General features: G+C 41.4%; 1 protein-coding gene across 2 annotated transcripts; it reads right to left on the reverse strand.

Moving 5' to 3' along the window:
- Positions 1-5,177: 5,177 nt before the first annotated feature.
- Positions 5,178-93,150, reverse strand: fut8b (fucosyltransferase 8b (alpha (1,6) fucosyltransferase)). 2 transcript variants are annotated; one of them, XM_053336633.1, is made up of 10 exons: positions 93,035-93,150; positions 42,794-43,413; positions 33,242-33,360; positions 31,988-32,150; positions 25,841-25,955; positions 21,445-21,682; positions 15,738-15,984; positions 7,738-7,914; positions 7,432-7,582; positions 5,178-6,170 (listed from the first exon to the last, which is right to left on the reverse strand). In XM_053336633.1, the coding sequence occupies exons 2-10, from the start codon at positions 42,994-42,996 to the stop codon at positions 5,832-5,834; spliced, it is 1,752 nt and encodes a 583-aa protein (XP_053192608.1). In that variant the 5' UTR covers positions 42,997-43,413; positions 93,035-93,150; the 3' UTR covers positions 5,178-5,831. The 2 variants fall into 2 exon arrangements, with proteins under 2 accessions (XP_053192608.1, XP_053192609.1); XM_053336634.1 differs by lacking the exon at positions 93,035-93,150 and adding an exon at positions 72,443-72,530.
- Between the last annotated feature and the right edge of the window lie 51,029 nt (positions 93,151-144,179).

Consider the following 144,179-nt stretch of genomic DNA (forward strand, 5'->3'; position numbering starts at 1 on the left):
CAGTCTATTAGGTTACTGTAAAATGTGACATCACTATCCACATAGAAATACAGTAACAGAGGCCACATTTTAGAGGGGGAAATTCTGATGTATTACAATGTGGGGCTTATTTTTGTGGTTTTGGCTTTCATTTCGATTGGTTATGATAACACTGTTCTCATGTAAGTAGCTGTAGACATCAGGGAAAACAGCTAGTCCATTGGGGCAAAAACCACAAGATGATCACAAAGTTGTAAACATGCTCAGAGTTTAGCAACATTATCTAAGCCAGGGCTTGGTGTTGGCCGAATTTGGAGGCCATCGCCTGAGGATGTTTTAACCTCTGGGTGCAATGACTAATATTTCAATGGTTCAGGTGTAGGATTTACTCTTCCATGCATGTTCTTGACAGTCTGATTAGTAACTTCTTGTTTTAAGGTCCAGACAGCATTTCAGTTCATCTTCATACACAGATTTCTGCCTTTGAATGTAAAAACTTTAAAAAAGAAGAAGCTTATAACAAACTGAATCAAATTATAAACAAGATTGCATTTCAGCCAATGTGTACCTCTTTTGCTCTCTCCACTGACTGATTACTTACTTGCAACCAAATCCCACTCAAACCTAATTGGTCAATACTACTATGACTTCAAATGGAAACAAGAACACTTCCGATACCAACATCTTGTCCTGTTGCCTGTAGATTATGTGTTCATATGCTGATATTAGTTCATAGAAATTAGGTGTGGACTAACTATGGAGCATAATTGTTCACACTGGACTGACAGGGGGTTTCCTATTAGTCTGTTTGTACAGTAGGTCAAAGTTGAACCACAAAGTCCCTCTGTAAACTGTGACGGATGTTCACAACAAACTGTTTGGGTGATGATTTCAAAATTATTATTATTATTTTCTCTTCCAAATGAAGCCTTTAGCACAGGAAGACTGTTAGTCAGCCTCCCAACTATTATGGAATTATTTCACTGGGCTGTTCTACATTGGTTTTTCTATCATACAATGTTCATCTTAGCTAAAGAATATATTAGAACCACCTTACCTCTATACTGCATCGCTGCTTCACCCCTCCACCACTGCACTTCCTCCAATGTCAAGGTCCCATCTATTGGTCCCCTGGGGGGCATCTCTTTGGTTGCTATTTATAGGGCTCCATCCCTACATATCCATTTAATCGACTGGGTCACTGCCAAAGACTATCAAACAAAGCTTTTAAATTCAACTAGTGTCTTCCCTGATTGAAATACCTTTGGCTAACCTGGAGGTCCCATCAGTGATCCCCCTTTTAGCAGATGGATGTAATAACAACCTTCTACTGTCAATTTCACACAGTAAAGCTCAAACATCCAAGTGAAGAAAGAAGAAGAAGAAAAATACATTTTTGAGTGGTAGGGGGCCTTAACATGATGACTAATAACATACTTGGTCTTCATCAGGCTGATAATACTAAGCGCTTTGTCTGTTTTAAAACAAAGGAAGCTACTGAGAGCCCAGTGACTACGGCTCCATTATCAGCGTTACATCACAGACCTCCCATATCAGCTGTGTTCTTCATCAAACTGTCAACAAGTGCACTGCGGGTCCAACTCATGAAACTCTTATCATTAGTACATAGCTGGTGCTTTTGAAAATAGCAGGCATACTACTCTGAACACTAATTTAAGATTTGCATTGATATTCACAACACATGACTTTTATAAAAATATACACAATATGTACATTCCTTTTTCAGCTTTTAGAGGCATCCTCTTTCAAATAACATTATGGTCTTTTTGTTTGTCAGCACACGATACTGATTTACTGGCTTCATAGCAGGAATCACTGCGCCAAACAAAATGCCTTTGTTCCTCTGAGTGGAAATGTACTTCTCACCAGCTTAAGTTGGCCCCTCTTCTTAGCCGAGAATCAGGTTTATAGAATCAAGTTTACAGTGAGGACTGATAACAGGTAGGATTAAAAATACAGAGCTAATAAAAGCCAAATTGTGGCCCGATTGCTGAGTTGATTGCCTCATGAAAACCTCATCAGAGTTCTTCCCCTCAGCTTTGATATAGGCAAGGTACTGTAGGGCAGACTTCACTTGTTACTGCGGCGCCAACAGAGTGGTGACTGCAGCCATCCACAGCTAAAGTAATAATTTCCATTTCCTGTCCCTTTTTCATGAGTCAGTCAGAATTAATTCAGTTGCCCTTTACAAGATTAGAATTCCATAAGGCGATGGTGTACCCACTTATCTCTATATAATATGAATTCTATCAGAGTTATATGGCCACATTGAAGTCTTGGTGTGATCTTGGAGCATTAAACGATAGGTGCACATTTTTCACCGGTCTGTCTTAAAACAGCTCCTACCAATATGCACTGTATATTGAAAGAGTTATTGCTCGCTATTCATTCCTACTCTCCACGCTGGTAAGGAAAAGATCCATTCCTAACATGTTTTCAAAGTCACAGCCACTTCTGTTGCTCAGCAGTGGAGGATAGTAACAAAAAGGGGTCAAAAACAAAATAGCAGTCCTCAGCTTGTTATGAAAAAAAGAAGGATTTTGTTGAGTTCCAACAACTAATTGATTAGCCAAAAAGTGTATTGTATACAAATCTGACTATTGATTGACAGTTCATGTCACTTATTTTTTCAGATGTTGCTGAAATGTGATATTTGCCACTCATATTTCTTTATCTTTGGGTTTTACACTGTTGTTCACAACCCCCTCCCCCCTCCCCTCCCTCCCCCAGCAATTAGCAAAAGGCTATTTGACAGATTAGTGGAAAATTTAAATAAATGTGAGTTATATCCCTTGAATTGTGTAAGTAAAAAACGGTTTTGGACCATACACACTTGATTTCGGAACAAGGATGGTGGATTTTATTTCCAGTTTTGACATATTTTACAGACCATAGGAGGGATTTCTTCAGGTCCAGTATGAACAGGAATGATGCTTACAGTGAGCAAATGATTCTTTCAATGTAAACTGTATATGGTCTCATGAGTAAATGTGATCCTTTAAAACAAGGTTGTGCAATAGCGCAGCATGAGTTTGGAAGAAAATTGAGCCTGCTGACACCTGTGTTTGAAAAGTTTTTCCTTCAAGACACAAATGTATGTGGATGACCAGCTATTGCCCGCCCCCCCCCCCCCCCCGCTAACAATCTGACTGTTCTCTATCAGGAGCAATGACCAATTAACAGAATAATTAACCAAACTAAAGTCTCACTTAAACGACTGTTACAGGACACTGTGACAGCAACAAGCGTATTTTAATTAAAGTGCCCTCCAGTTAGTGTGTGCATTTATAAAACCCACAAAGGACTCTTTCCCAGTGAAAAGAGATGTTCAACAAACTGCTGTATACTGCATGTGCATTTGTGAACACTTTGTCAACGTGGGCTAAATTGGATGTGGATTGTTGTCAGGCAGGGAAGCAATAAAACTATTATTCTCCCTCGCACACACCAAAAAAAGCTTGTCTCTGCTTCCAGTGCTGTGGCTTTTCCTTATGGGTGTCCAATGAAGCATGCAGATCAGCGTTGAAATTAAAGAGCGATCTGTAATGAAACTCCCAGAGCCCCCTGAGTAAGAAAGTAACAAGACAGCCCATAAATAAGATACAGAGAAACAAAATCATAAGCGATTTAGACAAGCAGGAAGTAGGGCACTAGACAAGAGCAGGAAGTCGACTGATGAGCCGCTGCCATACCTGCGTTTCGGCTCCATGGGGAGCACTCTCAAATATTTGGTATTTAGGGCAGAAGTGTCATGTAGCTGTCACACAGAATATTTAAATAGCGGACGGTAATGTCTCTATTGAAGGTACTGATCTTGGTCCTCATTTTGAAATATAAATCAAAAGACAGATTGAGGAGGTTTTTTTTTTTTTAGCTCTGAAGTGATGAAAAGTGATTCACAGCCTGACTGAATGATTTATAAAAACAAACTACTGCTTCTTTTTTTGTTTTTGAAGGTGGAAGGCAGTTCCAATCCTGGGATGCTAAAAATGATATCAATTTTAGAAGCAGGGTCCTCCTTTTTTTTTGTGGAGATATCAAAAAAAGATGAACTTAAGGGAATGACATTTTACTCACAAATAGATAAGATATCCTTCAGGAAATGAACTCTTGAAATATAAGAAAAAAAACAAAAAACAACCTTGATTCTTGGTTTGGAAAGGTGTGTAATGCACCGTTGAAGCGCATTCAGCCTGATTGAACGAGCAGGTGTTGCCAGGTAAGAGAAGAGGAGCAGATGGTGGAAAAGAATCAGACTGCAGGGAAAGATGCTGTGTCGCTTTCTCAAGTTTATTTCGATCTGTGGTTATCAAAGACAATGCCCAAGAACATAAGTTATGAAAAAAAGCCTTCATGATGGGGACTCTGAGTTTGATATAGCATTATCATTTTTAAACATAGGCATATTTTTCCTCATTTATTTTAAAACAGCAATGTTAAAAGTAAAAAAACAAAAAAAAAACAACAGAACAAATAAACAGATGGACTTAAGAGACAGCAGAGATGCCGAAAAAAAGGACATTATATCAGTGGAGTGCTTGTTTTGGTGAGCCTCGGGACGGCTCCTGTGTGTATATATGTGTGCGTGTGCGTGTGTGTGTGTGTGTGTGCACCATGAGTTCACCATACTCCACATAATCTTACCATTGTTCACTAGAGGTCACCAGAGGAGTGACTGGGGTTCATCATTGTTCCACAAGTGCTGGGGGTACGAGGACAGTCCCCACTGTCACCGCCAGTCTCCCGCTGGGCACACAAACACTATTCAGTCGGGAGGAAAGCCAGAAATAAAAAAAAGAAAAAAGTAAAAGAAAAAAAAAAGAAAGAAAGAAACACACACACTGCTCACCAATAACAGGCACCAGGTCGTGACATGGCCCCTTTTTTTTTTTAGACTTTAAACAGCACACACAGGCACACTTGATCACGCTCGCATCCGTCCTCACACTCGTGCACACACACTCGTGCACACACACACACACACACACTGTACAGTATACAATGCACAAAGCCCCATACGCAACCAAATTAAGACCGTTAAAAACACTTGATAAAAGCACAATATGGTATAAAATTAATTGCACATGTAGAGACGAGATGGAGGAAGCACAGTGAGTGGAGCTGGAAGAGGAGTGGGAGGGGGGCGGGGGGAGGGGAGAGAGGTGCGATGAGCATGGCAAGAAGAGGATACAGTACATTCAGTAAACAAACAAACAAAAAAACAGGAGAAAAAGAAAAAGAAAAGGCAAGATTAGAATCAAAACCACTGAAAATAATTAAATAAAAATCAAAACACTTTTTTCCAGTTTGTCTTTTTTTTTTTTTTGGATTTTTTTTTCAGTCATTGATTCAAAGCTCACTCTTGGGTGCGCTAGTCTTACAGTAGTCCCAGTCTGTCTCGGGGGGGAGAGCGAGCTTGGTCATTTAGTGAAGATTTTAATTGTTTTCTTGCTTTATTTAAAATCAATGTTCACGTCTACATCTCTACAGACCCGACTTGAGAGCGTCGGGCGGGGGAGTAGTGGTAGGGTGCAAGTCTTCCATGACCTGACATATGCACAGGCATGTACACAAGTGCGCACGCGTTCACACACACACACATACATACATACATACACGCACGCACACGCTCTCTCTCAAATAAACACACAAGAGTGCATTCTCATTCCTGTCACCCCTGGGTTCAGGCTTTTTCTCTTTTCTTCTCAGCTTAGCGCACTCTGTACGCTTCTTTCTTCTGTACAAAAAAAGCAGCCTCCTTCCCTGGAATCGGAGTCTGCGTATTTTCTCCTCACTCCTTCTCTTCCTTTATTTTTTTCATTTTTCTTCTTTTACTTCTTTTGAGAGTTGAGCAGTTTGTCTGCCTCGGGGTACATCGGGTACTTGACGGTCTCGATTTTCTCTTTGACCTTGTAGGAAGGGTAAAGGCCCGTGCGGCCCAGTTTGCGGTTGATGCCTTTCGAGTATCCATCCCAGTGGTTGCCGGCTACGCCGATCACATCGCCGGGCTCCAGGGGAATGTCCTCGCTGTTACGCGGCTGGTGGGGGTAGATGGCGATCTGGTTGTGGGCGTTTTGACCTCCAAAGTAGTAGATGTCATCCAGGGAGTAGAAGAAGGAGGAGGCGTCTGGATGCAGCGTCTGCATAATCTCATAGGCCACGCGGCAGACCTGAGACAGGAACAGAAGCGAGGATTAGTTTCATACTTAGATCTATAAATGTGGAGGAATTTGTCCTGATGACAAAGCTGTAGAGGCAAGCGAACACTGGTAATATAGAGACAAAATGACATCTGACTGGGAGACGTACGTTTTATTTAAGTCCTGATAAAAGAGGGATGAAATGCGCTCAGCGACTCATTCCAGTCAGATCCTTGAAGTGGACTAATAAGCCGACAGTGTGAACAGGAATTATGTGGCTCACACATTATTTTAAAGTTTGGCAGGAAGCCCATCCACTCCACGTTACACCTCATAAAACTGCACTTCAGAAGCTGCGAATGATCAGAATAATGGATGACAAATGCCTCCGTAATGTCCAAACCCCCCCCCCCCAACAAAATACGCTTATGTGGTTTAACACTTTGCAGCATGTAAGTGAAAATGGGATGCAGAGGTTGTTGACACTCACATGATTTTAATTACATGAAGTAGTTCTTGTTTTCCTTGTGACAAACATCACCTGATAGTTGACTCCTCTACAGATTTAATTAACTCTCTGACACGAAAGCTTTTATCAGTTTGACCTGAATTTGTTCTTGTTCACTGCGATATTTATAATTTATATGACAGATTTCTTATTTTTGAATATGTAAATGTTTACTTATTGATCTTTGTTACTTGACTATTCTTTCTTTCTTTAACTCACAATAACATAAAAAACTATATCTTTAAGCATGAAAGTCCATTCTTTACATTGGACAAAAATTCTAAGTACAAGGAGAAAGGAGAGTTGTCATGGAGATGGATAAACTGCTAGCATAAGACCCAAGGTATGACATTTTGGTTGTCACATTTATATCACATGATGACAACCGATGACAAGGGAGCAAACTGTGTCAGCTGATGAAGTCAATGAGATGTGGCTGAAAGCTCCAGATAATCTTTCATTAAACTATGGGTTTATTTATTTATTTCTTGTCAAATCAATAACTGTAATTTATGTGTATTCAGCAGAATGTTAAGGAAGAATCACTACATACCAAGGTAAATCTGCACATACAATATGCCCTCATATTAAAATGTATATAAAATCATATTCATTTTATGTCACTTCATTGATTCCCATCTATTAGAGAGAACACATCAATATTCTTGTTAATTGTTGATGTTAATTTGTTTTGTCTTCACACCAGCATCAATAAGTGAAGTGAAAACACATAAAATAACATTCTGTGTTTTATACAAACTGAACTGAAGAGAGTGGACTGACCTGTGAGGAGAAGGTGCAGACCAGGAAGTCAGTCTGGGACAGGAAGTGGATGTCGAGGATGACGCCCCTCAGCGAGTTCTCAGTGTAGCGGTTGTGAAGGCCTGCCGACCACGAGATGGAGTTATCACTGATGAACTCATAGTCTGGATACCTGATGAGGACAACGTGGCAGGATAGGAAAAGGAAAAAAAAAAAAGGAGAAAAAAGTTACATTTAGACACGAAAAGCAGAAAATAAACATAGTGTTACATAAACACCAGCAGCAACACTCTAACACAGAGCACAAACACACTCCAGGACACTGACTTGGTCTTGGCTTCCTGCAGCAGGGACGGGTCATCGGTGGCAAGGTAAACTCGTTTCTTGTCGACGTGGACACGTCTGGCCAGATGTTGGAACTGTTCCTCCACATGCAGCATGTACTCCTCTATGGGATGGAAAGCTGCCTCCGTTCCCACTTTATCTGTCCTCCTCACATGGACTCTGCACACAGACAAGCAGGGAAACAGACAGTATGAGATACTAGTGCTGTGTCTTATAACATCTGTAAATATATACATAAACATCTGCTTTTCATTGGATTTCAACACTTTTTTGTTTGTTTTCTAATCAGTTTTGGGCATTTACAATCTAGCTAGTAGTTGGCAGTAGCATAGTTATGGTGGTACAATATAATGCAGCTGTGGACTTTATTGGTGTGTTAGGACAACAGGAGGAACTAATATTGTTACAAAGTTAAACCAGATATCAAGACAGGCAAACAAATTCATGGCCTGCACGAGACTTTTACACATCACATTCCCAGATATCTGTGCTAGTTGGCTAGCTGAACTGAGATTTGTTGACAATTTGGCAAAAAAAAAAAACTCAAACATGAACCTCATAATGAAACCTTGGTCAAATTATCACAAACAAATTGAACGGCTACCGGTAGCTTGAGACTCACACAGGGTGCTTTTAGTGCCAGCTTTTCTAAACTCTAAAGAGAATTTCCGAGGCTGTACAATTGTTCCACTTTCTGCCTGCCGTTTGCGCTGCCTGAACTTGTTGTTTTTTTGCAGCATACAGCAATGTTTGTGTGTGTGCAAACAATAGTGTGTAAGCTGCTCTACTGCTGTGACATGCACATTTTCCTTTACAGAAATACATAAAGCCTAAGCCTAAATTCATAAAGTATGATATCAAGTAGAAAACAGCATCCTTTATATATTCAGGAAAGAGAGCCAGTAAATAAAATAAAATAAATAAAAGCAAAGTATATGCTTGTCCTGTAATATTGCCATGAGAATAAGAACAAGTTGTTGGGTTGTAACAAGAAGTGGATGATTTACAAATGTGTATGGTGATTAATCAATACCACTAAGGGCCATGCTTTGAGGAAAACATGAAGAAAGAGTAACATTGACTAGTATTTACTAAGTTTGCTCATTTGTGTTGAAAGAACAGTTTGAACTCTACATTTTTTTAACCTTGTGATTTTTTTAAATTAGTTGAATGTTCAACAGTGAAATTTGGAAAAACAATCAAAGACACTTCAAGTTGAGTAGGATATTTTGGGATGATTTTGATTGTTGGTGTGAGCACAAACAGAAAAGTGATGGGACAAAAGGGAAAAAAGAAATAGTGACAGAGTGAGAAATTTGAAGAAGTGTAGCGACAAAGAAATATGAACAGAAACAGAGAAATAACCACAACTGTATTTTATTTTCCTGCCCCAGCTTCCTTGTCATCCCTTCCAGTAAGCAAGGACAAAGAGAGAGTGCTGTCACCAGCTATATATATGAGAGCAAAAGAGCACAGCTTGAAAACAGAACAAAGGATGGGTGAAAGCAGAAACGTTTCCTCTCCTCACACAGAAGCACCCCTCAAACTGATGGATGCTAAACACAGTTTCTATTCCATCCATAACTATTAAATTACACAACTACCCAGTCACATGTGCATTGTGACTTCTGGCCTCGAGGAGCAAACACAATTTCAAAATCTAAGAGGAAAAAAAAGAAGAAATATTTCAACCTTGGCTTATTGAGTGGATCCATGCAGTCCAATCCCCCCCCGCCCCCAAACACATTGCTCCATATTCATATAGCTCCATCTGGGAGCAGCCCAGTACAACCAGCTGTCTATAGCTGGTCAAGGAGCAGCTCCACTGAAACATCGGAGGTCAAGAGTCTTTTTAAGGGCTCTTCGGTGAGGGATATTAGTCTCCCAAATCCAACCGTTCAGGATTTCCCTGCTTTAGGGATTGAAACAGCTTCTCTAACCACAGAGCTGCCTGAGTCACTTCAGTGAGAATGAGGTAGAAGCAGAAGAAGTGTTTGGAGTCAGAGGTTCAGAGGAAAGAGAATAAACAGGCTGTACCTAATTTCAACCACTGGCCAGAGATCAATCAGTGAGTATTGGGGATGCTCACCGGAGAAATAGACTCTTTATTTACGTGGCAAATGAAAGAATGGAGGTGAGAACGGGAGAGTGAGTGAGTGAGTGGGTGGGTGAGGGGGGGGGGGGGGGGGGTGTGCGTCAGAGTCTTTCATTTGGTCTCTGTCGCTCTGATCGGACAGAGGTCTTGACTCCAGGCTTTCTCATTCTCTGTCAAGGTCTCTCTCTCCTGCTTCCTTACTTCTTTCATGTCTGCTGCTTTTTTGTTCCTGTGAACTCTTTGTCTTGCCCCCCCCCCTTTTCTACTCTCTGTCAGAGGCAGCAGACTCCGCGCTGAGGCATTGCTTAGCTCTTAGCTTTCTCTCTCCCTCCTTCAGCAACCCCAGCACTCTCCCACACTACTGCCACAATAATTCAATTCATTTCTCTCTATTCATACAATACTTGTAAAGAAATGGCAATCCTCACGGTAGGTGTAAAAGGCATACATTAAAGGCATCATACACACCCACACTAGACACAGCAAGTGCTGATTCTAGCACTTTGTGACAATAACATATAGACCAAATAAATAATTTATCTGAATGTGACATCAGCGCCCTGGCTGCCTATCAGACAGAAGGAAACTGCAACACTAGGCTATTAGTCTTTCTAGCTGCCATGTTTGAAATCTATAGCAAACAGGTCATACCATCTTATATCTACATCACTGTAATATAGAAGTGTGCTTTATCATTAACAGGAACAGTACACGTTTATCAAGATTGACATATAAAACCAACATAAAGTATCTTAGTAACAGAGCCAGCACAAAAACAGCTGTCTTGGCACAGGTTCTCCAAGTTTGTGAAGTCTAATACTTATTTATATTTCCTCATTTCATGTTGGTGATACAGTAGTGGTCCAGAGTGCTGTCTAAATCCACATTCTCTGTAGGGTGTCATCTGGGTTGAAATCTGGTGACTGTGAAGGCTACAGCATATGATTCAAATCATGCTTGAAGCATTCAGTGAGCCTGTACTGTATGCTCTGCATTAGTTACTCCACTCATGCATTTAGGTGTTTTTTCTTTAATTCACAACTCGTATACAGATATAAAACCATATACTTTACTTATAGCAAGCATACATGTAAATGGGATGATGAACAAAACTTGGCTGTGTGATGTCATTCAGATTGAATTAAGTGTAAGACAAAAACTTTTTATAACTTCTATTAATAAGACATTGCTTCATGTTTTGTTTTTATTCATTTGACCAGAACATATCTGGTTCCTTCCTTTTTTAACCCTCTTCTAAATAGCTGATGAGGTGATTTGGTTGTTTCCTCATGCACTTAAATTTTTATATTTCCTGTTGCATGAAGATAACATTATTGTAAATTTTCTTGCAACAAGCACAACTCATAGCAAATGAAAAAAGAAGAAAAAATTCTAAAATTCTAAATATTATATGTTTCAAATCTTACCCAAATCTACATCTCACAACATCTTTTTTAAATGTATCTTTTTCCTATTTATAATATTTAAAAACACTCAAATATTAACTGAGAGTTTTAATGATTAAAAACATAACCCACCATATACAGTAAGCACTATCTGTATAGAAAACACCTGACACAAGATATTTATAAAACATGTAAAGCCAGTTCAACTCTTGGTAATCGCATTGCCATGGCGATACAGCTGCAGTAGTATCAGCAGTAGAATAAGTGGCTCTACTTTCTCTTTCTCTCTGACTACACTTGCTACCATTAGGCTGCATTAAATGGTGCCAGGATGAAGCCGTGCTGATAGCTGCTTTTAGTCGGTGGCTTCCAGCCTTTCTTGCAGCTCACATCCTGAGGGAGCGGCAGGGAACGAGAGTGTTGGTGGTGACTAAGGGGGGTGGAGGTCGGTTGGCGGTTGTTGGGTGCTCTGGGGACAATCTGGCTTTCTATCCATCTTGGTACTCCCTCCATTAACCCCTACACCTCCCATTGCTGCCGCCCTCTCAACTTTCTCCTGCACCAACAATACGGTTTCTCTCTTTCAACCCCACTTTAACGTCTCACATTTAAATCCCCCCCCACCCCCCACCCCTCCTGACTTCTCCATACACACATAGCCTTCCCCCACAGTGCTGATAGATGCACACAGGCATTTTGTTGCAACATCAGTGCAGAGTGGAGTGGATGTATCGAGACCTGAGGATGAATGGGAGGAAAAAAAAAGGGATAAAAACTTTGTTCTAGCCGGGACTTCAATTCAATAAACCTTTCCCCAGTGATAGAGGAGAAGAAAAGTGCAGAATATATATGTGTGTGTAGGAGAGGTGGAGTGGGAAACACAAAGAACATTGATAGAGATGTGTGAAAAGAGGAGAGCAAGAGAATTGCAGGTAGGGATGTGCGCCTGGGGAACGTGAGGGAGAAGTGTGAAATATAAAAATTTGAAAAATCTTGAAGCGGGCTGAACAAATGAAGACAGAGGCACGATCACAAGTGAGAGGACGTGCGAGGATGGCGAGATTGAAAAAGTTGAGATGAGTCGCAGAAAATAAAAAAAAATTAATAATAAAAACGAGGAAATAAAAAAGGGGGAGGAGAGTCAAAGAGGACTGGGAGAAAGAGACGGTAGCTGCCGTGGTGATGAAAGGCAGGGAGGTAAAAAAAAAAAGCAAAGAGATGGAGAAAGACACTGAGAGCGTAACAGGAGGCAGCGAGAACTATGCAGAACAAGACAGGGAAAGCGAGGAAGATCGGCAACCGTCGCTCGCAGCGAAATGTAAAGAAGAAGGTGAGAAAAATAAGAGTTATATAGGGTGAGGAGCTGGTAGAGAGCATAGATATTTATGGATGTGAGAGGTACAGTGGGAGGGGGAGGGGAGAAGAACTACAACTAGACTGACTATTAGAAAATAACTCTTGGTGTTTGTTTTAAACTACTTCCTTTACCAGCCGGGTGGAGCCAGTCTCATGGGACTGTGCAGAAACTTGAGACAAAATACCTAAAAGTCATTGTATATACTACTTCCCCATGACTGACAGCTTACCAGTCATTATATGCATTGTGCTCACATAGTAAATCTCCTCCTATCTGGTACACAAAGTAGGTTAAAACAGCTGCTGAGAATTATTTACACAGTGCTCTTCGATTCAGGGTTTGATCTGCTGTTCAATGATGGGAATTATTTGAGAGTGAAGAAAGGCTGGCAGACAGGATGTGAATGTTTACTGACTGAGCACCTGACAGGGATACAGAGAAAAAAAAAATAAACAGCTAAACATGTCCGACTCATTTCTTAGAAGCTGTTATTAAAAGTGGCTTATAGTATTGTGACTGCACACATTCCCACAAGGGGTGGCCCCCATGGGAGCTGAGCACCTCATCCTGATGAATACTTTCCAAGTCAGTTTCAGACAGTGACAGCATGGAGATGACACAACAGTAAGTGTCCAGAATCAAAACCAAGCTGATATCAAAAACTGAAAAGTAAGGCATCTTCTTAGCACCATTTATTGAAAAATTTGATTTTTTTTTTTTGCTGTCAACCAATACCATGAAAAGACCAAGATTAAAAAATGTGTTTGTATGTCTCTCAATACTTTTTGGCTTGCCTTCCCCGTATCTCTGGCACCCACCCTCAAGCCCATTCATTCCTACCAATAGCATGACGTACATCTTTAAAAACAGGTCACAAAATATCTGGTTTCATTTTTTATGAAAGACCAAACAATGTCCTGAAATGGCTGGGCACTGTAGGTTTTTGCAAATAGGCCTAAACATGAGTAAACAGTGAATTTCTCTGGGACTATATTTAGTGGTGGATTAATACACATTTAGTGCATTAGTGAGTATTACAGAACCAGGACAGTTTATGTAGGATTAACGCAAAATAAACTATAGTGCCCATGTTCATCATAATGAAGGAACATGTCAGCCAGTGCAATGATAAGGCTTAATTATGTTTTTTTTTTTTTAATTTTTTGACAACAATACAGCTCCACGGCACAGAGGAATAAGCGTTATCAGGCTTTGGCTATACAGATAATACTTGTTTGTAGGATCAGTTCATTGTTGTATTTGGTCTTTTAGTGGGATTTGTTGACAATTATTGAAATATAGAATATCATCAGCGCTGTCCTTTTAATTGACAAAGTCTACAGAAGATAAATGAAAACCAGACAGACGATTTATTTTTAATGTGGTCATTATATGTGTTACAGTATAAGCTCCTTATTCCTAGTCTGGTTTGGTTTTACTGATTTTAAAATAAGCCAATTATGCTTTTGGTATGTAGTTATTTTACCTCCCTTATAAAAAAAGTAAGTTACATCAGTTTGGTTCGGTATAATTAGATCCTCAGTATGAAGTACCTTGAACTGGAGACAAACAGGGACTATAGAGAACAAGACTGAATCAGGCAGATTGCTTCACCGCTATTAAAAAAAATTAGGGTGATGACATTTCTTTACACAAGTTGATTTGCATGAATATGAGCTGTATGAGTGCAAAGCAGTGCAGTAGTGAAAAGGCAAAACCCTTATAAGAGTAAATAAAGGTAGAAATTAGATGAAGCAAAACACTACCATTAAATCTAACTCTAACTCTGTATTTCAGCTAATTACACATTCAGTTGAATTACGCATACATTTTGAATGCCTGTGAATTAAATTAATTTTTATTAGACATTTATAGACATTATAGACATATAACAATAATCTGTTCTATTGTTGAAGTATTACAAAAATTAATCTTAAATCAGTTATCACAGTATCTTAAGACTAATACTATACTATCCCCTTGATTAATTATCTTCCTTTAATCTATTCTAAGTCTTCTGTCCAACAATATGCAGATGATACTGCCATATATACTTCTAATATTATTAAGACATCTTATATCACCGTTCTCTTGACTATACTGATGTTGTTTATCAAAATGCATTCAAAACTAACCTTTTACCCCTCAATACAGCACATAATAGATAGACTTGCTCTTGGATTCACCTTTAGTACTCAACATGTATAATATATAACTTAATAGCCTCCACGCAATATAAGAATACACATTCACTGGCTGTAACTCATCTTTAAATGTATACATTACAGCTATCCCCTTAACCTTCAACAGTTTTTGGTACCATATTCCTCAATATATCAATTGAGGCATTCTACATAATAGCTCTTCTCTATTCCTACAGTCAGAAAAGCAATTGGAATGAGAGCATTTATGGTAAGGCTCCTCCACACTGGAATAATTTACCTTCAAATATACAATCCTTGACATGATTTCACATGTAAAAATGGTGTGCCTGCTTATTTAGAGATGTATCGCACATGTTTCAGATGATGCTATACCTACAGTATAATATACAATACACTGTAAATTGTATATTCTATACTATATTTTTGTGGGGCTAGTATTTGTTCATGGCCTCTCTGTGGGCTTCTAGTTGTTGTTTTCACCAATGTACTCATCTCTCTTAAGATTGTGTATTGATTGTCTTAGTTGTAGTCTGTTGAATTGCTTATTGTTTGTTTATGTCTTTCTTAATACTTTATAGTGTTTGCTTCATTTTCAGTTCCTTATTTTTGTTTGTATTGTATGTTATGACCCCCTTGAAAACGGGATAGCTCATGTCAAGGGTTTTATCCTTATGAATAAAGTAGTATCATCATCAAATTAAGTTACTTTGAACACTATTGTATTAACCTTGTATTAACCTCACCCAAAGCAGTGTTTGTATTCCACCACTCCCCTCACAGCTACATATTTGTTTTCTTATTCCTGTGCCCTCTGTTTGCTTCGATAGTGCAGCACTTTGTAGACATTATTATAGAGAAATACTATAGAAAAAACCTCATTACTATTAAAGTGTTTAGAACTGTAAGAAAGCAGAACAGGAAACCACACACACTGAGCTGTGATAGCAGATTGTTCTTACCCGATGATGGGGTGTTTGAAGCCCAACTTGGCGGTGGTCTGCTGGATCTCCTTCTCCAGCCATGCCTGAGGGCGTACCAGGTACTTGACAAACTGGGACACCCACCAGACGGAAGGGTCGCCGTGCAGACGGTGCAGGCGTGGGGCCAGGTCCTCAGGAATCGCCAGGGGCAGGTAGGGGGGCCGTGGGTGGAGGCTGTCCACTATAGGCAACTCCACAACCTGGACATCCTTATCATGGGCCTCTCCTGCATGGGCGAAAGAGGAACATGTAGAAAAAAAAGTCAACACTTGATCAACTTTGGAGACCCCCCCCCCCCCCCCCACACACACACACATATTATCATCAAATATCAATGAAATCAGTTAGTCAAATATCACTGAAATAACTGGCTAGCATTTGCAAGTGAATAGGGTCTTTTGGTGTGCTTTGATTTTGAAATAATGAATAATAAATATGTTATTTATTTAAACATATATATATATATATTATACTGTGATGCAGTGTGATATTTCAGAATTATTCTTTAGGCCTGTATAATCGTTTCTCCTCTGTTTCCAGAATGAATTCATACTGTACATCCAAACCATTTTAACTCTAGCTTTTGTGATTGACAGCTTCTCTTTGCATATCCTTGCTTAAAGGCCAAGGTAAGCTCCTTTATATCAAGGCTATGTAGAGCCAAGGGCTGATGCTGAGGCTGGAGAGGGGGCTGGTGGTCTGGCATTGGCCCCTTCAGGCTGAGTCCTGCTTGGCAGAAGCCCTGGGCAGAGGGTTTGAGCAGGGCTGATTACGAAGGTCACTTCTCTGGGCATCAGAAAGCTCCTCTGCACAGCCAGACCGACCAAGCACATTAAGACCAACTGTCCACACTCGCCCACAGCATGTAGACAGATACACAGCACAGACATGAACATGCACATGTACGGGCTCTTGTGAACAGAATGAATAAAGGTGGTCCAACAGTAACAACTAATGAGGATCCAAATAAAATGACAATAAAAAGAAATGTGCATTCACACACACACACACTCACACTCACACACACACACACACACACAAAAAGAGCCCCAGCTAATCTCATCTCACCAGAAGGGATATGCCTGGCAGACACAACCTTCACTCTCTTTCAGTCTTAAAATCCGAGGAGAGCTTTTTTTGTGTGTGCCCTTGTGTGTGTGTAAACCCCTGATTTACGTAAAAACAAGTTTGAGCCCTGTGTTTTGTCTGACTAAAGTGGCTTCTGTAACCACCACAGACAGGCCCTAATACAGCAAACACAGCCTCCACAACACACTTCCATATAAATGGCATAATGAGTCATTAAAAATGGCCTTTCACAGAAAGGGTACATAAAAAACATGTTAAAAACAAGAACAGAAACAGGGGCTTCAATTTGTGTGTGTGTATGCCGGAGCATGAACTGAATATAAATTGGTAGAAGCATTAAATATTGAATAGAAAAAAATATTCCCAGGCCTGTCTTTGCTTATATAACAGCACTGGCATGATTCACATAAGGGGGAATGGGCATATTTTGAGGCCTGCACTTCTTGGCACAAATGTACAGATATGCAGTATGTCTTCCTCCCACAGCTACTTAATTAGATCACAAAGCTCTACTGAATTTCATCTCAACTCCAAAGACTCTGCATTCATTTTCTATATGCATTATGACTTAAAGCATACGAATCTGAACTGAAATAGAATGGATACACTGCATTTTAAACCTGTGATGCACACTGAGACTAATAAATATTCCATAAGATTAACATAGCTGTGAAACCGGAGAACCGAGAGTGACACCATCCAGATGCAAAATATCTCAATTCATAATACATTTGAGACAGAGTTTATGAACTTGGAGAAATCTTGTTCTGTCTTTTACATGGCAGAGAACATTATGTTTTTCCTGCTGCTCTCAGAGTCACTCATAAGGCAGTAATATCTCCACAGAGAACCTCAAAGGAATACACTCTCTTTGGCAAATTAGGTCTTTGATCAACGGACCATTGTTCCACATGAAGACTGGTTCTCCCGCTGAGTGTTCAGAACTTTGTTACCAGGCCTGTGAGATGGAACAGCGCTGTTATGCTGTCCATTGAACATAAACCTTATGGTAAAACACCATTATGCAACAGTGGGCTAAACAGACCGTAGCGCTGGGTCAAATACTCAAAGCTGGCAATAAATGTCTGGTCAAATTGGTAATCGTAGTTTACTTCTGGTGAAACCTTTGCTCACTTTTTAGAGAGTTTCTTCTCAAAGGCATTGATACTGTTGCACACTTTGGTACACACAAAAAGTGATGAAAGTAGTTGTCTGATGAAGTAAAAAAAAGAGCTTGAGAGAGAAGTTCAAAAACTGTCTACTTTCTCACCTGTGCAAACCTGGGCAAACACAGCATGACGAATTGTTGGTTTCTGGAAGGCTAGAAGAACTTTCAGAGACAGCCATCTCCCAGCCCCCATCCACCCCCCACCCCCTCCCCCACCCCCTCCGGGTGTACTGCAATGTTATTTCTATTTTTATGTGAAAGTTCTTGAAATGTTTTGTTTTTCCCCCCATTTCCCATTTGCAGAAGGAAAATCAGCAAGCCCCATAATGACTTCTTCGCTATCTTTGATTCCCCCCCTCCAAGCTATATGTTTTCCTGACAGAAATACCCTGTCACAGATGCGCACACCACGCATTCTCTCTGTCTATAAATGTCTTGCATCCTGAGGGAAACACTTAACAAAAAGTGGGCTAACCACATAAAGATATATACGAGGAAAGGTGGGATGAGAGGGGATCTAGTAGGGCATCTCCATGAAATACCAACTGAGTCGATTTCCAACACACACACACATGGTGAGGCAAACAAATACATAGAATAGCTAAGTATTCCTAATGCACTTAGGATGAAACAGTACATACATCTGTATGTAACAGTGAGAGAGGACTGTGGATATTTATTACAAAATGACAGGGGAGACAGCATGAGTAACAACTCTATAAAATGACAACATTAAGGAAACCTATGTTGTAGGCGTAGAGTTTACTGGCACTATGTATAATATCTTGAGCATTTGCATAACAGGCAACAGACACTGGTTAACCATTAAATGGTGACGCATAATACTTGCAATTTAGCATCAGGTGCTGGCCCCTTTGCACATCAGTATTCACTACAGTCAAAAGCTGTAAATGAACTGGCATGGCCAAACATTCCACTTAATTAATGAGTTATTCAATGTATATCTACTTATTAATCCAAGGCTTTAGCATCCCTTTGTGGCCCTGTACCCAAAGGAATGTTCCTGCCTGCACAGTTAACAAAACAGGCATGACCACAGGCATAACCAAGTACCCAACAGGCTTATATTAGCTATGCCTAGCTAGTTAGCTGGCTTGGTCAAATGAAAATACTGCAAGACTTTATAAGGATAAGAATGCAGAATTCTAAAAAGGCAAGAGGATAGGGTCGGCTTTTGTGATGAGTTGGCTATGAGCAGCCAGATGGCATGTATGGATCTATAGGTGGCTGTTTGTAAGTCACCATAGAAAGACGTTAGATAGTGGGAAAGGACACATGAAAGGCAGGAGAATAAGAGGGAAGGCGCTGGGACAGCAGGAGATAAGAAGGGAGAGCCCAGGAGAGCACAAGTCAAATGAAGCGATAGGAGGAAAATGGAGAGCTGAAAGGATGCAGCGATGAGAACAAGAAAAGGAATGAGAAAGAAAGAGATGAGAGGGAGGGAGAGAGGCAGGTGCGGTTAGATAGTAAAACCTCCAAACCGTCACTGATCTTCATTTATGAATGCTTTGGTTTTGTCGGCTTAGCAGAGGCAAACACACTCACACTGTGGGATTACCTATTAATCATATTAATATCACATTTTTGATTCACAGCTCTATGCCATCTTATGTGCAAATGATTCTGCTACATTTGCACTAGTAGGGATATCCATTTCATCCACAAGAGTGCATCGATCTTCGGTCTAAGGTATTATGGTGCCAGGTATACATATGAACTACCTGATGTTTGAGCATGGTGTTCATTATGGACAATCCATAACTAGTGCAGAATTCTAATAACACACATAAATAATAATAAATACTGCTCAGGTTCAGATCAGACAGGTTTCTCCTCCCAGTCATCTCCCTCCAGGATTTTCCAGCGTTACCATTGTAAGCACTGAAATCCCCCAGCAGAACCTCAGATGGCACATTACAAAGGTTTGGATACTCTAAAATGTTTGTTGGCCCGTGGGCATAGAAAACAACACTGTACAAGCGTTTTCCTCTCCACTACGCCCAGCGTGGACCGGTACGACCCCTGTCGTTCTTCAGGGAACACTTTAAAAGCTGTGTTCAGATAATACTCTTAATTTTTTTTTTTTACCACGCTTTTCATTCACAGTAAAATGCAAAGTAGACAACAGCACTGTGTGAAAAAAACCTGCACAACAATACACCCTCTTGTATTTTTATACCGTGCTGTATTTTCTATTACGAGTGCCCAGTTGCACAGCTGTACTCAGTCAGGGGCTTGTGAAAATCCCCAAATGCGCCTGTTGACTCTTGGGGAAAGAAGTCTGCCCCCTGTCTGGGAGTTTGGTCGTTGCAACCCTCACCTCCCCCCTCTTTGCTCTAGCTATCGATCTCTTCCTGCTAGAAAGCCAAAATGACACATGCCCGGAGCCATTTTCCCTGGATGCACTTTACACCAAACCATACGGGTGGTAGCTCCATCTTATTTCTTTGGGCTGAGTCTAACCAGACCCCTTGAGTCCCCTTTCTGACCAGGCTCCATGAGGCGAGGAGTGCTGTTTCAGCCTGAACAAGTTATTAACACTGCTTTCAGACCAACAATAAAACCTCTGGGCAAACACCACAATGTTGCATTGGTGTGGTGGTGTTTCTACAGGTACTTGTGAGAACATGAAATATGAATCAAGAGACTCAGTTTGAAGGCTACTCACATGCCAAAACTTTACCTCTACTAACAAACTTCTTCTGAGATAAACAGTATACACAGTATTTGAATCAAAATTGACTCTAGATACGCAAGCTGTTGATTTGAAAATATAAAAAAAACCTGTCAGTCAATCTATGCCACTTGTGGATGCAGCTAAGACAAACATCTACTCTCCCTCAGTTATACTGCTTTACACATTTGCTATATTTGCTGAAACACATTTCAGTTACTGTGCATATTCCCCCGATGAAAGAAAGATGTTGTCAGCGTACAGGAAATGATAAAAAACTGTGCGGGGCGCCTGGATCCACAAAAGATGCACAAACCTCTTGCAGACATTTTATTCCCGACAATCTCCCTTTCTATCAAACGCTATGAGACGAAACTTACTGTAGGTCAGAGGAGTGGGTTGTTTACTGAAATCAAGTCACAGGATTTCTTGGCAGTGAAACCTTTGAACGGTAACCTGCTGCTGCTACATTGGCTGCCAAAGTGCTTTAACAGGAATTGCAAAGTCCTGCTTAGCCAGAGAATTCACACTTTGATTTCGCTGTAGCAGCACAACGGTGAGGTCTGGCAAACTCTATTTTTTCTTTTAGCTGGGAAAGTCTAAGTAAAAGTTTAGGGGTATTTGATAATCAAGAAACCAATCGCAGGTGTCTTGGGGAGGTCCTGAACTCACAAGCCTCAGGAAAAGTAGCTCTAAATGGATCCAATATGTGTGTGTGGTGTGTTTGTACGTACCTGACCAGTGTCCGGTAGTGGCACCAGAGCGGTCGGTGCAGGTGTTACTGACGGGCAGGAAGACCGTCTCCCAGCCGCCGGGGGCGTAGCGCCAGTTGTGAGACTCCAGGATGAGTGTGCGTTGGGTGCCATAAGCGATCATGAAGCAGTAGACGACGTGATGGAGCTGGCAGCCATAACCGCAGCCCTTATTGATGTTACACACCAGCTTCCTCGCCTTACTGCAGTCTGGGGGGTTCTAGGAGGAGGAGGAGGAAGAGAGGAAAAGAATGGTTCAACATTTTTTTATTTTATTATTGCTTGACCTTCGTCTTGTATCTCTCAAAGCCCTGCTCTCTGACTGATAATAATACATGGCTGATATTGTTGTCGTTGTTCCCTGCACCTGTTTGTCCTGTCTCATACTCACACGTCCTCTCTAATTTTATGACTATGCCTCCCTCTTTTTTTTATTGGTTTGCTTTTCTTGTCAGTTTTTTTCTCTCCTTCTCTCTCAGCAATACCCTAACCACTCCCCTCTTTTTTCCATCACTTCTATCCACCCCTTTCCTTTTCATTGTTGAAGAATAATGCTGTGAATATTGTATTTTTTTAAATTTATAAATGTCAACAAATCCTGTAAAGAGATCCAAACCAACATATTCTACCATTGTCTGTGTATCAAAAGCTTAATATAGCTTATCCTTTGTGCCATAGACCTCTATTGTTTTGCAGAAACTATGGAGAAACATCAATGAGCCACATTGTTGCACTCTGTGACATGTTGCTTCATTACAGTGAACATGAGCACTGTGTTTCAAGTCAATCTGCTCACACTGTGCTAAATACTAGCGTAATCTGTATCTGAATCGCTTTTTTGCACCCTTTTCTTTCCCCCACCCCTTTTCCTCTCTCATTCTCATTTTCATTATTTTTCCCTTTCCCTACGTCCCTCTTATGTTCTACCACTCTCTCTTTGTTCACACCCCTTTCACCGTGATTCTCTTGATACATCTCCTACTTCTACTTTCCCGTCATCCTCCCACCTCACTCTCTCATTCCTCATTTCATAAATTAGCTTCAATATCAGACAACGTCTGAGGGGGAGAATACCAAATTAGAGGCACTGAGGGGAAGAAACAATTTTTCTTTTTTTAGTGGAAAAAAAGCGGAAAAAATCCCACAATAAAGAAAAAAAAACACAGCAGAGTGACACATGCTGTGTTGTCGATGAGTCGCCGGGCGGGTTGTGATTCGCTCGGCAGCCGGTCTGAGCGACTCCGCAACACTCGTGCCAACCAGCTTCCTAAACAGCAATTACCGGCTGATGGGAGTGTTTTCCTCATTAGGCTGCTGCAGCTGTGGATGGTTCACAGTAATCAGGCCGCCCGGCACCCACCGGCTAACGCTGCCTATCACAAACTAGCAGGAGAGGAGGATGAAGAGAGGGAGGAGAAGGAAATGAAGAGGAAAGGAGAAGATATAAAAAATGAAAAATAAAAAACCTAAAGAGATGACATGCAAAAGGGGACATGAGGCAAAAGAAAAGAAAAGCAAAGCAAGGAAAGGAAATGAGAGACGGAAGAGGAGAAGAAGAGGAGAGGCTCCTTAAGGTACTGAAAACTGATTACCACCACTGCTGTTCAATAACACGAACAGAGTAGGGCAGCCATCGAGCTGACAGCACAACCCACACAGGTATTTCCTCTGAGTTACAGACTGCCTGTTCACCAGCAGCCCCATCGGTGTGAGCTAACTCACTCTACAATGGCCTCCTGACAAGAGGCCTTGTGTCACACTTGTTTTCTGTCGTCAGGCATCGGCATCTGAGCCGCAGCGTCTGAATGAGATCGATGTGTGGCGTGAGCCTCGTGGCGTCGAGGCCATACCGGGTTGATGGTGATGAGGACGGAATGACTCCGGAACGCCGAGAGACGAGGTTCAAGGATAATGATGGCAGATGTGCGCACAAAGACAGCCTGTGAGTAGCGCTCTGTACTGTAGGTTAAGTGCCCGTTTAAGCGGTTTCGAGTGTGAAACACAGAGGCAGTGGCAGAGTTATTCAGCTCAGAGAGACCAAAGTGATGTTGTTTGTGTAGGAAATGTGGCTGAGAAGAATGTGAGAAATAGTCTGTCAAGCTCAGGTAATTATCCACGGCGATTCCCATATAGCTAGAATACCTACTGGAAGATGAAAGGAAGCTGTGCATGATAAGAAAGATACCACAACATTCTTCTTTAAGTACAGAGAATGTCTGTTTTGCTGCCCTTTGTTGCAGATTTGCTGTAACGTAATTTTGTTGTAGTAATATATTAAATGTAGAAATTTATATCCGGCTCATTAAATGTCTTTATATTTGCCTCGGGGAGCTCTTTGGAGGACAAACGCATGTGGTGTAAAGGCTGTGACACATTTTAAGTCTGCAGAAACAGCAGCAGTGCATCACTTAAAAGAAGTAGTGTGTGTGGTTAATATGAGCAGCCCATATCCACAGTGACTGAGCTGTTGAAGAGCACTACCATGACAATACTCAATTTAAAATCCAGTATGAAAAAAAATCAAAAGGAAGAAGACACAAAACTCTTGAATTATCATGACACACTTGCAGTTACCAATAGTAACCACAGGTGTCGCCAAATCAACCGCAAATGAAATCTTAATAATAACTTTAAAGTATTGATCTCTGGGAAATGCAGAACACAAACCACTTAAAAAATCATACACACAATTGTTCATGTCAGTCTAAAACTAAAAGTTGGGTGCTTACAAGTGCATTAAAGTGGTTTTTGCTCCCAGTAATCATTCCTCCTGTTCATACTGGCCCTTAAGAGATCCCCTTCTAATGCACTTCCAATGTAACAGATGGGGTACAAAATTCAGCCCTAGTTCTGTCCAAGAATATAGTCCAAAGTTTATCTGTCAATAATAGCAGATTTCAGCAGTGTGAGTTAGTCAAATTTAAGTCTTCCAAAGCTATGGTGTTTTTAATTTGTAATTACCCCATTTATTCCAGGAGAGGTGATATTTTAAGAGTGATGACTGCTGCCGGAAACAACTGTGTCTTCGATGAAAATATGGGTGAGTGAGTATTCTTTTAAGACAGATGTTGGAAAAAAAACATGAGCCCATCCTGCATATCACACTGCACAAATGAATGAAAAGCTTGTCCAACAGAAATCCATCTGACGGAGCCAGCCATGTTCACTGCATGTTGTGAGTGGACAGATGGAGCAGACGCAGAGATGGAGTTAGTTAAACCAGGAATGAAGGGAGAGGCTGGTGCGGGTGGCAGAGACAGCAGGATAGGAAGGAGGAGACTGTGTGTATGTGTGTGTATCTACATATGTGTGTATGTAAGCATATGTGTGTGTGTGTGTGTGTGTGTGTAGCAACAGACACATACAGCAGCTCTGTGCGTACAAGCATGCACATCAATCTTGCGGCTGAGTGTGTGTGCGTGTGTGTGTGTGTGTGTGTGTGCAGCAGTTGCTTGCATAGGTGTGGGTGAGTCCATCTGTGCACGACTCTCTCTCTGTGTGTGTGTGTGTGTGTTTGTGTGTGATGAATTAGTGATGGCAGCTGGTGGAGCGGTGTGATCCCTCAGCGGTGGTGACAGCAGCTGTTAGTGGTGCTGTCTCCGCCCAGCCAGACTGACTGGGTCCTCTTCATCAAACACACCGGCTCATTAATGCTGCAGGGCCCAGTGCGGCGCCGCACAGCCCCACCCCGGAACCCAGCAGCACCAGAGCTGGGAAACGGGAGCGGGGTGGCTGGGGTTGAGTGAATGTGTCCTGGGTCTCAGATTGCGTATGTGTGTTTGGAGCTGGAAGCATATGTATATCATTTTGAGCCTAAGCTGCTATGTGTGTGTGTGTGTGTGTGTGCGTGTTTGTGTCTATCATTGCACTGCGTCTACGCTTTTTGCATTTCTGCATATGCAATGTCTGCCAACCTGTCATTTTGTGCTTCTGCATGTGTGCCAATGTGTTTTCATGTGTGTGTGTGCGCGCCACTAAACCGCTGACAAGCAACAAGGATCCTGCTTGTCAGATCCGACTGCTGAAACAGTCTGCTGTCACACCCCTCACCTGCTCCTCGTGGAAACTGATGGTGACAGTTATGGATGGTGCAAATGAGACAAGCAAGTGTGAAAGATGTCCTCAAAAACGCATATGTGCATTTGTATGTGTGAGGGAAACATTCACATGAATGCTCACACTGTCTATATGAGGGCGTGTGTGTATGACTCAGTTTTTGTGTGTATGTGAGTGTGCGTGTGTTTATGTGAGTGTGCGTGTGTCTATGTGAGTGTGCGTGTGTGTGTGAGAGAGAGAGAGAGAGAGAGAGAGAGCGAGAGAGAGAGAGAGAGAATACAAGAGCAGCTGATAATAAGCAGCAGGTGTGTCTTGTAGATACCTGTAGGTAGGTGATTCTGTTCTGCACGAGATCCGACAGATCTTTAGCCTCCTTCACTCTCCATTCTCCCACTCCATCCGCCTGGCTGAGGTAGTACAAGTCTGTCATGATGGACCTGCAACCACAAACACACACACACACACACATTTCAAAAAAATGTAATCATTTATGCTCACATTTAAATAACCAACTAAACACTGGCAGTTTGTTTAATGTTTAGAACTAAATATTTTAAAGGGGAACAAACAGCAGCAGTATCCTTTCCAAATACAAACACTCCCACCAGTATCTACAAACACATGATCTGCACACCACTCCTCATCCAATCTATGGATGTCAAACATAATAACTAACAGCCTACACTCATAAAAAGAAAAACTAAATCTTAGAGTGGTTGGTACTTTGAAACTTTTTTTTTTTTTTACAGGCTGTCGTCAAACATACAACCCCACTTTCAGGACAGGCGTTTCTCTGTTGTATCACTGGCAACATCTGGCGCAACCAGTAAGCCATAAGATTTTAAATGACATCACATTTATACTACATAGTATAAATATATTAGGCACTAGCTGGAAATATGTGTACACTCTCAAAGATGATTAAATATATGACCACATGTCCTCAGTTAACACATCAACAACTCTATCATGGCCGTCAAGTTAATTCTAGCAGCGGTCATTCAGAATATGTGACAAGGATACAATTAGGCTAGAAGTTGATGGTCTGGATGTAAATAAAAGGGGGATGGGAAACTGGAGAGAGGGGTACGGGCCGGCTAGCTACGGGGATTTCAGACATACACCTCACATGCTCAGAGACGCAATCGCACAACAGGACATGTATTTCAAAATCAATTCAAATTCATTGTTAAGTGTGCTTGCTTGGATATAGTGTTTGGGCATATGACACTAGATACTGTGAGATAACAAACTCAAACTTCCTATTGCTTTCAGATCTCTGATAGAGAGTCTTCCTGGACACACTGAGTCAGTCTAATCAGGTGGGAGTAGTTCTCACAGTATTGTTGTGAGTCTCAGGTTTGTGCGTCAATACTCTATGTGATAAGTGAGTGAAACATCAGGTCTGATCACACAGTGCGTCATAACCATTAAGAGCAAAATGGTGTTTTTTTAAAAGGTGAGATGGAGAGTTTGATCTGTAAACTGCAGAGAAAAATAACACATATTGGTGCTTTTACTGCTTGATTATCCTCAGGTCCTCTTTAGTTAGTTGGTTGGGTCTCTTTTTCTTGTTCAGGGAGCTTCTCCATTGATCCTTTTCACATTGGGTCAAACATTTTGGACATGTAAAGACTTCAAACTACCTTGATATTGCCTTGATATTCCCACCTGGTTATTTTAACATATTTCTTAGTTGCATTTCTGAAAAATGTACTTTATCACAGTACATCAAAGCAACATTACATACATCATTGTAGAAGCTTTTCATCCATACTGATCACACCTACTAAAACATGCAGAGAAGTTATGGGATCTTGACTAAGTGAACTTGAATTATTTATACACTGCAACCTGTGTATTTGCATATCTTGCATACAGAGCTGCCCTTGACCTCACTTCTGTCAAAATATTATGCCTTTTTTTTAATTTTTAATGTTGTGGTTGCCTATCCCCCAGAACATGTAAGAATAAATAAACAAGGCCTCTGTGATTTCCAGGAGACAAACAAAAGTTAAAGCTACTTGTGAGTGGCGTGATCTGTGTGTACTCCAGCTGGATTATGTAGCAAACACAAGTTTACCACAATACTGAGCGGTGCTTTGAGTACTAGACAGCATGTTAACACTATACTACGTGTTAAACATTACCAAGGCTCAACATGCTTTAAAACTTATTTATAGAAAAAGTGTCGTTTCTGTCACACTGACTGACAACAGTGGCGTCTCTCTGGGTGTCTTGCTCTTTCTTGGATTAAGTCTGCCATCTGCGAGCCTCTGACAGCGAATTTGTGTACATGTCACACACTGCCAAATATCGTGACCATCCACTTACAAACATGCCCAAGAGCTCTGATATGTGCAGCTAAGGGCAGATGCAAACACATCACACACACACACACACACACACAATATGCACTCACACACACACATACTTATGCAAGCTTAATTTATTACTCACTTCTTTGACCCAAATCAGTCACATCCTGTGTGACTGAGAGTTCTTATGCATATATTCAGTAGCTCTTGCAAAGAGACACACACACACACACACACACACACACACACACACACACACACACACACACACAAGCACACACACACAAACACTGTAAATGTACCACGTCCCATTTCAACAGTGCAGCATGGTAAACATTGCCTTTCTCCACAACTAAGACGGTATCATTACTCATTGTCCCGTTTTGAAGCTGGAACCGCAGCATGTGAACAGATGTCAAACTCCCTTCCAGTAGCTCGCGCAGGGGAGCCATCAGCGACTGTCTGCGGGAAGCAAAAAACGAACCTCGCCGGCCGCGAAACGTAACGGGAAGGAATCAACAGACAAGCCCCCCACCCTGAGGGAGTTTGGCAGCAAGACGGGGGAACACCACCCAGACATTAAGTCCTGCATATGTATCAGAGCTGTGTATACTGTATGTAAGTGTATATGTGTGTGTGTGTTTGGTCTGGGGCACATGTGAAGCTTGTGGGCTCCTCCGCTACTTCTGATTGGCTTAAACTGCAGATGCTTAGACTGCAGCCCCCCCCCCCCCCACCCCACCGTGCTTGGCGGCTCTCAGCAGAGCAGCTGTAAGCGCTTATTTGCTGCACCAATCGGAGAGCAATTACAAGGTTTCAGGTGTATAATTCCAGCATGAAAAGGTGAGACAAGCAGTAAGGAGGAAAGACAAAGGTTCTCTTTCACTGGATTATAGGCCTTCAGTGTGCTGTCCTATGACACAGCGTGAGTCATTTAGTGGATATTAAGCAGGAACAGCCAGTTTCAACTCAACCTTAAACTAACGTTTGATTGTTTTTGTATCTCTTTCTTCTTCCTGGGATATTACATCTTCATAGTCCTAGCCATCCTGTCCCAGCAGTATTTTAAACTGTTGACTTAATTGTTACAGTATATAGTTTTTAATTTTCATTTCAATTTTTAGTATAGGATTGGATGGTTTTCTGTCCTTTCTTCACACTGCAATAAACACACATTTTAGTTTCTTTATTGTTTATTTACTCCAGTTTCAGTTGTGTGTTTTTAATGAGGATGGTATAGTCTAAGAGGTATAGTGAAATAACTTTAGAACTCACATCGGATATGTTTGGATCATGTACTGAGTAATAAAACATGGAGTAACATGTAGTCATTATCTCAATAGTCGTCAGTAAAAATTGTCCGATTTTCTCCACCCAAAATGTAATAATGAAATCCTCATTTGATTTACTGTGGGTTTTTTAGATTAAAGCTGCAAGAATTAATTCATTCATTCATAATCAAAATTTTGATTATTCATTAGTCCCTTTAGGTGTATTTTGTCCACATTTTTTCGGGTGTTCTTACTCCTCTAAGAGAGTAAACTGAATATTTTTGATAAAACAATCTAGAAATGTTGCCGTAGGCTCTGGAAACATTTTTCCACAGTTGGCTGTAAAAGATTTGACTAATCGATAATAACTACATTATTTAGCTTAACAACATAGTTTTCATCTAACAGTGGGTATCACAATAGATAGTGATGTTGTGTTTTATTACAGTATGCAATATGTTTTGTTATAATGTATTCTTGGTGTTCATTTTTCCTCTCGCAGACATTTCAAGTTTGACCTGTTACAAAACTATATATATAAAAAAGCTCTTCATAATGCATTGATCATTTTCATTGGGGGAGCAAGGTAAGTACTTGCATACTTTTTTAATGTGCTACATCTATATTTAACTTGGGAAATTTTTCGAGACAAGGACTCTTACCTCATCCCTGAGCAGAATCTAAATGAAGGAGCGGTGCATTTATTCGAGTCAAACATTTCATTGCTCTTTCCACCTCTGCCCCTATCTGTGCCGGCTCTCTCAGCCTTTGCCTGCAGCACATACAAAGAAATCTGAAGGGCTGAGAAAAGTGAATGCATGTGAAAAGTCTGTCGGCGTTTGTGTATGTGTGTGCGTCCATAACGATCTGTGTGTATGAGGCGAGGAATCAGTCTTTGGAAAGCTGCTTAGGCAGTGATGAGTAAGACAATGGACCCTGTAAGCCACTTCAGCAGGATTACAATGAAACACTTGGCTAAGTGACACCAGGCCTTTCTTCATTCAGCTGTATGGAAGCCTGCCATCCAGAGGACAGAGAGGGTGTGTCTCTGACCTCTGCCCTTTGTCTCCTAGCAACTGCCTAAAGTACTGCCTTCAAGTCCTCTTAGAAAATGTCCTAGTTTCAACTTTTGACATAATCATCAGGCAGTGGTGCTAAAGAGAAGCCTGAGAGTCTCTTATCAACACTGAATGCATTAAGAAGAAATGAGAGATTAAATATACTGATACACTTATTTACAGGATTCTCAGCTGTTCCCTTGGCAGCAGAATATTCATACACCCAGGGCTACAACTAATGATTATTTTCATTAAAGATTAATCTATCTTCTTTCAGTTTAATAATTTAAGAATCAGTTTAACTGATTGTTTAGTCTTTAAATGAAAAAGAATGATTAAAATGCCCATGACTAGCTCAGAGAGTCAAAGATGAAGTCTACAAATAAAGAATGTTTGGAATTTTTGGCTTTCAAATTTACTTAAACAATAAATTGAAAATCAAAATCATTCCTTTTTCTAACCATAAATTCAGTGTGTGTTTTCTGTTAAGGTTCATAGCCTATCCTAGCATGCAGTAGATAAGAAGCAGCCAGTCTATCACAGCTCTGACACACACACACACACACACACACACACACACACACACACACACACACACACACACACACACACACACACACACACACACACACACACACACACACACACACACACACACACACGTAACACAGGTGAATCTGCTGTATCAAATCATCATCAGAAGAAAGTACAGCTGCAAACACACAGGGGAACTGTTTTAAGGCTCTGCACAGATTTGATTTGAATTATTTTGGCTGATTAAACCTCTTCTCGGGACTGTGCTTGACTGACATCTCACCGCCTCTCATTTTAGCATGGTTGCACCTGCGAGGGCTCGACAAATTATGCCTTTATTATCCTTATTAGTGCATAGAGTCAAGTGATGTCACGAAATTACCAGCAGAGCTCCGCCAACCTTCAACTTGGTCGGGGGTGGTGGTGGTGGTGGGGGGTGGAGCCAGACCAAGTGTTTCAGTACTATTGCTTATGTGAGTTTCAGTAAAATGCTTTTTTTTAATATACTTTACTCTGAGAAATATTAACCAGAGCCAAATGAAATAGTCAAAGACTCATAGACTCATCTGTCCAAGGATTCAGTGTCAATTGGTGTTATTTGACAGTTTAATTCTCTATGCTGTGGATACATTTAAGCCTGTACCTATAAACCTCTGAGCTTCAGTAGCAAGCCCCTATACTGTACCAGGTGTGCCAGCTGACTGCTCCTTAAAATGAAATAGTCCAATGATGTCACAAGCCTACATCGTCATACAACATCATCATTTACTCTTAACTTAATGATACAAATAACCGAGCTCTTCTGAGGCTTCCAGACCACTATTTAGAAAAGGTTTTTATTAACTAATGCCAAATGTGCCCTTGAGGAGTAAAATTGCCCTAATATTTGCTGGTGGGTTGTTTTAAGTAATGATAAGTGTCTCCAATTTCTGTTATGCATGGTGAATAAAAACAACAACAACAACAACACATTGACAGACTTGAATATTCATTCTCACATTCACACCTGAGGGCAGTTCAGCTTTTTAAAATCAGCAGGATTAAACCAGGGGGATCAGAGGCAGACGTGTGGAGAACATGCTAACTGCAACGTATTAGGGCCCCGCCAGGTGTGCTTCCACCTTCTGTGCTGTGAGGTTAGGGTGGTATTCACAGCCCAAAGAAACAATTAACTTTTATTACTGATTTAAACTGCCAGATTTGCCACGGATGTAAATCCTCGCGGAACATTTTGGCATTTCCGCTTGTCATCTTTTCTCCTGCCTTTGTAAATCATCAATATACCCACCTCTCCTGGTGTCCCAAGTCCTGCAGGAGCGTGTCGGCATACTTCTGCCTCTCGCTGGGCTCCGCGTTGGCCAGTTTCTTCACCTCGCTTCGAACAAAGTACCAAAACTCCTTGACGCCGTTCTCCACCCTCCTCCGCAACTCCTCCTGAGTGGGCCCTGGTCCTGCGGGGAAGGGAGGGGGGGTGGGGGGGTGGTTGAGGTTATGAAAGGACAGCTCACAATAAAAAAACATAACAAAGACGCTCAGTTGGTGTGACATTTGAAGCTCAGGTATGATCTAAAACTACCAATCTGTGACGTTAACTTCAAAGCACCTCCGTGGGAATACAGCTAGGAGGAACGAGCATGCCAAAAGGTCTTTAGGAATGTTTGTGCAATAGATTATGTCAGCTTCAGGCTGATGGCACAGAGCAACGTTTCGGAATATAACCATTAAAATTTCCCTCTTTCATTCTGTGTCCCTGGGAGTTGCTTTGACCTCATTAAGACGTACTTGATCACTGCTTTTGTGCCTCGTAGCTCTCTCTCGTGTGTTTTTCTCTCACAGTTCTAACAACAGGAAGGAACTCTACACCCCACCCGAGCCAAACAATGTGGAGTAACCCACATGGATAACACAGCTGCCTGCTCTGGTTTCTGTAGAGACAAACCAAAAAAAAAAAAAAAAAATCGAGGGATGGGAAGAACAGCCTCAAGCAGGAAGCAGGAGGAGAAGGAGGAGGTGGTTGTGGTGGTGTCTTTTTTTTTTTTTTACTTTCCTATCTCACTCTCCCTTGTCTTTCCTCACTCCCTCCCTTGGTGCAAAAAAAGCTGGAGGGTATTTTTAGCTTTTTCTTCCCCTGCGGCAAGATGGAAAGGCTGACCCTGTGCTGCCCTCCACGCTCACATGTCCTTTATTTTCTCTCTCTCTCTCTCTCTGTCTGTCTGTCTCTTTTCTCTCGCCCCTCTCACTCCTATTCTGCCATTGGGGTATTCACACCGCCTCCACTTCATTCACACATTCCCCACTCACCTGACAGCTTCCCCTGCCCCCTCTGACCACTGCTTAGAGTGGCAAATACACACATAACCCTGTCCGAGCCGATGGTCGGGCACTGCCATCATCGCTGCTGAGGAGGTTTAACGCTGGGCTAGTGAACTGCTGCCTGGTTCCATACTGTATATTCAACCCCCCCCCCTCCACCCGCCCTCCCCCAATCCTTTCATATCTCCCAAGCTCTGTTCTGAACCCACCCTGGTCTTGCCTTGCTTACCATCTCCAGTGAGTTTCTGGAAGCTGTGGATCTTCTGTTTGGCTCTGGTTAGCTGGTCCTCCAGGGAGCGCAGTTTCCCCGCTGCCAGGGACCCAGCTTCTGCCTGACCGTCTGGTATCCTACGAGCAAAAGGCACAAGGAGAGGTTAGATGGAGTGAGTGTGGGTGAATGAAAGGAGCGCCAAAAAAAAAAGATATTCTGCTGAAAGACATTGCTGACATTGTAAAAACTGACATCCCAGTAAACACAAAATGTAAAGATTTGGAATTGTGTAACTGAATTAAAATGTGCTCGGTTTAGTGCGTCGAGTAATGATTCGTTTCATTATCGATGAAGCTATCAATATTTTATTGATGAATCATTAATGATACCAATCATGAGTTCCTGCAGCACAAGCTGACATCTTCAAATTGCTTATTTAGTCTGGATTTATTCTATTTTTATTTATTTGTTTATTTTTAATTAACTACTAAATCATTGAAATTGCTGTCAGAGTGTGTTTTCTGTTGACTGCTCTGTTTTCAGCACTGGCTCAATGTAACAGTTATCAGGTCAATTTATTACACAATTTCCCTATGATTTACAAACTGGGTGTAGAGATCTGTTCAAACTGGTGCAATCCCACAGTTTTTATTTCCCTTTATGTTTGGGCCCTACAGCACCTTAAATGAATCAGCATAACACAGACGATATTTAAAGTAGGCTGTACCATGGATGATTGATTTTTCTCCTTGACTCAGACACCAACATCAACCATTCCCGCGCCACTCGCCAGGCTGTGATTAGTCTTTCCTCATGATTTTTAATCTGGAGAAACACGGTAGCTGTTCTGGAAATGTCAAATTCTTCTTATCCGCCCGAATCTATGCGAAGGAGCAGGCTACTGGGTTGCAGAATCCCGCTTCATTTGATATCTTCTGGCTTATAGATTTAATAGCAGTTAACAAGGTGTGGGAGTTTGGAGAAGAGAGGCAGTGAAGATGTTTATTACCTTAATGTTCACTGATTGAACTGACACGTATAGTCTCTTAAAAAGGGAGGTAACTTGATTCTCATTTGGACGTTTCTGGATTTAAAAAGTAGCGTTGAAAGCACGGTCGTGGAAAGGCTGGAATCTTTAAGTGTTACCCATTAAAAATGATATTTCATTTGCTCAGACACTGCAGTGGAACCTCCTAGAGCCCTGTCCCGCTTTATTTATTTTCAGCTCAAGATTATGTACAAAGTACTAAATCACTTTCCGTGTTTGCTCGGTCCAGCCCGTCTACTTCTGAGCAATACATCTGAGCATTACATCCTGTTAAATCATCCAACGAGTCTGAATGTCAAATTATGGAGACGAGAAATCGGTAAAAGAACATTTTTTTTTTGACGTGATTTTGATTTTTAAAAAACTACATAAAACTTTCAAAAGTGCACGAAGGAGTGAAAGAAGAGAAGAAAAGAAAAAAAAGCCAGATTACTTCTCTCCTTTGGTTCTAAGCATGACCAATTTATAACCGGCCAATTCATAATACAATACTTACACCTGCTAACCTTTTAATTCTATAATGAATACAAATTTAATGTAATGTGGAAAAATACAGTATTAAAGTCAAAACAGAAAAAAAACTGCATCTACATCAAAGCTATTGGAGTGCAGTAAATAGATTAAACCTAATTGGTTACTGTACTGCGACCATTCATCAGGAGCCACTGTGGAAAACCCCTGTCCTGTTCCACATGCTGTATGCTGCATTAGTGCTGCAATGGCATCTATTCTGTCTTCGATGTGTGAGGAACTGAAAAGGTCTAACCACAACAAGTAGGTCACAATCAACCCATCATCCCTTTTCTGTTTGCCACTGAGCCGCACAGATATCTATAGATCTATACATCCTCTCCTTTAATGAAATGTGTGAGTGGATGTTAGAGATGTGTGCTCGAGGATCACACTTAGAAGGCTCACTAAATGTACTCACGTTAAATTGGATTTGTGCAGCCTTTTAGTTCATTTAATATACACACATTGATGAAATAAGCTATTCTCAAGTTCATACATGTAAACTAATCTGTGTTGAAGTGATATATTTTCCGTGTTTGGTTAATTAGGGCTAGACGATGAATGCAAAGATTTAAATCAGCTCAGTCTCAGTGAACTGAATAACGACCGCCTATGTGTAATGAAGACACAAATGACATGCTCAGAACACACAGTTCCAATCAGCCGAGGAGTAAAAAAAAAAAAAAAACACCCAGAAAGTGCCTCTGACATTATACCGAATCAATTCCTCTACATAAAACTATTAAAAAAAGAATATGTTCGAATGCACGGGGGGGCATCGGCGAAGTGCTGCAAAGGCCATGTTAATGAGTCATCAAGGCATGCAAACTCAATTTGCTCCCTGAGTGAGGAACATCAGTCGCTGGCAGGCATAAAGATGAGACTTTTAAAGTTGCAACAGCTCTTTCTTGCTGCACAACTCCCCCTTCGCCGCTCGAGCCCCAGTAGCCGAGAAGCCTTGGCCTCCCACTTCACTGAGCACTAACTGAGCATTGTGCTTCAAAGCCGTTGGAAATAACGGAGAAGAAAAGGGAGGATATTTTCCGCTCCTATGTTATGTAACTGCGCGACGGTCACAGATGCTCATGTATGTCTTTAAATTCATGTGTGTGATTTCCTCTGTGAAATCTGTGGCGTTTCGTTTTTCACTTCCCTGACACAGATCATTTGAAATAAGATCCAGGTGCATTTCCTTTTTGAGTGTCAGATCTACTTCCTTTTATCAGAACTAAAGTCTGTTCGAACAATATTCACCATATATTTTCTAAAGGCCACACCCTAACCTGCTACTTACACTATTGTACAGGAAATAGGACTGTTTCCTCAGTGACATCATTTCCCAGGGGTTTTAAATACTGCTTTAAGTCCAACATAGAGCAACACGATATTTCCTTGAACAGATGAAGTAGGCCAGACCAGCACAGGCTAATGAATACAGACGTGGCACAGAGGTTAGCTAACATGCTCCGAAGAGACATAAACTGCTGAGGCAACGCTCTCGCAGGCAAAAAACATGAGCAACCCCCAGCCTAGATATGCAGATATAAAATACATCCACACACTCAGCGGAATCAAAACACACACACACACACACACACACACACACACACACACACAGACACAGGAAGAAGGAGAGGCAAACGCCGTATACAAATACACAAACGATCCTTGACGGTATCTCTAGAGGACCTGAAGCAGAGACTAGACAAGACAGCTGGATTCAGCAGCGTCTTAATCAAACGATACAAGAGACGTAACAGATGAGAAAAACTCTGAGTCGGAGGGGGGGGGGGCGGGGCGGGAAAGTGGGGAGCAAGGAGGAGCCGGGGGGGGTGGGGAGGTGGGAAAGGGGGGGCACACTGAGGAGTGAAATACAAGGTGATGAGCCCCACCGGCACTAAAGCACCGAGCTGGAGAGCAGGTGAGGTTCAGCACGTAACCCCTTGAAAACGCTGGCCCAGCTGTTGCCCTGATGGCTCCCGCCCCTGCACCCGGTAACCGTGGAGTTCACAAGGGTGATCAGAGCCGGGTGGAGCAGTTTGAACGGTGGAGGCTTGGGTAGCACTGCAGGGCATACACATATTTCTTGTGCTACGATTTCATACACTCTTACTTCAATAGAAAACCCATTTGCTGACCTGGAAACCCATACATATGGATGGAGATGTAAAGTGTTGAGGTGGAGATGAAAGGGAGGGGGGGGGGGCTAAATGAACCCAATTTTCTTTTACATTAAAGAAGGAACTTTGATTTCATGTTTCTATATATATGAATGTGTGCATGTCCTGTGAAGCATCAAGCGCTTGACTGACACGTTCCAGCCTTTCCTTGGAACTCACCAGCGTGTTTCACCGGACCACTTGACTCCAATAAGTCAAGCTAATAAACCACAGGAATGCGGCAGTAGGAAAAGGCAAGTAAACACCATAAATGGGTGGAAAAGTCTGGTATGACCATGAAAACCAGCTAACCACTGCTCAAAATTGGTTTGAACGGCCTGTGAGGAAAGCTAAATACGTTTGGTGACAATGCTACCCTCCATACATAATGTTTGAATGTGTTATATATGCTCTACAGTAGAAGGATGCCTCTGTTGTGTGAATATGTCAAATCAGTTTATCTTGTCTCTTTCCTCTGCTGTACCCAGGCTGCGACCACAGATTCAAACAGTGTAATCCAGAGTAAACTGATTCTGAATGGTGCATTCTTGCCTTGCACGCTCCGACGCCTCAGTACATTCAGAGTGAGCCAGCTCTGCCCCTTACTGAGTCCTACTTGACAGAGATGTCCCGGCCACAGACAGCTCCCACAATGGGGCCAGTGTGTGCGGTAGTCGACATTCCCTCGCTGAGCCTGAGCGACGGCCGGGTCGATGGCTCAGGTCTGGAAGCGGTGGCGGCATCTGTTTGGTTGGGGCCCGCCGTGGACACACGTTACAGGATAAATTAATCCACTCACTGTCTCTTCACACGTGGCTAGACATGGGGCCTTATCGTAGGTATAAACTACACGAGGCTCACCCTGCAGTTCTTCTTTCACATTTTATATGGTTCGTGAAAGATGGAGAGCCAAAGGAGGCAAAGAAGTACCACGTGTAGATAAACATTGACAAGATAATGTAGCCGGAAGCGATCTGGCAAACACACAAGAGCAAAAAGACAGAGAGTAATTGAGGTGAAGTGGTCAATGGTCTGTGCCATTAAAAGACAATTCTACTTATCTAGATGTGGGTTAGGGTTAGGGTTAGGGTTACGCTTTTCTAGATGTGGGTATTGTGGCTGGGTGATATATATAGATATTATATCGATATCATCATATGAGACTAGATATCGTGTTATATTTTGGATATCATAATATATCGTTATATGGGATAAGAGTTCTAATTATTTGCCTTTACCCACATGGTCATTATATCCACATTACTGATAATTATTTGTCAAAAATCTCATTGGGTAAATATATTTGTGAATGAATCAATATCGAATCTATATTGAAGTATTTTGTCAAAAATATTGTGATATTAAATTTTGTCCATATCGCTCAGCCCTATGTGGTTTATGCAAATACTTGTTTTAGGGTCTACTGGATGGAAGTGATTGTAACCTGATCCTACAATTGCCCCTGCCAAAGGGTCAATTGAAAGAGTGGCATACAAGTGATCTAAGAAAGGGGTGTTGCACTACACTTTATCACCTACTTCTTTCTGCTGGTGCTGCGCAATGTGAAACGTCTCATCCAGTTGGCACCATTGAAAGGCCAAAATAACATATGCAGGAGATTAGTGTGATAACTGTGGTCTCTGCAACTCTTCCCATCCCCTCAGTCCTCATTTCCTCCTTGCTGCTCTTTACTTAGCGCAGTCCTCACGCCATCCATCATGTAACCCCCCCCCCCCCCCCCCCCCTCCTCTTCGCCCCCTCTGCATCGCCCCTGCCCTCCCTCCACCCCTCTGTTGGCATGCCTCTGGGATCGATCAGGTCCTCATCGCTCAGCCCAGCTGTCACTCTCACCCTTCGCTCCCTCCGATGTCACACCATCAGACTGGCGCATGTCATTGCCTCTGCAGGAGCCGTGGCTTCGTGCCCGAGGTGACTGACAGCTGCAGAGAGGGCGGAGCCAGACAGACTGAGCAACTCGACCCCGTGCTCACCTCTCATTAATGCTGCTGGGTGATTGGTAGGTTGGCACGCTGCCTGTCACTCAAATCATTCAGGATTCAGGCCGGATAATCGAATCACTGGACTGAATGTGTAGGCCAGCCAGGTGATCCTAATTTGAATCCAAGTGCTGATTGATAGATTGGTTAATTTCACATGACAATTCCATTTTAAGTTCAGCAGAAATAACTGGAACATGACCAGTAGCGTGCAAAGAATCCACTAAGCAGGTTGAAGTTTTTGCAAAATTGCAATTTGTGATCAAGCCAATCGATATCCTGTACAAAGTGCTTCAGTATGATTGTTTCTCTATCATGAAACAAATGAGACGATATAAACACGATCCCTTCAGGTATGTAATGAATGCATAACACTGCTCATTAATCACATCAATCTGGAGCTGCAGAGGTGGGATGACACTAACTAAGTTAAATCCTCCAAACCATAAATCAGTCTCTTTGCAGCAGGTTTATTCTGCAAGTCAACACAAAGGTGTGATTAAGCTGTAATAATGTCAGTTTTATGGCTCTGAATCTTTATGAGGCCACTCATCTAACTAAAATGGAAGGAGTCACTTTCTGTAGTCTGTATGTATGTCCTTTGATTTTCTTGACAACTGCTCATTCAATGGACTTCACATCTGGCAGGTGTACTGCTAAGGACCCAAGGAAGTGTAGTGTTGAGTATGACCTCTCAAGATCTTTTGTTCTTGAAAATAGCCTGCTCACAAATTGCTAGCTGTTAGCAATAATAGCAGCCAGCTAATTATCTCATGTTTGCTATTAAGTTGAATGCTATTATAGCTTGTAATGCCCATCTGTTATTGCTCCCTGTGCATCACCATTCAATGGCACTGATTCTGCTGAATTTGGAAATATAAAACTTGGTGGAAAAACAGCTTCAAAAGTGCTTTTGTTCTTCTGGTCCCAATTAGCTATCTGTTAGCAATGACAGGGTATAAAATAAAAAGTATGAAAGATTAATAAAACTTATTTTCTGATCAAAATTCATTCTTTTTGAATCATTTTATAAACTCTAAATGTATCTCTCTTTATTTATTCACTTATTTGTATTTATTGTGTTAATGAATAACTATTCTTTATAGTCTTGGCAGTCCAGCACTTTCATCCTCTATTGTGGAAAGTGGACGGTGGCGAGCGTGACATCAGAGTTTAACCACGGACTGTGATATCTAATCTTTGTCGCAGACCACCTTTGCTGAACCTGGAGGCGGTGTATGAAGTTGAAATTCTGAATAATTAGTATGGCTGTCTGGGGAGTGTTAAAACATGAAATGTTCCACTCACTGCATTTAAGCAATTTTAGGTGTGATTTGTTGTTGGGTTGAGTGGTTCTCGAGAAACCACCTGCGAGCCGCATTACTGAAGGCCAAGCAATCAGCCTGTTCCCAACAGCCACATTTTCAACAGGCACTGCACAAGTGAAAATGAATGCACTAATGCTAATGTAGGTGCTTTGCATGAAACCAGAATCAGCGGGAGGCTTGCGAAAAACCGATTCTGCCTAATGTACAACATTGAGAGAGTCATGTTATTCAGTCTAAATCTGCAGAACGTGTAAGACGGTGAATTGGGTTAGGCATGCGTTGAGCTAGTCGATCAGTGAGCTAGTGAGTTGTTACACAGTCAGTCAGTCAGTCTGTGACAACCTGCCGGCTAGAGTCTGGCTCAGTGCCATGCCTCTGTCAGCAGTTTGGTGGTGGAGTGAGGCAGAGGAGAACGAGGAGGAGGAGGGAGGTGAAGGAGGAGTGAAATGGGGAACCGGAGGAGGCAATGAATGGAGAAGGGAGGGGCTGTGGCAGGAGACGGGCAGCTCGCTAACAGCCTCTTTGCGTCTATTAGGGCTCTAATATCAGGATAAGAGACACTACAGGATGAGGCACAGGTCTAGTTCTCTCCTAGGCCTGTATCTGCCTGCTACACACAAACATACATGCACAAAGGCACAACACTGAACAGAGGACAAACTAACCCCTGTCTCTGTCAATAGCTCATAAAGCTTAACCTCAGCAAGCCAGTTGTCTGCTTTTGGCTTGCTGTGCTGGATACTTAGCTGAAGCTTAGAGGGACTTGAGAAGGCACTGTAGCGCTGCCCCAGTAAACAACTGTGGAGGCCTCAGTCCCAGATCAACAAGCGAACTCAATAACAAGCAACAAGCGTGCAGTGTGTCGGGGACCCATCTGGACACTGGTCGACTGAAAGCTGCACTTGTTTTTTTTTTATGCCATGAATTCCACCTTTGTTTTTGAGCCAATTTTGAATAATTACAAAAGCAAGGGATTTAATCAGGGACAAGCTGTCTGAAGCAACGTATGCGCGTGTTTTTCGTGTTTGTGTATGCTGATGAGGGCCTCACATCAAAGTGAATCGCAATATCACAGATGAGCAGCGATGGCAACATCTGAAGCTCCAGTTCACTGTTAATATGGCGCACACAAGGACACACTACTGCATTTCATGCACATGCATGCACACTCGCAAACGTACACAGCCATGCACAGACCCAATGTTTATGAGTAAAGAGAAACGCTGTCGGCATGCAGCGATAAGAGCAGAACCATCTGTCTCTTTATTACACATAGCCTGAATGTGTGAACTATGCTGTGTGGTTAATGGGCTCATACAATGTCCTATTGTCTGCCTATATTGGCTAAATAAAATCCATTGAGGTGTGTGACAGTCCATCCATCTGTCACAACGTGTTTCCAATACTACTGATCAACTTTTTGAAACTATGTGAAAACATTTGATTAACTGTAAGTAGCACGCAACACACTAATTTCATCAGATGCGGATTCAAATTTCACAAATAACTAAAGAAACAATCATCTCATTGCTGCATTCTGGCATTTATGAAATTACTCTGATTAGACTACTGGAGAGCTAGAGGGTGTATTTAATTGCTGGACTGACCAGGCAAATAAATGGTGTGCATTACATTAGCTTCCCCAAAATCTCAGATCCAGATATCTATTAATGACAAAATGTTGGGCAATTATACATTTAACCACTGCAGTCTATAATTTAAATTTACATGGACTGGACCAAGGAGGAACTGCGAATGCAGATAAAAACTTCCAAAAACTACTACTAATTAATCTCTACTCTGCCATTAATTAGAAATGCTTCTGCATTCCTGCCAAGAACATGAATATGATGTACTGTACAGTATAATGGAAAATGAGAGAATTACATTTTAAGTTCAGTGCTGTTGCTTCTGATTAGGGCTGGAACTAACTGGTACTTTTACATTTACTATTTATCAATCTGTCAAATATTTTTTATGATTTATACATCTAGTCTACAAACTCATTCCATGATGGTGTAATAGATGCATTGATTCATTATTTTTTTCCTTTTACTAAACTGTTTTAACTGTAGCTTTGAGTTTATTGGCAGTGTTAAGTTTATGAGTGCAAAGGAGTGTGTTTCTGTCAATACTTGCATCTCGATTTAACTGTATTTGGATATTTTCTTTGGATATGGAGAAACCTGGTTCTTCATGTCCCTTCATACATGAATCTAACAGTGCTCAGGTTTCTGACATCTGCATGCAGGTAGTCAGCTACCTTCCTAGTTTCCCAATAAAAAAACAGAGCAACAGTAAAGTTTGTTTTCTGCATCACTAGTCTCAGACTTTCTTTTCAGCATGTATATCATCACATTATTTTCTGTTTGGTAACTGAAACACTACCATATAAGTTCACTTGACATAAGGTTTACAGTACATTCCACAGTATCTGTTTGCACTGTGAATGCACTGATGTTGAGGCAAAGTCTTTTTGGTGTTCAGTGTTGGCAGACATAAGCAACTTTGTAAAATTCTGTTACCTGAGCGATTCGGCCATGCGCCGCAGGTCTTCATTCTGCTGCTTGAGCCGTTCTAGCTTGGCCAAGATCTTGGAGAGCTCCCTGCTGGACCGTTCTGGGTGCTCGCTGTCCCTCACCAAGTGACCGCCAATGTAGAAGAGCAGCGTGCCCCAGGCCAACAGCACCAGGGTAATCCAACGCCATGAACCTGCCCAGGGCCGCATGGTTCAACCACACCCACCCCCAAAAATGCCTTTTGGTGTGCCTGTACACCCACCGACCCACCGGCCTGCCTGCCGGATGTGCGCACACACTCTCTGCCCTGTCACCACAAGTGCCACAGTGCCAACCTTGGCATCGGCATCTTTACAGGGATGGTATACAGTGAAGACGAAAGGGTGATGCGTGTGTTTCTGGTTCTGGAGTGTATAAGAAAAAGTGGGTGGGGGGCGTTATCCAACGATCGACCACCTTTCTCCTGTGTGTGCTAAAGCATGGCTTGCACGCTCAGATGTCTGTCTTCTAAAGGCCTGACTGGTGTCCTGTCCTCTCCACCCAGCTCCGTGTTGGCAAGATTATCCCAAACTGCCTCAGTGATTTCTTCCAGTCCCACAGGATTCTTCTTTTATTGGAGTTGTGTCCTGCAGAAACAAAGAAAGACAAGACAGTTAGTTCATCTTTTCTAAAAAGTGTTGTCATGAAACTACTTTAAGTGCTTGTTGATCAGAGACAAATTAAAACAACTGAAGAGCAAGGCCAATAATCCACTTGGCAGACCACTAGTCACGTCTCATACAGGCCCATACGGAAACGGAGCACTGGGCGGACAGACCGACGGATACAGCCAAGATGCTGCTGACTAGTCCCGACATAACCCTGTCTCAGCAGACTCCAGGATTGATCATCATGACAGTGCAATTTGCATTTACATAGTGATGTGCCGTCCCTGAGCTATGCTGCAATGCTGTTGAGGCAGGACAGGGATGTTCCACTTTCTACGTCCTGCCTGCTTGCACATTACCAAACACACACGCTAGTCTCAAAAGCTTTCACACACAAATACACAGTACAAACCCCCACATTAACAACTGAATACAGCTTTTTTTTCTCACAATTGCACACCACATCCTGTACCACAACCCACTTCTAGCATCTCCTCTCTCATTTTTAGTTAAAGCACCTCTAGGCATGACAGTTAATGGATTTGTTTGGAGTTAGCTAAACAAAAATCACACAAACGTTCTTCTCAATCGTTTTTCCTCCTTCCCGAGCACCCGCTGCCATCCCCGTAGCCCCCCGTGACAGAATGCAACATTGTCAAGGTGATGTGGTGAGCTCAATGGAGCAGAGGGAACGAAAAATCCCTGGATCATCACTTCCCTTCATCCCAAAGCAGCGGGGGAGAGGGAGATGGACTCGTGCCGGGTTTATAAAGCAACCTTCGCTGTCAACTCCCCCCCCAACAAAGCCCTGCCACGCAAACTTAGACTAGTCGTGTGATGGGATGAAGACTGGCAGGTGGTTGCGTGTGTGCGTGCAATATTTAAGTGTGTGTGCATGCACGCCGTCATCTCTGAGTGTATACCACAGCGTGCTGGAATAATGCCAAGCATCTGAGACTTGATGTGAGTGGTGTTGGTGGGGTTGATTGACACGTCGCAGTGTCTCTGGTGTTTTTGCCTGTGAGCGTTTGAGACAGAGGAAAGCGTTCCTGCTGGGGTTCGCCTGGCAGCACGGAAGTAGGTTAACAGTAGCTCATCATGTTTACCGTGGCAGCATAGTTGATATGTAGGACATAAATGGTGCCATGCTGTAATACCACAGAGACTGTTCATGCTCGGCTGCTGCAAACTGCCCAGAATGCAGCAGCTGAGGTCGTGGAAACAATGAGGTGCAAACTATCCTCCTTCATTTCTTATTGAATGACGCAGGATTATTGAAATCCGTGCAGACGGTAATTCTTTGCTGGTACTGTTGCCACTAACCTAGGCTGACACGGTGGTAGCTCCTCTTTATGCATGCAGGACAAGGATGTGCTGAGCTGTGTTTTATTATGGAAAATAAGAGCTGCGAGAGGGTAGCACTCCACTAGCTAATGCACGGCTGGGACTTTACTAAAAGGCAGGCTGCAAAAACCCTTGTCACTGTGTTTGAGGGGGCTATAATGAAGTTTGTGCTCAGTAGACTAAAACTGATAAATATAAAACAGTTGGATGAGACACGCAAGCACTGCCAATAGGATATGGAAAATGTTGAAATAACACTCCTACCTAAAGATGCTCTACTGTACTTATACTTGAAAGTCAATTTATAATGCTAATATATTATTGGTATAATAATAATAACACTTTGGGCAAATTAACATGGCCTTGTAAATATTGGCCAACTTCTGACAGCAATATTGGACAAGATATTAGAAGTATAAGCTAAAATTTGTTTTTACATCTGATTATAACACAGAAAGAGCAAATCAGTTTTACTTTAAAGGGCAATCCACTGATTTTTCACAAAAAGGTCAGTTTATTTTCGTCACGGTGAGTGCTCTTTAGCCTGTGAAAACAGTTGTATAATACTTTCTGTGGCTCTGGAGGGAGTTTTAAAGTCTAAAAAAAAACAAAAAACCCTGAGGATGTCATCAGGATTATCTGGAGTTAAGCTTGAGATGTAAAATATTTAACGGAAAACCTGCGAAAACGGAGGGCATAAAATTTCAAAGACAAGATCATTTAACAGATGGGCAAGGTGTAATGAAACACTCTACTGAATGGCATTATGGGAATGGTAGGATTCTGTTTTTTAAGCTTCACTAGGCAGGACATTTCAGCCTCTCTGCTGTTTCGATTTTGACAATTGCTTTTTTTTTTTTTTTTTTAAGTCTGTCTCTTGCAAATCCTCCCACTTTATGGAAATGCATGATTAAATTGATAGAATATGACTTTAAAGGCTTTAATAAACAATGCTAGAAACATTTTACAAGGTCAAAAGAAGAACCCCAGCATAATCAGATAGAAAATGACAGAGCACAATGAAAAGCACATCTGTCAGTAAAAAGGTTCCGATTTCTGGAAATGGCAATGGACTCTAACCTGGCCTTACAAGAATTTGTGAAATTATAACAAAGTCAAGCCCCATTAGAAGCAAAAGCAAATTAAGCTTCATGTTTTTTTTTTTTTAAAGATTTTGTTGGCATAGACGCCTTTATTAATCAGTAGATGGACAGGAAACATGGGAGAGAGAGGGGGGTGTGACATGCAGCAAAGGACCTCCGATCGGGATTCGAACCGGGGTCGGCTGCGTATATGGTATGCGCTCTAACCACTCGACCACCTGCGTGCCCAGCTTCATGTTTGAGTCTAGGTTGTAGAACAGTGTGAGCTTATCTAGTAGTCACGTTACTGGGAGCACACAGTTTATAGAGTTTAAAGAGCAGAACCTGGGATCAACTGCTTGTAATTAAATCATGAAAGCTCTCAATAATCATTATAAAAAGATATGTGCTCTACCTCAAAAGGTACCAAGCATAGAGGATTATTAGTTAAATCTCTTTTAAAAATGAAAACCATCTCTACTAACTGCACATAATGACAATTATCAAATCTAGTGAATGGTGTCAGGAAATGAGGGAAGAAGGTTTCACGGTTCCTTTTCAACATGCCTTTCAGCTTAGCCTTGGCTTTGATGAAATGGCAAAGGAGAAGAGAAACACATTCACGCCACCTCTTGATAGTTTCAGATCACTTATTACTAGTAGAATAAGGAGACATTTACTAAATCCTGTGTCAGCAGAAAGTGGCCTGATTAAAGAGAAATGACACTCTGCTACAATTTATTCCACCGATGAAGATCTGACGGCGTAATCTTTTCCAAACCTCTCACGTCTTCCCTCGAGTCGCCACCAACCGGGGGGCTACATAAATAATGGAAATTATAATAATGTCAGTCAAATAAATAAATAAAGGCCCTTTGTGGCACAATCATTTTAAAGTTGGACTGTGTGGCGGATATGCTGACTGTGGGATTTTAGACAAAACCATATAACATTGGTTCCCTTTTTTTTCTCTCCACTTTCTTCCCACCAAGCCCCTCCTCCCTCATCCTCTAAGTAAAATGATTGTGAGGTCTTAGCTTCTCTGGACAAAAGAAATGCGTCCTTTTCAATGTGCAGTCCTCCTACTGTATACAGTAAATAGAAGGATCATGTGGGCCTATGCTGTGTTCATAAATAGAACCTCTTTTGTGCGCCGCCTACACGCGCTCCCCAAATCCTCGACATTGTGGTTCAAACATCGTCGCTCTCCCACAATGCCCTTCACCTTGCTTCACGGCAACCGAGGGGGACCTGCTCGGCCGGTAAAGCCGTGATGTTGTGCGTGTGGAACTGCGGGGCGAACTGTCACTGCTGTCACAAAATACCCCAGCGCCGCGGCAACATGCAGGAGCCCCCAGGGGTCAGCAGAGATGACCTGTTTTCAGCCCTGCTAGTGAGTCTTCAACGTGACTCAGGCCGTAGCAGAGGTCATCTATCAGCAGGCTCCGGTCTCCAGGCAATAAGCACCGTGATGAAGTCCACCGCTGAATTATGCATGGAGCTCGGATAAGGGGCGGCTTCTATTACACCAATACGACCACTCCAGGCTGGGGGACAACTGGAAGGGAGCGTCATCTATACTGCATATATCTGTCGCCTCTCATCTGCGTTGGTGCAGGAGAGTGTTTTAAGCCCCGTTTCCACCAAAAGCTCCAGGTGCTTTAGAACCAGAGGAACTAATCACAGGAACCACAAGTTCCCGTTGTGTGTTTCCACAGACTCAGAGGTACCAGGTAGGTCATGCAAATTAGATTGATAAGGAATTAAAAAATGACAGCAGTGTTTAAAAAGCAGTATTCACACATGATGAAAAAGCATCAGAGATCTGTCCTGTTGTTCTCTGAATTTACTGCGACACTGGTTTGGATGTAATGAATGAATGAAGAGGAGAAATGCAGAGGAGGAAAATTAAACTGAAACTAAGCATCTGTCTCCACAGTAAATCATCTGTTGAGTGTTTGATGGTTATTTATTTCCGCTTTAGGATGTAACTGCCATGAAACAATCAGAAAAATAACATTTTATTTCTCTCATTCAGAAGCTTTGTTCTCGCTACCGCTGCTCCCTCTCTTCACTCATTCTCTAGTTCAGCCGTGAATGTTCGGTGGCTCCCGTGGTCTGGTCTGCCTGCCAGCTCTCATTTGTGGGGGTCCACGGAGCCTTGCACAAGCCTCCCGCAGATAGCATCCAGGCTAACAGGCTAACCTGGCGCCCAGCCCTCATAACTGAGCCCGGTTTGGGGTCAGCTGACCGGGAATTGGTGCTGATAATCGGTAATTAGAAACTGTGTTAATATTTCGTCTCAGTTATATTGAATGTAACCTGTGAGGAAGCAGTTTTCCACCAATCATACAATAAAAAAGCGCGTGCAGCCAGACATCATTCCTAAATCCCTCGTCTAAGGGTACAAGGGTACTCAGCTGTGGGCCAACTTTGTTTCCCGCCACAAGACAATATGACATACCTTGATTTTCACAAAAAAAATAGCCCTTATACCAATACCTCATACGACCACATACTGTGCTGTTGAGCCACCCTAAAATCACTGCAGGGGAAATTCCTTCAACGCGACAGCCCTAGTTGCTACGGGCAACCCTGAGGGGGATATTCAGCAAGATCTGGTACATGTTATGGCATGTAGTGTGGTGACAGAGATACAATGGATAAAAAAACAGACAGGTGGGATGAGACTAAATGCATAGCAGCACTGAAAGGACGTTGATGGGAAAATGAAAGTAGAAAAGCTGTTGACACATCTGCAGCTGTGATGCAGAAATATCTGTCTGACAAGGGAAGCCAAATGTGACTGACAACTGGGCAGCAGCTGCATTAAACATCTGATAAAAGAAATTTGGAGTGTGACCAGCCTGATCCGAGATGTCTGATTCTCAATATCAGTTTGTGAGACCACAGAAGGGGGGAAGCTTGCAGGTGTTTGGTTTCTCGAAATGCAGCAAAAGAAAAAAACTGACTGTACCTCTGGTGGCAATTATTAACCATTATTTATCCAGGGATTGTTTGCTGAGCAAGTTGTTCTTCAGAAACAAACTACTTTATAGCCATAAAGCTACACTCATTTCCATCTGATAGCTTGGCCGGTGCAGCCACAGTCTGCTACAAATGGCCACTGAGCAGCTTTTCTAGCTATTTTCTCAGCTAGGGCTCGAGTTTCAATCCGGCTACCCTTCAGCCTCCGTCCTTGTTTCCGAGGGATGGATGACTCTGGTGTCGGGTACACGGGCGTGACACATTTCAAACAAAAGGAGCAGGACCGAAGACACTTACTGCTGGATACAACAAGGATGTAAAAAGAGAAAAAGAATCAGGGGAAGGCACTAAAAAATGGATTATAATGTTTTAATGCAAAAAGTAGCAGCAGCAGGGGTAAAACCACATAAATGTTGCAAGAGGAAAGGTTGTAACTTGAAATGTTTGCTCCCCTGCTTCCTGCCATTTGCAACAAATGCCTTCACGATTACATTTAGAATATGACTCCCTGATTTTTTTTTTTTTTTTCATCAATACAGTATGAATATCAGCAAACCGTCTGACTCACTCAGCAGCAGTAAAGTGCTCCCACTCCCAGTGCTCCTTTTTTTTTTTTTTTTTTTTTGCTTCTCTGCTGGCGTACAGCCGAGATGCGGAGACACCCTTTAGCTTTTTGGGGCGCCCCAGTGTTTTATATGCATGCGGTTGCTTGTGAGTGGGTGTGTGGGAGTCACCTGGCTCGGTCGGGTACGGCTGACTGCACACACACACACACACACACACACACACACACAAACACACACATACACACACACACACCTACACACATATAAGAGTGTGGTGAATATTTCATGAGCTGCTGTTTACTTCACAACATTTCGAAGCTGAATGTGCAGGAGTCCATTAACTTAGGCTAAATTGCAGAGAGAAAGCCTGGCGAGGGGCACAAGCGGTGGGAAAGGGAAGAAAACAGATTGATGGCTAGCCAGGAGAGTAAAGGGCATGACGCCTGCAGCTAATACTGAATACACTGAGGTCATGTCCTCACTAATGTTTCTGGAAATTTTGAGGGAATTTTATACTTTTATACTATAATTAAAGAAAACTTAAATAGGTGGTTTTTAAAGGCTGGTTCTCAATTCTTTTCCTCTAATGTGACTTTTTTTTTTTTTTTTTTTGGGTAAAACAAATGTGTTGAAAATAAAATGAAGGGATTTAGTATTTCTTCACCAGAATGATATTCCCTGGCAGTGTGGAGTTTCATGTAGTCAAATCATGTAGTGGGATCAAGAAAATATAACTGAACAGTTGCATTAATTACTATAGCGTGAAGATGTAGTCATTCTAAAATCCAGCATATGGTCTCCCACATGAACAAGCTGCATTTATAACTAATCTATCCTGATCTATACATGAGAAGAAAAAAACATTAGTTAACAATACATAAGCCAATATTCTCTGTATTTTTAATATTTCTAGAATATGAATAAACAGTATGAAAAGATGTACAGCTAAACAATAACCTTCAGCATTAAACATGTCAGTATCAGTAAAGCTAACAGTACATTTTCAACAGAAAACATTATCAAAATTGACATCAAACTCGCTCAAACATCCGTCACGCACCAATAAAACACTTACTGCTGCAGTTTATACTGCAGTTTTTACAATTTTGTGTATCTGCCAACATACACGGAGGTAATCAAGAAGGCTGCGTTACCAACCGGCAAAGCAGGCAGCTGGCCCGGAACCCCAGACACAGAGGGCCCCTGAGGCCGCAGGTTCGGTGCGTGTCAGTGGGTTGTGTAATTCTATTAACTGCAAGTTACATTTGAGAAATCAGCTCAAGTTGGTCTTATATTATTCTCTTATCTTGTGGACCCTATGCCAAAATCCAATAATAAGGTCTGTTGAATTTAAGTAATATTGTTTTCATATCATGAATATTCCTTAACTGTGTTCAAACCACCATGAATGACACAAATGAAGTATTACCCCTGAAGGAGTACTGGTTGCACAACTGAACAGGAACATGAAGGTGTCAGAGTGAAAAGACATAACAGAAGAAGAGTACAGGTGGTGGTGGGGGAGAGTATCAGTAGGTGAATGAGCCACTTAACAGGTTAATTCGGCCATGCAAATAAAGATATATTCATGTCGATATTTGCCAGTAGTGTGACAGTGTACAGGCTGTACTCAGTAGAGACATCATATAATTTGTTCAAGGTTACCACAGAATTTAAAAACCCAATTTTTTTCGTCAGCCCTTCTCAAAGAGAGTCCCTGTACTTAAGGAGCGACACACTTCCACCGTCAAGCAGTGACTGTGTGAGCGCCGCCTCATCTCGAGCACTGAAGGCTGCCCACCTCATCGCAACTTTGGGATTAAGTCTCGCAGAAGTGGCTAAAGGTCTCAGAGAAGTTCTGGGAACGCAACCGCTGAGCCCCGCTGCAGCTTGGCATTCAGTATCAGAGCTAAGCACACAGCCTCTCCTTCAAGGTTATCTCTGTGGAGAATTCGCTGACAGCAGGATACACGTGCACGCCCGCTCACACGCGCGCGCACAGTGACACAAAGATAGGTACACCCCCCCCCACACACACACACACACACACGCGGATACAGAAACCGAAGCGCACACACCTCAGTGGCACAGCGGGAGGAGGTTGAAGGAGGTGCGGCGTGTTTGTGCTGGCTGTTTATGCAAACAACTTTTTAATTGAGATGGAGGGACATGTGATTAGCAGTAAAAAAGCACCAATCATCCCCCTGTTTTATTACTTTTTATGCCCCAAATAAAAATGTGGGCCTGGGCGGGGGCCCCACCTGCCAACCCAATCTGTCTCCTGACGAGTGAAGGTGGATCTCGGGGGCTCAGACGTGGTCAAGGACAGCATTGTAAATTCACCGTGTCAGTGAGGGTGATGAACTGGCTCTGCAAACGCTCTCTCTCTGTGTGTGTGTGTGTGTGTGTGTGTGTGTGTATGTGTGTGTGTGTGTGTGTGTGTGTTTGAGACAGAAGGGAAAAGAGCAAGAGTCAATGCCACTCAAGCAGCTGCATGTATCATGCCTTGGACAGAGAGGACATTAAGTGCAAGTGTGTTTTGTGCGTGTGAGAGTGTGAGTGAGTGTTTATTTGAGAACTAAAGGGTCTCTGCGAAGGAACTGTGGAACTAAGCATCATTACAAATTGATCATTTTCTTTATGCGCTGCAGCATTGAGAAATACAATACTCTGTGAGAAACACAAAAGGAGAAGCTCAAGGTCTGTGTTATCTATCTACCTTGAGCTATATTGCTGCTCAGCTTTTACACACACGCTCACGCAGACGCACACACACTGCCTGTCTATTCAACTCTCTGTTCCTCGTAATGAGTCCCAATGACGGCTGACCTTTCACGGCCTGGGGTGCCAGGGACAAGCTACAGAGGTGGGCGGGTGGGGGCCAGTAAAAGAGAGGGTAAAGGGGGCCTGTGGTGACCCCATACAGAGGGTGCCAACCTTCATTCAATCGCTTTAAAGTGGTCTAATGAGTGACTGAATACACAAGAGAGAAGAGGGAGAGAGCGAATAGGAAGGGATAATAGAAGAAAATCAGTGGCCGGAGAAGGGAGGAGAGGGGGGAGAGGGGGGAAGAATAAAGAGGACATTGGGAGATAGAACAGCTACTGTTACACTGCGCTAAATGGTGCGATTTTATCATCTGAATATGCAGTGATGCATAATGTGATACGCCTGAATCCACTGAATATGGATTTTGTTCAGATTACAATCAGACCTTTGAAACAACTTGGAAGTGGTCAGACTCACATTGTGATTACAATTATATGCAATTTGGCTGAGATCCACAATGAGAGCTCCATAAAAATAAAAAATAAAGTTGAAACTATTTGAGTTAATACACCCATAGCGTATATAATATGTGTTTTCTAGGTTAAGCAGATGCACGGCTGTGTAAGCCACTGAAACGCTCTTTGTGGTCAGATATCAAAAAAAAAAAAAAAAAAAAAAATGAAATGGCCTGAAGTGTAACCACAGTTGGGGTGACGGGGGCTGGCAGGAGAGCAAAGGGAGAAAATCAGAGATGACACCGCGGTGAGAACAGACAGAACAGAGAGAAGAATGTGTCTGAGGTGGAAGCCAGCAGTTAGGGGACACCAACCACAGAAGGGGACGGCGAGAGAGAGTAAAAAAAGAAAAGAAGCTCCCATCCCAATTTTCCAATAAAAGCCAAGATTGACGAGAACAGGGGTCTCGGCGGTCTCTCGTGCAATAAGTTACATTTCAGACACAATAAGCGGCGCGCACCTCCATCCCCCACCCCTCAACACTACCTCCCTCACTCATCTTCTGCGACAGAATTTACGGTCAGCAGTTAACTTCCATTATACCAAGGCTCAGGGCAAAAAGCAGCCCCCCCCCCCCTCCTCTTCTACCCACCCCTACCCACCACACTAGTCATAGTGCCCTCTCTCTCTCTCTCCGAGGCCAGGGCTTGAATGATAAAGCAATGACTGTGGAGGAGAAAAGATGGAGAGGAGAGCGAGAGCAGTGGCAAGGGAGTAGGAGGAGGAGGAGGAGGTGGAAGAGGAGGAGAAGAAGAAGAAGAAGAAGAAGCAGAAGCAGGGAAAAGTAAACAGTGCAAAACTGCCCAGACAGCAAGAACACAAAGAAAAAAATAGTCATAGAGAAAGACAGAGGGGAAAAATAAAAAAAAGGAGTGTGGTGGCAAAGGTGGGAGCAAGGGAGGTGGTAATCAGAAGAAAGATGGCGGTTGTAGACACAGAGACAGAAGGGGGGGGGGGGGGGGTAGTTGTTCCCTGAGGGGGCCTGAGTCCTGACTAATCCAGAGGAAGACTTCTATAAACAGCAGTAACATACACACACACACACACACACACACACACACACACATACACACAGCTCCCACCGATCCATGGCTCTCTGCTACATTACCTCCATTCTCCCCATCTTCAACCCTTAGCAGCACCTTTGCTCTGTGACCCCACATCAACGGTAACAAGTGACATATTTATTTGTCCTCCTGTTCAGCCCTCTTGGTGTTTTTCAAGAGACAAGAGACAGAAAAAAAAAAAAATCACAGGACAAAGTTGAGCGCGAGATACGGTAACTTCTGAAAAACGTCTTCAAACGAGAAACTAACGCCTTCCTCTTGACACCGAGCACCATTCCATATATTTTGCAATGTCAAGCATTTTTAAAGTAATTCTTGCATAAGCCACATCAAAACTTCTTGTCCTTGCATTAATGTTTGTTTTTTTTTTCCCAAGACATTGCTGCAGGTATTGAAATTTCCCTTGTGGTTCAGTGATATAAAAAAATAGAATAAAAAAAAAAAAAACACCTGTCACCTCCAAGCAAAGCAAGAAGACCCCTGACTCTCAGCTCTGGTCTTTTTCTGCATCTATGTCTTCTTCGCCCTCCACGTTATGCCTTTCTCTTTTTCGAGTCCCCCCCTACACCCACCCCACCCCCACCACATCCACCACATCCAGGTGCTTTCACTTTCCTCCCACACTCCGAAGACGCGCATGTGAGATGAAATGAGAAAGAAGTGGAAATTGCCCACAGGTGCGTGCGTTGGTCGGTCTTGCATTCGCCCTGTGATGAACTGGCCGACTGGCATGAATAAATGTAAAAGCGGACTACGGGATTAATAATTGACGAGTTGAGATGGGTGTTTTTTTGTGCCGTGCTCCTGCCTGACTGCATCTTTTTTGCCGGTGCGTTTGCTGCTGCTGTCCTCCTCTCAACTCCTCTTTGCCCCTCTCGCTTTTTTTTTCTCTCCGCTTCATTCATGGTCGCCGGCTTCCTTTTTGACTCCCGTTTTCATCTTCCTACCGTCTTCACAGATTTGTTTTTATTCGAGCTTGACATTTAAACCCAAACCCATCGGGGGGCCTGCCTAGAAAAAGACTTGGTGTGAGTTGGCGCTGCTGAATTTTTTTCCATTTAATTGCTTTGCTTTGGGTCAGAATTGTTTGAAAATGTTAAAGTACTCTTACCTCCGCTTAATGATGTGAAATTACCTAACCGTGTTGGGGATTCAAAGGGGTGGCTTTGATGTAACCGGGTTTAACTGCAGTTTAGATACAAATGGCTACGATTCGGGACGGCTTGTGCTCAATTTTCCGAGGTAAGTTCCCCCAATTTTTGCTCATAGCCTCCCCTCGCCCGCCTCTCTCTTTTCCCCTTATTCCTTCGCCCGCTCCTCTTTTGCCGTCCCTCCACCGCAGCAGCAGCCTGCATGCGTCACAACACAAGCCATATTGACAGAACTCCTCGTCCCCCGTCAGGTTGTGTTTTCTGCTTGGGGTCCGTGCTCGTTTGTTCGCCTGACTTCTCCTCCGTCTCTTCCACTCCGGCTTTACGTCTGGCACTGTGTGTGTGTGTGTGTGTGTCTGCTTAGCCCATCGGCTTCCGCTTGGATGCTCCTTCCACTCGATGTGACCTGTTTTGTAAGTCTTTTGTAGTTAATGTATAGATTGTGTAACAGTTGCATGTGGGGGTCGGGCGATGAATCGAATTTTATTTTCAATTACCGCTTTGGGCTTCCCGGTGATTGTGAAAACAAGATAATGGGGATAAAATGATTATTATAAGACGATTCCATTTCACAGTTATGCTCTGTTTTTTTTTTTCTTCTGTTATAAACCCCCTTTCCTTTACAGCGGTGCACTTTCGCCCCTTCTCTAAAAGCCTCCGACCTGTTTTCAGCGACTACAGAATCAGCAGTCTTTCAGCAGCTGCTGACCAGCGGCCGGCTAACCTGCTCTTCACCAGGCTGACTGACAGCAGAAATTTACTGAACCAAAATAGTTTTCATGTCGGCTCCACGGGAAGAAACCAGCAGTGTTTGTATTTATTGATTCATCGACTTTATTTCCCCCACTGCCTGCCGTAGAGAGCGAGGGGGGAATCTGCCTGCCTGTGGTGAAACAGACGAGCTCACAGACAAGGCCGGGAGCCTTAATCAATCAATGTGGACACCGTTAATAAGTTCAAAACACATACAGAGGGGTATTTTTGTGATTTTAACAGCTGTCTGTGCAGATTACGTTTCACTAAATGTGACAGAAATAGACTTGGAACGTAAAAGTAAAAAACGCAAGGGGGGGAGGGGGAGCGTTTTATGTGAGAAGCTTGGAGCCTGTGTGGATTGATACACGGGTCAATGACGTTTTTTGTGTTCATGTGGTTTAGTCGAATTTAAAAGGGATTAAAATTTGAAAATAAATGTATGAATAACTTGCACACATTCGTTTTTTGTGGACCCAGCATAAAATGTCTACTTTGAGTGAATATATTAGAGGATTATGGCAAAAACGTCTAAGTGGTGTAACCATAAAAACTTGCTTAAAACCCTAAATTCTCAATAAAACACCATATCAACTAGTTTGGCATGATCTTACATTATATAAAAGTAATGGAATACAATTGTTTTTAATCTGGAGAATCATGTAAATCAGAAAGTAGTTATTTGTATAAGTACACTTAAATGCACTGTAGGTGGATAAAATGTTTTAACATTTATCATTCTTTTGTGGTTACACCATTTGACATTTTCAGGAGCATTCAGTCTTACTCATTTCAGATGACATGAAACCAACAAAAATACAAACTGTACATTTGAACAAACCTGATGCTGCTTTTAAAAGATATATTTGAATTGTCACTGACTCACATTTAATAAAAATTGAAGCATTTATTGACCAATTTTTGCCTTAATGGAGCAGCCCAGCCTGCTTCTATGTGCTGACCTTCTTGTGTCAGAGGTATTTTTGTCTTGAGTTGCAGCGCCACAGCGACGCTTTGGCATGATTCCTCTTGACCGGTTCAACAAGAGTTTGTTCTAGTACTGTAGCAAAACAATCCTGTCAGCAGACTGAAGGGTTTCTGCTTTACTGGAGAGACTAATAACATTCACTACATTCAGCCTCGACTTGCTTGAATCGGATATACTATTGCTTCTAAGTTGTAATGAAACCGACAATTACAGGCTACAGTGCAAACATTCCCTCTGTGGCTTTTCATAACCAGAGGCTTTTTTAGTGTAGTCATTCGGGCTTGGCCCCCTAAATGGTTCAACTCTGCATTCCTCCAGAGGGCGATAAAAAAGACACATTGAAAAATAAATCCCTGTCTCACCTCTGGGGGATGAAGTTTCCTTAAATGCGATTAAAGGGAAAATACTGGCACACTGTCTTCCCTGACCCCTATTAACAGAGCCTGAGAAAACAGCCACCACATCTCTCCTTTCCACACACCCTGCCGCTAAGCAGGACCTGTTGCTCAAATCACATTAACAGCAGAGGAAAAAGAAAAAAAAGAAAAAAAGAAAAAAAAAAACTCAATCCACATCCGTGCCAAGCGGCGCTAACGCAGAGCTGATGCAATCTCACCTACAAACACAATCCCTCTTTTTACTACCCGCTTTCTCACATGAGAGGGGAAAAAAAAGAAGGGAAATAAAAATCACACGTTGCTGCAAATGGGAGTATTTCTTTCCAGTTCTTCTTAATATCCAGCGCAGGCACCGCCGAGGCCTTATTAGATGAAGCCAGTGCAAGAGTTTACACAACGTGACTTTATACAGGCTGAAAAGTGAAGGGAGAGGACTAAATACTTGAACTGCTGGCGGAACACAGAGATCCAACTGGGAGCAGCTGCAACCATGTTTTAATAACACACCACCAACACGGTTACCCCCCCCCCCCCCTCCCACCTCCTCATCCTCCTCATCCTCCTCCGGTTGAAAGGATCAGTCAAGAGACATCCCGCAAGGACAAAGACTCTGTCACTCTCCTTCGCCTCATTTCTAGGATGCCGCGTGTCACATGTACGTGTGGCACATCAAAACTGATAACGACATTACATGTATGTGCTGTTTGTGTCTCGGTTGTTTTACACATCTGCGCTGACACTCGTCTAGACAGAAAAGAGAAGTCCATCAATCTCTCTCTAGGGGAAGGGATTGTTGCTTATTCAGTTCCCTTGTGCAACGATTGGGCTTTCACCCCCGCCTTGCTTGCTTGAAGCTCCCTTTTCTTTTTTAGTGTGTGTGTGTGTAAGCAGCAGCCTCCGTGTGCACACAGCTGCCACGCGTCTGGTGAAAGTGGTGTGACTGACATTCATTGTTTTTGAGATTGAATATGCATCTTCTCCCTCCAGGTCTGACGTATGCCAAATGAAGGACATTCCCCCCCTGATTGATGGCATCTATTTATAATAGAGCTTTCTCGTAGACTTCCTCTGTATTTCTCTCAGTCTGCCAAGCTGACCTTTGACAAGCCCAGAGCTCGAATCGACCACTGGGTAAACAGAGCTGAACTGAATCCAGAGTTATTGGAAATCTCTTATAGTTGGCCCGGCTTTCCATTAAGGGGGTGAGAAAATTCACTCTTTCGCTGCAGGAATTATGCATGGATACCGGGACTGTGGGGAAGGGGAGGAGGAGGAGGAGGAAGAAGAAGAGGAGAGGTACTCCCGAGCACCAAGGTTAGATCACAAACACAATCAATAATGCACCGCCTATTGTGTTTTTGGCGCTGCAGTCAGCTCAGCTCAGTTCCATTCAAGTGAATCCACAGCGCGGGACCGGCCAGGCCCGGCGCTAAGTCAACAGAGCGGATGAAAGATGGGTCTTCTCGATGGCAACAGCGGTAGGAACGAGCGAGGGGAAGAGTGAAGGAGTGATGATGATGATGATGATGATGATGGCCCGAGCAGATGAGAGCTAACGTGGGCGGACTTGGCAGGAGAACGAGGCACAGAGGGAATGCCTGGTTGCCACTGCTACAGATGTTGTTTGTGAGTCTTCACACAACATTGCACTCGATCCACCAAAAAGAGCTGGAGGCTATGTCCCTGGGCTGAGGTACTAGATAGCAAAATGATAAAATAAAGATAAAAACAGTCCAGTCTTCTTCATTTGATGCATTTGATTTGATGGAAACTACTAAAATTCGTCTAGCCTGTGCCTGTCTTTACACTCCTTTCCCAGCTTCCCTATCAATACGAGCCGGGGCCGAGCGATGGAATGCTTCCACAAGGGGTAATCCACCTCTAATTCACCATTGATGGTTTAATTTTTAACTCTGTAAACCAAAACGCTAGCTAATAAAAACTGCAGTCGACTGCGTTTAAGTCCTCCATATTCTTTTTCTCCCACTGATTATAGTTTATGGGCCCTCGGAGTGCGTTTAAACATCCATATCCACTCATTTATTACTGCTTGACACATGGCAATGCACAAGAGTTATTCCTGCTGCTTTTTCCTGGTGACCGCTCTTCGTGCGTGGTGACAAACAGGCCATTCTATGTTATTGCTGCTATATTGCCTTGTAATGCAGATGGCTTGTCTGTGTCCCTCTGAATTATTGATCTGCTCACGTGTAACGCAAACACAATAAAGTGACATGATGATACCTCTCCATCACTGCACACAGGATATGAGTGTGTCCATAGATCGCTTATCATAGATAAACACAGGCCATCTGGGAAGCCCTCAACACAAACTCGATTGTGAACTACAGTAGCACATTTCTCTCATTTACTAAAAAAACACCACCAGTAAGTTTCATATATCTTGAGATAAAAGCAATGATTCGATTGGAAGATCCCCGGCTAAACACTAACCCTAACCCTATTACAAAGTTCTCTGATTCAAACAGCAGCTCGGCTTAGAAATTCTAATCACATCCCTGCCGATACATGATCCTGGAGAACCACGTAAACCTGAGAGGCACATTCTGTACAAAGTATGCATTGATCTTAGGCTAGGGCTGCTCCACTAGCATTGATCTAATGCCAGCTCTGTGAACAGGCAGGGTGCTAGCCGGATCGCTTGCGCTTGTACTTATGTGTGTATGTGTGTGTGTGTGTCGATAATGGTCTAGTTTGGTCTCGGTCTGTCCGGAGGTAGAAATCTCCTCCCTCCTGCCCTCCCTTCTTGCCTCCTCAGTCTGTCGGATCTGATCCTCCCAGTGTGTCCTCTGTGGTGTCTGCTTCTGTTCCCCTTCCTGTCGGTGAACTGAAGGCCAGCAGAGGGGAACGGGCTGCCAGCGCCTTGGCCTGGTTGCCTGGCTCCCCACAGCCTAGTCATTACTGCTGGCTAACAAGCAGAGAGCGAGGGACGTCTGCGGCTGCTCTTCCCCTTAACTAACAAAGAGAAAGACCTCACGGGTAACTGTGGTAGCAGCGGCAGCACAGAGGCGCAGGCTCCTGCTGGACCCATAATGGTGCTTTCTCATTACAGGCTGTCTCCTGGGGAAAGATATACATGCTGGGCTACAGGTCCTTTTAACTAGGCATTGTTGGACTACAGGGGTAGGAAGGAAGGAACATTATGCACATGACCTGTCACATGCCACTGCTTTGAATTATCTTTTCCTAGCCACAGTTGTGAGTGTGCATGAGTGTGTGTGCGCTTTCCGTATTCCTCACGTGCACTCGGTTGCATGCTCGCACGCTTCCTTAATGCCATCCTATATCTTTGTTGGTGCCACAGACATCGGAGGGATTCCTTAGAGGAGGGCAGGGAGGGTTGATTTGATTACACTGGCTCATCAGCGCCAGGGGTGACATGGGGGACTCACAGGGACCCTGTGTACTCAAGGGTACATAGTTCAAACCAATTCATAGGCGCGCAGGCTATCAAAAATATACATCACCCCAACACACATTATGCTTTCTTAAAGGCCCACAATCTTGCCGTATATGCAGCATTTACCAATAGGCAGTCAGTTTCAGTGATGGGTGACGGAGGCGTGAGATATGTTTATTAATGACTTGTAAAACACTTTTAAATCCTCGGCCCACCACTTGTTTGACAGTTGTTTTCATCAATTTTCGGCTGTGTGTCTATATTGAAGTGGGCTGTGTTTTGGCAGCATTTTTGTTTACATTTCATTTAGTTGGCTCAATATCTCATCTTTGCTCAGGCATGAAAAGTCGCTCGCTCTATTATAAGCTAATAAGACTACCATTACCCAACTTGCTAATACAAATTTACTGAACTACTATATTGCCAAATGATTACCAGCAGTTTTGTGAAACCAACATAATTGCCGATTATCTCCGATAGCATCTTGCACAGGCTATAGCTACAACTTTCACTGTATTGGATAAATGACCTTAGTGGCTGCTGTCTCCATACAGTGTTACCCTGTTGAGCTGTGAAGGAAATATAGTAACAAAAAAAAGGGACTTTGGCACTAAAAACATTCAAACTGAAAGATATCTACTTGATTTGACTCATTTGGACAGCTGAAGCTTTTTATCAACTTCAGATAAAGACATTTTTGCACAGTAGGAGAACAGTGGATTTTGGGCCTGATCACTTATACTGTGAGTGCATTATGAAGGCATCTCTTAACCGTATGAGCCCTAGGCTATTTTCAGGGTAATTTCACAGCCTTTACTTTTAAGCTCTTATCTTGGTCATTATAAGGGATGGCTATACTTGTTGGGCTCTAAGGGTTAATAGCCAGTACGATAAGGAGGAATGATTATGTGAGGAAAAACCTATTTCTGAGTTCATTCGGGTTCCTGACTACTGTTTTAAGACACGCTTGAAAAATGTGAACTCGTCCTTTAAATGTGTTATCAGGGATGTCATTATTTTTCAGTGTAATAGAAGCACTGAAGTACTGATTTATGTCATAAGGGGTTATTTTTTTGGTATAGTTTAGAATAACACTTTATAGTTAGATTAACATATTTCTGTCTAAACAAAACAAAACAAACACTATAAGAACTGTGTGTCACAAATGTGCAGTAGTATTTACTGCAAGGCTATTGCACTGGATTGCATTATGGTTTACAAGTGTTAATGTAACTGTTCACCTCCCACGCTTGCATCATAAATGCATTATGATCACTTTTACTTCGTCATGGCTTTGAATCTGCAAAGATTTTCATGTAAAAATTCAGCAAATGCCGTTGCTCAAAAAATCACAAAATGAGCCTGCATCAACAAGGCAAATCCAATTCCCTCTACTTGAGATGCATTAGATTTTGCTTGAGTGTGTTTGAATAAAATTTTGATGTTGGGATTTGGTTATTGGTGCTGAACGAGAGGTAATGAATGAAAACTTGCAAAGATACAAAATGTACCACAACAAAGACGCAAGCCAAGTGCAGCTGCTACTTTTCTTACGTCACATATGTTATTATTAATTGACAACATTCAGACACGTACTTCTCTGCCCCCACCAGGGTCATCAACATGTAAAATGACCAAATAAAGCAATAAATCCATGTTTAAATACCAAGGATGAATACCAGTGTACTGCATCACAGCAGCCAAATTAAATATATAACCAACATTTACTTGAAAGGCTGCTCATTTATCTGGACCAGCTGCCCAGTTCAAATCAATATGTGAGAAATGCAGAATCTGCAAACGGCTGTTGTTACCCTCCTTGTTCCCTCAGTAGCTCACATACAGATCATGCACAGCAGACAGCAGTTATCTCCTCACAATCCAAGCATGCCCCCCCCCCCCCCCCATATGTACTCAGGTCACGCGGCTGATCTTTGGCAGGTTGCACACAGAGACCTGAGCAGTGCAGCTGCCCTGAGACCAAAGCTCTGACCCCTGGTAATGGGTCTCTGGGGTGGTGTGTGGTGGGGCGGTGGGGGTGGACAAGCCTATGCTGCTCTGTACAGTTGTAAACTGGCTGGCTCCTCCCCTGGGACTGAATCACCTTCCCTCCCTCCTCCAACCTCAACCGCAATGAAGCAAAGTGACGCTGTTGCCAAGGTTACTTGGGGATGGGAGGGGCGGGTGGTACAGATGAGGCGGTTTGTTATCTGCCTGCGTGGCTGATGTGAGACAGAAAATGATTGTGTCCTGGTGGTATAGGTGGTGATGAGTTGATGGAGAGGCGTAGGAATTTGGTGTGGGCATACAGGAAGAGTAAATATGTATGTTTCTGAGAAATTGCAAATATATCGCATATAGTATGTGTGTGTGTGTGTGTGTGTGTGTGTGTGTGTGTGTGTGTGTGTGTGTGTGTGTGAGTGTGCGTGCATGTCTAAGCAGAGCAGAGGTTGGTTGGTGAAGCTTAGCCGACTCTGTGGAATGTAAACTAGCCACTGCAGCACTCCTGCCTGGCCTCAGTCAGACGCTGCCCCACTAGGGATCCAGCGGGTTGTTCAATGCACTACAACACCCCCCTCCCCCAAAACGACACCACCCACTCATGCAGCCCAGCATCCGGCACACGAGGCCGACATCCCTGTTAAACCGCCTGCCTAGCACCCACCTTGCGTTCCAGTTGCCACGGTGATTCGCCGGCCTTGTCTCTATTTTCAAGCATGTGCAGATAAGTTGAGTTTCAACAAAACCGAGCAGTCACTTACCATGCATTATCATTCCACAGCTATTTGATACCTGCGCCTCGCACAGCCGCAGCTATCTCCCTAGATGATTGCCCAAGGGAAGGTTCAATGCTTTAATCTAATCTGATGACAAATGATTCGATTAACTTGGCCGCTGATTAACCTCTTCCTCTGTGTTTTGTGCACCTATAGCTGAGCAAGTCTCATTTCATCCTTCCTCCCTCCCTCCCTTCCTCCCTCCCTCACTAGATGTGTCTCTACAAATGTCAGCATTGGCTGCATGTGTCACTGACTTGATACATTGTGTTGTGCTGTGTGTGTGTGTGTGTGTGTGTGTGTGTGTGTGTGTGTGTGTGTGTGTGTGTGTGTGTGTGTGTGTGTGTGTGTGTAGCGGTGGATCGGCTGTACCCATGGCTCACCAGCCATCTGCAGCCCACTGAGGGACACACGATGATGACGGCTGAGTCACCCATTAGCCCAAATTAGAGCCATCCTTCCACCATTCAAGACAAGGCCGCTGGCAATGCCACGCAGTCAAAGCCATTACGGAAAACACGCACTAAACTGATTTTGCTCTGCAAATACCATTAGCTGGTGCCCCAAGATTATAAATATCCGAACTCCCAATCTGAAGAAGAAAATGGGCTCGGATGGGGAACCGTGTTAAGAAAATCTTGCATCAATGTCATGGACTTCTTCACTGGTTGCCAGAGGGCAGAGAACGCCGGGTAATGGCTATGACAAGCTAAAGATGAAAGAACAAAGAAAAATGGTGGTGGTGAAAGAGGGCGAACATGGACAGCTACAGTTGCTGCTGGGAGACTTTTATGAGGATGCACAGTTAAAAGGGACATGCTGGTATGATGAAAAATGTACAGCTTTCTGATGAGAAGAGACCCTCTACATTAGGGATGCCACGTTGAGAAAACTTTCCCAGTGGTTAGCAGTTACATCTGACATTTTACAAGACAGGATATTCTTGATGATTCTCAATATCTGTAGAGTGCTTATTTGATCTTTAACATTAGCTTTTCAGTTTTCTTCCCCTCACTTACAAGTTAGTGATGGCGGGTTTCAGGCTGCTGTTGCTGCTGTTCAGGATCACCAGCAGGCCGTCAGAACCGGAGCAACCGGCCCTAGCATCCAGAGACATGCACAGAGAGCAGGCTGAGCAGGCAGACAGCGTGAGAGTTTCTCCCGAAAACAAGCACCAAGACCCGGGGAGACGTTAGAGCTGCTCGCTAATAGATACGCGTGTTTACAGCAGAGAGCAGGAGGGAGGACAGATGTCTCACTCCTCTACTCTGTTCTGAGACACTGCTGCAAAAACACAGTAGACACACTCAGGTTATAATTGTAGCATCATCTGACGTAGTATTGATAACATACTTAAAACAGATGAGCTTTTTTTATTTGATGAACGTGGGCGCTGAAATGCAAAATTGAACTAAGTGGGTTTTATTTCTATTTGGACAAAAGAAAAAGGAAACTGTCGGTGGGGGTGTTGGGAAAGTAATGTGTTTGGCACCAACTACCACGACTAGCCTTCCATACGTTAGCAACAAAACGCTTACGTACACAACAGCTTTATGTCACTTTAAAAACTAACTGTTACCACCGTTAGAAGTCTAAAAAAAAAAAAGATTTGAAAGTTTCGAGCTTGGAATAAGTGCTTTATAAAATGGCTGCTGTAATCCTGGGCCACACTGTTCAAATGGTCTTGCTTTGGTAAACAACTGTCCTGCATGTGGGCCAATTTGTCAAAACAACATAGCCACTTCAGGCCTGGGGAAATTGCCATTTTGTCAATACAACCTATTTTGATCCACTCATGTTTCCGTTTTGCCACAAACGCACCCCAACCCTCCCGCCTCTTTCACCATCTCTTTTACTTGAGGGTTCCTGTCGAATGCCAAAAATTGTTGCCTAGCAACTAAATATTCACCCTGCAGAAATCGGCTAGATTATTATTTCTTTCCAAGTTTCACATTTCTAAGAGAGAGAGGGATAGGGAGAGAGGGAGAGGGAGAGGGAGAGAGAGAGAGAGAGAGAGAGAGAGAGAGAGAGAGAGAGAGAGAGAGAGAGAGAGAGAGAGAGAGAGAGAGAGAGAGAGAGAGAGAGAGAGAGAGAGAAAAGACATCTTCGTGATTTCAAGTTTACAAATCCCACTGGTGCACGGTATGCTCTTCAAATGAAATGCACAACCCCTCCGTCACATCTACAGAGAGGAACTGTTGCAGAGACACACCGCAGCTATTTCAGGGCAGCTGTACAAATTACAAGTGTTAATAACAACTGTAACCAATAAAATGTACTGGTTGCAAACATCCAATTAACGGTGATCCCTTGCACATGTGATTACATTAAGATAAAAATACATAAGAGTGGATTTGAACTGGAAGAGCTTTTTTATTGACCCATAAAATGTAACACACAGACTGTATCCAAGCAGTCTGCTTTATTAAACTAACTCTTAGGTGCATATCTTTATTTCTAAGCAATAGTTACCTTCTATTTAAGAAGTATATTCACTTGCTAGAACTCCTTGTTATCCTTTTATGAAAACAGGTGTCCCTAAATAGATGAGAATAGATATCTCAGTTTCGAAACACTTTCCGCTGCATTAATCAAGCGTGCCTTTCCGCCCCAATCCTTTCGTAACCATCTGGATTTCTGAATATTGAAGTAAAAAGTTGAAGCCATATTTCAACTGAGTGTAGTGTTCCCACCCAAAATGCTCAAGCAGTGAACATATTTTTCCCTCAAAGACTGAGCGTGCGCCTGTGGCTAGCCGGCAGTGTGGGCTGAACTCTGGACTCGCAGTAATATGTCTATTTATCCAAGACAACAACGGCCCTCTGTGATAAATACCATTGGGTGGAGACTCACAATGCACACAGTCAACACTGTGGTGATGTATCATTTCCAGCCTGAATTAGTATCTGACCGCTGCAGAATGCGTCTCACACCGCACGTAGAAACACTGCTACTGTAAAGGAGATATACATTTTTATGCTCATTATTAACACTACTCTTTTTCTTAAGGTAAAAACAACAAGACTTGATGGCCTACCGGTCTGAACAGCATGGGAGAGACAAACTATTGTACATACTGCTGTTGGTGTGGATGAAGCATAATCATCGTTCTCATGTGTATTTCAGCTTTGTGAAGGCACAAAAGCCAGTTTATTGAAATATTTTCTCCAGAGTATTCATTCTAATGTAACAACAGAAAAAGCCTGCAAAGATTACAGACTACAAACCAGCAAAGATTACACAGCAGGAGGTCTGAATCAAGTATTAATCAGGGGTTACGAATTGCAAAGTTCTGTGCGTTAACTATCAAAAACATGAGCCGATACCTGCTGAGCTCGTTAAAATGATGATCATATGGTACTGTATGTCGTGCAAATTGCTGAATTACGCAATTTCCAAGTTGTTTGACAAGCTCGACAAAGCACAGAGGGCACAAAACGCTCTGCTTTTTAGCTCTAAACTTGCTGTCAATGCAACACATTTTGCAGGAGAAAGGTGTTAAATCACTGACATTTTACAGAATCAATCTGTCTCTCTCTACATGCCGGTTGGGGATGTGCTGAAATTCATCTTTTCAGTTAAAATTGATTAGACGACCTCTGTAAAAAGCATTTAATGATGCATATGAGAGTTCTGGCGCTCGACGTGGATACATTTGCACATTCGCCGTAGTGAATGCGCACTCAAGGAAGTCGGGGGAATAAGTGTACCAACGCAGACAACTAGAGGGGCCTGTTCTTCTTTATAATTAATGATGTTCTTCTGAGACCTAAATGAGTCTGCTTATCTGATGTAAGCTCTATGCGTGACTGCTTATTAGGATCATGCCATATTCCATCTCATGCAAAAATATGAAAATGACACAGAAAAGAAAAAAAAAAAAAAAAAAAAGGCAATGAGAGCAGGACTGGGGGCTAGAAAGCAAACTAGCATGAAAGGAAGGGTGTCACAAGTTCATGTCAGGTTCTCAATGATGTTCTCATCATCAGTATGTGGATGTGGAGGCTATCAGCCCATCAGAGATATGCCTACTGCTCCTCACCTCCTGAATATATGTGGATATAAGCAGAGCACCACCGCCGCTGAGGGTGTGAAACAGGAACTCCAACCTGGCCACACACCGATTTCTGGCTGTCACCTTGTGCACACGCGCTTATGCAAATGTTTATCTGAGTTCACACTTGGCTTAATTTGACAAGAGCGACCCAGTCTTGAATGGCTTTGGATGCAAAATGGTAATTACTCCTAAACCAAGCTGGAATAATGAACTTGTTAGCATGCTCAGCCTCCTGGAATTCATTACCCAGCTCTACTCCGCACTCCTAGTGGAGCAAAAACCTGTTTTCATTCCCAGCTTCTCAGAGGGGCCACATGCTCTGACAGGAGCCACTCAAAACTACTCACACACATATAATATATAGACATATCAGCTCATCTAATGAGATTGATTGGTCTTGGTCCCTGTTTCACACGCTCATGTGACCGCACACAGACAGAAAGGAGGAACGCATGATCCGTGGAAATCAGAGGACTTACAAGAATGTGTGTGACAGTCTCAACAACAAACAAACAAACAGGAAATGATGATGTCGGTGTCGTCAACGATGTCAGAAAATGCTTTCTCTCTTTTATCAAATAGGGGGAAGGGCAGCCCCCCCCCCTGTTTTTAAGTGCTCTTAAGGGAACATCATAATGTGCTGGCTCAAATTTTACATTTTCTGTCCATTTCAAATGACGTTTGAGTTGAAGCATGCACCATGGCTTCCAAATCAGTTTTATCGACTCTCTTAAAAAACGACATTTAATTCCAATTGTCAAAGAAAACAACACTTGAGACTTTATGTAAAAGCGCATCAGGCAATAAATACACTTATCTAAAAAAAAGGCACTCCAGCTTTCATATTAATGTGCAAATCTGAGAACATTTGAGCACTGAGAGAATGCAGGGAGGAAGTATCCGTCTTCCCCCTTTCTGCTTCTTTCTTTAAAAACAAAACCTTTTTTTTAAAATCTCTGATGGAAGTTAGTGGTTATCTACGGACCCGCCTCTCATACAAAGCCAAAAAAAAAAAAAGTTGCCAACTTTTTGTCAACTACAGTCTATAAAAGCAGTGTTTCATTTGACGTAATTGTGGATTAAAATAGCCACCCCACAGTGGAATTACAACCTAACACAGAATTTAAATATACATACTGACAGTGAAAAACAACAACCTAAAAAGGAAGCAGCAAGTATTTTATTAAATAATTGAAGAAAAAACAACAAAATAACGTGATGTAAAAAATAAAAGGGATGTAGAAATGATCAACAACTACAATTAAACTGCGAATGTCCTTTAAGGCTTTATGTTGTTTCTCCAATTTGCATCATCTGTTATCCTGCAGAGCACCCGCAGAGCGCCCCATGCACCCGTCCTCTTGCTTTGGCACAGTCCTGTTTTTACTCACTGTCTTCCCTACCGGCTGGGTCAAGGACAGATCAGGGGCGACACGCCTCCAGTCAGCATTTTGTCCTTTTTTTTTTTTTTTTTTTTTTTATCTAAAAAGGAAAATGCTCTCAGGCACTCGGGCCTGTTTGTCCAGCGTTTGAGTCAATCACACCACCAAACAGGCTTACAATCAATGCACACACTGCTGATTACATTTCAGATGGGTATTTGGGAGGTAAACATTTGAATGACAGTACAAACAGACACAGTACTGTGACAGACACCGCTCTGCGCCCTGCCAAGTCTGTCACAACGGCGGCAGCAGCAGCAGCGGCTGTAGATTCACCATCGCATTCTGTCACAACGCTGCCATGCCAGCTCCTTGCAGGGACTGATATTAATACCATACTGGTTCCCTCTAATGTTGGTAATTTACAACTATAAACTAATTCTATCGCAGCCCTCACTGTGACTCACTCTGTATACAAGCGATGGCTAAACGCCTAATATCTGTAAAATGTAACGTAGCTGTTTTTTTCTTTTTCGCTCCGGTATAATTCAGCACCTGGAATTGCGGATGCTTTATTAGGCCTGTAGTGTATCTAGTGACAGCTAAAGAGATTTTCAGGATTGAAGCATTTAATGGAAACAGCTGGGCAGCATGTGGGGTTAGTGTAATGGCTTTGCATGTTGAGCAGAAGTGGCGCTAAGCTCGGGCTATCAGAGAGTCATCGACACAGCAGAACCTGCCGCACCGTCTCTCTCTCCTCTCTCTCGCACTCAGTCTCGCTGGCCTCGCATCTCCAGCTCTCCTTTTTCACTCTCCTCTAAGCACCCATCAATTGAGGCAGTGAAGCCATCAGTGCCCACGCTTAGCCCGCCTGTCTCATTGCTTGGATAGCCGTGTGTGCGCGTATATACGTGTGTGCGTGTGAGAGCTTTCGTGTTTGAGGGTGCTTGTGTGTGGAGCCCCTTGATTGGACTCTACAGCAGAGGCTGGAGCATTAATGAACACTGCCTGTCACAGTCCCAGTCCTCTTTGCAGATCTCTCACCCATCACTCTGGGCGATGGATCAGTGTAGTCTGATCTAAATGGGCTCCTTTTTTTTACTTTCCTCTCTCTTCTGTGCGCTATGCCAGCTGGGGTTCACTGAGATCAGTGGAGGCATCTAATCCTGGTCTCTCACCAGCCTCTCAGCCCACCACCCTCAAGTGTTGCAACTTACAACAAACACTCCGGTAGTGTCCAGGTAAAAGTCAGGACCGAAGTGAAGTGAGTCTAAATCAGACACCTCAACACAGGGTGGCAAACATTTTCAAATCTGAATTGGTTAAAATCGAGGGGTGCACGATGCGATATGCATGACTGGTATCAGTGGATCCAAAATATATACGACCGATCCAATTAAATAGTTTCTTGTTCTTGTCACAAAACTGAATATTTCAGCTGAACGTCTCCTCTTAAAAGTTGAGAAGTAATACAGTGTTACATCCTTCCATTACTTTAAAGAATGATCCAATAAGTTCCATGCAGCGAGGAAGGGTTAGACAGATTTCTATTCAATTTATGACAGCTGAACAGTTGTCTATTTTGAAGGGACGAGGATGTGAGTGGGACTCTGTCAGACTATTTCCTGAAGAGAATTGAATGAGTCCCGTCTAGAGGTACTGAGGAAATCCCTGCAGACTGCAAACTAAAATTAGGTTTGGAGTTTTTAGTTCTCGAGTAACACCAAAAATATTGAGTGTAATATTGTGTTCTCTCCTGTGAGTGCGTTTAATACGGTAGTTGAAATTCCAAAACTTTTTTTTTTTTATTGCAGTTATGTGCATGTGTTCTGACTATAAGGCATTAAGTTGCATGTATTTCTCTGCTCTGTGCATTTTAAAAAGGAGGTGAAGCTGAGCAAACACTTACTGTGAATAACTTTTATTTCACAACTCAGCAAGCTTAGGGGTGCAACCAAATTCTATGCTGGAGTCCAAACAGAACAAGACCAGGTCAAAACCGACTATAAGGCTAGGCTGTGTATTGTCAATGGGTGAAATTGTAGCCAGTTTGATACAGGGAGAGTATAAAGAGTGTCTAATGTGAATTCCTACTTATGCAAGTTTCTGTGGTGTCCCAGTTGGAAGAACAATACTTTCCATTCATATGGCTCTCATTTTTCCCTCTGCATTGAGTGTCTCATCAGATTGATGGTTATTTGGGCTGCTTTAACTGTGCCTCATGCCTCTGTGTGCCTTTTTACTCCCACTTTCCCAGTCAGGAATTATGAAGGCTGCGGTGGAAATGAAAATTTGGACAGCATTTTAGTTGCAAATTCAGAGGGCTTATCTCCACCCAGTTAGTGCAGTTAGTCAAATCAAGTGCACTCAACTGATATAACAGCGTAACAGCCAAATAGCCTAAATGCGTCACATGTTTTACATGCAAGACTCATTGCACTTTTACTACTGCTGTTCATCATTTAGCATGTGAAACGTCAGATATAGAGAAAGTATGCATCCTGGTATTACGGTTCAGTCTGAACACAGCGGGGAGCGTCTCTCCTGCCGGCTGCTGACAGCGCTGTCAGCTCAAGAGTCCATCACACTGGACGGTAGAGGAGGAGACGGTAGGGACGCTGGTACACGTCTCTTTAAAAAGGAGTTTAGTTGACTTCGGCTACACCACAGCTGAGAGCGTCAGAGCTCGGAGAAGGAAACACAGTTACTCTGCTTCGCACTGCTGTTCTCCAATTCCTTCATCTCGCACGGATTTATTTTGAAAGAGCAACAGCCAATGGGAAAACTCCACGAGCCAACCAATGGTGCAGCTTCATCACTCACTCACTCACTCACTCACTCACTCACAGAAACCTGCTGTGGCCAAAAAAAGCTACTTTAAAAAGGGCAGGAGTGCACATTGTGGGTTGTGAAAGTGCTTCTTTTTACCTTGACTCAACACACAGGATTAAGTTTAAATGTGAAAAAAAAAAAAAAAAATCTATCCTCATCTTCCTCACCTGCTCCGAGCCTGCAGAACAACAGCATGCACCTAAGAAGCAGCAAGCCACACAATGTCAAACGGTGTAAGATCCCTCCATTTGGCATTAGGCAGGATTGCTCATTATGAATATGCAAGGTTACAGTAGAAGCAGGTTTTTGTCCTTACTCCCATGTTTTATTTAACGAGCCTGGGGTCGGTTTGACTCCATTTGCATATGCTTGATATAGAATCTCACAGCAGCACCGCTCATGCACCCCCCCCCCCCTCCCCCACCCCAATATAAGGACATTTTGATTCCATTTTTCGCTTGGCTTGTCTGTCAGTTTACGCGAGCAGAAGGACCATGACTCAATTTTCCACCAAGGAGGATGCCAGGCTTTCATTTGTGCGTACTTTTTTTTGCATTGAGGACGGCGGGTTCTGCTGTTTGTAGTGTACGTGCACACGTGAGCATATGCACGCGTGTGATCTGAGGTGTGTAATTTGAAGCGTGGGGGGGGTGGGGGGTGGGTGCGCCGGCTCTCCTGTGAGGAAAAGCTCTGAAGAAAAATAGTGCTGATCTGGTCCCTCTCTCTCCCGACAACAGCCGGAGAATGCCAAGTGAGGAAGAAGAACTACAGGAAAAAGCCAAAAAAAAGAAAAAAAAAAGAAGTGCAGCAAGCTAGAATATTTCTTTGATAAACACAAGAAAAGAAAAAAAAAAGAGACACAGAACTCCCTTCTTCTAATATGGAAATGGCACGGATGAAAAAAAATGTGGCTCATACCATATTTGGCAATTAATAGCCCCGGGGGGATGGACGTGTGGTCCCGCTTTGATGATGTCAGTGCTTTGAGGAGTGAGGGACAGGTCAGCGCTAGCGTCATGGACATCAGAGGCCCTTAGCGCTGCGGCGAGATGTCAACCCAGCTAGCGCCATCGCTGTGTGATGAGGCCTGGACAGACGCGTATGGGGGCCAAACGTGTCAAGGCAAGCAGAAACGGGGATGACTCAACCCTGCAGTAAGGATGGAGGCAGGCGGGAAGAGACAGAAAATGCGAGGAGAGAAGGAGGCAGGGTGGGGAGGGTGGAGATACACAGAGCACATGGTGACAGAAAGAAAGAAAGATTGAGAGAAAAAGAGAGAGAGGGGGGGGGGGAATCCAAACAGGAGAAGGAGAGGGCAGCAGGAGAGATGATCATGATAGGGGCAACAAATGGGAAGTTTATATATACACACACAGTACAGAGGACTTCACCAGAGGCGTAAAAGGAGCAATATATTAATAGAGAACAGCACGCGACTGAATGAAGCACGTTAATGAAAAAGGAAGCTGCCGAGCATAGGCTGAATGGGGAGTAAAGCTTTTGAATAGCCGAACCTCGCAGCAATAATGACTGAAAGGCGCGACGGCTGGTAGAGAATTAAAAGACGAACAAGTGGACTAAATCAAAAGATGAAAAAAAAAAAGAAAAGAAAATCAGCAACAAGTCAAAGAGACGATAGCGTAGCCAGAAGTGAGGATAAATCTCTCCTTCTCCCTCCCTCCCTCCCTCTTCCTCCCTCCTCCTTTAACACCCCGCGTATACGCTACGAGCTGCTCTGTCCCATCTGCTCCGCCGTAGCTGCTCGGTAGATGAAGAAAACAAATGTGTGGTTCTCCTGCAGAAATCCCCCCTTTCCCACCACCCCCCTCCCCACCACCTCACCTCCACCCCCCCGATGAATTGGAGCTGCTGTGAGAATGTGAAGCAGGGCATTGCAGAACAAGACCGAACATCCTCTGCAAACTTTCGCTGAATTATTTAATGATCTGTGTTTTCCTTAAAAAAAAAAAAAAAAAAAAACACAAGTCCGCTTTTCTATTTTCTGCCGCCGACTGATCCCACGCATTTCGATCTATGGACTGTGAAAGCTTTTTCATTTGTTCTTATAAAAACAAATAAGTGCCTGCTAGGTCCCTCCCAGGAAGACATTCTCCTGCACACAGAAACAGCTTTGACTACTTGATATGAATTCTGAATGTGGTTTTCAGATTCCTGTCAAAAAATAAGATTTGACTAAATTTTAAACATTGTGTGTGGTTGAAATCTTTTGAGTCAACCATCTCGGTGTTTCCAATCTGAAAGTCAATTTGCCTCACTGGAGTGTTCTGTGTTTCTGTATGGTTTTCTTATTCTATGTCAGTAAGAAGCGAACAGAAAATGTCAGAAGGTTAAAGGAGGACGCCGTGCTTTTGAGAGATGAGCTTATAAGTTAACTTCTACCTGTGAGTCATGCTGTCACGTATAAAGACAATCGCCTACACGCTCCTTATATGCTGGTTCAGTGAGTTTAAAATCATTTCTCATCAAGGATTAAAAGGTGTAGTGTGTAGAATGTTAAAGGTGCAGTACATACAATTTTTGGCATCTAATGAAATAAACTTGGCAGAAAATAATCACCTGAAACTAAGACTCCTGTTTGTGTTACCTTAGAATGAGCCCTTTATATCTACATAGGGGGTGGGTGCCCTTCCACAGAGGCCACCATGTTGCTCTGCCGTGTTTCTACAGTAGCCCAGAACGGTCAAACCAAACACTGCCCTTTCTTGTTTTTCGCAAGTTTCGTATGAGACCATGTGTTCTCCTACAGCCTTTGAAGAGAAGGGTGAGGAAGGGGTATTTAGGTGTTCAACCTCACTACTAGATGCCAGTAAATCCTACACACTGCACCTTTAAAAGCAAGAAAAGATTTGGGAGACTGAAAAGTTGTCCAGGAGGAAATGTGTATAATGTATTTTAAGTATTATATGAATTTAAAGCTGCTTGGTGCCTGAAATGAGGCAGGCATGGTGTCTGAGAACTTTAACACTCTCATTCTCATTCATTTAACTGTTTACCGTAAATAATACTGCTAAAGGTGTGAATTGATACGTAGTGTGAATGTGAATAATTTTAATTTACAAAATGTATTTTGAGAGCGAGCTGGTGGCCTCGGGGTTAAGCTGCCAACCATGAACCACAACACCTGCATTTAAACTCTTCCTACCTTTATTCACACATCTCTCTCCTCATTTCTCTCTGCTGTCATCTATCTAATAATGGCATAAAAAATACTCCAAAAATATATATTAAAATAAATGTATTTCCAAAGCTGCATTTTAAGATTAATGCTAATGAGAATTTCATTCGAGACATCTTTCACTTCATTTGTAATTGCGTACTTTGTAACAGGGAGTAGGGGGTGGGGGGGTTTTGAAGGATGTAGAGTGTCGTGTGAGCAAAAGGTGTGGTGCTGACACCAAGGCCATCTGGAAGGCTGGTGGGAGCTGAGGACCTAACAGAGAGAGCAGACTGCCACCTCATACACACACCTGAGCACAGGCCAGCGTCTGTATATGTATGTGTGTGTGTATGAGAGAGAGGAGAGAGGAGAGAGGAGAGAGAGAGAGAGAGAGAGAGAGAGAGAGAGAGAGAGAGAGAGAGAGAGAGAGAGAGAGTAGGTAGAAGGAATATTGCAGCTATCAAGAGGGGTTTTTTGTATCTAGTCATTTAATACAGCTCTACATGTCTGTTAGTGAAAAGAAGTGAAAATGAAGTGAGAAGTAAAAAGAGGGAGTGACAGAACAGATGGAGAGAAGATGAGATATGATGTCAGATTATATTGGCGGCGGCGTCTTTATTACTACTGCTTATTCCATATTAATCAACCTGAACAATTTGTGTTCAAATGGAACAAATAACAAATATGATTGGAGTATGATATGAAAAATGTGGCAGGAAAGAATGTAAATAATGAAAAAATGCATTTCTCACACACAGACAGACAAGTAGATTTCTATATGACAGGAAATGCTCTATCCAAAAAGTAAAAAGGTGAAAAGATATAACGAGCTAAAATCATCCACCATCCTTATTCTTGCAAAAGGTTCTTTTTCTCATTTTACCCACAGACCTAATAATAGAGTTCACCGGTATCTAAAGCAAATGTAAAAAAAAAAAAAATGTCAGCAGTGTTTTGCAGACAGAAGGAAGCATTAAGGCTCGGGTTAGTGAAGGAAAACAAACCCCTTTGGCATTAGACTCCACAGAGTGGACAGGCAGGGCTGGCTGGACTAGTCCAATCCTTGCATGCCAGGGTGGAACCGGGCTGAAACGTCAGAAGTGCACCGACAGAATCTCCAACATCAGTGCTGGTGCTGATAAGGGACCTTAATACTCAGACTATTCATCAGCAAATTAATTTTTCTGCTTCAGAAACCATAACTGATTTTCTTCCCTGATATGTCATTTTTCCTCTCAGTTTATTCCACTATGAAGAAAAAATGATGGCCTGGGAGATTCTTTACAGTCCATGTAGAGAATGATGAAAATTATAAGACACACAGCGAAGTTTACATTACGTTACCTTCTATGAATTCATCTATTTGATGCACACATTCATTTTAATGGTTGATCCACTTAATGAAATATTCAGATTGTTTGCCTGTTATGTATTGATGCACTTCTATTGAATATAAAAACAGTAGCTTTCCAGTGTGCTTTTCTCATTTCCTCCCCTAGGTTCAGTGCTTTTTCCATTTCTGTGCAAAACATCCCGTAGTCAGCATTTTCTAAATTAATCATTTTGAGCCATTATTTGCTTAGCTCGTTAAAATGATATCTTAAATTTCATGGCCAAACCCAAGTTCCTCATACAGGCATGGCCTCGACCTCGAATATTGCTATTTCACCCGAGCTGCTATTTTTCCTAAAGGTTTCCTGCAATTAGTTTATTGCAGATGCATCAGTATCGGTGTGTCAGCCAATAAGCAGTAAGAAATTGCAGTGTACAACAAATGCCCACCAAGGTCTGAGGTGAATAATAATATTGATATGTTATCTGACTTTTTTTTTTTCCCAAACTTAATATCGATATCAGTTTAGGCCTCAGCGCTCAGGCTATGGTTTTCAATATCAATATAGATGCTTCTTACTTTCTCAATCAATTAGCCTTCAAAATGACCATACCAGTCTGCTGAGCCTAAGGTTACATTTTTTCATATAGTTTGTTTTGTCAGCCTAAACTAGGGTCTGCACAATTTGGTGAAAAAGTCATATTGCGATTATTGTGGAAAATATTGTGATATGATAAACAAAATGGTATCATGAGACTTTCATTTGCAATGTTTTACAGAGTTCCTCTTTCTGCTCGAGGTCGCTGAGCTTGAATCCAAAACATCACCATGTAACAGAGGTTGTGCTTCTTTTTAGCCGCCACTTAAGTACCAGCCTGCTTGTTAGCTTCCATTTCCACCTGGTCTGTGGTCTGCACACCGGCAAGTCATGTGACCATGCACTGCACATGCTTCACTGACTACACAGAGACTGAGAGCAGTCTGTGAAGTATCTCCGCTCATGGTGTGTAGATGACCAAACGTTTTCACATGCACATTTAAATGTAATTAAACTTAAAAGTCTCTTATGCAGTTAAAAGTCTCTTTTGCTGTAATATTACTGCATAGGCTGACATCATGACTGCAATTAAATTAATCGGCAGCACTAGTCTAAACAATTTAACAATCTAAAAGCCAAACATATAACTTACTATGTAAAGACAAAGAAAAGCATACCTTTCTATTTTGTACCAGAGAGGGTTTGGCCTTTATTTGCTTGAAAAATGCCTGAAATCACAAAGCGATTATCTCTACTGTTGCTGCATTATTACTCTTCCTGCAACACTACAGGCATTGTGTGCAAATACACAAACAATGCAAAGCTGTAGCAAGTGTACACAGATGTGTGCGCTGTGCTGTGTTTGACTGTTTCTACTTCAGGCAAGTTCGACTTTGCTGTTATTACACTATCGCCTTAAGCCTGGCTAGAGCAGGTCTGACACAGTCTGGGTCTATTGCTTCTCTCAGTGTGGCCCACATAGTAGGTCAATGCGCACACTAACACAATCATGGACAAAAACATGCAAGTATGCGTACAAACACACATGATTAGGCCCCTCAGCTATATAACCAGTCTCCTTGCCTCCAATATAATATATGTTGTTTGTTTGCCGGATCTGTGCTAGCCAGCAGCATTACCCTGATGCAGCCAAGCGTAGCCTGCACTGGACACACACTCTGTCAACGGCAGTAAGCAAGCAGAGTACTGCACTGCCAGAGATATGGAGCAACAAATCTATACCTCTCACAGAAATGGGAGGGTGTGGAGCGGAGGTATATAGCTACAGAATATGATAGAATTTGATAAACAGTCAGGGTCAGGAGGAGGCAGGTCAGCAGACCATTAAGTTATTCTGACCAATTTGATCCATTGCACACAATACTGGGACAAGGCACTGGGTGTCACCTAAGAGGGGTGGGTGGGGAGGGACTAAAGAAGAAAGAAAAAAGCTGGCAGGAAGCATAAAACAAACAGAGACAGCCTTTACTGCAGGAGATGAGGAGAGATAAGAGACATCAGAGGAAGACTCTGCTTTATCAGAATGCAACGAGAAACCAGGAGGAGAGAAGCACTCCCTCCTGGGAGAGGAGGGGAGGAGAAGGGTTAGGCAATATAGAGGAGGAGTGCTGATGCCAAACTTTAACTCATATAGAGCTGCATTAAAACTAAATTAAACAATAATATTCTCCAATATTTTTTTATCCTTATTGTATGATTGTAATATTTGCAATTTCAAACCAAAAAAACCCTTTTGGATATTTACAGTCTTGAGTTTATTGGAAAATCCCAGGGACAAGAAATGGATGTAGTGTTAATACTCTGCTCTTTATTTTGTTCTTCAGTTCAGTGAGGGAAGTTTGAGACTCAATAGGGGGAAACTTAGGCCTTTGTTTTAATTAACAGTCCAATTATCAAGCAGTTAATGGCTTTGTAAATATAATGGGTTAATAGCCTTGCAAGCAAGATCAATCATCTGATTGTCTTTTTGTGAAGCTGGAGAAAGTTCCAATTTAGTCATGTACATGCAAGCGTGTGTACAGTATGTGCTCTGTGTGTGTGTGTGTGTGTGCCGTTATATCAGTAAAGGGGCACGGAGCAGCGGCCGCTCCTGAGATAGGTTTTCAATTCGATTTTTGAGTGAAATAGTACAACTGACCTAGAATCAGCACTTGGCTGTATATATCAGGAGGTCATTTTCTGTAAGCCGATGATCCTACTGTTTGGCAGTCTGTCATGCTCACAAAGTAGCTGTTAGAGCCTTGTAGAGTGTAGGCCAACTGTCTAAAGTGAGACGAAAAAGAAAAAAAAAGAAAGAAAGAAAAACATAACTCCAGTCACTGTAAAAGACGATAATACTTTACAGGGAAATTTATTTTTGTAGTCTTTATATCCTTAAGGTATGCTGAATCACTATCGTTTAACAATAACCTTATGTGCTGTGGCTCCGTTCAGATGAAGCATTTCAAATGTGTGTGTTGCAGGGTGTGCGTGTGGGCATGAGCCCAATGAGGCAGAAAGGATGCCAGTAGCCTTTGCGGAAGGAGCATGTGTCCAGCATCCACCACTGTTGTGCTGGGTCACAGATGTCACCTGTTCCAGCAGCCTGCCTCACACCACTCGCCCTACCACACCACTTGCCCACTTGTAAACAGTCCGAACTGGAGGAGGAAACAAGTCTCTTACAGTATTGCTACTTACTTAGATTCTATTTAAACATGGGTCACAGAATTATCATAAGAGTCCACAAGAGTCCCTCTCATTAAATAAAAGAAATGTTATCCACAGCTGCTGGCTATGCTACGTTGCTACTGTCTTGCCAAGTACTGACACTGCAAGTTAGAGGAAATTAAAATACTGCTGGCTGGTGGATTGGTAGCATTAAACAAAGCAAAATAGCCTGGAAAAAGTTTGGCATAGGAAAACATATTTAGATAATGTCAGCAACAAGAAGAAGTGTGAAACCACCATACAGTACCACAAAATAAATACATGTGTGTGGTGTGTGTGTGTGTCTGGATTTGTCTGTCTGTGTGTGGCAAAAGCATATAGACTCTGCTAATCTTTCAAAGAAGCTCCCTTGCAATGGTGTGGTCATCTTTTTGAGAGGGCCTGAAATTCCTTTTGCATGCTTGAGAAACCGAGAATGCTTTACCACAGGAATCATCCATGGAGATTGTTGATGTGTGTATCTTTCTCTCTCAAAAACACACACACACACACACACACACACACACACACACACACACACACACACACACACACACACACACACACACACACACACACACACATATTAAATGTGCCCACCCACACATCACTGACATTTCTTTTCGGAGTGTCTTTAAATTACCACGCATATTAGTGAAGCACTGCCAAGATCCTCCTAATCTTGTGTGCTTACGGGGTCAGCGGCTGTCCCCCCTCAACCCTACGCCTTTCCTCTCCCCCCCCAAATACGCCTGTGTGTCTCCCGTGGGAGATCGTACTGCTCTGCTCTGACAGATCAGGACAGGACAGCATGGCACGCTCCTGCCTCCTCTCCCTGAGCCTGCCGCCAACCAAACCCACTTGCTACCAACTGTGACTTACTTCTCACAAAATCAGTCGAGCTGCTATTCCAGTTCAGTGGTGTTAAAAGATGCTATATATTCATGATTTTAATGAATAATATTGAGAGTTCAAGTTTATTTAGGTTCCAGTTGGCTCGCTGATAATATGTGACTTCCCAAACAGATTTAGGAGTCAGTTTGCATCAAATAAAGTGGTTGTCAGATGCTCAAGCAGCATCTGAAACCTCGCACCCATTCGCCCTTTCATTGTGTCTAGTACATTTTTTGTGCATTTTTTAAATCTAAAATCTGACATTAAAACCCACTCCACTCAGTAATTGGCCAAATGTGCAGAGGTGAAAAAATGGGTAGGGTTTGAACTTATCTTCTACACAGCTATGTGTGTGCAGAGTCATGAATGACTTTGCAGAAAAGATCTGAAAGAGTGCACCATTAACCCCATTTGTATGATTCACTGCATCTCAGCCCCACCCTTGAGTTTGGCCATTTGGAACAGGTATAAAAGGCTAATGCATACATATTCTAGGACAAAAACTTTTAGACCGGTAGTAAAAAATAAAAAACTAATTTGGTACAAAAAATACAGTACAAGCTGCCTGGACAAAGTTGGCAGATGTTTGTGTCTTTCTTTAGCAGTAAAATTATGGTCTTGTAAAGTTCAGTCCTAAAGGAAGGCCAAGATGGAACCAAGAGGGTTGACCGCATAGTGTTTGCTTCCAGTCAGTGGTTGTGTAGTTAACGGTGAACTACTCATAAAAGTGAAGTTCAGAGTGTTACAAAGTTTAACAATCAGGTGATATTCACAATACAATGCTGTGGGGATGTATTGCTTTTAAAGAACATCTAAGGACATGAACAGGGTTCAGTCAAGTTAGAGGGCAGGGGCATGACCACAATGTGGGGGTCTGATAGGCGCTAGAAGCCCATGCCTCTAATCCCAGTTAAGACAAGCCCGGCAGGCGAGCCGACACAAAGGAGCTTGGTCCAGTGTTAGTGGAATTAAAGCAAAGCCTCTCCTCTGTTGTTATGCTAATCCACAAGACAATGATTATCTGCAGGGCAACGTTGCCACGGTGATAAACATGGCTCTAGAGTGCCTCAATTAGGGCGCCAATTGCCAGAGGAGAGCAAAGACCGAGTGAGGTGGATGATGCCGCTATGAACGGGAAAAAAAGAGAAAGTGCGGAAGGCGTTTTGTTATTTCAACCGAGTGGATGGGTCAACTTTCAAAAAGAAGGGTAAACTTACAGATGAAGCTTGACCCTCACAGCTTGACCTTGTCCAGGCCTGACACTCTTCATGATGTGAAGGCTTCCCCACGCACTGACACAAGTACTTTAATAGCGAACATGTAATAGCTCTCAAATGTAGACAGGTTACGTTATTGTGTAATACCTATAGAGTATCATTATGACTCAATATCATGTTCTCTGTGCTATGCATGTGGAATGAGTAAGTATGCCGTACAGGGTGTGCGGCTTGCTTCATTCAACTTCAAATGTGACAGCGTGGCAATTCAGGTGGTTGCACTGTTCTAGTTTTTGTTTAAACATCAAAAGTTGGAGGACAACCATAACACTGGATTCATCTATAATAATCCTTCATTTACTCCGCAAATCAAAGTAAGGAGGTACAGCCCTCGCTGGGTGTTTAAAGCTCCTCACTGAGTTGAGGTGCCAACTTCAATTCTTTGCTGTTGTCACAAGATCAAAGAAAAGTAAAAACCAGGCTAGGGAGGCTGTTTTCTGTTTCCGGAGCGGCTTGTCACACAGCTATTTTACAGATACATATTTGAAAACCTGGTAGTGTGGCTGACATCACACAAGTGTCTACTCGATCCTCGTCAAACCTAGCTCTGGGCCACTGACACAGACAGACAGAATACCTCCATCCTATCTTTCCACCACTCCATCTTCCTGCTGTTTCCATGAGGAACGGTTCATGATTTTTGGTATGTGGTCGGTCAGTGGCTCTTGCTCTCTCCCTTTTTTACTCTCTCCACAACTATCCCACTACTCCAACAACATAATAAGCATTGGACTGCTGTGTCATCTCATTGAGTCCTATCAGGGCCTCTTATGTCTGACTGGCAAGTTGTTATTGCTCTCTCAGACCACAGCTAAAATTGAGGAATGGGTCTGCTATGTAGGTCCTTAAATGTCCCTTATGCATTGGGAGCACTAGCAATGGGGTGCAGTGGGGTGGTGGAGGGTGGTCCCATGACAACATGAAACAAGATGAAGGGGAGGAGGTGACAACCATGTGGTGCAACACCCCTGGGGCTACAGTACATGACAGGTATGTCAGATGCACATGATCTCATGCTGGTTTGCCAAGGGCTTTGCCATAGGTGAATGTCACTGCTGCCACTCTCACACATGTGGAAGGAGGACTGAGGAGCATCTGCAAGCTTGCAGATGTAGCAGGCTGTTTAATAGAAAAGTTCCTGATAATGGTAAAGCAAAAGGATTGAATGGAAATTTAGTGCAGGTTTTGGGATTGAACAAGAGGTCCACCATGGTTTACATCATTGCCCTGCCAAACTAACAAAGCTAGATGTTACAGGCAAAGTATCTTAACCCCATGACATCAAATCAAAAAATACGAAATAACAAGTGACAAAAAATGGATAATAGAAGGGAATCAAGCAAGACACCTTGGGTATTAGAGGGTGCTTTGTTTGTGTTGACCATCCGGCATTCATTGAGCCTTAAGAAAAGCAACAAAGGAGTAGGAACCCTACTTTCCAAATCCCTGACTGATTAAAAAAAACAAACATATGACCCTCTTGCCCCTCAGATCTTGAAGCTCAGGCCCATGCTGGTCAAATCACACTCCTCCCTATATGCAACCAGCTAAGCTCTAGATACACTATGTATGACTGATGACTTAAGACACTGGAGAACACTTAACCCTCTACCAAATCATGCACAAGCTCTAATCTGAGAGAGATCATGTCTTGTAGAAACATGGTTTAATTTGTAGCACTGTAACAGGGAGGGTACTACACAGATGTTCGGGAAGATGTTTGCTTCTTATACATTATTTGCAAAGCAAATGTTCTCCAAGGCATGATAGGATAGATGGCAGAAACCAGGGGATGACATTGGACAAAGATAAGTCAAACACACACACACAGCTTTCTAACACATGTATGGCTTAATTTCTACGCTCCACATTAGTAACTGTTCACACAAGAATACACAGCGTTTTTCACTTCTGCAATTATTTACTTTAGAAGTAATGAGGAAATGAAAAATCACTTTTCCCGCTTGTGATGAAACCCCTCCCTGGTAGCCAATGAGGTCAGTGTTGTCTTGAGAGTAACACGTGTTACTTTTCACAAGACATGCACATAAGAACTGCCTCTGCAACCTACAAACACCTGCTGTCTGCACTGTACGAGCGTTGAACATTTGTATTGATATTGTAGAATCAAAGAATGCAATATCTTTGTGCAATACCAACATTATACATTTTATGACTCGATCAATAACTAAAATATCGGGAAAGAGACTTTTTTGGCACAGACAACTCCTCAATGCCCAGAAATACCATTAAGCAACAAGAGATTGGACATCACAGGAAGGTCCGATGGGAGATATTCCCACAACCGCCCAAAGGGGAAGCTCCTGGAAATGGTTCAAGTCACATCTATTAAGTTAATAAAGCCTTAAATGGATTTTTCAAATGCATTACAGCTGCAATATATGTCAAAATAATGCTGATGAGATTTTTTTTGTCCACATTTTACAGACTTATCATTGCTCAGTGGTACTCAATTCTGTCTTTGGTGAACAAACTGCACAGGTATGAATTACTGTCAACTCATTGCGAGGATCACAGTGTAATCCGCTCCTTAACACCTCCGCAATCCTCCAGTTTGTACAATGATATGTCTGGCTCTAAGGTGTGTATATATATTTAAAACATCATATCTGTCCACCTAAATACTGTTGGACCAAGTGAATCGAAGACAAAGCAGATGGTTAATTCTGGTGAAATTGACACAAAACCATTATGTTTAAGGTATGATTATGATATCTGCTGAGGATTGTGAACAAAATCATTTCAAAAGACATTCTATTACACATTTTACATGTATCAGGTAAACATTGTAGTTAAAAAAATAATGCCCTGATGTTTACAGATGTCCTCAACTAAATACATTTCAGCCCTCAAGGAGAGTTGTGAGAAAAATCTACTCGCTGATAATCTCACACTGATGAAAATCATCAATATGTGATAAACAATGCATTCAAGGATTTAGCATGTGATTGTTGTAATTTCTATTTTGTTGTACCCACTTTGCTTCAACCTTCCTAGTCTAATTCGACTTGTTAGTGATTTCCTATATTTCCCAGAGTGCTTTTCAACAATCCCCAGTGAAAGGCCTGACAAGCTCAACGGAACAAGCGGTTTTATTCAGCTGTGGGTTATGTAGGAAGAAATAGATAGTAAGCATATCAGAGCTTTAATCTGGTGTGCATTCAATTTGTTCATGCATTGTGGTCCTTTCAGGCTACCAACTGGAGAAAAAAGCATCACAGCTTAATTATAACAATAGATTTCTGCTCGTATGACCATTGATCCTCATTCAAAGTGTTTAAAACAACATATTTTTGTCTGATTCTGAGGGGGTGTATAAGTGAAACCTGAAATTTACATCTGGGCTTCTCAAAAGAGGGCATGGGGAGATACACCATCAAGCAATTACACAGTTCCAGAAATGCAAGGGCGAAGTTTCCAAGAATTATTCTTACTGTTTTAAAGGTGGATTTTTCTCGACAGAAAACCCAGTGAAAGAATTGGCAGATTTGCCAAATGACTTTTTTGGACTTTCTTTCTTATAATCTATAAAGTCAATGTTGAATGCAGACTGTGCCTGTATATTCACAGCGGGTCTGCTATCTGATTGCTGCCCTGCTGTCTTCTACAGCGCCATGCTGGGCCAGGTGACAGGACTTCTGCCACAGAAATCCAATCAGGCCAATCCTCTATGATCCCTCGCAATCCTCTCAGCTGCCGCCCTACACCGCCAACCATCAGTAACTCACTACACATGCCACACACACTTACAATGAACTCTTTGATAGATATAAAGATGGACACATGCACATTAACCACCTCACCTCATGTGAACTTGGGACAGACATCAGGGGGGCATAGTGCTAAGTGAAATACTGAGTCCCTTCCAGCTATGAAGGCTACAGTGTAGCTGACCCGAAATTCTGACCTCTCAATTGAGGTCACAGTGATGAGTTTTCCCTTAGGGATCAATAGTGCAACAGCAAAAATCCACAAACACTCTCAACACCATTCAAACAAACCCTCCAGGAACCCGGACTGGCACCAGTGACATAAATAGACCACCCCCTTAGATAAAGTAGGCCTTTCATCTTGGTCCAGGTCCCACTTTCCAGGGGCTTGAGTTGAACCCTCCCTGGACCTGTGTGGAGGTCGCACACAGGCCACCCAATACTGGCTAGTACTGGATCAGATACGGCTGGATAAATGGAGGCCATTCAGTAGTCCTCGTGTATGTGGGTAGAGATGGAGTGAGTTCTGGGAATTTGGGCTTCCTGTTGAAAACAGTATAATATCCACAAACCCCCATGCAGAGGCAGGCCTGTCACACAACCCTTGCTACCCAAGTGTGGGAAATGCACCCATTCTGTCACATGAGCTCATGGTCTTGTTCTTCTCCGTTTCTATGTGTGTGTCTTTGTGAGCTTGTGCAGTCTGTGTCCTGGACACAGATTGAATCTGGGCTATTGTCACCATGATCCTAATGGCCAGCATCTGGCTCTCTTTTTAGTTTTTTTTTTGGGGGGGGTGGAGGGACTGGAGTTGGTTGTAGGACCCTGTGAAATCCGTATTAATGTTTTCCATATCCAGATTATTTTTTACTGTACACCATAACAAAAAATAATCATTCATCATCAGATATATAGAGAGATGATTGGAACAGCACTAACCAGCTGTAGAGACTGATATTGTTACTGATATATGGGTCAACCAATTTTATTAGCTGGTATTGGTATCACACATATATCATTTTAGCTTGTTCATAACAATTTTCTACAGAACAAGCTGTTGAAAATATTGCTTTTCTTCATGTGTATGATTGTTGAACAGCTGTTTAAATAAGTTACTTTTGTTGACTTTTTATTTTCAAAGCTTTTATTGCACTTGCACCATGTTATCTGTCCACTGTGGCCTCTCTGCTGGCCGCTCTGAGTGTGTGTCTAGGTCTATGTGGAGGAAGTGAGCCCCACCCTCTGTCTAACACCAAAACAGACAGCAGAGGACAGGAGCAGTATGACCACAAATGACACCAAAATGCAGTAGACACTCTCCGCATATTTTTTTTATGTTCATTGAGCTTAGGTGTTGTGAAAAAACGCTGTTTATGATGGCGGGGAAACCCTGATTTATACAAACTACATTCGCATCTTGTCAAATTACACAATATTCCACATTTTACAGTTGATTCCATTTTTATTATTAAATTACTCGAATCCATCCTTGTCTTCCGCAATGTGGAAATCATAGGGCCCTAGAGGTGGGTGATCTGACTGCTAGTGCCTCAAGCTGTGCAGCTGTCCCAATTACTACCTCTCTCTTCTCTCCTAATTTCCCCTCCGTACCCATCTGCCTACTTCTGCAGTCCAAACTCTGTCCCATCCATCCGTGGATGCCACTAGTGTAGATTTGTGCTTTCAGGAGGCTTCCATGCTAAAAACAGCCTTAAAGAGATTGATGTAGGGTTAGATCCTGTTTTATGTTAGATGCTGAGAGGTGTATAAGTGCTAGACACTGCAGTATCTGAGGCAGCTGAGGGTTTTTTTAGCTGCATCTCTGAATCCCTCCAGCCCTCCACACCTGCTCTGGTCCTGACCTGAGTGGTGGACTCTGAGGGTCTGACGAGGCTGTTTGATGGGCCATGGCTACTGAGCATCAGGGGATTATGTGAGTAGGTGGGTGGCTGGCAGGGAGAGAGAGGAAACTGTTTGTGTCCCACAGTGAGTCCCTCAGAAACTTCTGATGAGCTAAAAATGTTCACTGTGTCATACCCATGTGAATTCAGTTCCTCATGCAGAGGAGGCGCCACAAACTTCACTGCAGTCTTCTTGCCCTAGTGCAAAGCATTCACAGTAAGAGTGAAAAACTAGAATAAACACAAAACCTCGCACACACTAACTTATATGTATGCATATACACACACACAAATTAATGCAGAGGCACACAGGAGGCTGTGCAACAAGGGACAGTTAAGTGCTTCAAACTGAAAAGAGAAAAAAAAGGGGGAAGGAGAGAATTTAAGTGCTGCATGTGGATGGGTACATGCCTATTTCTGGACAGCTCCAATGAGGCGGGAAGAAATGTCGTAAGACCCACTTCTCAGCTCAGGCTGCAGCAGCAATAACTCCTCGAGATACAGAAAAAGCAAACACACACAGGCAAGCACACACGCACAAACACACATCCTCCTTGATGGAAGTACACTGCAGGCAGGAGGGCCAAACAGAGCTGGGCCGCACACTCTTAGAGGGAAAGTGCTGGTCAGGATCTCTGACAGTAACAAGGACAGGGCACCCTCAGAGCTACCTCATCCAAACACACATTCAAGCATCCTTCAAACCCACCCAGGACAGTTGTGGCTAAGGCACTCTGTGATCTAGATCCAGTCTCTACACAAATCCAATCTGATGTCACATGGCTATTGGGCCAAACTCCTATTGTGCATGTCTGACTGAATTCCTATTCAGACCTCCCCTCCTTCCACCCTGTCTTTAGACATTCAGCTGAGTAAGACAGGTGGACAAGCAGCGAGACATTTAGACAGGCAGGCAGCAGGGCAGGCCTACTAGGGGCTTTTCTTTTCCTGCTGCCGGAGAATGCTATCAGCCTGGATCAGGCTAGCCTGCTCAAACTGAGCTACAGCAGCCTCACAGACCCGCCCGCATTTCTCCATGGAAACCTGCCCCACACTCGCCCTGTGATTGGCTCGATCACTAGACAGACACTCTGTCTTACAATACAGATAATAATGGCCCTCCGGCAAGATGAGAGCAGAGGAAGAGTGATGGCAGAGAGGATTTTTTCCTACAGATTTTGCCCTTTGGAAAGGCTGCATTCTGCAACCTTATAAGAAACTGAAGACTACAGGTATGCTGCTGCACATGGCATGTGGTTGGTTAGCTCTGCTGTTTCTACCCCAATGGTCATCACAAAAAATCTAAGACATTAGCATCAAAAGAGGGTGATAATTGTTTTCTCACCTATTTACTGGAGGATTCAAAAGCCTAGAGAGTGGAGGAAACACACACTGGACTCTGAACTAACCTTTGTCACCATCCTGAAATACAATCTAATCTCTCTTGAAATATTCGTGGTCCATCCTAAATTTATAATCTTTGTTTTTCTACATTATCATTAGTAAAACTCCTTCAGAGTGACCTTTATCATAATTAAAACACCATACAAATGATTAGATGATCAATCATCAACCCTTTTATTTAAATTAATCTAAAAACAATAGAGAATAGAGGTAAATCAATCATGCTGTAAACAAATGGTCCTCTCCGTTTAAAGAGACTTCCCTCTCTCTCCTTAGAAACTTTAATTAACTAAAATCTCTTGTACTTTTCCATCATACTGATTTAACTTTAACTTTCTTGGCTAACTTAACTATACTACCACAGACATACAGTGTACAGTAACGTGAGGAGCAACTACTGTTGCTATATATGTATATTAACCTTGTAGAATGCAGGTGTGGGGTTTAGTTTAGTTGTTTGAAGCTGAATACTGGAGCACACTAACACAGTGCAAACTGCAGCAGGTGAGAGATAAGTAGCTACATCTCAGGTTTGTGTGCTTCAGAGTTTTATTTCCATTGCTGTTCACTGTAACATTAGCAGGGTTTGTTTAGTTTTAGCCCTGGGATGATGGTAGGTCCTTGTATTTAAGCCCTGGACAAAAAGCAGACACCAAACACCAGCTTCACATGACAAGTGCCAGCCAAATGCCAACACTGGTTATAGAATGACTGAACCAAATGTGTAACCCCGTAATTCTTTGTCTTTTTTGTCCTGCCAGAGCAAGTCTTTAATAATAATAATAATAATAATAATAATAATAATAATGATAATAATAAGACTCATGGGTGTGTATCCATGTATCCATATAAAATAATTTCAGTCTATCCCTTCCTCAAAGCAGCAACAACACAAGCTAAAGCGTCTTTTCAACAGCTTCTGCTCTATTTACAGTACATTGTCTGGAGTTGGAAAACAGAAATACCCTGCACAGAGATTAACAATACCAACACAACAATGCCAGATGAGCATTCTTCTTTTTGTAGCCTTGTTACTGCAACTCGCTACAAGATTTTCTGTGTCCTGCATTGCCTCTTCACTTCAATGTTCTTTGTGTTTGTAACATGAAGCCCCCAAACTGGGAACATGTCTTAAAAATGTATTGTTTGTTTCCTCCATAGCTCCATTCAGCCTTCTCTTCTCATGCGTCTGACGTTTTCAGGAAAAAAAGGATATATCTGGGACAACAGGGGTGCAAAAAGGGGATGTATACACAGCACACTGAAGCCAATATCAAGCATTATACACACACTGTACACTGAGCCAAAACACTGTGATGCTTGAAATTAGAATGGCTTTTCATGCAAACAGAGGCGTTTGCTGTGCAGGTGACAGGCTGGTACTGCAGACAGAACTGAAAATGAAAAACTAATCCAACCACTATTTCAAATAAAACTCCACTTGGCAGCAGGGTTGGCTTTAAAAAAAAAAAAAAAAGAGAAAAAAAAAGAAATTCATTTGAATTCTCTAATATCGATCCATAAAATCCCAAGATTGATCTTTTAATATGCCGTTTCCTGTGGATACGTGAACCTTTAACCGTGCACCCCGAGGTGCTCCACTGAAGGCACCACCAAACCTGGTTGCATTTCAGATTTTAAAACTATGAAGACAGAGAAGAGCTGGACAAAAGCAAATCCATAAGTTAGATGTGGAAAATGGAAGTTAAATATTGTGTCAATACTCATTGACTCTATGGACCACTGCTGTAAAGGCTGCATTTGCATTATATTGTGTCGACTGCTTTAGTGTGTTGGTCAGGTTGAATAAAAAGTACACTGCTTCGGGGTCAATTCTTAGTATAAACATTAATATTTTTTAATAATGCGCCAGGTTAAATGGTTCCTTTTACAAGCATTAGTTCTCTGAAAGTCTCTTTCCAAGCAAATGTGGTATTGTAATTAATATTGAATAAAATTGGAAATCAAACTGGGATCTGGTGAATTGGAAACAAATCAATTTTGGTAATCAGTATCACAAACCAGGCCCACATAGCAGAGGCTTGATACACTAAAGCAAACAGAAATATTTCACGTGACAATTATGCACACTGTTAAATACAGATAAAGCTATGAAATGAGTCACCGCCCATTTTTGCTCACTGCACCGCATCTAACCTCTTTGGCAGAGCAACACTAATATGTTTAATGAACTCATTAGTCAAAAATGAAGACAGACAGTGGTATGAGGCATGCAGGGTAGAGGCACAAAGGGCAGAGAAAGAGGGAGGGAACGGAAGGGAAGGGAAGGGGGGGAGACAGAAAATAGATCTACCTTTCTAGAAAGCACATTCACCGGTATTATAGATGCAGCATCATGTGTTAGAGTTACATCGTAGCAAATGCAACTTTGGCCAATGTAACAAGCAGCAACAAAACAATGTGGGAGGCTTTTTGCACGCACAAAAAAAATCACTCAAATTAAAGCAAATTTCTAGGGTTAGTTTGAGGGTCAGTTTGAGCGTTATCACTACTATTTGATTTAAGTGCTTCATCAAAATTTACGCAGGCTGGAATGAACTGCTCTAATGTAATTATTTGCACTTGGCTGATATAAATGGGTCTACCCATGCTTATGCCTATTAATTCCAAAAATGGCAAAGCCCAGATCAAAGCAAATGGTTGCCAAAGCATGAGTCACTTTGCTTTATGTAAAATAATTGGCCCCTGACTGTTTAAAACTGTTCACATTCAGACAGGCGTCTATCTGAAGCAGCACAGTCACCCACCACTGGAATCCAAGACAGACTACCTCTGCCATAGCATAGACCCCTGTCACTGCAATATATATGGCTGTTTACTTATTCATGAATGGATTAGGGCCACTAACTCAATCAATCTGCTTTCAGTTACCAAGGCTGACTTTATTAGATAACATTAATGATGCATTAGTTGTCCATAGGTGTTGAGTTTCTCCCTTGTCAGCAACTACAATTCTAATGAGAACACAATGGATACTGGATGCAAATGGATCTAAACTTCGGTATAATTGTGGCACCATACAACATGACTGAACTCATCAATTATCTTCAAACAATATGCCGTCAAAGAAAGAAACATCACAGCATGCAACGTGAAGCTGAAATATGTCTTGTAATATCAACTGCAGGCATGAAGTGATACACTTTACCAAAAAAAAAAAAAAAAAAAAAAAAGCCATCCACATCATTGATTGATTTCATGAGAAAGCAATAACACAATGCATTTATTTACCATTCATTCTGCCATACACTGTTCCTCTACATGCTTGGATTTCCGCCTCAGTTCTGTGATCATGACATTAATACAGCCATCCATGTATGCAGAGTTTACATCACTATGAAGGTGTTCTCATGGGTGCTCCTGCTGGGAATTGAACCTGTAGCCTTACCAGCACTGACATCAGATACGATTGGCATGAGTTACACTGAACACACACACACACACACACACACATACACATATACATATACTGTGCCTGTGCATGTGAGTGCTGCCATCTTATCATCTTCCTTGTCAAGTGTGTGCATGTGTGTGAGTGTATGTGTGGAAGGGATGGGAAACAGAAATCACCCTGCAGGCTCCCTCATGACTGTCCTAATGTGATGAAGATGAAGATGACGCATGGACTGAGCCGAGCCGTTTTCATTTCATAATCACATATCAGAGGCCTTATTACACATTAACCACACCTCCAGAGATACTAAAAACAAACACACGCCTGGCTGTGGCGATTATTACAACGCAATTCTTGATGATAACTAGCAAAGCAGCAGTGCAGTGAGGCTGTTAACACAGGCGGCTGCTTTTGTCTGCCCGCCACACATAACAACACAATGAAGGAAATACACTGGAAGGATGAACACACTTGTCAAACAACCATCACAACCCCGCTCTTCCTCCTATGTCATGTGTCTTAAATTTTCACGTGGAGGTCAAATGAGTTTCACTATCATTTAACGGTGAGACAACTCAAACATGCCCGCGACAAGCTGAGCAAACAAGCGCACACAGACAAGACAGCTAGCTCACAGGCTACACGCTTTTAGCACTTCTGATGCCTTTAGCTCACAATACAGGCTGCAAATCTGCCAAATGAAACCACTTTGATAGCGGTTGACTCACGCTGCCTAGTCAAGATAATGCCGCGGTGTTAAAAAAAAAAAAGGAGAGAGAGAGAGCTTTGAGGCTGAGCTACCCGCTGGCCGTTACGCGGATACACTGTAAATTGTTTTGAACATACCCCACTTGCCTTTCTCAACGCGAATAAGCAACAAAGGATGACGTGGGGTAGTTTATAGGGAAGTAACGTACACAAGTAACAACGACTCATCCCCTTATAGCAGAGAAAAAACACCGGGGTAACGGCCGTCATATAACGGGACCTGAAATCTCTGCCTACCGTGACCGCTATTTGGTCACCGTGCTGTCGGCAGCGACGCAGTCAACAGGCCGAGATGTAGCGGGGGAAACTGGCTCCGTGTCTCCTACATTTTCCGCCATGCAGCGGTAGTTAATATCACCCACCTTGGCGTGATACACCGGCGTCTGCGGCATCCGACCGACGGGGCGCTGCGGAGGCTGGTCTGACGCCGCAGCAGCCTGGGATGTGTTGCTCCAGAAAAACTGAGCGGAAAGGCTGCGGCGGAAACAGAGCTGCAAGCAGAGAATACGGCAGCCAAGGCTGCTCTGTGGGGATCTGCTGGTCTGGATGGCCGGTGTCAATGTAAACCTGAGAGGGGGGGAACCCGACATCCGATCTCGACTTTTCAAAATAATATGTGGTCGCCATAAGAACATCACAGCACAGTGTAAGCATGCGGTAGCTCATCCTGTTTATTACCCTTGCCTGTCTTAACTGGCAGTTAAATATAATTTTGTATCTAATTATTTGTCGAGCTTCATTTATATTTTCATTTCATTTCACTACTTCAGTCTGGTGGAAATAAACCTTTTTCCATTGTGTTCTTTGGTGACTTATAACTAGGCTATATCTTTATAACATAATTAAGGCCAGTGGTTCTCAAAACATCAAGGACCTCTGAACTGACACAAATTAGACCACTGGCCCCCATTTGATAAGATTTTGCCCCAGAGATTTTTGCTTTTAGATGTTTTATTACAGACAGTGTATGACACCCATGATCAAGGGAGTCACTGTATTAATTATTGATGGAATTACAGGACCTCAGGGGAACCCCTAGTGCCCCACTTGAGGATACATGTCTATACCGCGCAAAACACGTTGAATTAACGCTGTGTTTAAAAGGTGCACAAATAAACTTCAACCGCAGTGACTGTAAATTACTAGGATACCTGCTTTTTGTTTATTGGTTAATCATTGGTCATTTATTTTGAAGGCGCAGAGATCCCACCTCCTGTTTTGGTCTGACTCTTGCTGGCTGGCTTGACTTCTTGTGATGCCGACCCTGATGGGAGTCGTTTGGAGTGGAAGCTGCAGTGCGCATACCAGTGTCAGATTGTTGTACTGCAGTCTGGTTGATACACTGACAGACTGACCGAGGGGAGGGGAGGGGGGGTCTGAAGGGTAGTGTACCAATTCCCCCCACTCCCTTAAAGGGTGTCGCTCTGCTCGACCTTCAGGCATCAATGCAGAATAGGAGTGTAGCTGTAATGTTATAGCCTTCACTCCTCACTCATATCTAAAGTGTTCATGTTACTTATCGCTTCCCAAGAACAGTAGCCCGCTGCTCCAGTAATCATCTGTCATAACCTCTTATCTTCCTTTGACATAATAGCCACTGTAGACTCATTTAGGTCAGGTTTATAAACCAAATAGTTTGGTATCTAGAGTTTTTATCTCGGTGGAGTGCAGTAAGAATATTTTAAGACAGATAAAGATAACTTTCCTACAGTTTACCATTAGATGGAGGAGGTCCATTAAGGTGTGTCAGTGTAGCTCAGTTTCTCAGTTGAGATACATTTTCAAAAACATTATGGTAACATTTTACATTTGTCTGTCAGCCAGGACGGACTGGTTTCAACATCAAAGGTAGAGAGAAAAGGAAGTACTTTTTGTGTCACTTGTAATCTCACTTTTAATGAACCTAGCAGACTTACACTGTTTATCCACGGTGTTTATGTGCTTGCAGTAATCATATTGTGGGTACCAAAAAAAACCTGTTAACATAGTCACAACATGGAGACCTGAATGTCATTTGAATAAGACGGAGACTCGTACCCACAGGAACCTTGGGGTTAAGTATTGGTTTTCGGTCAGTGCTAAGTGGGGCATGGACTGTGGTTAGGCAAATGGTTATTACATGAAGAGGAACGAAAGTTCAGTTATTGTACTGCCCACCAAAGTAGTAGAAAAAAAGCATGTGAGGCTGAAAGTGAAAAAGTGTTCTCATAACAACCCTTTCTTTGTTTGAAACTGTTTCCAACGGAAAAGGTTCATAGTAAGGTCGATGGATCATTCTGAGTTACCAGGATATTGTTTCTGGAAAGACATTTTTTAATACCTAAAGCACCACAGACAAACAACATTCCATTCATCTATGTTGTTTTGGGGTGATGGGAGAACTGTCCGAGCCAGATAGCTTAATACTTGGGCCAGTGAAACCTCCCTGTAGCGCTAGATTCCACTATTAACAAATGAGAGATGTGTTTATTTGTGAACAAACCCATCAAGGAAGCAGAAATTCACAGAAAAATATTGGACAGCAGCTGTTTTCCAGTGATCATTTGCAGCAACAAATTAAAAAGTAAGTTGTTGTTCACACCAGCAAGTAAAGCCATAACATAACTTTTGAAATAAGTATGGGTCCAAAAATGAACACCGCTCTCCTAGTCTGCATGCTGAATGCAAGTTACAACTCTGCACAAATTCAGCTTTTTGAGAAATAGATTTTTTTTTTACATATTGTCAGGGTTACATAATGCAGGCACATAGCTCATCCATTTAGGTTTGTAAATAGCACACCTGAGTGGACAGGGCTTCTGGACAAGTCATCAGTCACACAGCTATAAACCACTGCTGTAAAGGCTGCACATTATCACACTCAGCAGTCTTCATGTGGCGACCTGCTTATTCAGTAATTCACAGTCATGGTTCAGATTACATGACATTAATTTTAATTTGGGCTAGTCAATTTTACAGCAGAAATATTCATTGATTTGAAATGGATTCAACAAACAAAGACACATTTCATGTATGTATTTCACATCTGTACTCCTTGCCACAGCATAAAGCGATACATGTTAGTGCCATAGCTGCTCTTGAGTGTGTGTAAAGATGCAGTTTATCTGTATATATCATTTAACTCAGGTGGGGATAAGTATGGAAAGTAAAGCAACAAGGGAAACCTGTGTGTCTGTGTGTGTGTGCGTGCAAGCATCTGTGTGTGCGTGTGTGGATGAGTGCTGTGAAACAGTAAACACGCTTTCAGGTATAATTTGTTGCCCTTGAACATGTAATTTACTGTGCCACTCTCTGTTAACTACCATATATGGCTGTTTTTTTCTGCCCCCCTCCCCCACCTTACAGTCTCACTTGAGAGTTAAGCGACTAAATCAAATTCATAATACCCATAGGCTTTTCATGTGTTGTTGCTTCCCCATCTATCTCTGAAAAATATCCAGTCTGCCTCTGAGAGGTCTCACTCCTGTGGTGAGGAGCTGAATCACAATAACCACCCCCACCTACATTTTGTACACACATAATTTCTGTTTTACTTAGTGGCCCTGACTACTAAGAAGCTGATGCAGTAGCACCATCATGTGGAACTAAGGCCACAGTACACTGTCAATGTGAGCTAATAAACAAGTTGGAGGAATTTTCTTGACAGTGTAGTTATTCATTCAGAGAGAAACTGACTCACAGGACCTTTCAGTTTTACGTCTTCAACCAGCTCCATCTCATTTCTAAGAAATGACTCATGTTTATGGTAGATTGTGCTGGATTGGGTATTAATTGAAACTGTGTGGGAAGACAAAGACACGTCATGGCAGAAAGAATTGTATGACTGAAAAAGATCAGGGGAGCCCTACAATCTGCTACAACCACGCTATCAGTTGATGAGTAAAGAACCAAGTCTAAGTGAAGTCTATGTATGATACATTGAAGCAGGATTGTGGTTGATTTGGATGAAGAAATAAATTCTGATGTAGAATACTGTATATGGATGACATAAGCTCAAAACAAGGATCAGAGCAGCAACGTGCATGGATGGAGATTCAAGCAGGACAAGGTTTTTCAGAGGAACAATGGACAAGAGTCAATGCAGTTAAACTTCCCAAACTAGTCATACAGAGATTTTCTGGAGTGGGCAAGGGCAAATGTTTTGGAGTCAATATGAAATGGCCATACATAGTAATGAAAGTTTGAGCTAAACAGACAAATTTAGTTACATGAAGTCATTTTAACAAGTATGGCAGCGAGCACAGTCAGAGGCCTTGCATTATTCAAGGATAATGATGATAGAGCAATTAAAATCCTCGCTCGATTTGGTCGCAAGGACCTGGTGATAAATGCACACATGAATAAGTTACGCAATATGACTGCTGTAAGAAAGACTACTGATATAACGGCTTTGTGCAAATTGTATGGTGACTGGGAAGTACACGTGAGCAGCCTTGATACCATGGGTGTTGTATCTGACTCTTATGGAAGCCTGTTATGCCTGCAGAAATTGTCCTTAGGTTCACCCAACAAGAAGCTCACAATGTTCTCAAGGCAAATGATTTGATGGACGTTTTGTAACTGTAGGTGGAAAGTAGAGAGAGAACAGCAAATCTCACTCAAAAGGGAGAAGGTTATCAGAATGAGGAAAGAAATGCTGATTTTGATAAGGAGCGCGAGAAAGAGCGCAGAATGAGAAGGCCATGGACTGGTGCCACTGCATCAGCTGCATCCTTGCATACTTGGAGTCTAGATGATAACAGTGACTGTTCATTTTGTGAAAGGGCTGAGCATGAATCATCCAAATGCACAGAATATACTGTGAATATCAGGAGAGAAAAGCTGAAGTGATTTGGCAGGTGTATTATACGTCTATGCCCCAGATAAATAAAAAAGAGTAAATGCAAGAAAGATCAAGGTATATTTCAGAAACTTAAAAACAAATTAAGTTGTTGATGTAGGATTATTGAAAACACCAATTATACGCTCTTCAAACATGCAAATGAAAGATGAAAAAATAAGGTTGTTTCTTGAAGATAAAGGTCTAGAAGTCACAGATACTCTGATGAGAAACATGGTATTGGAAGGCCTTGGGATTTTGATTGGAGGACAATGGACTAGGGGTTGTGGAGCGTAAATTTGAATGACTGATTCAAAGTGCTGTGTCCATCACTGTCACTGTCATCACTGCAACTGAGTTTTGTAGAGGAACAAATACTGACTGACCAGCTGCGCAGTTTCTGGGAGACTGAGTCACCAGGGATTCAAATGGAAACTGAAAGGAGCCCAGAGACAGATAAAAATTCGTAAGTTTGAAGAGTCAGTAAAGTACCAAGAAGGTATAAATGATGTTTGTTTGCCTTGGAGGAAAGACAATTCAAAATTGGGTACAAATTACTGTAAAGCAATGACTTGCTTGAATGGTGTAGCAAGAGGATTTCAGAAAAATTATCAATATAGTTAAGTGTTTCAAGAGTATCAAGTAGAGGGGATTACAGAAGAGGTAATTAATGTTGAGACAGAAAATCCAGTATACTATCTACTACATCATCCAGTGATCAGAGAAGATAGAACTGCTACTACTATGAGTTTTGTGTCTGATGCCTCTTCACATGAGAGAGTTGCTCTCTGAATGAATGCCTTTTAACCAAACCAAAACCTAAATCCAGATCCATTAAGCATTCTGATCTAATTCTGGCAGCATGGAGTTGCAATGTTGGCGGACATAAAGAAGGCTGTCTTTCAAACAACCCTGAATGAGAGAGCTAGAGCTGGGCTGTGATTCTTATGGCAAAAGGAGAAACCAGTCCTCTTTGAGTATTTGAAGGTGATGATTATGAGAATGACACACATGCCATTTGGTGCATCTGTCAGTCCTTTTTAATGGCTGCAACAATGAGGTATCACTTCAGAAGAGAGGAACGCACACACACACACACACACACACACACACACACACATATATATATATATATATATATATACTTTTTGGAGTGTTTGTATAAGGATGATTACTAGAAAAGAGAATGTTGATAATGCCATATGCCTATCTTGGAGAGCCAAGGAAATTATATCAAGTGCAAGCATGAAATTATACAAATGAAACACCAATTCCCCTGGTTTAGAAACTGAGTGGAAGCGGCAACATGAGATGGAACAAGTCAAAGGGCAAAATCTGCACACGTTTCTGGGATTAACACTGACGGATTTGTATTTGAAAATAATTATTGAATAAATAATTGAATAAATAAAAGACAAAAAAGACATAAAACAAAGGGTGCATCAGGCTTTTGCGCACCAGGATTTTAAATGAACAATAGTCTATGTGCATGTCAATCTCTGTTTTCTCTTTCATATGCAGACATGTTCTTACACACATACACTGATATAACTTGCCTGAAATAGGCAATAATATTTAAAAGTGACATATAGACTGTCCACAATAACTGTTAAGAAAATAATGGACCTGTAGGTAATGTGACACAATTAGGTTTTCAAACTTTAAGTTGTGAAACTAAAGTGATGACTGACATTGATGATGACGTTCAGGAATACATCGTTCAGTGGCTGACCCAGATTGTACAGTTCAACCTCTCTTTGATCTGAGCAAGTACAGTGGACTCAGTAAAGCCTTGAAAATAACAGCCTGGGGAAAGAAAGACAAATTTGGGAAATGTGTACAGATGAGATACAGCGAGCAGAAGAATACTGAATAAAGCTGACTCAAAGTATCAGTTTCTTAAAGGAAATAAATAACTTGCTGAAAGATACAGGACTGGACAAACATTAAAAATTCCATACCTTAAGAATTTGGACTTCCATGTGTGGGAAGATTACAAGAAGCAAACTGGTTTGACTCCCAGGAGTATCAATATATTTTTACCAGGTAATAATACGTTTTCAGAACTTTTGATCAGACAAGCACATTTATGTACGGTGGCCGAGACCCGCCATAGCTGCAAATAAAAGTAACGCAGCAAACAAAAAGAAACGCTGCTGCATATAAAAGAAACGCTGCAAATAAAAAGACACACCGCAGCGAACAAAAAAACAAAAAAACACCGCAGCATATAATAAAAAAAACGATGCAAATAAAAAAAGACACAACGGAAGTGGATTACCGGGGACTGTTTTTGCCGAAACACCGGAAGAAGAAACAACAACAACAGGACTACGAATTGGAAAACGAACTAGAAAGTAAGTGAAAATGGTAGTGTTTGAGGGTAACTTGTCTGTTTCAGCCAACATGGGGATGAGGATCGGAACTGCAGACACTTAAAACACGCTGTTCCGCCTACGGGACGGGTCGTAGGTTGGGAGGTAGCCACAAGTCCTTCTGAATGTTTTAAACACCAACCCTTAAACATGTACATTCATGCCGTACACTGTTAGAAAGCATAGGTTGCCCTGATTCATTCAAGACCACTCACGAATTATATTGGTTGCTCACAGCCGTAATAGTATTCAGCCACTCAGCTAAAGTAAAAACAGCTATAATCTCTACATACCTTCAAAGTCTTCCCTTTATCCACAACGATCATCTTATGACTCGGGACTTTCTGTACAGCTCGCCAAGTATCCATTCTTGTGAAATATGAAATCCGTTTCCATACGCTCCATGCGTTGTTGCATGAGGATAAATAACCAAAACACATGTGGAAAATGGGAAGGATTTGGGAAACATTGGTCGGAAGTGACGGTCAAATTATGTCATGTGCTACTCGATTTTTATCTTATCTTGTTCTCAGGAGCCCCCAGGAACAGCACCAGGCTTTGAAGCCAATTTAACATAGTGGCCAAACCATGAAATTACAACTTCCAGGTCCAACAGGATAACTTTTGTTCCCCTTCCCCCAAAGTTATGTTATGAACAAATAAATGATGAGTGTCCCTCTGAAGTTACTCCCTGCACCTTACAGCCCCCCCACACAGTACCATCCGCACAACCATACCCACAATAGAATTTTATCAGTCAGCTGTGATATCATCATCAGTGTAGCTCTAAGCAGGGAAGAAGCAGTTTGATCACACTTTTGGTCTTTTCTGACCTTTTCAGATTGAGACATTGAGGCAGAGTTTCTAAAGGAGAACATGTGCACTCTATTCACCTGACAGAAACGCTGTAGTGGAGAGGCACAGTAGTGGAGTATATGGAGCACCAAGGCATCAAATATTTGCTGTCGACATATGCCGGAAAAGTGTCAATTTAATGCATCTCATACTATGAAACAGAGGCAAAATGTAATAGAATAATGCAAATATCATTAGAATATCATTAGAATATAATAATTTATATCATTTCAGAAGGAATGCATTTTCCATGTTTCTTGTCCCTCGCCCCTTCATTCCCTCATCCCTCATCCCTCAACCAACACCCCATGTATAATATATCTGATGCCTGTTGTTATGACTGTAAATGTTGCAGCCTTACTAGCATAATGTTTAACAGCAACAATGGTATTTATATGGCCTGGCCTTAGGAAAAGCACTGTAAATTAAATATACCACGCAATCTGAATTTTGAATAGTTGGTATTTAAGTTTTTTTTTTAAATGTAAAGAAATCAAACAAGTAAACAAAAAAAAGCATATAGTACACCTCAGCTGATTAGACATTTCAAATGGCTGAGGCCTTACACTGCATTGCACTGTACTGTGAGTACTTTGAGGATTGATATACAGTGGGGAGAACAAGTATTTGATACACTGCTGATTTTGCAGGTTTTCCCACTTACAAAGCATGTAGAAGTCTGTAATTTTTATCATAGGTACTCTTCAACTGTGAGTGACGGAATCTAAAACAAAAATCCAGAAAATCACATTGTATGATTTTTAAGTAATTAATTTGCGTTTTATTGCATGATTTAAGTATTTGATACATCAGAAAAACAGAACTTAATATTCGGCAGAGAAAGCTTTGTTTGCAATTACAGAGATCAGAGGTGAGATCTTGCATAGAGCCCCAGACCCGAGGGAGATTGACCGTCATCTTGAACTTCTTCCATTTTCTAATAATTGCTGCTCGCCTATTGTCCTGTAGCCCATCCCAGCCTTGTGCAGTTCTACAATTTTATCCCTGATGTCCTTACACAGCTCTCTGGTCTTGGCCATTGTAGAGAGGTTGGAGTCTGTTTGATTGAGCGTGTGGACAGGTGTCTTTTATACAGGTAACATGTTCAAACAGGTTCAGTTAATAAAGGTAATGAGTGGAGAACAGGAGGGCTTCTTAAGAAAAACTAACAGGTCTGTGAGAGCCGGAATTCTTACTGGTTGGTAGGTGATCAAATACTTATGTCATGCAATAAAATGCAAATTAATTATTTAAAAATCATACAATGTGATTTTCTGGATTTTTGTTTTAGATTCCGTCTCTCACAGTTGAAATGTACCTATGATAAAAATGACAGACCTCTACATGCTTTGTAAGTGGGAAAACCTGCAAAATCGGCAGTGTATCAAATACTTGTTCTCCCCACTGCACCTGCGAGGAAGTTGCAAATTAGAAGTTATAATGGAGTTTGGAATGAGGTCAGAAGCAATGAAACCCCTTTAACCTCTAATATTGATCTTATGAGTTGTGCAGATGAAATTGTCAATCAAAGGCAGTAACACTATTATAATAACCTATTTAATTGTGTGCATGGCAAAAAAAGCTAAGCTAGTGTTAATTATGTTGTCCTCTCTCAGGATATGAAAGTGAGGTTTGATGAAGTGTCTGACGTTAGTGTGAATACCCGGCTGGAGAGCCAGAGGGTGACTTGAGGTAACTGTAGCCTGGAAACCTCCTAGACATCAGAGGTGTTTAGCACTGTTCAGTAAACAAATTGCATTGGTGTCACTGACTGGACAGGTAGCCTTTTTAATTCAGTGGATCTTGCTTTACTGGTGACTTTGAAAGCTTACTAAAAAAGCAAAAGCCATAGACATACAACTGTTGCCAACAGCTTATGTATAGGCCCATTTGATGAAGAAGAAAAAATACAGTTCAAGGTTTACTTACTGGCTTTTTTCCAGAGCTTTTTATCATATCACATGACCTTCATCAGTGGAAGGAGTCTGCTCACTTATCATAGATATTATGATTTCTTCTAGAGCACTTTTAGGATGTTTCATGTTCCTATTGGTTAAAGTTTAAATCAGTAATAATTTCCATCTCTGGCAGTGTCATCATTTCCAAAATCTAATATTGTTGGATGATAAAAAGCATAAAGTGAGAGTTGTGGTTTTCATTTAGAGATGTATAAGCAATGCCTCCACAGGGTGGCACTGCTTCACACACACAGAGGAATGAGCATGAGTAAAGCTCCCAGCAATTATGGAACAGATGTTGGATGGCGAGCAACTCAAGCTATGAATGTTCAATGTGAACCACAATCACGTTGGTGGAACACATTGCTGAATCAAGACATTTATGGTGAGAGCAGGATGACAAACGACTACATCAGTAATTCAGTGAAAACACATTTGAATCACAAGTTAAGGCTGAAAAAAGAGTGAGTTGGAGGGAAAAAAATAAACTTCAGAGCAATTTCGGAGTTAATGTTGATGCTAACTAATGTTATCTTTATTAGTCCAGAATAAGGAATCACCTGATCTAGCTACCAGGCCACCTCATAACTGGTGTAGCTAGTGAACAAATATCAAGATGAATCTGCTCAGTGCCCTGGCATTTAGGATGGGAGACAAAGAAAAAACACTGTTTCAAGATACAACAGCTCACTTTATTATGGCCTCTTTAATGTTTATTGCTGGTTTAATGAGCAGTACAACAGTTTATGCAGTGTGATTCTTTGCTAATCCGTTAGGAAGCAGCGGCCTCTGTTTAGTGGCTGTGTGTGAACTGCTGTAGATAGTGTACCTCAGGTATGATAGGTGTATCAGACCAATTTGAATTTGAATGCAGAATAGACATCTTTGTTGTGATTGATCAGAAATAAAATTCCACAGATGTGTGGTGAGCAATTCACTGATGTGCAATGGGACTTATGTGTGTAGTCTGATATTTCCCTGTGGCTGATGAAGCTACTGTTGAATCTTATATTAACCTACAAGTGCTTATGAGAGAAGTGCTGCCTATGTAAAGTACAATGCAGCCATAAAGACACTGCTTCAGTGTTATTATATGGAGACTCTGATGAAAATGATGAGTCATCTCATGTTCTGTTGTATCTAACGATTAATTAGTCCATTCAAACTGTGCCAGAAAGAGTTTTACTGACTTATTTTGATGCCCAAGTAACTGCTATTCCAAAAAAACTCCTCACACTGCCAGGAATACAATTTTGGTAGAAAATGCCTAATATATTTCAGTTTTTTAAATCTAGAATGTACACTCCCTCCCAGTTGCTAAAAAACTTCATGACTTCAGTGCCCTCATTACACCTGATCAAAATATACATGTACTATATATTAATATTGCAATATTCAATTACATATAGCGTAATAGATGACTTCAATCCACCTTATCATTAAATGCATTTTTAATACGTTAGACTCACCAGTGTGTTTCAAATGCATTAATATGTCTAAAAGGGCAAATAGACAATAAAATGAAATAAAATAAACTTTGTTGTATTATTCCATTACTTTTACCCAAGGTGCATTTTCTGCATTTAATGCATTTCATGGTATAAATGCAGTAACACGTAGCATGTCACCCCTGGGGTCCTGCAGTTTAGTAGGACAGCTTGTCTGGTAAAGCGGAACAAGAATGTAAGTACTTGCTAAATCCACAGATGATTATCTATAAACCCTGAAGCAGACTGAAGTGTCATGTCAGTCTGTTTAAAATGATCCTGTCAGCTCTTGTGTGAATGATGTGTATGGAAACATCTCACTAAGAACAAAAATGGTCTAATTTTACAGATTGCTTGGTATGACACCAACTTCTGGTTCTGAGTGTTTAAATATAAAATAATTTGTGAATGATTTAATATTTCTGTATAAAATCTTCAAGTGGATTGAAGACTGAAGATTGTGTGTTTGGAATTACAGTTAGAAAAAAGGGAAAGAAAAATAAAACAAATAGAGCACAATGTTTGATCAGAAGTAGAACCGAGATGGATACAGGATAAAGGGAAGGATGAATTGAAATAGACCACAATTAAATGCAAAGGTAAAATGGTATTTTTAAGTGGGCATTTTCAAGCATTTTATCTTCCAGGGTTTGATGTCACAAGTTGTTGAGACAGTTGTATTGTGGCAGTCATTTGAGAGTCCAAGGAGTCACATGAATTAAGGTGTGAATTGTTGTGAAACTGCCCGTGAAACCCATGTCAGCATGGCACTGTAAGTAGCTAATAACTGGAATCACACTTTGTCCTTTTGTTCAGGCATATTTGTCCTAAAGGTTGACACTGATAGCCTGCTTCTGTTTTCTTTTAAACCTTTTGTCTTCTCTTTCTGAAATGTAATAATGATGTCCATTGTCCTCTTGAAGTGGGTTGACTGCTGAATTTTAACCTAAAGAGCTGAACGTTTTTTTGTCTCCTAGATTTGGAAAAGGCTTTAAAGATGGAAGAAAGCAGATTTTGTTACCTTTATGATGTGAGACATGAAATCAGGTCCTAAACCTACAATGACCCTGAACTTTGTTGCTACAAGTAAATATCCAAAAAGCTCAGAGACACTTGGACCTCTGGCACAACAAGCATCTACAATCCCTGACATGTATCAAGGCCTCTGGCCAATCCTGGACCCCCTGAATCATGAATTCTTTTCCTCATGCCACGGTGCCACAATCATCTTGCATGCCCAAGAAAATTATCTTAGGTCACTAACCCCATTTATTATAATTACAGTTGCATAAAATAAAATAAAAACATCTGCTTTTTAGTTTTAGTAGGCTCACCTTAAAGTTGTTATTCTATTGTCAACACTAGATGGTGGTGTAACATTATGTTTACACACTATTATTCTACTCTAATCCTGTGCAGTAATATAAATCCAACAGGCCACAGCTGCATACATCTACATACATAAGTGCATGTTGGTTATTATATTCATATTGTGTTTTGTGTTGGGCTGTATGTATAGATTATGTTTTGAGGTCCTTTGTTTTATCCAGTCCCCTGTTCACCCTTTATATGTTTTATATTATGTGCACTGTCTCACCAAGACTTCCCCCAGGTCTGGTTGGTGCTTAAACTCTCTGAGGAAGGTGACACATTCCTATTCAAATTTAGAAGAACATAATGTAACGAGAGACGGCTCTCTCATGGTTGTTATGCTCCCAGCAGATGTCACTAAAGCTTTTTCACAGTGTGGGAGACTGAACCTCGACATAACTCTCACTGCAGTCCCCAAATTACCTCTCAAACAAAGCCTTTTTCTTCAGTCCAGTATCATTGCTCATCATCATCACTGCTCATCATCATCATCATCATCATCATCCTTCAAATCAAGTAGGAATTAGTCAAAACAGTACTATACAAAATAGGTGTCAAGATTCCTGAGGTATGAAGACATACAGTACATGTAGGTACAATAATAGTTAATAGAGAAGGGCCCACTAAATACACTTTCAACATCTCAAATGTGGTGTTGCAGCTGTCCCAAGTTATTTTCTAACTAAACTTTCATTATCAATTAACCTGCTAATTATTTTCTTAATTGATTGTTTGATTATTTTGTCCATAAAATATTTATCACAGTTACCTATAGTCCAAGATGGTGTCTTCAAATAGTTTTTTTTGTTGTCTTGACCAACAGCCCAAAACCATGAGACATTCAATTTACTGTCATAAAAGAAAAAAGACAAGAAAAAAAATTGAGAAACAGTTTGGCATTGACTTGGCAATGTTAGAGAGACATACCAGTGGACACTGGCTAGTGGATGTACTGAATGCATTGGACATAGTGCTGAAACAATTCAAGGACAGAAAATTAATAGGCAACAATTTTGGTAATAGATTGATAGTTTAAACTGGCTATAACTGGTAACGAATGATGTGAGAGGTTTCACTTGTTTTGAGTAACCTACAGAGAATCAACACCTGACTCTGCACCCCCCCCCCCCGCCCCTCAGATTTACAGAGCTTTATAGTGACTATCAGCTCATTGTTCAATTGTGCGTCCTGCAACTCTGTGTTTGGTTCACTTGCATAGTGCCATTTGCGACCACAGCAGGAAGCTGTTTTCAGTGAATTGATTTTAAAAACTCGCTGTACATTACCTGTTCAGCACCAAACATACATAGTTTGTGTCTAGGTGAACATAGTCATGAATTTAGCATCTAAAGAACCACCAGACTTGAATTCATCAGTTGCCCAGAGACACAACAACAACCAAATTAATAATAATGTTACTCCATAACTGTGTAAATGAGTAACTGATGACGAGTAACACATTTAACATATCAACTGAAAGGTTTTTAAAAATAAATGATTTACCAATGTTATTTTTGCAACTTAGGTTTAATTTTTTATACCTGCTTCTCAAATGTGAGAATTTGCTACTTTTCTGTTTCATGTAATTTTACTTTTGGCTTTTGGACTGGCAGTTGAAGAATACAAGCAATCTGAGGACACACTTTGGTGATTGCAGCTGTTTGTTGATTGGAGGCCCTTGAAAACCTCTCATCCCTCTGTACCATGTAAGTGAAATGAAGCTGTATAAACATGCTGTCAGACATTTCACCGCTCATTCATTTGGCTTCATTCATTTTACTGACTTATGGCGAGTTCCGAGCATTTTTTTTTTAGCACACTTCCCAGCATTTCCAATTTCATCTCTGTTGTGTGATTCACACCTCTATTTCTCACAAAAGCTGCTGAGTCACATAGCAGTGTTTGAAGTAAAAAGTGAATTACTGTGTTGCACACTGTTCCACAATACCTTGAGGCCAAGAACCATCAGTAATTTGAACTAAGCTGAGAGATATTAAGGTTTATGACATGAGATTTTAAGAGGTCTCCATTGGCAGAGATCTAACATTTGGTCCTGGATCGTTCTACCTGGGCCACTTCATGGTTGATGGCAGTGCCTCTGTTTACAGTTACAATCAATGTTAAATGACTCCAGCTCTTCCATCTGTGGCAGTGCCTGACATTTACACTTAATGAGTGCAACAATGAAACTCATCAGTAGCTACACACAGTTTGGAAATGCCATCCATTTAACTGTGTTGTAAAACAAGCAAGCAAGGTCATTTTCCAACCAGGTACTGTGGCACCAAGAAAAATCCTTGCCACCTCCACAAGAAAGATTGTGCTAAAGCACCATCTCATACTCAGCATGTCAAGTGGAGATTTAAATTGAATCCTGGAGGTTGAGACTGTCACAAATCTGCAGCCGTTAAAGAATGTGCTGAAGAAGAGCTGGCTGAGTGACTATTCTAATTTGTGAGATAGTGGGTTATCTAGGAGATCTCTTGCTGTAAATGGGAGGTGCAGCAGCAGTGAATGGTTGGCGAGATACCGTTTGCATTGTGTGCACGGTGTGTGTGGCAAGTATCAGCACTTACCTGCATGCTTGTGCAGTTTGTAGCCTGTATGAGCAAATTCCAAAGCATACAGAAAGTAGTGAGTTTATTTCCATGAGCCTCAAAATGCTCTATGTTTGGTAAAGACGGTGTGAAAGAATTAAGGAGGGAAAGAGACTTTGACTTTTAACCCTCTTTATTCAAAACACTCTGCAAAAGCTTAAAAAGAAGCAGACATTTCAATTTAAAAATTCTTTCTACCCCCGTACAGTCACATAGAGGACTCAGTGTCCTGCAGCAAGAAAACACAAGCAAATGCCAAAACACAATAAATGAAGAGAACATCATATTTACAAAAAATGTTGCTATTTTTGACCATAGTTTGAGAACTATGAAGTCAGCAGAATTACACTCTTTAGGAACTTTAGGAGCTAAAAGTCAGTTTTGCATTTGCATACTATATGAATGATGCTGTAGCAAGTTTTGTGTTAAACCATCAGTAACGCTCAGCATTGCAAACTCGCCCTCAGAAAGTTCTACCCCTGGAGCAGAAACCTTTCTATAGCACTAAGAACTATGGAAGAGGGACTTCATTTAAACCCTGCTTCCTCTGTTCAAACTGCAGGTAAGAAATGGTCTATAATTACTAAACATGTTCACCAACTGGACAATGCATACGTCACATACAGACACAAATAGGAAAACACAGCCTGAAATACTGCAAATAATACAGGCAAAAGAAATAAGTTAAATAAAACACTAAAAAATGATAAACTGACTAGACTGAACCATGCATGAATCATGCAGTCACAATGTTAACCACTCCATTCTGTTTCACACTATCCTATAATTGACAGTGGCGTTGGCGTGCCAAGAGACGTATAGCAATGTGCCAGCGAAACATAGAAAGGAAATCTTTCAACACCTAACGTAAGCCAAAGCAGAAACCCTTCTTTTAAATCTGGCCACAGCATTCCTTGTACCAAGCCCTTTCATCTCCAGTAAGCCAAATGGCCAGCTGAGCCTGAACAAACAGAAAATTAACTAAAACTGCAATTGATTTTCTTCTAGCAGAGTACACAGACCCGAGGATAAACCCGCTCACAAAGAAACCCACCCCCCCTGCTTATCACACAGACCATTCAGCAACCTTAAAACAAACTGAACTCTATGACACTGAAAAAAACAAACCTAACAGTTTCAGACACAGAGAGAGGGAGAAACAGCTGCCAAATCGATGGCCGAGTGGCCACGTGTTTTGTTTCTCCTTGCTATCTGCCTTCCGTTAATGATAACACACCCACAGTGACAAGCATGGATGCAACAGTAGCCATGCTGGCTTCAGTCTGCTAACCAGCAGGATTGGAGACATGGCTCCTCTCCCACTGATAGCTATGTTAAAGAGGCCGCAAAGCAGAATAATGACAAGCCACCCACAGATATGCACCAACACAAAGATAAAGAAATGTGTGTTTGTGTGTCTGGACTTTGATTTTGGTACATTTGCAGGGAAAATAAACACCAGAATGATATCAAAATTATCAAAGCAACTCGGCCGTCAGTCGATTGTGATTTCAGTGCCAAAAACAAAGCCGCAAATGCATAATTTCACATGAGAAATGGGCACTGTGTGAGCAAGCACAAACATTTACACACACACACATATCCTTTACTCCATGGCAAACAAAATTCCACCCACCAATCCACTGTGACTCAGCACTATTTGAGAGTATGTGGTGTAAGCGTATGCAAAGTCAGTGGAGGATGAAGCTGTAAAGATGTCAATGGCTGCCGTCATCACACCAGCCTCGTTTGGCAAGGGCGTCTCCTCCCCCTGAGGACAGAGGCCACTCAATAAAGCTGGATAGCAATATGGAGCCTAAATTGAGCCACGACCAGGCTTTGACAAGATGAATTTACTTAATAATGAGAGCATTTAGGATTTATAGGTGAGCCACATCTCTTGACGGGCACCCGCTCTTAATTTTAGACCAAACCCACTGACTCACGCCATCTCTATGAATGTTTGCAGTCATACAAACAATACCTTTTCACCCTTGTCTGCACTGCTCAGCACCAGTGATGGCAGTTGCTCCAATGAAGCCTGTCCTGCTCCATATATTTGTAGATCACAGTGAGAAGGCCCTGTCACCAAGAAGACAAGACCGTGGAAGAAATATTTGGACGGCTCCGGCAAGAGAAATACCTCTCCTGTTTTCACTTGCTAGCTTTTTCACACTTCACAGGTATCAGAAAAATGGGATAGGTAGAATACACATTTACTTCTTTGTTAAATATATTCAAACATTGATTATACCCCTAGGAGATTCTTTGTCCTGGATAATGCTGTGTTCATCTCCCAGAAATAAATAGTTTTTCCTCCTAAGGGAGTGGTTTCTCATCATGGCAAGAGCAGATACCTGACAAGTTTATGGCTTAAAGCTGTAGGAGTCGATACCCCCACCCCCCACCACCATTTGCCAAGGAGCGGAAAGCTAAATATGAGGGGCTGTGAGACAATTATCAGGTTATGAAAGCAGACAAAACCTTATGCCAGTCTTTTTTTTAGTCTGGGGAACTACTGTATAAATCTAAACCTTTTAACCTCTAAAAATTATTGTTGTATTTTGTTATGTTGTATTTTAAAGGAATAATTCAGGAGTTCAACAACATGAATATTTTCTTTTCTTTCTTTCCAAGACTTAGATGAAATCTATTTCTCAGCACACCAACACCTCTTGATCCATCTACCCAGAACTTCTGACAAGTTTGGATTTTGGTCTTTGTACAAGCATTACATACACTAATCCTCTTTGTCATCTGTGCCACACAAGGTCACAATGAGTTCCCACTATAGTTCCCTTTCCCTCGCAACATGTTGAGCCTCCCCCTAAGTTCATGTCGGTCACAGTTCTGCGCCAAACCTTTTTTTGATCTTCCAGGGATTTTTTCAATCTATCTTTGAAACTTTTGATAGGATTTGCCTGCATTTGAAGCACATAGTCCAGATGTCAGTGTCACCTCTACATTATTTCAGCCATGAGGTTATTGCTTTGTTTTTTTTCTGTGTGATTCCAAGGTTGTGATCTGGTTAGGGGATAAGATGCCACTGTTGCACCCTTAAAATGAATAAGGCTCAACATCAGGTTTCTTTCTGACAATTTTTTAAAAGACTTGGTTCAGTTGCAACGCTTGTTTTCAAGTCACTTTGGGGTTAGGGGTTTAGAGTTCGGGTTAGCTAAACAAAAGTATTAAAAGAAACAAATTAAATCAATCAATCATTTTATTTTTAGGGTGCAATACCCTCCCCAACTACAAAAGAATAAAAAGAAAGAAAGAAAACACGGGTAACATTTTTTGTCATATTCTGTTTCTCTCATACTACCTCTGACAATTACTATATTGCATCAACTACACACAGAAAGCCAATAAACTGGGTGGCATATAGTTACAGTTACACTACTGTGTACCTCCCAGTCTACAAAACATGATCAGAGGAGAAATAGCAAAATATCTTTTGGTGTATTGACACCGACCTCTAAACCCTCACATTCTCTGTACATCATATAAATATTATTTTATGTTCTCTTTTATGTACTGTTTGATTTTTAACAGTCTCAGGGAAATAAATCTTGAAAACGACTATCATTATTATATCATTATACATTATATAACTATATTACTCAGCAAATGTCCATTCAACTCATCATGAATGAAATCTTTCCTCAGGTACTGTCTCTGCTCTTCCTAAACACTGTGTTTATCGCTTCACTGATGTGTATATAGATTGTCTTAGGTTGCCAGAAGTGCACACAGTGGATTGGCTTGGTCTCCCAACCACAAGATCTTCCTCTGACACACGGATATGTCCTCTTTAGTTTCAGAATCAGAACCTTGCACTTTAGGCACCAGGTCCTGCTGCATTATCTCAAGAATAGTCTGTTCAGCTTGACTTTCAAGTTGAGCAGATTCCTTTTCCTCCTGAGCCTGACTCCTCTCATTCTGGTCAGGCATCTTAGTCTCAGTTTCCACCCTTGGATGGTGGTTTGCTCTGGCAAACTGCTTAGCTGAAGGTTCAAAGACTTGGTCTAGTAATTTAAGACTTGTGTCCTGTGTCAGCTGAGGCATCCGCATGGCATAGTCTTCCTCGGCATATTCAGAATGAGTATGAGTCCTTATTTTTTATTTTGTTTGTTAGTTTACTTTGGTCTGTGTTTGCTCTTTCAGAAGTGCAGCACTCTCTCCACCAAGGAGGTAAGACCAAGGTAGCACAAGATGTATGTGTAAAACCTAATATATAATATATAGAGGGCTGTCAATTCCTTTTATTTCTCTTACATGTACATTGTTTTCCCAGTAAGCACTGATCTTTCCTGGTCCTGTCCTTTCTAGTTCCAGTTTTTGGATCAGTACATGGTCACCAGGTTCAAGAACTGAACTCTATGCTCTCTGATTATAATGCTTCTGTCCTCTTTCTGCTGATTCTCCCATATTCTTTTCTATAATGATATGAGCTTCTTGCATTGACTTTTGCCATTTCTCAGCATATCCTGTTTCAGATGTATAGTGTAGTGTTGGCTCTCTTCCCAAAAAAGGAAAAAAGGTGACAATTCGGTTGATTCCTGCACAGTGGAATTGTATGCATGGACAACTTTGTTTAGACAGTCCTTCCAATTAGACTAATGGGTTTCTTTCAGCTTGTGGAGCAGCACAATGTTGTCTTGAGGCGCTCTGCTGGGTTTGACTGCGGGTGGTATGGCATTGTTCTTGAGTGTTGTATACCACTGTAGCTCCGCAGTTTGCGAAACAAATAATTCTCAAACTCCTTCTCTTAAGTTTCAGAAGGGTATTCGAATCATAGAATGAAATCGTTGAAGATCTTTCTTCTTGTTTTCCCAGACTTATTTGGTGTAGCATAAGCCTGTGCATACTTCGCAAAGTGGTCTTACTATCAGAAAAATATATTCCATAGAGACTTCGGTCTTCTCCAAGCATAGATAATCAATTGATATCATCTCAAATGGAGCAGACATTGCAGGCATTGTAAATGTGTCCTTTTGTTCGGTTTGGCTTTCTTTTTCTAAGCAGTGATAGACTCTTGTCACATAATGTTCAATCTCATCCCTCATTTTAGGCCAATAAAATCTCTCTCTCTGGGGAAGGAAATCAGCTCAAGTTGTCCATCTCCTCGTGAAACTGTTTAAATATCACTGGCTTGAAGTTTGCAGGTACAACAAGTTGATTGGTGGAGGTAGTTTTACAACGTGACGTAAGCAGAGACGTTACTGACGCAGACTCTTTCAGTGTCTCTTTATATCACAGGCTTTCATGCTGTTGCTTAAATGTGACCACTCTGCTTATCACTTCATCTTCTCTCTGGGCAGTATTAATATTTTCATCTGGGATTGCTTTGACTTCACTGTGACAAGTGTTGATGAGCTCAGATAACACATTAAAATTGCATGTGATGGCAGAGATCTGGTCAGCATCCCCTTACTCTGGGCTTCCAGTCCTTTCTCTACGCCTGCTAGAACATCTGGGTGACTATTTCTCTCATCATGTCGTCAATCTTTGGGGGTCAGCATGACAAGAAATCTGCATGATGGTTGCAGGACCCAGGTCTGTGCTTCAGAGTGAAATGATAATCCTGCTAACTCTGACATCCAATGATGCCCTTTAGAATTGAGTTTAGCTGATTTGAAAAGTGTTACTGTCACAGTATACCTTGAAGTGAGGAGCATGAAAAAAGTAGCGTTGGAATCGCTTTGTCATGGCCCACTTGACAGCCAAAAACTTCAGCTTTCCAGAATGGAGTCTGTAATTTTTTTCTGCAGGAGTAAGTGTCCGTGATCCATATCCTATTACTCTTAATGTTCCCCCCTGCTGCTGATACAGTACAGCCTCGAGGTCTTCTTCAGAAACATCAATATACAATATAAAGGGCTTCTCCAAATCAATTTGACAGTGCATCAACTAAAATCTCACTCACTGGTGTAATGCTGTCCATTCCACTGGTTTAGATGATGGTACTTAGGAGGCGCAGTGTTGCTTGTTTGTTTTTGTTTTTTTTTGCGACCACTCTTTTTCTCAGTCTTTGGGTGGTGAGAAACTCATAAAGTGGCTTGGCCTCTTGAGAAATCTGCAAGGAATGAGCTGTAGTAGCCAAGAAAACTACCTCCACTTCATCCAATATCCTACCTCTAAAATGACATGACCTATGAAGCACAGTTCTCTCTTGAAGAAATCCCATTTTTTTTGGTCTAAATTTGATTCTGCACTACTTATGTCTCTGCAGCACTTTCCGCACATTTTCAAAATGAGGTTTTTACCAAACACCCACATATCGTCAAAAGGGGACACATATTTCATCAGATCCATGGCATCCTTCGATTTAAAAGCAGCTGGGGCATTTGTCAGTGTGAAAGGGATTCTGAGTATATAATACTCAGGGTGTGATGACGGCTATGCACACTCTGCTTTCTTCACCGGCAAAGCCCTGGTGGTAGGCTTTTCCTTGATCAAGTACTGGGAACCACAAATTCCTCTCCTGGATTTTTTGGAATTGGGTGACGGTCAGTCAGTATCTTTTTGTGTAAGTGCCTGTAATCCACACAAAGTCACAATTATGATAGGAGATGAGTAAGAAGAGCTTGTTTGTAGCATGCGGGAAAATCGCATCAATCTACTCTTGGAATTATCCTTGCACTGCGTAGTCTATAGGTTACACTATGAAGATTTCAAGGGGGAAAACACAAGTAGTCCTTTGTAAAGAGGATCATAACTGTTTGTACTGTACTCTTGCACTGCCCCAGCAGCTGTGTTCATATCTGCCTGAGGGCTCAAGAATAACGGTGTCCTGTCGTCCTGGGAATGGTGGAAAATGTGTTTGGGATGAATAGAGATCTTTCCAGGGATGCCTCCAGGACAATTTAGCATTTATTTAAACTATCACTTAGCAGGAGAGAAACTGAACAGAGCACTGACTACGGCAGAGTACGTCTTCTCACACTGTTTTCATAGTTACTATCACTGGCTGGCTACTCAATGTCAGATGAAATGAAAATGTTTTCACAGTACTTAGTAGTTTATCTACCCCCTCAGTCAAAAACAGCTTGCTGCGAGGACCTTGCAAATATGGTGTGCTGGTTAAACAAAACACAGCGCTACCCTGACTGTGTAGCTAAAACATACATTTAGACAATTTCAATATATTATTGTGGTCTGTTTTGTTTTAATCTAAGCCTTAAACACACTCATAAAAATCAAATTAGGAGTAATGGCAAATGGATCACTGGTGGTGAAATAATAATTAATTAATGAGGAAAATATTATCATTCCCTAAAATGTGAACATAGCAGATAGCAGAGCTACAGAGCTGCTGCTCAGCTCCATTTTTCATCAGGCATGAATTATTGACTCACAACTAAGCAAACTAACAACAGGGAATACTAAGAAATATAAAGACATTAACAGCAATTATCTCTACAATTATATGAGTGATTACTGGAGAAATTAGAGCACTCAGTGTATTGTAATCTTGCCAGACCGCATGGTTTATCAGGACCAGAAATGGGACAGCAGCAGGCAGCATACATAGTACTTAAATATGAAACTGTATTGCAAAGGTATAGTTCACCATGGAAATGTTTACAATTAGGCTCTACTGAAAGCAACATCTATAATCTTAAAAATTGTTAATGAATACACTCACTCGCATCAATAGGGACAGATTCTGTGATTTGGAACCCAGTCTAATGTTGTTCATCATGTTATTTAATGTATCAACAACCAACTATCAGTACTGGTAGTGACTGTGACTGTTGGGTCAGGCAAAACCCTGAAGTCACATTTTAAAATGTATATTTATGTAAAGTCTGCCATAAGGTGAATAGAACATGCTACTCAGTCAGCTTTAGGTGTCGTTTTTTTAAACTGTGGACAGAGCCAGATGAGCTGTTTCGCCAACTGAGTAGCAACAGTTGTAACATCTCACTCTTGCAAAGAAAGCAAATAAGCACATTTCCCCAACAAATTATTATACGTGAAAGTTGGGCACTACTGTATAAGGGGACATTAGGCCTTGGGCACTACTGTATAATGGCCTTGGGCACTACTGTATATATAATACTGTATAACACTACATTGGGCACTACTTTATAATGGCCCTTCATACAACAGGCTTGGAAGCTACATCTTTATCTATTAGGTTGAACAGAAACTCACAACCAGGTGCATCTCCTGTCTTTGCCTGACTTTGAAGAAAGATGCTAATATTGAAGGTGGAGAGGAGTAGGCGAGAGGTCACAGCAGGATTCTTCAGTCATTACTGCTGTACGGCCAGACAGGATTTGTGTTTACTGTGAGCTGAGCATCTTCTTAGTCATATCATTGCCCAGCAGGCTAATTTCCTTTAGCTACAACTTCACCCCATGCTGCTTTAAGGCAAAGCTTTGTTCTGTATGTAAGTCATGCATAGAGCCAGAAGGAAAGGGCACACTAAAAAGCGTAGCCATAATCATGTCGTAGGGATATGATGAATAATTCTGTGTTGTGAATACACAGTGTTTCATTACAAACACATGATGGATTGGAGTCCTGTTGAAGACTGCAGATGAAAGCTGCAGTTCTCTTTTGGCCTGGCTAAGTGCAGCTCACCCTGCCTTAACCATTGTAAATGAGTTCTCCCTAGCAAAGGAAGGCTACCCCGCTGCTCGGCCTCAACGGGCCCCGCCTCGCTCCACTGGCCCCTGGACTCGCCACTCAAAGCCTCCTTTTTCTATTTTCTAATGCAGCCAGGAGCCAGCTGGCTTTATTGGAGTTTTAAAAAGCTATAGCCTCAAAATTCATCCTCAGTCTCAAAACATTTGAGACAGTTTCCCTTTTTCTCTCTGCCTCACTTCATCTTCTTTTCTCACTCACCTCCCTCTCTGTGTTCTGTAGACTCTCTCTCTCTCTCTTTTTAAACTTCTTCCCTCATTCTCCCCTTTTCCCTTAATCCTTCAACTTATCCCCAGAGCTCACTCCAGTGGTTCAGTGTGGCCTAGCTTCTTCTAAACCCCTCTCATACAGACAATCAACACTGCAATGCTAGTTTCAACCATATTATATTCTCCTCTTTCTCTCTTTCATACAGAAACAAAGTCTGCCTCTGAGTATGGGGGGCTACTCTTATCTGCTTAGATTTAATTTAGGTTTCATGAAATAATACAAACACATTCTGCTGTCTGACTCATGTCGAGTGAAAGACCTAAGACTGGAGAATCTGGCCTCAATTTTCTTCCTGTGCTTTATTATTATTCTGCTGGCAGTGTGTCCCAGGGCAAGGTTGTGGTCAGCAGCTCTCTGTGGTGCTCCAACAAAATAATTACAACGGACAACTCGAGAAACCACAATCAATGGCAGATTAGGTGCATTAGACACAGTTATTCTTTCAATTTGACTCAGTTGTGTGCTTTGAGGAGCATGTGTGTTCACATATTGCACATGCATTAATGCCGTTTGGGACTTTATTTTATGGATCACACAACATGGGGTGCCTTCCTCTGATTCCACACTAATTACCACTGGAACTTGAAAGTGACATTAGGACACAGTTTGAGCCATAGAGCTGTACTGTATACATATAAACTAAATCCTCAACCAAATGAGACAGGATCCATCCCCTTTAGAATTGCTTAGCTGTGTATTTCTTTATCATTAGTGGGGAAAATGTCAAATTCTGCACAGAGGCATGTCATTCCCCCTTGCCTAGGGAAATGAGCACATCTGTGGGGGGTTCGAGGCTCTTAGCAGGGCAAACAACACAGCATCTGTGTTCATGGAGATGCATATCTGCTATGAATAGGGCCTACTTCAAAACACCAATGAACCCCCTAAAAAGAGAGACATATTGGAACGCCATTTGTAAGATAAATTGGCATGATAATTCAGCAGGAAATTAGCTAAATGCAAGTATGAATTGTAGCTTTGTGACTAATTTGGACCCTTATGCTATCCATGATATTACACTGAGATTAATGGCTGCTATGGTTGCTTTTTTTAGCTTTCCATACTGTTTATTTCATCGTGAGGGAGCAGTCCTTTAGTGCTGTTTCCTTGACATGGAAATGAGCAACTGCTTACTCACAGGAATTATTTAGACACAAAATGGCCTCCATTAGTTTTAGCCAGTCACTAGTTTCTGTTCCCTCTGATTTAGGAACCATTAGTGTTGGTAACTTTAATCTTATTTAATTCATTATGTCATTTTCATCATTAGCATGATCATCATCGTATTCCCCGTTACATAATTTACATCCACTGACTAAGATCATCCTCTTTGTCATGAACGACCAATTTGTTCTCATTATCCAACAGCAAAAGTATGGATTAGTACAAAAATACCCCTTGTTTAATTAATTTATAATTGTCTCAGTAATTAATCTGTAATTAATTAGGTGGACAACTACATATTTACATAACAATCTTAAGTAATGTTGGTTCTAATTTGGGTTATAGGTGGGCATGAACAAGCCGCCATTATTGTGTAACAACACTGTAGCGTTTAATGATTTCACTTTCTTTATGTATGAATTTCTGTATAATGAAGATCTGAAAACTGTGGAGGATCAAACGTTGCATTAATTAAGTGATTTCAAGTCAGGATTCTTTGGTTTTCTTTTCATGTCAACTTTTTGATCCTACAAACCTGTCACTAAGACCTTATGGTGCACAGTAACATGTTTTGAAATTATAAAACAAAGGATATATATCATCTAGACCTCTAAGTTTTCAACAAAATGTTGCAGTTTAAATAGACACATGTCTTTTCACCACCAAATCACCAAAACCACCTCACTGGGCTGTGCTGTTATCAGCTCCTCAACATTAAAGGGGATGAGTTATGCCAGGTCTATATTTTCATTCTGGGACTCCACTTGAGTAGCTTTGCATAATTCACAGTTCAAAAATCTCCTTATTTATCTTATCCTGGCCCTTTATGCAGCCCCTCAGTTTAGCTTCTCTATTAACAGGCAGTTTTAGCTCCCATCTCTTTAAGGATTCCCTAAGGAGCCAGATAGACCAGTTTTCAGGAAGCCTGCTGAGGTGCAGCCGTATCAGAGTCATGTTACAGTAAGTCACGGCCGATGCAAACCCAAAATTTCCTGATTTACTGCTTCAAATTAAAAGCTTTTAAATGACTAAATAATAGGAGACTTTTATTGTAAAGAAGGAAATGATATTAGCAGTACTAAAAGCGGTCAACACACATATTATTATTATTATTACATACATATTTTGAGCTTTTTGTTAGCGGATAGAAATAATACCGTGAGAAATAGTACAAGCAGAAACAGCCGACAACAGACTATCAGCATACCTCCAACAGGTAAACTACTCATTTTACTTTGCCCTGCTGTGAAATGAAGAAACTCGCACAGTGTGCCAGCTGATTCAAGTCATGGCTTAATGTGCCTACCCCCAAAACGCTGTCAGCTTGGGCTCAAAGTAGAAAAACGTTGGCAACTGAGTGTTCACAGCAGAATAAAGCTGTTGCTTTGGATTACTTCTCTATATGTTTAACTCATTTTATTTTATTTATTATTTGACACTTTAGCCATGTTTTTATATGAACGTGTGACATTCTAACATTAGATATATGATATAAGCTAAAAGCTTTTACCCCATTATGTCCTTTACATTTTACTGTAATTCATCTCCATCAAAGCTTCAGGCTCCATGTAAAGCCATATTTAATGCAAATATGCAGATTTTCCTCTCCTCTGCCTTTGATCTTCATTAAATAACATGATTCAGGCTGCAGATTAGCCTATAGCTAAACAGAGAAAACAATAATTTCACTTAAATAGAAGAGTCTGATATGGTCAAACTGTATCAGTGTGTTATGCTGTTTTTTAGGCCAGAAAAATACCAACATTTAAGTGTTGTCAGGATATTGCAATAGTCCCAGACATAATCTAGTTTCATATGACAATCTGATGTTATAGCTCAGACTAAAACTCTAAAAAAAATTCAATATTCTAAAAATATAATATAAAAATAGCCCAAAAGAAGTCACACTGCCTCCTCCCATTTCACTGCAGTCACAGTAGTGTCAAATCCCCAAAATACCAAACTGGTGCAGGTGAGAAATAAGTTGTAAGAGCCAGACAAACGTGACTTCTCAAAATAACTCTTAAATGGATTTGTTACTATTAAAACCATCTTCATCTTCAACCTCTTAATGATAATCAGCACATTTACTATCGTCATCATCATCATCATCATCATCATCATCATCATCATCATCATGAATGTCATTACTTCTGGTTTAACATTTATTAACGTATTAGTGCAGTGTCATCCTCATCATCATCAACCTATTTGTCATTAATATCATTACTTACTTCACCATAACTATCATTTAGCCAGAAACTGTGCATTTATAGCAGATTGTTTGATTTTTTTTAAGAAAGGCTGCGTTCTTTGAGGGAGCTCTCAAAGAATCTGAGCAGAAACATGGATTCTTCTGTTAAAAATAAGCCACCCTTAATAAACACATACTCAGGAATTACTGTAAGTCTAAAATCAACAATTCAGTAAAATATAGCAGGTGGAGGTTGGGGTGGTAGGAAGGGGGCTGCAGCAGCAAACTGCGTCATCATGTCAGCAAGGTAATAGTGGGAGGTGTCAGGCTATTATAGCTGCACTGCACACCTGCATGTGTGGAAATTACCAGTCAGCTGGTAGACAAACAGCTGGTGGGTGAGCCAGTGATCATGGAGCATGAACAAAAAACTGCTTCTAACTTCAGTGCTCTGATTAGACTAAATTCACTGTAATAAATTGCTCTTCAAATACAGACTAGCTCTAACAGCCAGGTGCTGTTCTTTCAAAATACAATAAAATACTGCAAATCAGTGCTTTTTGGAGCCAAAACCAAGATTTGATGGTAAAATACAGTATTTTCATTTTGCTGCTGCAGTAATGGAGGGACACAAGCAACATGCAACCATTAACATAATTTAATCATTATCCTACTTTGTGGAAACAAAGCAAAATCTGAGTAACATCTTACTCAGAAAGTAGAACTACATTTGTGCATCTGGTCCAAATTAGTGAATACATTTAATTTTGCTAACATTAAATTGGTATAATCATATAGCAAGCACCTGGTAGGCACAAGAGAGAAGGTAGTGAGTTTCAAAAGAAGTGTAGTTCAAAGATTATTTTTGTGTGTTTTCTCTTGAACTACATATCAGTGAATGCAGACATCCCATCTCTCCCATAAGTTCTGGGAGGCTCCCACATATTGATAGCGGCTCCCTGACGCAAGAAAATGAGATACAATCTCCTGGAATGTGGAGCGAGCAAGCAATCAATGCAGCGTGTGTGAGAGCAAGGGTCCTGATAGGTCTGTGTTGCTGCTTATTAGACCAATTGTAAGTGTGTTATGCTAGGCTAAACTAAGCTGTAGTTAAGTTACTGCAAATCTGCAAATACTGTAGTTTGTTGCCAAGCGATACTAAAACATAATAGTGATTTCCAATATTATTTCCCCTTTTGTTGTTGAAGTGAAGGATGCTATACAAATAAAACAATGTTTAAAGTGGTAGGACATTATTAATGATCATTTTTATTATTATTATTACAATATGTTAATGTTTTTCCAGGTACTGCAAAACAGTGAGAGGCCAGACAGGGAAAAGAACTAACGCCTAGAAGACAAACAGACTCACAGTGAATCATCACCACTCTTTTGAAGAACTTGAAGTCGCTTCATGAAAAGGGACTTAGGCATCCTCTCTTAAAATATTTCTTTTTGCCATTCAATTATTTCATTTCTCTCACTCCGTGTTCAATTTTCATTCTTGTTTCTTTTTCATTCAGTGAGCTGTGAGCCTGGAAGCCTGGATGCCAACCTTCTGCCAATTATAACAGAAGACATTTGAAGGCATTGGAAACTGTGTATGCTGCAATATGTTTATGTATAATATTTTTTACAGTAGTTTGCAAAGCAGTTGCTGTTTGGACTCATGACTAAGTTTTGTTGGCTGTTCAGGAGATTATAATTAGCAGATTTACATTGACCCCCTGTGAAAGGGCATACACCTTGAGAATTCATTTCTCAAACAGATATAAGGAAGCCTTTGAATAAGTGTTCCGTTCCATAAAGCTGTCACTTGTCTCATCCTAAGGGTTATGCATTTTTAAATGTAACACTGAGCTGATCTCATTACTGGAATATTTACAGGAGGAAAATGTTCACACATAGATTACGATAGCAACTATTCACTATTTTAACCGCTGTTAAAATACAGTATATTAGTGCAGGCCTAGCTACAGTATCAAACTGCCATAAGGTCAGGAGAACAGAATTAACATGAACACACCTATTAAAGGGTTAATTCACCTAAACAACAACAACAAAAACAAACACTTCCTGTGGTATCTTTGCCACACATTTGATTTTGAGATATAGTTCCCTGAGATTCCTGTTGAATAATGGTGACTAGGACTGCAACTAACAATTATTTTCATTGTTGTTTAATCTGTTGATTCTCTCAGTTTATAAAATGTCAGAAAATGGTGAAAAATCAATCACATTGCCCACAGCCCAAGGTGACATCCACAAATGCCTTCTTGTGTCCAGAACAAAAGTCCACAGCTCAAAGACAAAACACAAAGTCAATTTATTATCACAGAGGAGTAAAAAAAAAAAAGCTATAAGTATTCAAATTTAAGAAGTTGGAACAAGAGATTTTTTTAAGAAAACATGACTCAAATGTCATTTTTGAATGCCACGAGCCACACAAACAAAATTGTATTTGCTTCCATTATTTCGAAGAAAATCTCACAGATGGATGTCAACAGAGGTAGTGGAGTGTGAGGTTTCTGCTTGTTTTTGTAACTTCATTAAGAACAAGGTGTCACATCACCTACATTAACATTATCTATATTATTACCCACATCATTATCACCTACATTATCAATAACGATTATTTTTTCTATTAAATTCACAGTCATTATGTGATCCTCAAAATGTTTTTGCACTTTATTGTCCTTGGGCTCTTCATCATCGTCATCATCATCATCGTCATCATCCATTGCTTCTGATAATCTGGAGAGGTGCAGAAAAACAAATTGATTTTCCTCCACCATGTTACAAGGATAGTGGTGGAAATGTCAGAGTAAATAGCCCGCGGGAGAAGAAGAACAAAACAAACAGGGGCGATAGCGAGTTTGATCTGCTATTTATGAGAAAGCGGAAAAACAAAGCAGGACTATGAAATCGATAGCTTCCTAAATCACCTAAGAGAGGGTAAGCAGAGACTCCTGGGCAGCCCTCCAACTCAGGGACTGGCAGTTTATGGATCCTCCATTGCAAGGACACACAAGCATACACACACACACACACACACACACATATGTATATATATATATATATATATATATATACACATGTATATATATATATATATATATATATATATACACAGTATATATATATATATGCACAAACATGCAAGCAAACACGTGTAACCACCAAATCCTGAAAACACACTCATCTTCATGCATATCTCAGGTAAACACACACCCACATTAAAAAAAGAAAAAAAAAGACTGCATACCTTTCTCTCTCTTACACCCACACACACATACAGTAATCCCCATTCCTGTCACATATGCACACACACTGACATCCATGCTGACAGCCCCTACATAAAATCCTGAAAGAACAAAATCATAAATAAACAAGCCCTTTTTCATCATTCCCTCCGTCGCACACCCACAGACACGTCCAATCACAATCACATGCGTGTGACTTACTTTTGCGCACATGCATACTCATATTCACCCACACAAAACCATGAATGCACACCTTTTCTCTCTGTGACACACACACACACACAAACACACACACACACACACAAACACGCCCCCCGACTTTCTCGCAAACACAATACTCTGCAGAGGTTGTCAATGCAGTTAAAAAAAAAACTAAAAAAAACTAGAAACTGTATCACACTCATATTTTTAGGAAAAAGCTGTGTGTTGAAATATGACATGAGGGAGGGGTTGTAAATACATGCAGTGATCTGCGGCGTGGAAATATACTGGGCTAATAAAAATGATGTATTTGAGTTTTGATTGTAAGCTACAGTTGTGTACTGTTTACCCACATCTTGACTATAAATAGCTTAGCTGCAATTTTTGTCTCCTAAATTACCTTTACTGCCATGCTTCCACACTGTTTTAGTGTTGGAGGAAAGTGAGTTTCAGGGCAGAGTGTCAGTGAGCTTTTTCATTAGAGAGAAATGCACTAATCATGTCGACCTGTTCTTTGTTGTCTGTGTTTGAAGTCTGTGCTTTTTTTATGTGTGTTACTACAGTTACTTTCAGACTCCACTGAGGGTTGCCTGTTTGTTTGTTTACGCCGTTGGGTTCACTGGTGCTGCTTACTCAGCACTTTGCAACTGGTGTCACGAAATGGTCGAGGTGAACGCCTGGTCAGCTAAGTTTAGGCCTTCCACTGAGGGGGAACACTTGATTCATATTCACAGGATCAGACTCATCTGCATACATTATCATGATCAGAGATGACACACAACCAGAGCGTGCTTCCGCACTCCCACAGCGGGTGGTAATTACAGCTGCAATACTCGTTACGTCCCAGAGAGACCGGACGAGAGTGACAGGTTAGACAAGGAGAGAGGGATGAAGTGAGACAGAGTGACAAAGAGAAAATGACAGACAAGTGGAAGAGAAGGAGACACAGTGTCAGAGAGAGACAGAGAGAAGGGAGGAGAGTCATACTGCCAAATAAACAAAGGCAGAGGCGAGATGTTTGTTGAGCTGAAGGGAGGCTGAGAAAAAAAAGGGAGAAGTTGTGCCCGTACCCTGCATAATATACTGTATGCTGTCATATCTGCGTGAGGGCACACTGGTAGAAGTGCAACTGTGAATAAGGAGAGGGGGATGATGAGGGAGAGAGAGAGAGTCGAGGCCAGAGCTGTTTTCTCCTAGGCAGGAGGCAGGATGTGAATACCTAATCAATAGCCATCAGGACTCGGGAGGATTTACTGTCTTGTGCTGCAGGACCCAGACACCCCAAGGCAAACCGAGCTTAGACCAGAGCAATGGAGCATGAACGCTCCTTCACAAAGAGCCACTGTGATACAAATAGGGAGGAGGGTCCACAGAGGACGGAAAGGACAGTCAAGTCAGTCTTGGTTCTTTTTCAATTTCTGTCCCCACCCAACAGCTTACATTGTGTCATGCTGCATACAGCTGTGCGTGGAATGCAACCACTGTCGTGCTCAGTACTTTTAATACAAATACCTACTAACAACCTCAGCACTGCACTTTACTGCAAAATATCACTTTTGTATGAAATGAATTCCTTTTTGTGCCACTCTGTGCATGAAGATTAGCAGACTGTTTATTTTAACATGCAGCAAGTAACAGCCTTGCAGGTCATTTTACCAAATTATTTAAGTATCAAAACCAGCACTGCTATTGAACTTGTCTCTTTTGCGCCCATAATTGTACAGGCTAGCATATGCTAGCATAAATCTTACTTGTTCTAATTTCTTTTCATATTTTGATTTATCTCTATGTTTCACCACTGTTTGTGTGATGATGTCCATTGTCTTATATTTTATATGGATTGTATTTTGTGAAGCACCTTCTAACTCTGGTTTTGAAAGGTGATATAGAAATAAACTTTATTTTTCATTATTGTTATTTCACATATTGACAGGTGAAATGACAAGTATAGCAAAATGCTCAAAACATCTGTTATTTTATATGATGAAGGAAATGCAGTCAATATGTTTGTACGGTCTTAAAATACAGAAAATGTATTTTAGGTGAGTAATACTGAATGTAAATATATACATGAACATTCCACAGGGTAACTTTAACCTCAAATAGGCCATCTAAATTTTAGTTCAACTTCAGTTAGAGCATAATAAAAATATATCTGGTAGTATTGGCCGATTTTGACCTATTACAGATATGTGATTATATATGAATATGATGGCCAGTGTTTTAATATTAAAAATGTTTTAGGTACAGTTTGATATTGTTAAAAAATACATGTATTCACTCCCTTGCAGAGAGTTAAATAGGAAGATCAAGTGAAACTGTTCTCATACCTGTATGTTCAATTTTAAGAGATTGCCAGGCAACCAGCAGAGACACCAGGAAGTCATTGTTCTTGAAATAGTGCAGCATATAACACCCCATAAAACCACAATGTGCTGCTCTTACACTCAAGTTTCTATCGAATAATGAAATAATAATGACACTGCCTAGGCAATTTTGCAATTCCACTTTGACAAAAAGGAATGAGACAAAAATCTCTTTCAGTCTTGTCACACTTTATTAATGCCTAGAGCATGGTACACAGCACAAAGTTAGTTTTAGTATGCACACAGATGAAAAACTTTTCACACCTTTTATATCTTGGAACTTCTCTCTTCTTGTGAAGGCTGCTTCTTCCATTAAATATTCTTCTCTGGTTTTGTTCCCATCTAAGGTACTGTGGTGATCTTGCTACTCTTTGATGCAACAACCAAAACACAATATCGTTAGTCATATACATGGCTGCTTAGTTAGCAACTATATTCAAACATGCAACAAAGATACTCAAACTTGGTTATATGTGTAGAATGAGTAATTTTTTGTTGGATTGTTTAGGATGTGTACATGGCAGTTTGAGTACAAAGTAACTGTAGCAGGGCTGGGGGGCTGGGGGGATGTGGGTTACATGTGATCAGTTCAGTAATCTGATTGTAAAGCACTGGTAGCATTAATCAGCTGGGAGGTAGGTTGTCAGACAGTGTAGTACCAGCACACTGTACAAATATATCTTACAGTTAAAAAGATCAATAAAGGTGGAGAGTGCATGTAGACCCAAACAAAGCAGTGGGTTTAATCTTATGTGCTTTGCTTGGTGCTTATTTTAAGTCTGGTGTTGGTGAACTGTGTCATTGCCTAGAAAACATAGACAGAGTGATATGCTGATTCAAAACATCTGTGGGGGTTTTCATTGTGACTCCAGATTTCATCATCATGTATAGCAGAGGCCTCTTTCAGTTTTCATGTCAGTGCTTTGCATGTAAAGAGAAGTGTCAGTTCCCTTGTTAGTTGGACCAGCAGTGAGAAAACTGTTTGAAGTTTTAATCAATCAATTATCTAATGCCTGCAGATGTTTGAACCAAAAACAACTATGTGAATGATTATGCAATCTGCATAATTATAGATACAAACAGGTATGACAAGGAGTAAATAGGCAGTTATCAAGGCTTTTATTTTGAAAGGAAAGAATAAAACCTAGAACAAAAAAGAGATTTAAGAGGCTGATTTTAATGGTTTCAGCTTTAACCTGGTAACCATTAATCTGTTTTAAATTTGTAGCTCATGTGATGACATTGGAATTCATGGCTTGAGGAATATTATCTATCTGGCATCAGCACTTGGATAAATTCCATTACGAACTGGAAAAAAAACAAAAAAGCGTGTTATCATTGTGGGTGGCACAGCATGGCTACCACACGGGTGATAATTACGAATAATTACAGACGATGGTGTTTGTTTTTGGGTTGTTTTGTATAATTTTGAGAGGAGAAAGTGGCTGTTAATTACTTACTTCAGAGTCACTGTCTTAGATTTTCAGTGTATTCATTGTAGCTGCTCATGTAGGTTTATATATATACACCATGAAAACAAATCAAACCATGGGTGAATGGACTGAGTTAATTAAGATTTCAAGCTTGATTTACGTTAACAGTTTTACACATACAACTACACACTGACACATATGTACCACACTGCAAACACACACATATTGACACCTTATACATATACACCCACCTACAGGCATACACACATGCACTGAGCTCTCTCGAGAAGACCCCTCAGGGCCACACACCACAGTGGCCTTGACGTTTATGCTGATCTAGCATGCAACCGCAGATATTGCTCTGCACTCCCTCTTCATATTGTCTTTGCTCGGCCCAGCACGGTTCACTTACTCACCGCTCCACAGCCTGGCGGCAAATAGACTGTGAACATCCAGACTGTCCATCATGGAGGGGAGTTTGACAGTCCTCTGACAAGCACACTGAATTGATTCTTTAGGCCCGCTGTTTATTTTCCCCTGCCTTGCCAGTCGCTCGGTTGGGTCCAGTCTCTTGCTTGCTTGAATTCAAGGTCCAACCAACCAACCAACTGCCCGTCCCCCCCAATGCACCCAACCAATCCCTGTCACTGCAGCGAACAAGTGACACTGACAAAATAACAAGGGTGTGCGTTTCCCTCCGCTGTATTTTAAAGCTATTTTCAACGCCATGTGACATGACAATGAGTTATGAATGGCAGCAGTTGGTAAAAGGGAATGGAGCAGAGACTGGGGTCCCTAGTTCAAACACACGCATATAGTATTTCATGTGTGCATATTGCTCCATCACACACACATTTTCCCAAACACAGACCTCCCAAGCAACCTGTCCTATACCTCCTATAGATACAGTCAGTATACTCCGATTTCAAACAAACTAGCCAAACCATCTGTCACCTGAGAATTATGTTCAGGAGACGGTGGCTTGTGGTTTGAAGGAAACACAATGCTGTATGTTGATATACGCATGTGTCATGTACCAAAGACATGTTTACAGTGCATTCATCTGCAACCTGCTAAAGCAAAATGCTCCTATTGGAGCTTTGCAGTAGTTGAGGCAGAAACCAGAGTCAATGTACAGTTACATCTTTCATTTTGTATCCAATTTTTCATGCCCAATACCTATCTCATCTCACCTAGTCAATTCATGTTGGGGCTCATTTAATGCACTTTTTTCCATTGTAACTGCACACTGTGGAGGTTTGACTACTCATAGAGCACCAACAATCGTAGCAATAAGCCAACAAACACAATGAACATGTCTGTAAACAATACACAGCTTAAAATATTAAAAACTGGCCTTCACAAGGAAAGAAATACATGTTTGTTAGACCTCCAGGATATTGGTCAGCACTGAATGTGTATATCTTTTGTGTGTTTACAAGAAAACTCTGCTGGGCACATTAAATTCTCTCCACCTCTCTGGACTCCTCAAGCGTTAACATTAGTTGGATTTCAGGAGATATTTCTGAGTGAGTTCATGTTTATCATTGTCGGGTGTATCAGGCTTTGTTGTGGAGTCGGACAGGGACAGCCTCTGTCAAGGTCTATGAGACTCTCAGCGATTCTCAGGCTTACTCAGGTTTGTTCCAAAGCATCACACGAGCGTTCTGGAAAAAAAGATAATCAGTCATCATAATTCAGGCAGCAATTATGCTTCCTTCAAAACTTATTTGTCAAGGAAAGTTAGCAGTATATAAACATGTTCTGTACAAGATAGAGCTGCCAAAACACAAATATACACAAACTAATTAAACCCCTTCCCTCATCCATACAGAAATAATTCTTGCCTGTACACACAGAAATACAATACACATATTTATTCTCACAGACAAAACTGTATATTATATAGTATATTATAATATTCACATAAAGTCCAGACAGTTCACTAATACAATCTCAAGCTGTCTCTGGCCTTTCCCACTGCCTCAGAAACGCATGAGCGAGGGCCGGCCATAAATATCTAAAATAGCCCATTCACTTTCTCAGTCAATAGACTCTCCAGTCAGTCAGGCTGATGGTAATCAAACTAAGAAGTCAGTGCTATGACAATATCACCCTGACCTCAAACCAGCGCTGCGCAGCGACGGGCATAACATCATACTTCTTCATTAGCTGCACTGCCATGTACAGCCATGACATCTTGACGGAAGAAAAAAATTAAAATAAGCAGACAGGCTCTTTTATGTTTTACATTGCTGACGTTGGGTTTACAAGAAAAGAGAGGAATTTCCAGTAGGAAGCTTTAATCTTGTTAGTTTTTATTCTACTAGTGTAACCTTTATTTATTTTAGTTGGCCATGAGGAGGTTGAGCATTTCTTGTCCGACTAAGGTCTTTACTCTTTGCAGCATGTTTAATATCTGACAGAAATAATGAAAAACATTTCCTCAGTTACATTAAAAAAGGCTATTCATAGATAGATAGACAGATAGACAGACAGATAGATAGTAATGGGAATAGTATAGTGACACATTTCTCCAACAATACACTGTGAAGTTAAGGAGCTGTAGATTGCAGGACACGAGGCAATGTGTTGGCAGCTATGCCAGTTTGGTTTTTGGTTTCTCTCTGCAGGACTACAAGCTGATACTGGCAGCGTGGATCAGTCTCTGTTTCGGTGCCATTACTATTTTTACCCTCCATCCGTTAAAGCTCCTTCTCTCTCCGGTGGTTTTCTGGGGATGAGGGCTTCTAGCCCTGTGTTGCAGCTGGCGGCATCTGCATTCAAACTTCTGTGGTTATATCCCACTTGTTCCCCAGCCAAAATACAAATACACTTTAACTATTAGTGATAAAGTTTTTTTTTCAATGCCCTTTCTCCTCTGTGATTTAAAAAGATGTTCTGTTGAATAAATAATTGAAACTTGCTTCCCTGGTGTTGAGATTTTGGATGTCTCTTTTTTCTGTGTCTCTGTCCCACTGGTTTATTCTTTGTTCTGCCTAGAACAATATTCTTTGATCCAGCATAATCCTTACTGTCTTTTGCTGCTCAAACTCTACCTCCTCCATCGATCCCTCCTCCTCCTCCCACCCTTTATTTCTTTACGTCCCTCAAGCAGCCTCCATTCATACTCTGCCTCGTCTCTAATGCACCTGTTCTCCGAATGTTGTAGAAGGCAATACAAAAGTTGGATTAAGCCGTCAGTTTAAACAAAAATATGCACATAGATAATTCCTAACATACAGTAAGAATAAATTATCTTTGCACCAATTCTTACTCAGTTTTATGATTTTGTCATTAAAAACACAGACACAGACATTTCTTTAAGCTCTTCTTTTAGTTCCTGGTAGAGGTGATGATGAAGCAGTGACTACCTGAGGACCGTTTGAGTTTTGTCAGAATTTATTTTGGGTCGATGAAGATTTCTGCAGACAATTTGATGTCATCTGGTTTGCCCCGAGCCCTCCAAGCTCATCCTGGAATGCAGACATGTCTCCACTTCACCAAAAGGCCCTTACTGACTGTGACTCACATTTGGAAACACAGTTGTGTAGCCTACAGCTAAGCCTGCTGCTGCTTACAGGCTCCATGATCATACACCTGCTGGAAGTATGATTCTCCCAGCTGAAAGCCTCTAATGATGATGTTTGTAAGTGTTCCTAAAACAGCACACCAGCATCTGCCAACATTGTAGCTGGCTGGTGATAAGCCCTGATACAATACGCTTTGGGAATCGTTAGGATGCCAGTTTACACACCTTTATGACATTGCTGTTGAGTTCAGCTGGCCGTGTGCGACAATTTCTGTAACTTTACAACACTGACAAACCAATATTCACTCCCACTTCGTGTGGTGAGAGTCAATTTGATGTGCGACTAGGATGAGACAGGAAAAAACGTAAACATCAAAAGGTCAGTTTTTACATATATGGTAAATATGAGGCTCTATTATGCACAAATGCTTTTTTTCTTTATTTATAACATGAGGGTAGTCATACTGTACTGTCTGCTCTGGTTGCTGGTTGATTACAGCTAGAGGTTGACATTTGTTCTGGGAACCCTGTGGATCACTGGATTCCTGTGGGATTCCTGCAGGAACAGGATGAAACGAAAGTCATTCCTTTCTTTTTTTTAAATCTGTGATGGGATTAGGAGTATTTTTTAGAATAAATGCACAAAAATGTCTGTGCAGATGAAATACATTTTTATACTTAGAGGGTGTTCCAGGTTAAATTTGACCCAAATGTATATTCAAAAGTTACCATTCAAAAAGCACCATAATATGTAATATGTTTTTTTTTCTAAACAAATAGTGTAAAACCTAAATAATAAAGTCTCTCTTATCTCTGAAAGCTTAATTAAGGATCAATCATCCATTTATTAATTACTAATGAGGTATTTATGTGTGGAAAAATAGATTTGTGGCTCAGAATTTCATTTCAGTTCAATTCAATTAAATACAGAAAGTAATTAAAAGGAAAGTTCACTGTTCTTAGATGTGAATATTTTAGTTTTTTTCCATCAGGAGAATATCAGAAAAATAAATAAGCTCATCTGGTGCAGTTTTAAAGATCCACTGCTTATAATTTACATGAGCGTGATATTAATCACTCTTTCCTTTGCTGCTTTTTATCTTGGACAGGAATTTATTTAGGTGTGGGGAGTATTGTAAGCTACAACATCCACCAACCTCCAATTCCCAGGCATGTACACAAAGACAAATGAACTCGCCCACATGTTTTCATTTTACATCTGTGACCTGTGACCTCGGGGTTCTGAGTCTCTGGCTTATCCATATGTCACCTGTTCCCACAGTAACAACCTCTTCATCTGTCTTTGGTCTCTACTGTCACCCCCTAGAGAGAGAAATACAAACAAACGCACACTTCAGCATCCTTCCATGCGACTACCTCCACACCCATCTGATACAGTACCATCCTCCCTCCAACTCCTAGCCAGAGTAAACAATCCCCTCCCCACCACCCCCCATACCAATGATGTTCTCATGAATATTCATCAAAGCCGAGGCTGGCGCCCGGAGAGGAGACTCATTTTGTGGACTGCAGGGATTGGCCACTTCATTTCCAGGAGCAACACTGTTTATTTAGGTCTAGCTGTGGTTGTTTTTTTCCTCTGCCTGTCCTCTGCCTCAGTGTGACTCTGGTGATGAACTTGCATTCTAAGAGAGTTTTACTGCATTATTTGTGTGGGTGCACATCTTTGTTGTCAATTAGGGTGAATTTGTTTACGTGTCTCAAACGTTTGCACAGGGTCTAAATACGCCTGTATACAGTACACGTGTCTGTGCAGTGTGTTCTCGCAGGTTGAGTTCTGAAATAAAAACCAGCAGCAACAAGGTGGTGAGTGTGGTTGTACTGTTCCAACTGATGAGTTTTTTTCTATTATGGATTAATCTGCTGATCATTTTCTCAATTAATCAGTTGATCATTTGGTTTACCAGATGTCAGAAAATAATGAAAAATGTCCATCCCAATTTCTTAAAGCCTAAATTACATATTTAAACATCATGTTTTGTCGAGCCAACAGTCTAAAACCTAAAAATATTCAGTTTATTATTGTAAAACACTGCAAAAAACAGCAAATCATCATATTTGAGAGGTTAACACCAGTGATTTTTTGCTTGTCTGTAGAAATCTACATTACACATTGAAAACAGCACCAACAGCAAATTGAAAGGAGAGCAAATTAAAATCTTATTAATCAATAAAGCATACTTCTACAACAGGGGAAGTAAAAAAAAGGCCTAGAATGTTTTCTATTAGTGAACCAAAGAAACAACATTGTACTAAATGTGTTTGATTATATGAAATGCGTGTACATGGGTAGGCACCATATCGAAACGATTAAGGGAGTAGAAACCCCCCCAGATAACAATAATTGGATACAGGTTCAGATAGATGAATAATCCCACAGATGTGTCTATATCAATCAGATTTTTGTTGCTGCTCTTTCACTGTTGTTATTGTTGTTGGCAGCCTGTCTTTGTGCCTATTAGCATTACAAAGTTAGGAAGATTGCTGACATCAGAGAAGAGCAAAATCAGTAAAGTTTGGCATTGACAGGCAAAGAACAAAAAGAACCAAACAACAAAGGAGGCATTTTAATTTGTTTCACCAGTTGTTTCATCAGTGGGATCCTAGTCTAAAAGCAGGAAATATGTGAATATGCCTCCCTTTTTTTTGCCCTGGATCCACTTGTGCATCTGTGGCATTACATCCCCTGAGTGCATTGGTATGTGAGTTCAGCTCTGAGTGATCACTGTTGGTGTTTATTTATCTCACACTACAGCACCAGCTCAAAGGTCTTCCTCTATTTCTCTCCCGTTCTTTGTATCCATCTCTCTAGCCTGTGGTATTTTAAGCCTTGTTGTTAGAATTACCTGCAGACGTGATACAAGACCTGGCAGTCAAACACCACTGCAGAATACAGATACATTCTTGTCTAATTCTGCAACATAGCATTATCTGTATAGGTGTTGCAGAAGCACAAAAAAAGAGCACTGCACATACTTTTGCACAAAACAACACGGCTCAGTGGAGCGTTAATGACAGCACTTATACCAATTACAGTGTAGCAGAAAGTCTGCATTAACAATGGCAGCTTCTGTGCAATCCTCCCACATAGAATCATTACCTCAGCACCCTCATTCCACTCAAGTCACTAATATTAATGAGAGCTGCACTAATTGCAGGTCCATCCTGGAGGTTCACTCCTATCTGAGAGGGCGAAGAAGGAAATCCAATAACTGTGCTTCATTGTGCTCCCTGCCATAAAAATCCTCACTTTTATAAAATGTTATTCACTCCTTCAGTCCATCTTCACCAGAGCATAGTGGACCCACAGCTCTTCTTTTCAGTGCTTAGCAACCGCATCTTTTTGGGTTAGGTTCTCCACCTCCTCTGCCCTCTTTACTCTCTTTGTCGTCTCTCTTTGCTTTCTTTCCTTTTCTTTTTTTTTCTCTCACTGAGAATCCCATTGCCTTCCCAATCTCACCATAAATTGGATGGCAGGCAATTAAGTGAGTTGTCGGAGGGCTTGCTGACAGCAATTACAAGGTGTGTAGGAATTCATGTGGAGACACACCGCCCCGCACTTTTGATTTCTAGACAGATGTCTCTCTCTCTCTCTTTCTCTCCCCCTTTTCTCTTTCTCATCCACCGCTGAGAATAAGTTCAGAGAGGGGAGAGAAAGAAAAGCAAGCAAGCAAAAAGGTTGAGGAAGGGGCGGTAGAGTTAAAGCAGGGCAGGGAGAGAGAAAAATGAGGCAGGACGTAGATAGACACAGAGAGGGAAAACAAAAAGGAGGAGAACATGGTGAGGAGAAGAGAGACAGGAAAGTGATCAAAGCGCAGTCAGGGTTTTGTTAAAAACTGTAGGGCAAACTCAAAAGAAGCTGGAGATAACCTCAACACCTTTGTTAAAACACAAACATAGAATAGGAAGTTGTGGGCATGTACACATGTTTTTTTACCACCTAAAGGGGCTTGTGGTGTTTGGTAATAATTAAGCAAACTCTAAAAACATTCAGACACCCACCACACATTGCACAGGCATTTCCAAGGTTAACTGAATTTTCCATTTGACTCCCAGCCTATTGAGAGTCTTATATTAAGTCAGAAAACTAAATAGTTTTTAACAGCTATCTTGTTCAGGAAATGGCTCTTGGTTGTAAATAACACCATAACAAAACTACCCATGCCAAAAAGCTATTAAAAAATCACTCAGTTGTTAATGCTTCATTATTATTGTTATTATCCTTTCAACAGAAGGTTCATCAGTTCGAAGTGGACAAGCCTCCTTCTCCCCCCATCCCAACTGCTTCTGAATATGAAACATATCAAAGGATTAAATGGGCTAATTGATATTTGTTTTCCGTCCAAATGGGGCCGTGTTGGAGACCAGCTAACATTTTCATTAGCATTCAAATCACACTGCGTTTTTAATATCAGTAATAGCACAAAGTCCCTGGTTCAGTGACAGTGCCCTCATGGCCATGGCCCACAATTGATGAACTCAAAGCTCATGCCCAGGCAGTTCATAATAGCATAACGCTTGCACTCATACAGTGACACATGCATGGACACACTTTAAAAAGCTTTATTTGAATTCACTGTTGAATCGAAGGTCCCAACGCGAACAAACATTAGTGTTATTCATACTGTACAGTCGCACACATTATCAATGCTTTTGCTTTAACTTGCTGTTGAATACTACATCACATGGAAACATGGTGTAAGGACATATAAATAAAGACAAAGCAGTATCAAAACCTCAATGGTTGATTACCTGTTACAGCCCCAACAAAAGAAAATATGAACCCAGAGCACCGGCCAGTGGAATGAATGTAGTGTATAATAAAGTCAGTAAACATTTGCTAAGATAAGCTTTAAATGACATTCTTACACAGGCTGTTAAACCATCACTATTTTCCCTCTGAAAGTCAAAAACAGGTTAATGTTGAATGCAAGCATGCATTCTATGTGTGTGTTGGCTTGTGTTTTAATATGCAGTAGCGTCAGGGTCAATAAAATCTCAATTTAAAATGCATTCCACTTGATAATGACACAGTGTCCTCTATAATGTATTTAAAGGCTGCATACGAGCACAGTTCCTAAAGGTAGAAAATGTCCATTTTACCTTTCAAGCGTGCTTTGCAGAATATCTGCATACTGATGTTTCTGGAAGTGAGGAGAGCTCAACCTTTACACTCATGCACATGTTTCTGCTGAAGATAAAAGACAAAATAATTCTGTAGGCTTCAGTAATTCAATGAATGTATTTTGTATCAGTGGGTGAGCAGTGCATTATAGAAGAAAACCGGTGAACTCTGCTAGTAGCACCAGCACTGTCAATAAGTGAAGAACAGCCTTGGAAAGCAAGATTTTTTTTATTTATAGGTGATGGTCTGTGATTGCACAGCTTGCCTCAATTGCTTGTAATCTGCTGCAACTTTTAAATCTATGTTGATCTCATTACACACACTGCCATTTTTCTGTTGGCATTTTTCATGGATTTAACTACACTTGGGGGTTTTTGGCTCAGGCACAGGAAGATGAAGCCCTCTTTCTTAATCCCACCTACAATAAGAAAAGCAGCATGTCTACAACATTAATGTCCCTGAGTAAACACAATTGTTTGATTAAATTGGTAGTGACAGCTGTTAATGAAAAGATTGCAATTCACACAGTCAGACAAGAACTGAGTGCATGAGTTCTTCTCCAAGAGAGGGCAATGTCCACCAACTGAGGGTTTACTCTGCATGTATACCAAGCCTGCAGGACATAACCTGAAGAATACTGAGCAGAAGTATTTAGTGCATGAATGAATGAATCTTTAACACCAAATCCTCAAACTGAACTGAGTGCATTGGATCGCAAGCACCCTTGACTGAGTCAGGAACTTATTTCATCTCACCTCGCTGGAGTCTGAAAGCACTACTGACAGCTCAACTGTGATATACAATATGTTACTTCCTGTTTAAAAGCTTGCCGAAAGACCTGAAAGTAAGAAAGACGATTCAATCCAAAGAAGTAATTCCACCTCCAGCACTGAACCTTTGAAGTTTTGTTGTCCAATTTTTATTTTTAGGTGGAAAATTAGGATTTCAGTTGTCTGATATCTGACAGAATTTTGAACTCTATTTGACACTCCATTTCCAGCAGAATCAGTCAACACACTCAGTGGAGTGGGTGTATTCGAAGGTCTGGACCCAGGCATGGACTTCAGTGCATCATATCAAAATGTGCTTTAGTGGTGAATTGATCCCCATCCATCAACACTATGATCCCGTAAAACCTTTTTCATCATATATTTACACTCATCTGAATAGTCGGCGTTTTTGGTTACAGGCTGTTGCCCGTTCACCTGACGGGAGCAACATGTCTGCGTTTGTTTTTGTGCATTGAAATCCATAGACACAGCTCGGGTGATGGATTTACTGAGCCACAGTTAATGTAAGCTGACAGTGACCTTAACCAGGAAGCAATGCTCTGGGCTATGAGCTGGAACAGAGAGATAGAGAAAGGGAGAGAGAGACAGCAGCTGATAATGGAGACAGAAGGAGAGTATGAGACGAGAGGAGATGGAGTGATGGAGGTTACAAAGGGTAAAACAAAGAATAAAGGGGGAGAAGAGAGAATGCAGGGAGAGAGAGAACTAGGTCTTTTGATCTGGGACTGTTTTTATGTGATTTGGACTAGGTTTGTCAGTTATCACTTTCTTAATCATGTGTTTACATGGAAATGCAAATGCTAAGAGTTCTTGCCACACCCCCGACGTCTTCTTTGAAGTATGGTTTGCTTTCTCATGCTGTATAGACAGCAAACACTTCTTGCTGACTTTTTGTCATGTTTATTCTTTTTTTCCCCCTGTGTGTCAGTGCGGAGAGGACAGGCAGGCACACAGACACTATATAGTAGAACCACACAGCGTCAAAGTGTGTGAAATTAACAGTCAAATGTTCAGTGGTGGAAATCAACTCATTTTGACTTTTGGGGATTACTTTGTGTCATATTCTGTTTAAAAAAAAAAACTTTTAGTGTGGAATTATTTTGAATACAGGGATGGATCTCTCCGTGGAATAACCTTTCATCCAGGCACTGCAATGTTACCATCTCCATGTGAAGTATTTTGTCATACACATGTGTGCTTGTCAAAAGCTTAAAATACAGTATGCATGGCCAATAAATCTGTTCTCCAGGAGATATCCACCTGGGGGAAAACCATCACCCTGATTATGATGACTGTTAAGAAATCAGTTTACCGAAGAAAGCCAACTCTAATCTGATTACTTAGGTGCATGTAAAGGCACTGATTGCTACATTATACAGTTGTATTTTAGACCCTCCAGATTTGTGCCAAAAGGGGAAGTTTAGGTGAGGGTCTTGACCCTTTCTAACTGTTAATATACCTGTGTCACAAAGTAATTAAGTGATTCATCGATAGTGAAAATAATAATTTGTTGCAGAATTATGATTAATGATGAATGAATAATGATTAATGCTCATAGTTTTGATTGTTGAACCTTCAATTCAAACTCAAATAAGGATCAAACAAGGATGTAATGTTTAGGTGTCCATATATCATAATGTGTGTTTGGAAGAGGTATGGGTAGCAGAGCTGGTTAAAGATAGAGATGGATGGAGAGAGAGATCTATCACAGAGAATAGAAGGGGAAGTCAAAGACGCATGCAGGAGGATTTGTATGGAGGAAAGAAAGAGTAGCTTGGGGGAAGTAGGAGTGAAGCAGAGATAGATGAATGGAAGCAGGAAGGAGTTACGATAGGAAGGGTGAGGTAGATGGATACAGGGATGGGGGGAGGAAGTGGGGGAGGGAGGGAGTGAGTAAGTAGAGGGGACTGGAGGCAGTGTGTGGCCCTGGCTGTGTCACAAGAGGGTGTAGTGCTGGGCAGCCGGCCAGCCATGGGGGGAGAACCAATCCAATCAGCTGTAATGGAGTCAAAGGTCACTGTTCACTCCTGCAAAATTGCTATGGCCAACTGCCTGAACAAGAGACATGGAGCTAAAAGACACACACACACACACACACACACACACACACACACACACACACACACACACACACACAGATCATTCACTCTCCCTGCTTCTGTAGTATTTCCTGATAACAAGGAGTGTGTAGGTGTGTAGGTGTGTGTGTATGTGTGTATGTGTGTGCGTACGTGGGTGTATGCTTTTGTCCTTCATGAAACATAAAGAGAGAGCAGAGAGGAGGATATATGTTTTATGCCTTAGGTCTTGCAGGTCCACTGATGTAAAATGTACAACCAGAAGTGATTGATGATATTGGTAGTTCAGTTATTAACAGTTATTGAACTTTCCTCTGCTCCAATTAATGTCAACTAATCTAGCTGTCAAAAAAGCATTATATCTGAGGAAATTATTTCAAAATGAAAGTCTATTGTTGTGACTGTTGAAAGATTTAGATTGCAGGAAGGAAAGGATTTTCGACTGAGACTGGGAAAGTTAGAAGGTATCAAGAGATGAAAAAAAACACAACCAAAACCAATAATGCATTATGGATTTGTTAACTATAAAAAAATAAAAATCTGCCTTATCCTTTAAACTCAATAAAACCTTGGTGGAGGTAACAAGACAAGAAACATAGCAACGTGACAGCAAAAGGAGGGAAAGATTAAGATGAAAACATAGTTAAGCAATAAGGAATTTTGGTATTAAAATGGGCCAGTGTGTAGGAATTAGTGGTGAGGTTCAAGATTGCAACCAACTGAATACCCCTCCCCTTCCCCTGTCAAGCGTAAACCTACAGTGGCTGCGAAACTCATGAAAAAGACAAAAGGTCCTCTCTATAGCCAGTGTTTGGTTTGTCTGTTCTGGGCTACTGTAGAAACATGGTGGGCTCCGTGGAAGAGGACCCACTCCCTATGTACAGACATAATCAGCTCATTCTAAAAGGTAGCTAAAACACAACAATATTTTTTTTCAGGGTATTATACACTGACTAACAAACTTAGTCAGACAAATAGTATGAATATTTTATTCCATTTTTGTCAAATCCGTTCCGTAACATGCCACTAAATCCTACACACTGCACCTTTAATGTGTCGAAATAAATGTTTTGAGTAAGGAAATGCATTCAACATGTTTGCTGGGCTTCAAGCATACACACAAAACCTCCATATAGAACTTATACTACATGTAGTTCCTGGATAATGTTCACTGTTCAACTTTTACAATTAAAAACTTTTACATGCATTTTTGATAAATGTAAACACCACAGTACATTTAGAGGTAAGGCTCCTTGCCAACAATATAACTATAGTATCTAACCTCTGCAGCCTGTCATTGCAGTGAAGTTTTAGATACATTTCATGCTGGAAATGGGTGAATAAATGATTGCCCTTGCTCCATATGACTTGAAATTGAATTTCATCTTGTTTGACTGCCTTTCTTCATTTAGGTCCGGGTAGTCCCCCCTTAATTTGAGAGATAACAACAACAACCAAAAGCAAATGATTTACATGGAGTTAAATGCATGGGTAGGCTTTACTGCAAGGATGTCACTTCTTCCTTCAGGCCAATTTATATTCTACATCCATATGAGATTTCTTCTCCAGAAATTCCCACAAGGTTAGAGCTCGATTTGAGCTATGTGGCCAACTTTTAGAAAAAACCCCACAAAACAGAACAGAGTTTATATAGATATACAGTATACATTGTTTTACATATTTTGTGCACAAAACTGATGTTGAAGTTGCAGTTCCATATAGTTCTACACAAATAATTGCATATTGGACTGCAAATGTTGTTTTTAAGTAACTGGGGAAAATTGGACAGCCTTAGCCTCTGATCCCCTGCACGTGCAGAGCAGAGGGCAACAAGAAAACCCTTTTAGAAAAATGTGTGATAATCATTATCCTTTCCCTCAAGCCGAACTACACGGTAAAAATAACCCCTGTCGATAGTCCCTGGCCAGGCTACAGTATCTGTTCTCATTCTGAGTAATGATCACTGAGCTGCAGCGCACCAGAAAAATCATACTGTTCAAACACAGAGCCTGGGGGCGTCAGACAGCGGGGCGGCTGCGCTCGTGCTGCTCTCATCCACTTTGCCTCTCAGGGTCCAAGAGTCAGAGTTTGTCAAGTAATTAGATACTACACACTGGCATGATGTGCATCCTTCCTGATTAGTATCTGGACACCCCTTGACAGCCTGATTAATGTCTGGGCACACTGCTCCTTTTGTTTCATGCTTTATCTGCGACTTTGTTAACTTGCCCACACTCGATTGCATCTTTGGTTAATCTCAGTGTGCATTTCATGCATGAAATATGGCTGCTTTATTGTTTTTAATTAAAAACACATTTTGCTCAATTTCCCCCCATTACCGCATGCAGTGGGGAAAGGAGGAGAGGCATCGTTTTCTAAAGAGCATCTAGGACTTTCTACTCAAGGGTGTCAATTTGTGGTTATTTAAAACTACTTTTGGATTAATGGGGAGAAAACAACATTAGAGGCTTTTTATGAGGTGCTTAAGGGACAAAGTGGTCTGTTATTTCCAAACTGTCCTATCATTTAGTGGGGAGTCAGTCCTTGAAGTACCACAACAGGGGCACTATTACAAGACCCCACAACAAAACTTTGAAACCTTCTCCATTGGATGCCGGGAGGACCTTCAATGTCAGCTGTGAAATAAAATTTTTGGAAATTGAAATCCAATAGGCAGCGTAATTGATCAGCCTTCACTGACCTGAAACCTCTGCACTGCTCACAGTGTAAGTGAAAGAGACAGCCAGATAACCAGTGAGAAGTAGTCGGGATGAAAATCAATAGGTCTCAGCATCTATTACCAGCAAAGGAGATGGAGTGAGGCGAGAGACAGACAGGCGAGAGGGACACAGACGGTTCGACAAGGCGGCGATAGCCCGGGCAATGAGGCTGACAAGAACGTAGTGAGGAAGCAGGAAGGCGGGGCACATAATGAACACATGTACCCTGATGTGCTGGGATGTATCGAGGCCATTGGAAAAAACAGGCTTCAATCTATTCATCTCACAAGTTTCAAAGATAGTTTTAGTTGTGAGATTTTGAATGGATGTGAAGCACATCAGAGGATATTATTGATTTTACAACCTCTCTCACATCTTCAGAGCACAATAGTAACAACTGTGAGCCAAAAATGATGATTAGAATTCTATTCACGTACTGAGAGTGTGAATGTGAGGATTGTTGCCCTCTTAAACAGCCATTTAGCATTTCACAATTAACAGATTTGGTTAGTGTGAATTGGTGGACCGTTTGTGATTTCCCAAGAGGAGGTGACCAGCTGAATATGGGGGCTAAGAGAAAGGAGAAAGGTGAAGAAAACATTAAACCTTAATTGGTTTGTTCTGTGCTCTCAAGGAGACACTGCAAAACTGTCTATCTACCTTATGAGTGCACTAATGAGGCTTGTAAATGTGGAGATAAAGTGTGCTTTGGCCCTTGCACACTAATTAGGTAACATTACTGTACTTGACTTAACACCTTATTTGACTTGCATAACAAAATCAACACATTTGGGAGATTAATCAAGTTTTTTTTTTTTTACCCCCCCTCCCTCCATCCCCCACCTCCAACAATATCCACTTTTTCTAACTGTCTTTTTCCATTGATCTGAAGTTGGAATCTTATTCCATAATGTGAGAGTATATATTCCGTATTCCAACTCTTCATTGAAGCTGCTTGATGTTTACTCTGGGTGATATATTCAAACTCGAGAGGGTTTTTTTCATGTCTGTACCATTTCTTCAAATAAAAATGGAACGGAAATATTTCTTGCATATCATTCACTTTTTCCAAAATTCATTCTGACATCCTTGTAGGGGGTTCTAACACTCCATCTCAGATGATTTGATGTGCTATCTACTACTATCTCATACAAAAACAATACAGATAAGTCTGTAATGATATCATACATTTCAATTCAAAGTTTGGGGATGTTTTGGCTTCAGCAACATAGAGAAATTGGGGCCAGTTAGAGGTAGCATTAGCGGCGAACGATAGCGCTACTTGTTGCTCCTCTGTCAGGGCACATGTGGCCCTCCTTAATGTGTTGAAATGTTTGAGGCTGCAAATGCAATATTAGAGGATTAAAAAAAAGGTTTTAAAAGTCTGCCTTTAAACAATTTTCAGGTGCCCAAATGAGCAATGAAACAGGTTTTTCTTCCTTTTTTCCCCATTCCTGTGATTCATCCTGATCCAATCAACCTTCAGTCAACCAAATTAGTCGAGATTTCTAGATTTCTTCAAAGGGACAGCCTTTTTAGTAAAACTCTCACCGTCCTGAGAAACATCAAAGGACGAATGTTGTATATAAAAAAAAACAAGAGACTGGAAGATGTCCATCTGATTTAACCAATTTGGACAGCTAAAGCTTCGTGTTTTAAATAAATTTCTTGCATCACTTACATTGAAATCATGTTAGGAAGGGATTGTCTAATGATTGGTATGAACAGGAGGAATGACTACAGTGAGCAAAACCTCTTTCAGTGTTCATATAGACATCTGAATGCTGCTTTAAGACAGACATGGAAACTTGTGAACCTATCCTTCAAATTCCAAGCAGCGATGAACACTGTGGTCTGACATTTCTTTTAGTGTGGGAGTGCAGATGGCTTGAAGCAGGTACAGTATGTGATTTGGGAACGCGGCAAGACATCACGGGTGGGTTACACACACTGACAAACACGCGCTAGAGGCACAGGAGCACACAGTGAGAGACTTGAACAGATTTCTTTTGACAACCGCATTGAGTTTTTTCTGAATTACATGCAGAATTTGGGTCAAATCTATTGCTGTGTATCAATGTAGCCGAATCTCTGGCTCCATCTTTTTTATTTTTCCCCCATTAAATCTTTATTTCCCTACATTCTTGTATGGAAGCCAATTTTTTTTAAAGTTCAATGTTTGGCCCTAAAAGACTAGTTTGTAATAACTGAGCCACTAGTAGATCAGTGGGA

The sequence above is a fragment of the Scomber japonicus genome, chromosome 17, assembly GCF_027409825.1.
Source record: "Scomber japonicus isolate fScoJap1 chromosome 17, fScoJap1.pri, whole genome shotgun sequence".
In the NCBI taxonomy this organism is placed as follows: domain Eukaryota; kingdom Metazoa; phylum Chordata; class Actinopteri; order Scombriformes; family Scombridae; genus Scomber; species Scomber japonicus.

Excerpts from the sequence above, each read along its gene's own strand:
- fut8b (XM_053336633.1), bottom strand. The coding sequence starts at position 42,996 with ATGCGGCCCTGGGCAGGTTCATGGCGTTGGATTACCCTGGTGCTGTTG. Across the intron at positions 32,151-33,241 it reads CCAGAAACTCACTGGAGATG|GACCAGGGCCCACTCAGGAG; the intron begins GTAAGCAAGGCA and ends CCTTCCCCGCAG. Across the intron at positions 7,583-7,737 it reads CTGCAGGAAGCCAAGACCAA|GTATCCAGACTATGAGTTCA; the intron begins GTCAGTGTCCTG and ends TGTCCTCATCAG.